Genomic DNA, 109,462 nt, shown 5'->3' with positions numbered 1-109,462 from the left:
TCCCTTGAAACACTTTTACATACATCCACTTACCATCAACATTAAACATACTTACATATATACCTAAAACAAATGTATTTTTTAAATTAGGTCATATTTTTGGCAAGTGAAACAACTCATCACACAAAAACAAATTCCCCTCCAGACATACAAAATTCTATTCGTGAAAAACAAACAAAAAATATATAAAATTCATTTATACTAATAAGGCATATGTTAAAGTTGTAATTTGTAATATACTAAATAAAATAATAATAATAACTAAACAATAACAACAATAAATAAATAAATAAGTAATATTTAAAAAGGGATAGTAAACAAAAAAATTAAAAGTATATTTTAATATTTTTTGATTAGGTATTTGATTTGAAAAGTATCTGCAAAAATCATAATTTAGTTAAAATCATTTCGTATATATTTTCTGTTCAAAACCTATCAAATAATCACCTTCTGCGACTTGCGTAAAATGTTCAATTAAAAGTTTTCGATGGCAAAATTTGCTATAGCAAATATCAATAATAATTTTTTTTGTGCCGATAATAAGATTTTCCATGGAAAACTGAGTCAATAAAAAATGTTCCAAAAAAACTGTTTTTTCTATAGAAAACTGTGTCGATAATAAAACTTTCTATGGAGAAATGTGTCGATAACAACATTTTCTATAGAAAACTGTGTCGGTAACAACACGTTCTATAGAAAACTGTGTCGATAACGAAATTTTCTATAGAAAACTGTGTCGATAACGAAATTTTCTATAGAAAACTGTGTTGATAACAAAATTTTCTATAGAAAACTGTGTTGATAACAGAATTTTCTATAGAAAACTGAGTCGATAACAACCTTTTCTATAGAAAACTGTGTCGATAACAAAATTTTCTATAGAAAACTGTGTCGATAACAAAATTTTCTATAGAAAATTGTGTCGATAACAAAATGTTCTATAGAAAATTTTCTGTAGAAGACTGTGTCGATAACAAATTTTTCTATAAAAAGCTGTGTCGATAACAAATTTTTCTATAGAAAACTGTGTCGATAACAAAATTTTATATAGGGAACTGTGTCGATAACAAAACTGTCTATAGAAAACTGTGTCGATAACAAAATTTTCTATAGAAAACTGTGTCGATAACAACATTTTCAATAGAAAGCTGTGTCGATAACAAAATTTTCTATAGAAAGCTGCGTCGATAACAAAATTCTCTATAGAAAGCTGTGTCGATAACAAAATTTTCTATAGAAAACAGAGTCGATAACAAAATTTTCTATAGAAAACTGTGTCGATAACAAAATTTTCTATAGAAAACTGTGTCGATAACAAAATTTTCTATAGAAAACTGTGTCGATAACAAAATTTTCTATAGAAAACTGTGTCGATAACAAAATTTTCTATAGAAAACTGCGTCGATAACAAAATTTTCTATAGAAAACTGTGTCGATAACAAAATTTTCTATAGAAAACTGTGTCGATAACAAAATTGTTTATAGAAAACTGTGTCGATAACAAAATTTTCTATAGAAAACTATGCCGGTAACAACATTTTCTATAGAAAGCTGTTTCGATAACAACTTTTTCCATAGAAAAATGTGTCGATAACGAAATTTTCTATAGAAAAACTGTGTCGATAACAATACTTTCTTTAGAAATCAGAGTCGATAACAAAATTTTCTATAGAAAATTGTGTCGATAACAAAATTGTCTATAGAAAATATTGTTTTCGAAAAAACTAAACTAATTTGCTCTGTTCCAGAAGCTGCAAGACCTACTATTCTTTACACCGATAACATTTTTTCTTTTATTTTATCGGAAAAAACAGTAAAAATTAGTAGATTCTTGCAGTTCTGGAACAGACCATATATGTTATCGAAAAAATAGAAGAAATTAGTAGATTCTTGCAGTACTGGAACAGACCATTTATTTCGAAAACTTTTGAATGTTGCAAGGCAAATTTATATAAGGTATGAATTACAACAACTAACAAATTTACAAAAACAAAATTGTTGTTATTGAAAATTAATGGTCTGTTCCAGTACTGTTCGAATCTACTAATTTTTTTTATTTTTTCCGATAACATAAAGGAAAGAATGTTATCGTAGTAAAAAATAGTAGCTTCTTGAGGTTCTGGAACGGAGCATAATTGTCAAAGAAAATATTGAATAATAGGGTCGTTCCAAAATTTTGTTGGGGAAAAACATAATTACTTTTTGAAAATCCTCTAAAATAGAACAAATTTGAATCAAACAGACCCCTTTTTAAAACTAAATTTAAAAAAAAGGAAGAATACAGCTGGTTGTCACTTCTACCTTGTATAAATATGCCTTGGAATGTTGTATTTTGGTTGTTTAATATGTAGAAGAATATTTCAGAAAGTGATACCAATATAGATTTGCTTTGGTTTTCTTTTCCACAACCTGGAAATTATTGTGGACTGCATCAATTAGATAGAATATTAATTATAAATAATTTCACATACATATATAATTTGTTCCTCTACCGCATTGTTTTAATATTTAAGAAATATTCTTTTTACACCAGACCCATTTTAAAGTATTTGAAAAGAGAGAGTTCTTATAAAGAATATATGTACACTTTACAAACAATCCCCTACATTCATTCCCTCCTCCTTGGCGTTCCATAAAATTTTTGTTGTGAATTTTGTTTTAACGCATGGCGTATCAATTTTTTTAATTTAGTTTATCCCCTAATATAGAATAAAAGACATTTTATTTTCATGTTTGTTATTAATATTTAATTATTTTGTTTTTTTATTTCTTCTTTATTTGATAAAAATAAATAAAAACCCCTCCCCATATTTTATCATAATTGTCGTTTTTAATTATTATATAATCTGTCTGTTTCAGAACCTGTAAGAATCTATAAATTTTTACTACGATAACAATTTTTCCTTTATGATATCGAAAAAAATAGCAAAAATTAGTAGAGTTCTTGCAGTTCTGGAACAGATTATATGAGTGTACTTATTACATATAAATTATTTTAAAAAGAACAACAATAATAAATCTACAACGTGTAGTAAGATTTACATTCAAATTGTTTTCTGTTTCAATTTTTTTTCTTTTCTAAACTAATATATTTTTGTGGTATAAATACTTTTAGATAAAATAAGTTATAAAAATATAAATAAAGAGAAAAACTATATATACATGCGAAATAAAACAAAAGTGAATTGTAGTTATAAATAAAGAGAAAATTAACAACAGAATGAAAATTATATATACATATAAAATTATATATAAATAATTATATATAAAAATATCAGGCAATTAAAAATGAAATAAAACGAATTTGTTTCAATTTGGGATTTGGGTTGCTGTTTGGTATATTAATGTATGTTCTTTTTTCACTCATATTGCTCTAATGTCATTCTGGGTTATTCGGGCATGTTCTGGCTGTTCTGCAACACACTTTACACCTAGTTGGGGTGTATTCCTCGGTGGCCGGACATAACTCCTAAAATGATTTTGGGCGCTATGTCCGCTGCGCTTTGCGAGCATAACTCCCAAAATTCGAAATTACACTCTAAAAAATCGCGGACATAACTCCCAACGATTTTTTTTCTTAATTTATGAATTATTTCTTTGCTTAATTTTGAAATTTATAGTTATAATTTTTTTTTAATTTTAGAGTAGAAGTTAGAATGTATGCGGAATTATACATTTGAGAAGGGCTAAGTGCCAATCAATGCCGCCGAAGTTTCCACAAAATCCTCCTGATTTCATAAAATTATTTAAAAACGAAATTATGTCCAAAATTATGTATGTAGCAGTTAGGAGAAGTTAAAAATTGTAAAAATATTTGTTAAGAAAATCGCCCGATTTTGTTTCAAAAATATTTTCGACTGCGGTCCTTTTCGTTTTTCAGAAAGTATTTGAATATTTTTACAAAAACTTTTTATATTCTTAAACTGTGAAAATTTTTTTGTAAAAAATCGAGCAATTTTTTCAAAAAATATTTTCGCCTGCGGTGCATTTCAGAAAGTATTTGAATATTTTTGCAAAAACGTTTTAACGTAGCGATTTGTTTAAAAATTTTTTCGACTGCGGCGTTTTTCGTTTTTTCTTATACCTACCCTAGACCAAGCATGGTCACATTTGACACGGCGGTGCCGATGATTTTCGGCAATTTACACGCACACGACCCGAATGCGCAGAAAGAGCGTACAAAAGAGAAAAAATTTTGATTTGTTATTGTTTTATAGCTTGCGTGAATACAAACTTACTAATACCCTAGACAGACGGCAGCGTTAATTCGCATTAACTGCCTTAAATCAAATTAATTCGTGCATTATCCACATTCTTAATGCACAAAATCAAAGGCATTTTAATAGTCCAGTCAAAATAGACATTGAAATAGCAAAAATTCCCACAAAGCTGAATTTTGGTGGAGAGCTAGGGTTTGCCATTAGAAGCAATGTCCTAAAAGTCCCCATCGATCCCATGTGTGCATAAAAAATTATTCGGGGTCAAAGGTCAAAATTTAAGGGGTCGATCATCGATAACAATTATCGTTGAGTGGCGTTGCCAGTTGTCAAAATTGATCCACGTATGGCAACTCTCAACTGAAGTTGCGAATCTCAGTTGACGAAGCGGCTGTTTTTCAGCAACCACAAATTTTCAGTTGCAGTGAACATTTTCGAAGAAACAAGAAGTAAAATAGAAGGAAAAAATAAACATTTTGTTAACAATTATTGATTCTTTGCATCATTAATTAATTTTTTGTATCAATACGGTGAAAATAAGGACAAATCAACAGTTCGAAATATTAATTGATAAACTGAGTGAAAACCCAAACTTAGCCCGAGGAGTTCGGGAGTTTTGGTGAAACCAAAGCCACAGCGGATGAAACGTGGAGGTCCATTTCGGACAGTTTAAACAGCCATGAACCTCCAACACGAACACCTGAAGAGTGGCAGAGTCTGGATTCACTTTAAAGCAAAGTTGAAAAAGAAAATGCCTCAAAATAAAATAAACTTCAACGACACTGGTGGTGGTCCATCACAATAAGTGATTTTATCGCCTTTGGAGCGGACAGCAGCAAATCTTTTGCAAATGAATTTGGTGACAAATACAGTAAGTTCAGTTTAAGTACAAATTACGAACATCCTCCTACACCAGGGAATTTCATTTTTGAATAAAAACCGTTTTTATTTTGCCTTTTTTCCTGCTCTCTCAACTTCGAAACACACAATTTGTCCTTTATGAAGGGGACAACTTCCTTCAATACTCTCGACAATGTAGATTGAGCCATGCAATTGTTGAAATCATTGCCATGGGACTTTTGGAAACTTCCGTCCTCAAAGAATCGCAACGCTGCGCACACTTTTAAAAGTGGGGGTATTGCTGTTGATCTGTAACTTACTTTGAAATCATCCTCTAACGTTTCCACAACGTAAACTACGGCATCCTTTGGCAATCCAAAATACGCCTTAAACCTGAAATAGTTTACTGACTATACAGATCTTTCCACATGATCATCAGCTTACAGTGCAGATGGCAATTCCAATGGATTCGACTTGTCCCTTCTAATAGATGCAATGTCCTGTACATTTTCATCATCAAAAAATAATTCCACCGAATTTATCATTTTTTGGGACAGCAAATAAAACTTGACGATGGGCAGTTTATATTCCAAAATATTAAAATATTGTCCAGAATACACAAAAGAGTTATCCAAAGCGCAATTATTTTTAAAATATTTTTTTTTTTTTGCGAATAGAGGTCACAAGTTTGAAAAAACACTGATCGATAACATGTTTATCGACAACCCAGTTGAGTTGACATTAATGGTACAACATTTCGTCTCAGTCGCGCAGACAACTGACAACGCAACTCAAGTTTAGTGGCAATACAAGATAGACCCATAAGGGTTTTTAGGTTTTCGGATATTGTAGACAGAAAAATTATCTACAAGTTTGACTCTTATAATTTTTTTCTTAGAAGGAACCATTCTTGAGATATAGCTGTTCTAAAAAACACATGATTTTTATGCACTTATAAGGGAAATATGCACATATTCAGACGAACCGGCTAAAATAAGCGAAGTAATCGGGTCTGTCCCCCAAAAATATATATATTTTCTTGCAGAGCGAAATTATAGCTATCTTTTAAAAAAAATTCCAACAAACTCGGAGTCTGTTTAGTAGAGTTATTCAATGTTAGAGTCATTTTATGCGAAAATAGCCCATTTAACCCACATGTATAATCGAAAGCCCAACGGGAACGACCCCAACGAAAACTCTCCGATTTTTTTCAAGTTTTGTCCGAAGGTAGGGTTTGTTGCGCTGATTACGGAAATGTATAATTTTCAACGGTTGCGGATCCGGTTCGCCGGTTATTAGACCCGAAAGGTCAAATTTAAAAACCGGGTTAGACCCGGTTCTACTGAACCGATTACTGCAAAGTGGATATCGTTTGAAAGCTTACGGAAGTATCTAACACATAGTGTCGTTACTTTAACCGGTTCGCCTCATAATGTACTTACGCGGCTATTTTTTTATTTGACCTTTAGATCGAGATATCTCGAAAATGGTAAGTCTTTTTTAAGAATCATAAGGACCAGTCTTGTAGACAATTATTGAATCTACAACTTTTACTTCAGCGGGCTTTTGCTAGGTATTACCGTTTTTGAGAAAAATTAAAAAACTGAATAATGCCTCCAAAAATGACCTTTGACCCCGAATAACTTGTTTTGCACACATGGGATCGATGGGGACTTTTAGGACATTGCTTCTAAAGGCCAACCCTAGCTCTCCACCAAAATTCAGCTTTGTGGGAATTTTTGCTATTTCCCCCTTATACGCATGTCTATTTTGACCGGACTATAAACTGAATTTAGGTATTTCAATATGGCAATGCTGTAAAAGAGAGCCCATATTCATGTAGGAAAGAGAGCATATTCATGCTCTGAGACAGGGCTGCTCATTTCTTCACGGTAGCGTAAATTGAGAGTAAACATTAGTCGTTGTTTGGCCTGCAACGGAGAAACACATCTTCAATGTGAGCACCTCTGCTCTGAGACACAATTTGCATTGAAAATCAATTGTCTTTTGTCAAATTTCCATGTTTAAGAAATTAAAAAAGGAAAACAAATCAGACATTTTCGCGTTTCTTTAAAATAAGTAGTGGTTTGTCTCGAATAGAATAGCAGCTAATCGTTTTAAGCGCCTTCTATCAAATCTATTTTTATATTTTTATTTTCACAAGCATTTCATTACCCACCATACCAATTCTATCGAAAATAATATCTTCTTCAAATGTTCCTTTAGAGTTTTGCGACATTTTTTAATATTAAAAAGACTCAAAAATATCGCGAATAAATTAAATTTATTTTTGCATTATCTTGATAAAAAAGTCAATGGTAGAAAGTATATTTGTTTCGCATATTTTGGCGAACTTTTGTAAAACTTTATGAAATGGTCTGCTGGGTACAAACAAACAACACAAACAGCTGTTTCATAAATGCAGAAACTAGCAGAAAAAGTTAATTCAAATTAAGGAATTTTTAATGCAAATTAACTCTGCCGTCTGTCTAGGGTATAACACACTGTTATAACTTGCCAATATTTTGAATATATTCACATTTTCTCCGTTCTCTTTTTGGTCATGCCTGCCCTAGACAGACGGCAGCGTTAAGTTGCATTAACTACCTTAATTCAAATTAATTCGTGCATTATCCACACTCTTAATGCCAAAATCAAAGGGAATTTAAACTGAATTTAGCAATTTCAATATGGCAATGCTGTTGTAAGTCAATTGTCTTTTGTCAAATTTCCATGTTTAAGAAAATAAAAAAGGAAAGCAAATCAGCAATTTTCACGTTTCTTTCAAATAAGTAGTGGTCTTTCGCGAATAGCATAGGAGCTAATAGCTTCGAGCCTTCTATTAAATATATTCTTAAAATTTTTATTTTCATAAACATTTCATTACCTACCAAACAAATACTATCGAAAATAATTTCTTCTTTAAACGTTTCTTTGCAGATTTGCGACAGTTTTATAATATTAAAAAGACTCAAAAATATCGCGAATAAATTAATGGGCCGATTCCGTACAGCGAGGCGAGTCGTGTCGCGTTGCCAAATGCAATTTTTCGATTCCGTATGGCAATATCGCCTGACGTCGTCAAATTTTGTCGCCGAAATTTTCATTTTCCGGCGACAACAAATTAGCTGTCGCCGTACATTTTTACTAACGATTAAAAATAAAAAAAAAATAACTTGTTATCGACGATTATTTTCTATCGCTGTACGTAGTGCATTTTTTAAATTTTGTCACAGAGACGATAGACAACGCGACATGACTCGCCTCGCTGTACGGAATCGGCCCATTAATTTATTTTTGCTTTATGGTGGTGAGGAAGTCAGTGGTAGAAAGTATATTTGTTTCGCATATTATGGCGAGCTTTTGCAAAACTTTATGAAATGGTATGCTGGGTACAAACAAACAACACAAACAGCTGTTTCATAAACGCAAAAAAAAACAATAATTCAAATTAAGACGTTTTTAATGCAAACTCTGCCGTCTGTCTAGGGCAGGGACGCGCTTCTTTGCAAAGACAGTATTACTAGTAGTGAGGGCGCCCACTGAGTTGTTTTTGCATTTGCTTCTCACTCTCACGTACAGTGTACGTGTACATAATCCAGAGGTGCTCACATTGAAGATGTGTTTCTCCGTTGCAGGCCAAACAACGACTGATGCTCACTCTCAATTTACGCTACCGTGAAGAAATGAGCAGCCTTGACATAAACAAACGATGAACATCATGTGGTTGTTGTTTTTTCACCCATGCATACACACATGCTTTAGTATTGATGGAAACATTGTGGGCGACGCTGGTCTAGGGCAGCACACCCTCCTCTGAACTTCGGAACAACCTACTCTGTACCTACGACCACCCTTCTCCGAACTTCGGAACAACGTCCGAAATTCCGAACGACCTAATTCGAACCTCCGAACACAAACGGTCAAAAAATAAATAAATTTTTCCTACTCAATTTTAGTCTTCCGGTAAACTCGTACTCGATTTCGAGCATTTTCACACCCACTCGTTTTTTTCCTACAAAACTCGTACTCTTCAAATACTCGTACTCTCAAACACTTTTCACTCGCGAGAAAAACGAACACGTCTGAAATATGCTTCGCGAGTGACGAATAAAAATAGAGTCATTGATGTACACGCCTGCACGTTGTCGTAACAACAGAGAATAACAAATCCAAATGAGAGCCATGTCAGCCGTTGTTTAACAAAGGGACATTACCCTCCCAACAATTCTCTCTCATTTATTTTGGACAGCAATGTAGAGTATACTCAATTCATTTTTTCTACTAGCGCGAGTACTCCCGCTCGAACTCGCGAGTAGAATTCGAGCGAGTATTTCGGAGCTCCGTTTGTTTTTATTCAACGTACACAGTGAGTGAGAGTGAGGGAAGGAAAGGGTATTAATTTCAAAAATAAATATTTTTATGTTCATAATATTCAAGACTGCAGTGTGAAGATCGATATTGGATATATTATTGAGCAGTCCGTCTAGGGCACCGACTTCGCGGTGGTTAAAAATACCTTACGAAATTATACTATGTGAGGTAGTTCGTTCGGACTCGAAGAATCTTGTACTGATATCAGTGAAGTCCTTCAGTTTTATCATCGGAGATATTAGTGGGGAATAGTTTTTATTCTGAATGATATTTTGCTCTCATATATATATATATATATATATATATATATATATATAGTATTACAGGAGAATCAAAACAGCTGGCACCTAATTCTACCTGATAAATATTGTACCATGGCTTATTCCATATTTACATTAAGCGGCCCATACTCTATCGAATTGGCTTGTCCAGCCTATGATAAGTGTGTAGCAAAGCATTCAATCTGAAACTGAAATCTTTAAATATTCCTCTAAAAATGAATGAACTTAATTTTTTTTTATTTCTTCAGTCCCGTGTGTGGTGAAAAAAGTAGAACACATGTATTTTTTGCTTTGTTCCAGAACCTGCAAGAAGCTACTATTTTTTACTACGATAGCATTTTTCTCTTTATGTTATCGGAAAAAATAGTAAAAATTAGTAGATTCTTGCAGTTCTGGAACAGACCACTTAAGGCCAGAACAGAATCAATCGCCGCTTGCTTCCCCAAATGTCAAATTATAAAGGAATGCCAGAGCCTCTTTGCAAATCCTCCTGCGTTCCCCTTTAGGATTCTGTTCTGCAGTAGGATTCTGTAACTCATTTTTGCTGTTACCGACAAAAATCGGTAAAATTAAATCGCAAAATTATGACTAAAAACATAAAGAAAAGTTGGCATCACTGTTTGCGTCGGTAGAGGCTAGCGACTACTTTTTATTCATCGTTAACATACCGAAAATTTTCGTTAATTATCGAAATTATAAGCATTTTAATTTTACCGACAATTATCGATAACAGCAAAAATGAGTTACAGAATCCCACTACTGGCCTTCATGAGAACTACCGAAATACATACAGTTAGGCAAGAAAAGTATTGCAAAAACCAAAATTGAAGAAAATTTCATATTAATTGTTCGTTTATGGCAACAAATATGTAAAAACTATACGGTTTTTTGTGCAAATCTCTTGCTATAGGTCCTTACAACAATATTGCGTCAAAATATGCAAAGGGTATTTTCGATTTATGACAAATACGGTCAAAAATAAGAATTAACTACTATTTGGGGGTGACAATAAAAGTATTGCATAATGCATAATGACCGCAAAAATTTGCAAAAATTTTATAGTTTTACAGTACTGATTTTCCCGTTGCAATACTTTTATTGTCACCCCCAAGTAGTAGTTAATTCTTATTATTGACCGTATTTGTTATAAATCGAAAATAACCTTTGCATATTTTGATGGAATATTGTTTTAAGGACCTATAGCAAGAGATTTGCACAAAAACCCGTATAGTTTTTACATAATTTGTTGCCATAAACGAACAATTAATATGAAGTTTTCTACAATTTTGGTTTTTGCAATACATTTCTTGCCTAACTGTATGTACGTCGAGCGTATACTTTTTGTAAGTTGAAAAAGTTTAACTTTGACAGAACGTTATTGTTTGTATGTGTGTGTGTTTTGTATTTTAAAAACAAAAGCCCAACAAAACATGAAATACAATTCATTGCAAAGGAAAATGATCTGTTTTACGAATGAAAACATTTACCTAAGTAAGTTTGGGTCGCGTATTTTGTGTTTTAAATGTGATTTTGGACCCAACGTATTTGGGTAATACGGACGCTCAGAGAGCGTTGTTTTGGTAGGTTGGTGAAATATTTTTGTACGTGCCGTCGTTATTAAGTTTATCAGTCACAAACACAATGATTTGTTTTTTGAAAATTTCTTTTTGACAACTTTGAAAATAAACCGTATTCATCGGATTGACCATGGTAGAATCATTAAAAGGTAGGGCATAGCAAACAGCTGATTACAATTTATTTCTATTGGTTTGCTTATTCTTTCAAATCAGTATACACAAATAGTAAGTCTGTCTGGTTACTTTCCCAGCAAGAACTTTCTCAGAGAGTAAGGGGTTTTTATTCTCTTTTGCTAGAAAATCGTAAAAAGTAAACAGACACCTTCCCAGCAAAAACCAGCAAGCAATCAGCTGACTTGCCAAAACAGAACAATTTGTCCGCCAACAAAGGAAGCAAACACGTTGTATTTTATTAAAAATAAAAAAGAAAATGAAACAAAAAAGTATTTTTCCACTTTACAAATTTGTTCTCCATAAAACAATACAATTAGACTATGTTATTTCCACAATAAAATTGTTTTTAATGTTCTCAAACATAAATCAACTAAAAACAGCTGATTGATTGTTTTCAGGAAGAAGAAGAGCTTGCAAGTGCTTGCTAGAAGAAATTTGTCCAGCAAGAATTTGCAAGCTCTCAGTGAAAGAACTGTCAAAATGTCTCTCTCGAATCGCTCTCTTTTGCTGGTTTTTTGTGTTAACAGACGGCTTCCAGCAACAATTGGTACAAATTGTTACAAATTTTAGGGTAACCAGACACAGCTAGTGTATGTATGTGTATGGTTTTGAAAAATATGACGAAATATTTTATACTTTTTTAATTCAGGCGAAATGAAAATTGTTATTACAACATTTATTACTTGTATTTATTACAACATTGTGATGAAACAAACTTTTGAACATATACAGAAGCTGACTCTGTCAAGAAAATTTAGCCTCCCATTCATTTTTCGCGTTTTTAGTTAATGATCCAAAATTTCAAATAAACAGTGTAACCTGTTGCATATTCAGTTAGTCCCAATTTACATTAGGCGAGTTTACTTGCGGCAATTGTCATTTTGTAGGAGAGAGAGGTGAGGCATATGGTAACCCTTTGCCTCTCAGCACCCTCTCTCACCTACAAACTGACAATTGCCGCAAGTAAACTCGCCTAATGTAAATTGGGACTTATGGTAATTCTGACAGAATAAGCAAATACACCCAGGCCTTGTTTTTCACAATTTGTTCGAACCTGACCTACCTTCCAAATTATTGTACCATGGGATTGACTTGAATATCTTTTTTGAATATCAAAACTAGTTTGGTTTTCCTCAATCCATAAAATTCACGCACACATTTTCATATTTTGAACAATTTACACATACTACTACCCAGCCAGCATTTTTTGATCAAATTCGAGTCTTATTTGATCCGACAGCACGATTAAAAAGCTGGAATATGATATCATTTTCTGATCGTAACTAGGCGTTTACACCACACAGTTTGTCTTCAAATACAACTCTGATTTACTATTACATACATACATACATTTGTCGGCTGTCTTCCAGCTGTCCATAATTTTTTCACAGACAGTCGGGATAACAAATTTTTGACATTTTTATGAAAAAGAAGTGAGATGATAATTCAAATGAGCTGAAAACAAAAGAATATGAATATGCAAAACAAAATATGAGAACGAAAAACAGAAAAATCGACGATTTTCATTCATAATTTTACAACTGTTTTTGCAGTTGTCTGGACGCCTACGTTACACAAGCAAGTTTTGGGGTTTTGACAATCAATACATGAACTGAATTGTCCTGTCATGTGTAAAAGCAGTGTAAATGACTCCTTTATCGGGAGGAAAACGTAACCTCAGGCGATTCTTCTAAACAAATCACAAATGAGTCTTCCTCTGCATTAGTTTCGAGTCATTTTTGCCAATTTTCTGATGGTATATAAAGTCTTTTTCGAGTCGTATTTTAATCATTTATTGGTGATTTGTTGATTAATTTGTGAGTCTTTTTTTAATCATGTTTATAATCGGTTATGAGTCTTTAGTGAATCATTTATGAGTCTTTCTATCAGACGAAAAAAATAAAAGAGTTTTCATTTTTTTCTTCTTTGTTTTGTTTTCTTTTCTGCTTTGTTATGACTTTTAATTATCCCTTTAGTATACTGTTTCTTCATTTCACTTGGCAAAACCTGGACAAGTGTTGTCTCTGTCAATATTCATAATATTATATGATATTTATATCAATGTTTTGTAGAAAGTGTATATGAGAATTATATACAACCAAAACGTTAAGTTTAAAAAAAAACCTTCAGTGTTTAATCACCTGGCTGTTCAAAATATGATCAGAAGATACATAATTCGAATCACTTTTCAAACACCTGCATGACCCTTTTTCAATCTTCAGATGATCAAAATGTGACAATAAATAACGAAAAAATGGTCACATTTTAAACGCCTCAATCAATGATTTATTTGTGATTGGTACACATTTATTTTTGTATTTTAAATTGAACTCTTTTTAATCATTACAGGGAGTCACTTTCGAGTCCCTTTCTGATTATACAGGCGACTTAAACAGTTTTTGATCACCAAAAGGACTCTAAAAAGACTCCGCGATGTGATTTTTGAAAAAACAATCTTCTAAATGCTAGCTGGGTACAAATATTAACATCAAAATTTGATAGTGTATGCCCCACTTTGGGCAATTTTCCTTGCGGCAATTGACAGTTTGAGGGTGAGAGCATATGGTAACCCTTTCCCCTTCAAAGCCTTCTCTCACCAAAGTCCCAATTTACATTAGGCGAGTTTACTTGCGGCAATTGTCAGTTTGTAGGTGAGAGAGGGTGCTGAGAGGCAAAGTGTTACCATATGCCTCACCCCTCTCTCCTACAAAATGACAATTGCCGCAAGTAAACTCGCCCAATGTAAATTGGGACAAACTGACTATTGCCGCAAGGAAAATTGTCTAATGGGTGTTTTACACGATATGTAACTTTACATATGTGTTGTCACTTTTCGTATACATTTTGTATATAAAAAGTGACAACTCATATGTAAAAAACATATCGTGTAAAGTACCCATAATGTAAATATGGACTTAGGCCCATACCTATATACGGACGTACACCCAGGGCGTGTGTGGTGAAAAAAGTAGAACACATGTATTCTTATGAGAACTACCGAAATACGACGAGCGTATACTTTTTGTTAGTTAAAAAAGTTCAACTTTGACAAAACATTATTGTTTGTATGTGTGTGTGTTTTGTATTTTAAAAACAAAAGCCCAACAAAACATGAAATACAATTCATTGCAATGGAAAATTATTTGTTTTACGAATGAAAACATTTAAGTAAGTTTCGGTCGCGGATTTTGTGTTTTAAATGTGATTTTGGACCCAACGTATTTGGGTTGGTGAAATAGTTGTGTACGTACCGACGTTATTTAGGTTTAGCAGTTAGGCCATGTTTGTATTATAGCCTTTTGCAGGGTTAACCTTCTTTGCGCGAAATATCTACAAAAGTTAGAAGAAACCCGTAAAATATAGTTCGCGGAGCCTAAATAAATATGTTGTATACAGACATTCTTTATAGAAGCGAAATATTTGTTATTTATTTTTGATTAAAAATATGTTTTGAAAGGAAATGAAGACATCAGTTGGTATTATTAGGTGTGTTCGTTTACTCAATAATTTGTACAAGTCCTGTAACTTCTTGTAATCGACCATGGTACAATAATACAGGTAGCATTATCATGCCAGCTGATGGTAACATAATGTGTCAACTGCATTGAATTTATGTCAAATTTTGACACCTTATGTTACCAACAAATGCCGATGCGGCTACCTGTGTATTTGTACCATGTAATCGACTAAAGCCTTTTGCATTGTACTGTAGAGTAAACGAACAACATCCAGTAACAATTCGTACAAATTTTGAGTACACGAACACACATATTAGGTCTGTATGATAACCCAAAAGTTTGTGCAAATTTGCAAATTTGCACAAACTTTTACAAAATGCTGTTCGATAACAAACTTGCAAAGTACAAGAGAGAGAATTTGGAGACAATTGTGAGAGAATATTGGAGAGTTTTGGAGATGTTTGTTTACAAGTTTTTGCAAGGAAAATTTTTCTTGTAAGAATTTGCAAGTTTGATCAGCTGATTTAAATTCGAATGTTTTGTGGCGGACTTCTTGGCAAAAACATAAACAAACGTTTGGCTATTAAATTTAATAGATATAAAAAAGGGGAAAAATTATTAAATAAATTATGGAAAACGATAATGTAAGTAAAATAACTTATTTTGTAGTTTATGGTGACTATTTTTTTATTTTAAAGGTATCAAATCCCAGCAAAAAGCGGTGCATCCATGGAGTAGGAGAAACACAATGTAGACGACCAGGTATTCCCAACGATATTAATAAATATTTATGCCAAACATCGCACTGCGTTCCAGTATGTTTTATATTTGTGCATTGGAAAGGGAATTATAAGGGCATCGTCACATAAGAGGCACAAATGATTTCAGCCTTATGTACCGAGGCCAGGACCACAACGAACAGCATCAGTATACATTTCCCAAGGATCCCGAATGTTGAGCTTTTGTGGCGGAGGTACCCTAATGGACCGATATGGGCCCTTTTAGAAGTTAAACGAAATTTGGACAAAATATTAGGAGATCAAAAGTGTGGACCAAATTGGTTGCCCCGTTCAAGAGATATTGTGCGTACCATTTTAGTGACATTTTTTAAATATTGGTGGACCGGTATTGCCCATCTTCGAACTAAAAACTAAATTTGGACAAAATATGACGAAGGCCAAATTTTAAACCAAATCGGTTGATCAGTTCGAGAGTTGTCGTGCTCTCCAGCCACTACGTATGGTGCCATAGAGCAGACGTGACCAAAAAGAGAACAGCCCAAAATGTGAATGTATTCAAACTATTGGGAACTTATGACTGTGTGTTAGTGTGTTACAAACAAATCAAAACATTGTCTCTTTTTCGTACGCTCTTTCTATGCATTCGGGTCGTATGTGTGTAAATTGCCGAAAAACTTCGGCACCGCTGTGTCAAAGAAGAACACATTTGCCATAGAGGTTTTTACAACTTTCGGGCTGTTTTCTCAAGAAGAATGGACTTGCCCTGAAAAAAATTTTACCATCGTAATTGAGGCAGCGAATGCAAGTTTCTTCAAAAAATATCAAAGTGATTCGAGAGCAGGTCTTAAAGTGAACTTATCCGACATTTTGTGTGGGAGGTACCCGAAGGAGTGGAGAAATATGGTTCATATTCGAACCTTAACTTGGGGAAGGTACCTGAAGGAAATGGAAAATAAACAAGTAAGAAAGTATCAGTCAGCTGAGCCGACAGAGACATACCTTCAGCCACGTACCCGAAGAAAAAAAGTTAACACAATACTTCTGTAGGTTTTTTAGCTGTTGGGAAAATGTTCATGACCCAAGACGAGTGCATTTTTTCCAAACATGGGGTAGGGTGAACCCGTAGGAGTGATCCGATGTAGTATATATTGGGACCTAATACAAATCTGTAGGAAATAATTTTTCTTTATTAGTCTATGTATATTTTCCTTACAGACTATATAATTAAAAATGTTGTACTTAATTTTCTGAATTTAAATATATTACAATTTTACTTTTTAATTTACAAAGTTTGAGCTAAATCGATTTCTCTCTTAAAGGGTTATTTTACACATTAGCCAGTTTAGGTGGTGCCGGTAGGATTTTCTGGACCTTTTTGGGTCATTATCTCAGGAAGTATGGACTTGCCCACGAAAAAAAATACAACGTCGTAACAGGGGCCGCATATGCACCCTGCTGCATCACAAATTAATAAGATCAGAGAGTTGTTAAACTATACCTTTTTTAAATTTTGTGTGGGAGGTACCCAAATGAGTGGACCGATATAGTCCATATTAGAACCCGATCTATGCCTGAAAGTAATATTACCAATAGTAAAGTTTGACTCAATTCGGTTACTCCCTCCTAGAGTTATCATGCCCACAATCTTGGCGAAACATTTTGAACCTTTGTGGGGGAGGTACCGGAAGGAGTGGACCGATATGGTCTATCTTCGAACTTAAACTAAGTTTGGACAAAATATTGAAAGACCCAAAATTTGAACCAAATATGTTGATCCGTTCGAGAGTTATCGTGCGCTCCAACTACGACACATGGTATTATATGCGTTGTTTGCAGTTTTTGTGCTGATTTCTGAGGAAGTATGGATTTGCTCCTGAAAAAAATTATATCGTCGTAAAGGGGGGTAGTGAATACAAGTGGCTGCAACAAAAATCAAAGCGATTCGAGAGCAGGCCTTTAACTGCACTTAAGCAACATTTGTGGGAGGTACCCGAAAGAGTGGACCAATAGGGTCCATATTGGAACATCATCTATGTCTGGTAGAAATGTCACGATGTGCATAGTATGGACTAATTCGGTTACTCCCTTCAAGAGTTATCGTGCGGACAATTTTTCCGAACATTTTTGAACTTTTGTGGGGGAGGTACCTGAAGGAGTGGACCGATATGGCCCATCTTCCAACTTAAATCAAATCTGGACAAAATATTTCGATACCCAAAATTTGAACCGAATCGATTGATCCGTTCGAGAGTTATCGTGCGCACCAGCCAGCAGACAGACGGACGGACATTGCTAGATCGACTCGAAATTGTCTGAAACGGATATCGTACAAACATACTTGGGGTCTAAAACCATTATTTCGATGAGGCACATTTTTGGTCGTATCAAAGTGTAAATACCCTCTTTAGCCTAAAGGCTGACGGTATAAAAAAATGGAAAATAAAAAAGAAATGGTAGACACCTTCAATTGTTAAATTTAATCTTTTCCGCCAACTTCTTGTTTGTCAAATCAGCTGACTTCTTGCAAGTTTTTGCAAATTGCTGTTCGATAACAATCTGCAAATTGTTTGCTTCGAGAGAGTAAAATTGGTGGAGAGAGGTTACTGAGAACTTGCTGAGTGCTTGCAAGTACTTTTCACTTGCGAAGTTATCGTACACACCTATTAAGTACAGACCTAAATAATCCAAAGTTTGTACAAATTTGTAAAAACTTTTACAAAATGCTGTTTAATAACAAACTTGTTAAGTAAAAGAGAACGAATGTGGAGAGAATTGTGAGAGAATTTTGGAGAGTTTTGGACACTTCTGTTACTGAGAACTTACAAGTTTTTGCAAGCAAAGTTTTTCTTGTAAGAATTTGCAAGTTTTATCAGCTGATTTAAATTCGAATGTTCGAATGTGGCGGACTTTGCAATTCTTAGCAAAAACATAAACAAACATTTGGTTACACTGTACGAGTACAACAAAAAAACAATTACAAGATAATTCGGCCAGGTTATGAAAGAGGACTGAAAAAAAGAAGACACGTGTACCGGCGTTTTGAACGTTTACGTCGAGAAGTAACCTAAATAGGCGTGGCAAGTTCCGCCCATTTCTACAGTTTTTGAAATATTCGACATCAGATTCCTTTGAATCCCTGCATTTTAGGTATAAAGTGTCTTTAGCAATATTACTGACAACAATGCGGGGTATCTTTTTATGAAAAAAATTAACCCTCATGCGAGTCCATTTTTTCAAAAAAGTTTAAAAAGTCCTTTAAAATGAGATCGTATCAAATCAAAATATTCTACAAAATTATATGTCATAAAATTTTACTAACCCCGAATAAACCAAAACTCTTATTCGTACCTAAACGCCAGGAATATGCGAAAGGTAAAATCACTTTTTAGGGTTAATGTTGTACTTTATCTGAGTTTATTAAGTTTTGTCCCACAAAACTTCATTCTAGATAGAAGACGTCAAAGACAAAAATATTTTCCATCAAATTTCAATATGTCGCCAAATAAATGAAATATGTATTTACAATATATCAAGGCATATCCATATAATGTAAATACATGAATCATAACAAATAACAAATTTACAAAAACAACATTGTTGTTATTGTAAATTAATTGTCAATGATAAATATTGAATAATAGGGTCGTTCCAAAAATTTGTTCAGGAAAAACATAAATACATTTTGAAAATCCCCTAAAATAGAACAAATTTGAATCAACATGTAAATATAAAGCACTCAAAACTGTCATAGGTCATTGTTATTACACGTTTCCGGTGAAAAGAAGAATTTTACGGTAGCAAATTTCGAAGTTTAAAATTTCATGAGCAGACCCTATTACATTTTGAAAACTAAATTTACAAAAAAGTAAGAATAGTCCCAGTTTACATTAGGGGAGTTTACTTGCGGCAATTGTCAGTTTGTAGGTGAGAGAGGGTGCTGAGAGGCACCCTACACCTACAAAATGACAATTGCCGCAAGTAAACTCGCCCAATGTAAATTGGGACATACAGCTGATTTCACTTCTACCTTGTATAAATATGCCTTGCAATATACATACAGTTTGTCAAGTAATTGTTTTCGAACCAAGAAAACTAACATTTTTCTGTATTAATTAATGAAAAAATTACTGATAATTGTGATAAAAATGTCGGGTTTTTTGCAAAAATTAGTTGGACGACTTATTTAAGACAAGATAGGATGCATAAATAAAAATTTAACCCACGTAGTCCAACAAAAAATAACGAAAAGCAATAACTACATGTAATGCAAGTTGTCAAATAAATGTTTTCGAAATGTAATGGAGGTTCCAATATACCCCATATTTTCGGCAAATACTTGAAAATCATGACAATTTATGAATTTTATTTTTAACAGGGAGTAACTACTAACAAGTATCAACAATATTAGTCATCGAATATCCGTACTAGGAGGGTTACCATATGGACCAAGGGAGTACCAGGTCATATTACATGTAAACAGGGTCCTATAGGTTTCAAACCGGGAATATTTGAAAACTAAGACGTTTTATGAGTTTCTTTAGTTCACTAGGACGGATTGTCATCAACTAATATAAATATTATCTTCAGAATAATTGAATCAGGAGGGTTGCCAGATGTAAGAAAAAGGTACCAGGTTATGTCTTAAATAGGTCGTCCAACTATTTTTTGCAAAAAACCCGACATTTTTATCACAATTATAAGTAATTTTTTCATTAATTAATACAGAAAAATGTTAGTTTTCTTGGTTCGAAAACAATTACTTGACAAACTGTATATCAAGAAAATATATACATCAAATTTGCCAACAAAACACCCAAATATGTTTTGAATAAATTTGTTTTGTTCTTTTTTCGGGTTGATGCATGAAAGTAACATGAAATTTAGTTTTAGACGAAAGTTGTTAAAAAAGAAATATTCTACACAAAATTTCACTATAAGTCCCAGAACAAACTATGTTAAGAACTTTACGTTACAAAATTAGATATTATAGGTAGAATTTGTTTGTTAATCTTATAAGGCCTGGGTACATAAGCTGCTTTGCCTGGTTGCCTTGCTTTCCTGCTTCATTTCTGACATAATAAAAATAAAAGAATAAAGAAGGCCGAGCAAATTTCGAACTGGGTTGCCCTTTTCTTTTTTATTCTTTTATCAGAAGTAAGCAAGGTAAGCAGGCAAGGCAGCTTATGTACGCAGGCCTTTAGACTCTTAATTAAAATTTATTCCATACTTAGTCAAAATCTCTTAAAGTACTTTACTTTTTGGATATGGAAAGATAATTATTTTTCTAGCAATGGATAAACAAATAATTTTCGTAAACAACCTTCGATTGTTAAATTAAATCTTATCCGCCAAACTTCTTGTTTGTCAAATCAGCTGACTTCGTGCAAATTGTTGTTCGATAACATTCTGCAAATTTTTAGCTTCGAGAGAGTAAAATTGGTGGAGAGAAGTTACTGAGAACTTGCTGAGTACTTGCAAATACTTCTCACTTGCGAAGTTATCGTACAGACCTATTGTATCACCTTCTTTCTTGCACCATGGGTGATAGCATCTGTCAGAACTAAACGAAACAATCAACCAAAAAGTCGAAAGCAAAACATCGATGATTCAATTTCTCTATTATATGCCATTTAGATATGACCTCATTAGCCGGATTTAGAGCATTATCAGGATTTATTTGCTAAATCCGGCGATCATCTATCAGATTTCCTAAACAAAAATAAATCCTCGTATTGAGTGGATTTGTTTTAAGTCCGGCATACAAAAGAAAATACAAAAAGTTGCAAGTTGGCACAAGAGACAAGGTAGATGCATCGGTGAATTGCTACAACTAAAATAATTTAAAATGTCAAAATTTGTAAACAAGTTGCAAAAATTAAATTTGCTTTGATATACAAAGTTGATTTTAATCAACCAAGACCAAAATTTACGATGTCTAAACGATAAAATAACGCTTTATTCGCTGATTAGTTAGCATTGGAAGCATAATCTGCTAACATTTTCAATATTAAACAATGAATTTGTAATTTGCCCTATGTTTTTTGAGACGAATTCAATTTACAATAACTTCTTTTGACGTTTCAAATTCGATCAGATGGGCTGATGCATCTGCCTTGGTAATTGTACTATGAACAAAATCAGCTGACCGCCATTTAAATTTGTACAAACTTTTGGGTTATTCAACTGACCTTATTATCTAGTGCTCCTAAAAGTCGATCTACCGACTAGTCAAAAGACAACTTACAAATCCCTCGCACGGCGAATGTCAAAACAAAAACAAAAGAAATTGACACAATTTTCTTTTCATTAAAGGTGCTCGGAGGATTATTTAAAAGAAAAAATATTAGCTAAATAGAAATATTGCTTGAATCTGTGAAGGATTCCAATAGTCTCAGTACTCCCAACAACAAGGAATAACAAAACAGATACACACAACAGCTTGCAGGTCGTCGCCTATTCAACAAAACAATAAAAATAAATCTCTTGTGGGGAATATAAACGAACGAAGAAAAGTGTGTGTCACAAGAATGTGAAAACAAGACGTATAGAGATAAGGAAAATAATAATGGCCACATAAATAACATTAGAAGTGGTTGTTGGGTTAGTGGATAGATTCCAAAGAGACGAGGAGAAGTACTGAGTTTGTCAGTATAAAGCTTCTGTTACAAAAAAAGAAGGGAACAGCATTGAAAGTAAGTTTCATCATTGTGGTGCAATTATGTCTTCAGCCGTGGACATACAAATAGTTTCGGCTCCGAATTTAGCCAAGATTGAGAGCTATCTGAAAGATGCCTCTTATCGGGAGACCATCGAATACAGTGCAAATTTCAATACGCGTTTGTGTATTGAACGACGTCTGCGTTTACCATTTCTGGATCCTCAGACAGGAGTGGCTCAAAATCATTCACATTTGTTTGTGGACAAAAGGCAACGTATGCCGGGATTTAGAGAAGGTCAACTCTATACATATCCAGCGGCCAGATGGCGTAAAAGCCGTCGACAATATTTGAACAAAATGTACAAGTGAGCGAACCATTGCTTTATGCCCTGGCTGGCATCACATATATCCAGAGGGTTGTGGATAAATTTGTTTTTGTTTTGTTTTTAGATTTCCAGATCGTCCGTTTCAGGCTTTACGTAAAGATCATGAGGCTTTAGTGGCCAGCACAGCAACATCGGGCAGTGGGGGTACAGCATCGCCCACTGTCACCTCCGTTGTTACAAACGATCCCGAATTTAATAGTTCTTTGCTGGAAGAATCATCATCCCTGGGTGCTGCTGGTGGGGATACATCGGACAGTAAGGATAGTCAACAACAAGCGGCACAACAGCTGAAAGAGGACCTGCCAAAAGAGTGGTTTTACGATGAAATGGATATGCATGATAATGATTCGCTCGAGGAGCCTAAATCACCTGCCGATGATGAATACGACTATGATCCTCGTTATGGCACCAAAAAGCGAAGAAAACGTAAACCCGGCAAAAAACCTTCTCTAATACCAGGTGAAAGTCCTGGCCCTGGTCGTCGACGAGGTGGGGCTGGCAGGGGTCGTTCTGTGGCAGCAGCAGCTGCTGCCGCCGCCGTTGCTTCCCTTGGTGATAGTTCAATGTCAGGTTTAGATTCTGTTGATGGTATGAGTAACACTGATTCGACCACAGCAGCAGCAGCCAGTCCTGCAACTCCCACTCCTGGGAGACGTCCCCGTGGTACTGGTACTCGTGGTAGACGTCGTACCAAAAACCAAAATGCAAACAACGGTCTACTTAGTTCGGGGCATAATGCAGAACCTCCGTCGTTTGAGTCTGTGGCTGCTGCGGTGGGTGTTTTAGGTGATTTACCAGCCGTTGTGGATGAGCACAATGCTGATTTACGCAATTATCGAAAATATTTGTAAGTGTTTTTTATTCATCGTTTAATTTCACGACCATTTTTAAAGAAATATTTTGTTTCGTTAGTAATTATAAAATTATAGTTGCATAAGAGGTTCAAGTCTCTACAAAATGAAAATGACTTGTATTTTTCTGCCGATGTTCATACAAAAGAAACACAAAAAAAAATAAATTTAATTTCCTAACAAAATATACCAAACCTAAACCAAACCAAAATGATAACCACCATTCTAAATGTGAAATGAAATCTACGATCAAGTCCTAATTTAGGTTCCATTTAAATGTTATAAAATGTTAATTAGATTCAATATGTTTTAGTTTTGTTTAAAACTACATGACTCTTCTATACCCGCCAATACCTACACACCTTTCACGCTCCATAGTTGAATTTTGTTTTAACTTCCCAAATCAACTTTTTTTTGATTTTTATACATATTAGACACATATACATACATATATAAACATAAATAATCAAGGAACAACAAAGGTTTCATTCGGAAATATGTTATTGCTCGTTTTTTTAATTTTATTTAGCAATTGTTTTTAACTGGGTTTTTGCAAATACATAAATATTTTATGAAATATTCTTTTTAATTTATATATACAAAATTTGCATAAGTATGAATAAGTATACATACATATATTTTTAAAATCTCAAATGAAACATTATTTACGTTACTTAAATTTTAACTAATATTGCAAAATATTAGCTAAACAACACAACAACAACTTTAAGAAATTTTTAAAAAAATAAATCATATCTATGTATATTTCAAATTGAAGTGGTGCATGCAGAGTTTTGTTTGCTATAAAATTATTATGCTATAAAAAAATCAATATTTTGTTCTCAATAAAATTTTCTTTAATACAGTACAGCATATTTACGGTAGATCTAAACCAAAATCATATGAGACATTTGTACCATTTGATGGTCGTAGTTGACAGCTACTTCACTTGTGGTCCATTGTGTTTGTCCTGGAAAGTACTGCAGGAAAGGTTAGTTGAGGTAGATGTTACAGAGAGGAAGAAGTTATTAATCGAATAAAATAATTATTAAACTAGAACGATAGTATCAATCAGCTGTGTCGACAGAGATATACCCTCGGACCTAAAGAAAAGAGGTACTTACATCGTTTATAGGTTTTTATACTTATGCGCCAATTTCTAAGGAAGTATGGACTTGCCCCACAAAGAACTTGTACCGTCTTAACATGGGCCGTAAAAACAACATGTTGCAAAAAATGTCAAAACGATTCGAGATGAGTCCTTAAGCTGCACTTTTTCCAAACATGAGTGGACGTACCCGAGGGCGTTATCCGATGTATGTAGTCTATATTCGAACGTAATCCAAGTTTGTAAGAAATAATGCAAAGTTTGCATTAAATTGGTTTCTCCCTTCTAGGGTTATTTTACGCACAAGTTTAGGCTCGTAGGGTTTTCTGAAGCTTTCGGGACATGTTAGGAAGTATGGACTTGCCCCGGAAAAAATTGCACCGCCGTGATAGAAAGACAATCCTGTTGAAACAAAATTAAAACTATCCGGGAAGAGCCTTTATATACTTTTCCAAATTTTGTGTGGGAGAGGACCGATATAGTCGATATTCGAACCTGATCTATGGCTAGAAGTAAAAGTTTTGACCAATTCTGTTATTTTGAGAGTTTTCGTGCGAACCATCTTAGCGAACAGTTTTAAACATCTGTGGTGGAGGTATCGGAAGGAGTCGACCGATATGAGAGCCAAAATTTGAACTAAATCGATTGATCCGTTCCAGAGTTATCGTGCGCACCAGACAAACGGCCGGACGGATATGACTAAATCGACTCCAAATTGTCTGAAACGGATTTCGTACGAACATACTTGGTGTCTAAAATATCATTTCGATGAGGCTCGATAGCGTAAAGGCTCTAAGTTCATTTGTGGTGATATATAATTACTGTTCCCACAAAAGCCCTATGGCAACTTTATTCGCCTGGCAATGAACTTGGAGCTAAAGCACATAAACACATTGCCTTGCGGACACTGCCAGCTTTTCAACGCTACCTTTCATATGCGCGTATAATTTATATATCCTGAGCTATAAGCCAAACCATCCTTGCAAATATTTTCTTCTTTCATTTCCGTGTTTCTGTAAATTATGGAAAGCAGATACCTTCAGCTTTCCAACGATACCTTTCATATAAGGGTACCATTTTTATATCCTGGTCCAAACGTATTATATCCGCGAAAATAATTCGACACCTCCAAATAATAGTATGCTAAGTCTGAAAAGTGAGTTTTGCAGGAGAAGCTTTCAAAGTTTACAGTTTTCTTTGACCTTCTTTACAATGCTAAGCAAATATTTGTTTATAACTTCTGTTCGGATTGACCGATCATTACCAAAATTTGACAGAATTTAAGTTAAAGGACGTAAAATGTAAAAATGTAAAGAACTTGAAAACATGCTAAGTCGACTTAGCATACTATTGTTTGGAGGCGTCGAATTTATGTTACATGTTTTTACCTTCGAATGAATATGTTATGCTGAAGTATAACAGATTATTTATCTGTTATACTATAGAAAATGTGTCTCCGCTACTTAAATTCGTTTTATCTTCACGCAACATTCAACAGTCAATGCTATGTAATCTGATGTGCCGACATAGGACAAGCTGGAACTGTTGTTTGCTGCCACTTGAGCACCTGAGTCCATACTCCTTACTCCACATTGCTCTCATATTCCTTAGTAGACTTGGCTGGGTGTCTAGATCACCGTGGTATGCAGCTCGTTGCTGGTCAAGGTCAGATAGAGTAAAATGTCCTTCGAGGATATGTCCTTCCAATGTTCTATACAAAAAACAAATCAAAATTGACCAACACATGAAACCATGTACACTAGTTTCTAGAAATTATGTATTTTTTCCAAAAAACGCAATATTTCATGTCAAAATTTCATTGAAACTACTCTATTGTGGACCGGGACTATGTTATTCTCTATAGTTTTGGAGTCCCGCGAAGGTCGACCCAGATCAGAATTTCAGTCCTATCAGTCGTAGACCGGGTTTCCCCAATCTCGCCTTTCTTGTTGAGCTGAGAGATCGCTTGATCATCAACTATTCTATCCTATACTTCCCCGAGCATATTTTCTATCCTGTATGCCGTAGAACGATTTACCCTGATCTCGGCATACTCGTTGCCTGAGAGATCGCCTGGTTGTCATCTATATTCTATAATAATTTCCTTTTAGCAGGAACAGTTGGAGGTGCCAAACCATCCACTCCTGAAACAGCCGGATCACATTCGCTTGATCTCGAATTTTGGTCCATGGGGCATCTAAAGTAGTATACAGAGAAATGAAGAACGAAATTCTTTAAACAATGCTGTCAGTTCAATACAAATTTTCTGACTCCAGCAGATATCCCTCAATGTTAAAAAGACTTGTTTAATTTGCTCTGTAAGAGCTAAGACAGTTCAGACTCAACACGTCCCATAAACCTGCATAAACATCTCTCTTGGGAACAATACTAAGCATTTCGAAGGATTTCATCCTTCACACAAAATATACTTCCGCTTTTAGCATGAATACAAGGTATTATTGGGGTGCCACCGCGATGCAATGGCACATCCGCCTTAAATGCTGCGTATTTGAATCTATGTAGGTGCAGACATTCATTGCCCTGAATGAATAAAAATTCCGTGCGAAATTTATTCCCTTCCCGCTTTGTCACAATTTTTTATTTTCATATTTATCTCCAAAAACGGAATATTTTGGCCGATTCGGCGAGAATATTCCATAAGTAAGCGATTCTAGTAATTTTCAACGTTTTAAATATTGATTTTAAAAGATTTTCACTTATTAAAATTATTTTTCGTGCGGAAAATTCCGATGGAAGTATTCATGATTGCCCTGATTGTTATGGGAGCATTCTCCCTTTTGTCCCCTGTGGGATTTTTGTGTAACAATTACATATTTTACAAAGTATCATCATATCAGGCTCAGAGCTACAAAAATGAAGCTCCCTTATTGCCGGCTATTTCGAAAGGAAAAATTATCAACTATTATTGGCAGATGGTAGTCTCGTAAATTTTGTCTATCTTGTAGAAACAAATTATCGTATTCCAAATCTCATAGTTAACTCTACAAGAAACTATACGAACGTCCGACTCAGAGGCCCGAAAACACAACAGCTAACCCATGGCACAATTACCCTGGTAGTAGCATCGTAAAATTTTGAATATTTTATGTCAAAACTCTCTTTATGTTGTTGCGGAAATTACAACAAAAATAATTTTTTTATAAAGGGATTTGACTTTTCATATTCGATCAGCTGATGTGATAACACTACCTGGTAGTTCTGCCATGAGCTAACCATAATTTTGACATTCTTCTTCAGACACATGTTTTCATATGCCGATTCCACCGGTCGATACTAGCGTGAATTTCATTAAAAGATTTCATTAGGCGTACTTAGATCGAATTCCCCACTACAGTATTTTCATGATTTTACTCTACTATGTCCCGGTCCACAGTAGAGTGATTTCATAGAAAAATTTGCATGAAATTATGCGTCTCTAGATCGACTTCCATAGTCCCGGTCCACACTAGAGTGATTTCATTGAAAAAATTGCATGAAATTATGCGTCTCTAGATCGACTTCCATAGTAGAGTAAAATCATAAAATTTCTGTAGTGGGGAATTCGATTTAAGAACGCCTAATTTCATGAAATTTTTTAATGAAATTCACGCTAGTGTGGACCGGGACATAGTAGAGTAAAATCATAAAATTGCTGTAGTGAGAAATTCGATTTAAGAACGCCTACTTTCATGAAATTTTTTAATGAAATTCACGCTAGTGTGGACTGGGACTATGGAACTCGTGAAATTTTTTAATGAAATTCACGCTAGTGTGGACCGAGACTATGTTGCCACTTTCATGGGTAAAATATATTTCATGGGAATGTGATAGTTCTTGAGTCATGGTATATCCCTAAGTCCCGGTCCGCACTAGAGTGATTTCATTGAAAAATTTGCATGAAATTATGCGTCTCTAGATCGAATTCCATAGTAGAGTAAAATCATAAAATTGCTGTAGTGGGAAATTCGATTTAAGAACGCCTAATTTCATGAAACTTTTTAATGAAATTCACGCTAGTGTGGACCGGGACTAATATACATCGAACATAGAAATAAATACATAAATGCTCTGTTCCAGAACCTGCAAGAAGCTACTATTTTTTACTACGATAACATTTTTTCCTTTATGTTATCGGAAAAAATAGTAATAATTAGTAGATTCTTGCAGTACTGGAACAGACCAAAAATTGCTCTGTTCCAGAACCTGCAAGAAGCTACTACCTTTTACTACGATAACATTTTTTCCTTTATGTTATCGAAAAAAATAGTAAAAATTAGTAGATTCTTGCAGTACTGGAACAGACCAAATGTCATGGTACAATTACTTAGGTAGAAACAAGGCAAATATAGAAGGTAGCCGATTCGGCGAATTGCTACAACAAAGCAACTTTTGCCGTAACATAACGTCAAAATTTGTAAAGAGAATCAATTCGCCTTGGCGCTTAAATTTGCAGCGATTTAGCTTCGGCCAATCAGAACAAGATATTTGTTTACATTTCACAATTACAACAATTTTATTTGACACTTCATGTTCAATCAGCTGTTACGAGTCGGCTACCTTCTTTAATGTGCCTTGGGTAGAAACATCGGCGAATTGCTACAACAAAGCAACTTTTTTGTAATGTAAACTGTCAACATTTTCGCCAAATGGTTTCTTGTTGTCTCTTTTTATCGCTTGTGTTTGTACAGTGATTGAACACATGCTGTCTCTTACTTACCGAATCATATGTTTTTTGTTTTGATTTTTCATAGCGAATTCCTATTTTTTTGAAGTTTTAGATTCGATCAGCTGGGCTGAGGCATCTACCTAAGTAATTGTACCATGTAAAATGTCTTATGCAATTTGACACTAACAATACATCCCAGTTCAGTCAGCTGGGTATTGCTGTTACCCATGGTACAAATACACAGGTAGCCGCATCGGCAATTGTTGGCAACATAAGATGTCAAAATTTGACATCAATTCAATGCAATTGACACATTATGTTACCATCAGCTGGCATGATAATGCTATCTGTATTATTGTACCATGCTGTTACCTTTTCATGGTACAAATACACAGGTAGCCGCATCGGCAATTGTTGGCAACATAAGATGTCAAAATTTGACATCAGTTCAATGCAATTGCCACATTATGTTACCATCAGCTGGCATGATAATGCTACCTGTTTTATTGTACCATGTACCTTTTATTCATGGTACAATAAGAAAGGTAGATGAATCGGCCAATTGGTACAACAAAGCAACTTTTTTTGTAATGTAAACTGTCAAAATTTTCTCCAAATGGTCTCTTGTTGTCTCTTTTTATCGCTTGTGTTTGTCTATAAAGTGTAGACATGCTATCTCTTACTTACCGAATCATACAGTTTTTTGTTTTGATTTTTCATGGCGAATTCATAGTTTTTTGACGTTTTAGATTCGATCAGCTGGGCTGAGGCATCTACTTCTAATTGTACCATGCTTTTATTGTTCTACCATGGTTCTTGAGTGTTGAAATTTTGACATTCGTCGCCTATAACACGTCAAAACATGAGGTATACTGATAACAGTTTCTTCTAAACCTGGCAACCCTATGATGGTGATAAAAATGACATTACTCACAAGTTGTTTTTATTTGGTCCGTCCGGTAGCTGTATTGTACGTACGTGTTTCGGCGACGACGACGAAATGCGTGTCAATCCTGATAACATCGAAGTCCTGGTTGTAACATGTTTGGGAATAGCATTACGTGGAATCACTTCGCTGAGTTCCTATTCTGGAGCATCGACACCACCCATGTATGGAGATTATGAAGCTCAAAGACATTGGCAAGAAATAACATTGAATCTACCGGCAAAAGATTGGTACAGAAATACAACCGACAATGATTTACTCTATTGGGGTTTGGATTATCCACCATTAACGGCATATCACAGTTTGGTGTTGGGAAAGGTGGCAAATCGTTTGAATAGCAGTTATGTGGAGCTGTACAAATCACGTGGATATGAATCGCCAGAACATAAGACATTTATGCGTTTCTCTGTGATGTGGGCCGATCTGTTTGTTTACATTCCGGCATGTATTATATTGGTAAAAGCAATGGAAAAGTTCCTCGCCGACAAAAAGCAACGTTTGTGTTTGTTAGCTGTGCTAATTTGTTATCCTGGTTTGATCCTCATCGATAACGGCCATTTCCAATACAATAACATTTCATTGGGTTTGATGTTGGTGGCTGTTGCAGCAGTGCTACGTGATGGTTATGTATGGGCAGCATTTTTCTTTTCCTTGGCCCTGAATTATAAGCAAATGGAACTTTATCATGCCCTGCCATTTTTTGTTATGCTTTTAAGTGTTTCCCTCAACAAAGGGACATTTGTTTGTAAAATTACGACCCTATTTAAGATAGGTTTAATGACATTAGCTACCTTCGCTTTATTATGGTTACCTTGGCTAAAATCCAAAGATTTATTTATGTCTGTGGTGGGCAGATTGTTTCCCTTTAATAGGGGAGTATTTGAAGATAAAGTGGCTAATATATGGTGTTCCCTTAATGTCGTCTATAAGTTCAAAGAAAATGTTACAAATTCACAAATGGCCTTAATATGCCTTGCCACAACTCTATTGGCCATATTACCCCTGAATGCCCATGCATTGTTCAAGTGCCAGAAGAATACTTTTCTTTTTTCACTCTACAATACAGCAATTGCATTTTTCCTATTCTCATTTCAGGTGCATGAAAAATCGATTCTCTTGGCAGCTCTACCAGCAATATGTCTTCTCCCCCAAATGCCTTTCTATGTAATTGCCTTTTTGAAAGTTTCCATACTAAGCATGTTGCCTTTGTTTGTAAAAGATAGAATATGTGTACAATATTTTTCTTTGTTAATCGGCTTTGCAGTTGTTCTGCGATACTTCTTAAAAATTGACTATAGCAAAGATGTTAAAATTCAAAAAATTTTAGATATCCTTATGTACGTTTTAGATGTTGTAATTATTTTAATATCTTTGGTTGCAATCTTTGTACCCTGTCCGACAAGACTACCTCATCTTTGGCCACTTTTTATTTCAGTATTCTGTTGTGGTTGCTTTTTGGTGCTGTTGTTTATTTCCGTTTTGTATCAATTCGGTGTTGAAAAATATTTACATAGAATATTTTGTAAGCTAATACCTGACAAGATTAAGTAGAGAGAACATTGACTTTGTAAATTATATAACAAATAAACCAAATGTATATTTTTATACAGTTTACAAATAAATATAAAAAATAAAGTTTATTAAATTTTAGTGGGATTTTTTATAATTAATTAATCATTATATATTATTTTTATTCATCAAGAGTTATATGCTGGAACATCCTGTTGATATTAATTATCTTCTAAGGACCTATAAAATCTACTTAGTTACTCGTAAAATTGTTTTCCAATGCTGCGAAGCTGCGAATTGAAATAATTCATATCGAAAAATGTAGATTGAGTCGAAAATTAAGGCTTTTGTAAAAAAAAAATAGATAATAGATGTTCATACAGAGTACCGAATTAACATAATAGGATTACCAATACAACTTATTGTGTGCCTCGAAACCTTTGTTGTCTTCTTTGTTTGCTGCTAAAAATCTTTAAAAAATCCAAAAGTAGTGGATTTGGGTACGACGCTATACCATTAAAATGCCTGTGAAACTGCATCAGTGTGAATGATATTTAAGCCTGCCTGATAGGTTCGCTGATCTAGAGGTTCCCCTTTGCACCTCCTCACCTCTTTCTCTAGATCATGAAGATCTCTCCTGACTTGCCTGGCTTCCCCACCCAGTCTACAAGATTGTGGCAGGGATGCTCGCGGCGATGCTACATCGAAAACATTTTGTTGTGCTGATGCACCGGTAAAATCTTCGCCTCCTCATGAAAATTGTACACTGGTGTCAGTAGTAGGCATATACTGCAGTCCTCATGACGTCAGCTTTGAACATTTATTCAGGGCAGTCATTAATAAAACTTCCGTGCGGAATTTGTTGCCTTTCCCCATATTCACAATCATAGCTGATGCAATCCCATGACAGCGGGTTCTTTGTACCGGATTGACCCGAAACCAAAAGCGTAGCATGCTCTGCTTGATGCCTCTAAGCATATAGCAGCGACATAGACGAAAAATCATCTTCATATTTTCTTCATCTTCACAGAGCCTACAAAAGTCCATATTGGTTCCATCCCTGGGCGTAGCCTGGAATAGCTAGGGAGTGGCAGCTGCCCCCTAGATCCTACAAAACAGTTTATTTGTATGTAAAAATTATAAATATTACGAAAAGCAAGCATTTGCACCCATCTCATGGGTTTTTCGAGTTTGTACGACGAATCTTATCGCGCTTATTTCCTAGTCTTGACGCCTCTGCTGGGAAATTTTTCCCGATTACAGGTATTCGACCGGTAAGTATGTAACAAGCGGCGGCAGCTGTGATCATGAGCAGGAAATTTATTTTAGCTACCCGAGGATCTGATGGAATGGGCAACTACCAATACTGGTGATTGGTAATTTCTCTGAACCTTGCCAATCAGATTTTCCATGGTTCAGAAAAGTACAAGGTCAAGTATATTATGATGTCGGGTAGTCTGTTTACGGAGACGACGATCGGAATATGATCTGGCCGAGCGAAATGTCAAGTTGCGTTTCCGGGCGCTGAACAACGACAGGTAGGGGGTGTAAAAGCTACGTTCTTTGCTGTTGTGGGGATGTCTCGTATTGCGACGAAGAAGTTTGAGGCACGATGGACATTGTAGTGTCGCAGCAACATAACTCTTATCTTGGTAGTCCTGGAGACGGTTAAGACCAGAGCAGACTCGGAAGTACACCCATTCCCTACATCTATTACATCTCAGCAATGTTGACGTTTGGTTGATGCGGATCTGACAAACGGAGCAGGTGCTCTTTTCTATCCTGGGATGCACCCAAAAGAGCTCGGAGCGGGCATTGCAGAACATATTGTCGCTCCCACAGTGAAAAAAATATACGAGTACAAGCACACAATTATTGAGGTGACGGCCCCTGGTCGAAGATTCTTCCGAGTCAATCTCTCTGTCGTTTGAACTTAACGGAAAGAGTGAGAAATATCACGGGGAGTTTTCATTCAGAATAACTCCCATTATGTTCCTTTTATCCAATTCGGTTCCTGATAAAAAAGATTTTAAAACAAAAATCCGCTTTCTTCCGCCTTCTTTGGTTGCTGCTAATCACATCTATAAAAATTGATATTAAAACATTTAAAAATGCAATAAAATTCTCATTTATCCCCACCTTTGGTTGTTCCAGAAGCCTGTTTCACCTTTATATCGTTTGTAGAATCCTCAAAAAAAAAAAAAAACGTTTAATTTTTTTATATTTATACGTTTATTTAAACAACTTGTTCTCATTATTAAGTTAATATTATATTAATTATTACATATATTTATAATTATAATAGCTGTGTTTTTAAATTTTAATTTAGACAAAAAAATAAACAAAAATAGAAAATAAATCAAAACATTTTATTATAATAATTATACACATATACACAAGTTTTTTTTTTGTTTTATTTTTTTTTTTAATTTTATATAAATATATAGTCGATTTGCTCCCAAAAATGTTTTGAATTTTTTCCATATTTTTTTTTGTGTATTTTGTCTTTTCTTTCTATAATAATTTAGAAATTTTGTTACAGTTTTCTTGCAGAAAATTTGTGTTGTTTTTTGTCTCAAAAAATATATAAAGTTTTTTTTTTTATTTTTTAATCCGACATTAATGAAGATCAATGCTAATGCTTTTTGTTTGTTTGTAAATTTTGTTTTTGTTTTACTTAATTTAGTTAGATTTTCCTGTTTTAAATAACTTAGCTATTAAAGAATGAATGAAAAAACAGAATATACTTTACTTTTCTTTAAGTTAATAAAAATTATTAATTATTATAATTTATAATAATAAAAAAACGATTGCATAGCAAACCCAAAGTAGTTATTTTTTTACTTTTTAATGAAAACAAATGAAAAGTAGATTATTTATAAAAATGTTTTATGGATGGATGGAGTAGCTGATTCAAATTAAAAAGAAACCATTTAATGTTGTTGTAGAAAATGTTACAAAGAAGACAAATGAAGTGAGATGATGTTTTTTTTTTGCGTAAAACTATGTTTTTCTTTTGTTTTGGTTTTTTATTAACTATCATTTTTTTCATACACATATGTATAGCATAAAGTTTTATTATATATAAAATATATTTACAAAGTTTTTTAACATACTCACTAATATATGATAAATATGATTTTTAATTAAAGAAAAAAATAAAATAAAGAACGAACAAATATTTATTTTTTACTACTATTGCTACATGTTATAAAAAATTTGTGCTTAAACAAAAATTTATTTGGAAAAAGAAAACAAAACGCAACGCAGACACGTATAAGAGCAAAGAAGAAGTGAAAATACAGTTGAATATGGTTAAAATTCATTACAAAGTAGGTCATTGCACTCTTTGACCCAATATTTATAAATAATTGTAGCCCCATTCAACCATGTTGAATGAATTATTATTTTTTACTATTATGTTTATCTTTAGTTTTGTATAATTTATACAAGTGAGTGATGTGTGTGAATAATTTTTTGAAGAAGAGTGACAAAGAAGTTGGCTAAATTTTTAATTATTTTTCTAATTTCTGTTTTTAAACAATTGTGTTTGTTAAAAACTAATAAAAGCATTTAGAATTAATCATATATATTGCGTTATGTTTTGTTTAATTTGTTTTATTGTTGTTTTTTACAATATTTGGGGGCGCGTTTGTTGGTTGGTTAAGGTGTGTAGTAACTAAAACTGAATTTACAAATTATTACTTTTCTAAAAAAAAAACAAAAACTATATTTTTATAAAAAAGGACCTCTTTTCAAACAAAACAGTTTTTAATTTAATTATGATTCCGATGAAGATGTTTTTCCTATGTGTTGTTGGTGGTGGTGGTGTTGCTATTGTTATTTAGTTATTCTTATCTTTGACTATATGTCTTATAAACACGTTGTGTTGTCTGTGATGAACAATTTGCCGATGTGTTCGCCTGTTCATAGTCCTGGTGATGGTGATGATGTGTTTCCAAATTAAGCGGTACACCATCATCTTGTTGCATTTCTTGCATAATGAAATCTCGTTTTTTAAAGTATTCCAATAATTTGTGTGTCGATTTTATGTGAGCCACAATGGAAGCTTCGGCCTGAAACAGGAAAGGAGGGAAATAAATATTATTGTGGAATCATTTTAAGGTTTAGTGATTGAAAACAACACTGATTTTTGCTCTGCCCCAAATATTTTTCAAAATATTTAAAATTAGTGATTTTTGTAGGTTCTGTATCAGGTCTTTTGTTTATACCTGTAACGTAACGTAACCTAAGTGCAAGGAACAGTTTTTGAGATTTAATATACACATTCTTATACTAAAGCCTTTAAATACCATGGATATTTTGAAGTACACTGTGGCTTCCATTGCCTTTTCAACGGAATTTCAAATCAACACACTAGAAATCCTACATTCCGCCTACAACCAATTCAGCAAACCAAATCACCCTGCTTCAGTTTGATTGGGATAAATTTAATGCGGTGACGGCTTCAAAATTGTGTGAAAATTACATCTTTGTGTTTATTTCAGCTTGAGTCCATATTTTGTTGTAATTCAATTGTTTGAATAACAACAAATTATTTTAAAGTGGATATGAAATTGATTAGTTGCGGGCGAAGGGTAGGGAATACTATAGTTTCAGTTGTCACCAAACAACTTCATCAGTTCCCTTTTTCGCCGACTCTGTATCGATAAACAGGTCAATAAAGCCATCTAGCAAATTAAATAAAATGAGAAATTTGCTGTATGGCCCTAAAGCTGTATACCCTACAATTTGAGTCGAACTAAAGAATTTCATATCCACCACTGTTTTTATGTCGTCTTTGCTTCGCAAAGAATACGAACATAGGAATGTTGCTTCAATAAGTGTGTGAAAATGTTATATTGTTGCGGTTTTCCTAACCAATACTCTCCTGACTTGCTATGCTATCCGGGAAGTAATCTCAAGCTAAATCGATAATAGTAAGACGAAACTGAGTACCGCTGATTGGAATGACTCTTAGATTAACTTCAAGTTTAAGTGCAAGAATGAAATCAAGAAGGCTAAGCGGAAGTTTTTGGACAGTTCTGGTGAGTCTACAGAGGGAGATAATGAAGCGCCCAGTTTTCCCAAATACATTAAGCTGAGCGACGTTTCGTGGACTAACTTTGGACTAGAGACTCTCGATCTGCTATCAGGGGTTCACTTCCCCGTATGCGCGGACTTACGACAATTTTTTTAAGTTTTCGACATCAAAAATTTGAAAACTTCGAAAACGTCATATACCCGTATAAAAGGTATAAAAATAGTAAACGTCGTAAACTTGTAAAAGATTGTGGTAATCCAAAGAGATCGTCTCAAGTTGACGGGAGAGGTATTTTAAAAAGTTAGCGAATCATATTGAGTTGCTTCCGCAGATAAAGAAACTGGAGCAGTTTCCGTTTTTAGGTTTTATGAAATGAGCTGTTGCATCTTCACTAAATGTCAGGAGGGAAATATCGCAATGTAGTCATAAAGGCATCCAACAAATGACTCGACGTATAGAAAATGAAGTCTTCTTGGTATTAATCTTTCAGTCTATTCAGTTCAGTCCATTCCTGATATCCTCTTGGCCGTTCATGAAGAGGAGCTGATAAACAGATTAACTAGTCTCCCAAGTCTGCAATTAACATTAACAGTTTTCAGCCTTACAAGTCACCATCAATGCTTCAAAATGCAACGTAGCCGGTGTTTAAGGTTCTGACGTACGTTTTTAAGGTCTGCTTGTGCTTTTCGCACATACACGGTCTGTGTACAATTGAGAATGAGTTGGCCTAGAGTGGACTGTATGCGTTTTTAGCAGTTGTAGCGGTGGCAACTCCTTCAAAAGTATCAGCGATTGTTTGTTGGAAATGAAAAGGCAGTTTCTTCAGTAAAGTGGTGACGCAGCGGGTTTTATTCGATTGTTTTCTTTGACTTCTGTTTTACAAGTGAATTTCGTTTTATTTATTAGGCATGTTGTGGTAATATAAACATAGAAACGTTTGGAATAAGAGAAGAAATGGCAGCCTTTGCTCCAATGAGTGAAAGCTCAGTTGGAGATAAGGTTGCCATATTATCGTAATGCGATTTAGGATAAAGATCTGTTGAATGTGGATCTTAAGTTTAAATTTAAGACTAACAGAAGAGACAATGTATTGAATTATGACTATTTTGTTGAAGTCGCTTCAACAGTCTGTCTATGGAAAGAGATAAAGGTGGCCAACATCCCAAAGCGAGGAAGCGAAGAAGCCACTAACTAAAGACTATAGATAGGTCAATTAATTTTTCTTCCTTTCGATTCCAAAAAGATCAGTAGAACTCAGCAAGTGTCAAGGTGGTCTTTAAAACAAATCGGAGAAGACGGAACACGTACTATTCACCATAAAACGGAAATTTTCTGACTTCAAGCTATTGTAGTTGCATTGGAACTTTTCCGGAAGTTAATTACCTTAGCACAATCCCAGGCCATCGTTTAATATGGAAAAGGGATACCGAGGAGCGGACGAAGAAAGGTCGTATTGTACTCTACTGCTGCAAGAATTCCATTGGAAAAACTTGGAGACTTAGACCACTAGTCATGGCTGTATGTAACCCTGGTTTTGGCCACCTTAACCTATGGCAACCGGGTGCCACCGTGGTGCAATGGTATGCACACCCGCCTTGCACATTAAAGGTCGTGGGTGCGATTCCCCAGCCAGGCAACATCAAAAACTTCAACGGTGGCAAAATACCCCTCAGTAATGTTGGCGACATTTCCTGAGTATTTCAGCCATGTAAAACTTCTCTACAAGTGGTGTCTTAGGACACGCCGTTCGGACTCGGCAATAAACAGTAGGTCTCTTATCATTGAGCTAATATGAGTCGGGGTGCACTCATTGATATGAGAGAAGTCTCCCTTGTCCCGTATGGGATGTTTGTGGAACAATTATTATATAGCCTATGGCAAACACTTGGGAATGTGTGCAGAGGGCTGTATCAATTCTGTTTACCGAAAGAAATCCTGGTCCAGTTTCAGGATGCGAGGACGGCTTTAAGGCACCGAGAGTCAGCATCGCGGTAGGTTTTACATTTCGGACAGAATAGAATAAGCGTTTATATGCCGACCTCCTGCAGGTTAGACTCGCTCCGTAATTTTTCCGAGCAGGGATTTTTGGGCTGAAAGTAAGTAACTCTCCTCTGGGCGGTCAGGTAATATACACAGATGGATCGAAGATGGAGGAAGACAAGGGCGCCGGCGTCTACCTCGAGGACCAACCTATGAAACACTAATTTCCACCAGGAAAGCAGCAAAATTGGTTAAAGGACTTGAAAGCATCCTTACAGGACCTGTGGCTTTATATATTTGATAGTCAGGCGGCCCTTAGGCTTTCAATTCATGTTCAATAAACTCTCGAGCTATTTCAGAAATGCTCTGTAATATGCTTCCTGGTCATAGTAATATAATGGGAAATGAAGTAGCAGATGAGGTGGCTTTAAGTCTATTGATCTACCCATTTATGAAACTATCCAGCCACCAATGTGCTACTGATTCGGCAAAATATGAGAAGGCAGATCGCACATGGCTGAGAACCATGATTAGGGATAGGTTATGAAAAGCAATAATCAATTTTTCGATTTGGGTCAAAAACTAAAAATGTGATTTGAGATCTGGCGAATATTATTTCAATTGTCAAAAACTCGACTTTCGAATTTTTAATAATCGCAGAAAATCGAATATTCGTCGATTTTAGAGTTTTCTTTTGAACCCTTGCACAACCTTTCGTTAAAGTAAATGGAGTTTTTGGGAGAGCGGAGAGAGCTCCCCTATACTATGTATTTCCTACTCCATATTTCCCAAAAACTCTACTTTAGGTAAGACTACTGACTAAGTCTCAGAAAACTGTAAAACCGCCAAAGTCAACAAATCTATGTGCAAAATCGAAAATCGTCTATGCGATTTTCTCTCCAGTTAAATTGCGCCTTCGACGTTTGGCTGCAAAAAGTTGATTAATCGAAAGTCGACATACCTATTCTTAACCTGGATGTAGGACATCCAAAGCAATCTTGGCTGTGATCTCTCATCGTAAAACGACTCCCCTCCCTTTCCCTCACTCGATAAGTTAGGGATAAAAATGACTGTATGACTTATTACAGGTCACTATAGGGCTAGATTTCTAACGTCAAAATTGGACGAAAATGTGAAGATGCAGATGATATAGAGACGGTCGAACACCTCCTTTCGTCTAGCTAAGAAACATACTATTATGGTATGTTTCTTTTTTGTGCAATAATATTTTTAAATCGGGAAATCAAAATTCAATAGTCAACATAAAATATGTTTTCTACAAAATCGATTTTTGAGTTACGACACTCTTGAGTAAATTAGCTGTATCATATAATTACATATGTATAACAAAAATATTTATACTTACACTGGCTGTTAGATTCATGAAATTATAATATTTCTCCAATACGCCGATTATCTCCTTGAAACCATTGCCATGAACATGTGATCGAACAATAGCCTCATATTCTTCATTATCGGTAATGAGATGACCAATCAATATTGCTGTATAGGTACCTTTAAGGGAATGTTCCATATGGTGGCCAGCTTTTTGTAATACTAAAATAGACAAACAAATGAATTAAATAACACCATTCTTATATCGTATAATATTCTCAAACACTTACAATTATTTACAGTCTCATCAACTTCCTCTTGCTTCTTTTTATTTTTATCCTGTTTATCCAGGAAGGCATCTGTATTCTTTTCAACCAATCTGAAAGAGAAGAAAAAAAGACAATTTTTAAACCTCGTACAATTCAAGTTAACAAAATCCCCAACATACCTTGCCAATTCTTCACATTTATAAAAGTAAGCCATTACCGCCGATATGGCCGATTCCCTGTTTTGCATTAGATCATGGTGACCCAAACTAAAGTCAGATGGAGCATAGGCCTTCATGACACGATCACGATTTTCTTTTGTATGCATTGTTAGGTTGTTGAGCAGTGAAAGAGACTAAAAAAGAGAGGACATTTTTAAAATCACTTCATTTATATCCCATAATCTCTCTCTACTTACCAATATGCTCAATTCAAAGACACAACGTTCCGGAATGTAGTTTGGTGCTTTTAGCAGCAGATGGAAACTTGTATCGATAACATCGGGTTGCCGTCCAACCAATTCAGCTCCCATCGGGTTAATCGGACTAAATGAATGCGTCAGACTAATGAGTACCTTCATCAGAGGTATTAACAATTCACGTATAACGATTCCTGGATCATCACGTGATGTATACTCTGAGGTGGGGTACTGGATTAGTTCACGATTGCACAAAGAATAGAGGGAACATAAGGTGGTAGCCGCCAAGCCATTATTATATGTGAGAATGTATTTTTGATTTTCCTCATTCAGTTGGGTGACATTTTCCAAAACTCGCAAACACCGTTCTACGGTTTGCATATTGTCCAATAACGGCCGTGTCCAATCAATACCAGTTGCACTGTACACATTATCGATAACGGGACGACAGCAATCATTGATTGTTTTAATAATGTGTTCTAGACCACCCAGTTCTCGTAGTTCCTCCTTAAACCATTCACCTGCCCGTTTGGAGGTAAGAGATAGCAGCGTTTCCATGGCCAGTGTTCCCACTGTGATGGAGTCGACATTCAAATGGGTACCTTTACCCTGACCCTTGAGTTCTTCACATAACTCACGTACCCTCTGCTTGTTACGTTCATAGTTTGCATGATCAGCTGGTGCCGCTACTGTTTGTTCGGATTCCAATAGCAACATCATCAATTCCAATGAGTCCCTATCTAAATCCATGTTCAAACCTTCTTGGGATAATATATACATAATTGCAGTGGTACACAGACCCAGTGAGAGATCACGATTGGCATCGGATAAGGCCTTAAAGAATTTCGTAACCACACCGTGGGCTCTTACATGCATACGAAAAGCAGGAACCATACATTTTGTGGCCAATTGCAGGGCCGACAGGCATCGAGTAGACATGGGATTGTGAGGTTGTAAGGCATCCAAAATATACTCAACATCATCGTCCATTTCTTGGTATTCACCAATCTCTTGGATTTGATGAGCGGTCTTAACATTGCGCACCACAGTGTAGTATTCCTTGGCTTTGCGATCAATTTTCACCGATGTAATGGTATCGGCGGCAGGATCATCTATGCCAGCAGAATTCATGGAAGGCATAGCCTGGGGATTTGGTTTAATAACTCTGGTCATTTTGATGGGAGGTACCGGACTGCTACGTGTTTCGTCACTGTTGAAATCATTGTATATGGCTTCGACAGTGGCATTTGTATTCTTGACCTCGGGTGGTTTACTGGATGTTGGCGCACTTTCTTCACTGTTGGCATCGCCATTTGCCGCTGCTTCCCATCGATGTTTGTACAAATGTCGTTTGCCCACCTGTTCGGTCTGCTCTGAGGGAACTCGACTCTTAAAGATGCTACCCTTCTTTTTCGATATCACCAATTTAACTGGTTCCACCTGCTGAGGATTGCTGTTTTGATTGCTGGCGGGGATACTGCTGGATGCATCAGTTTGTTTTACAACTACGGTATTGTTGACTTGCGTATCAAGCGTTAGGGTACGCTTGAATTTATCCTTTATCTTGTAATCTCTCAGTGGAGGTGATAATGAGGGCTGGTCACCACCACATAAACTACTAGGCGGCCGTGGCAAGGAACACGAATCCAGGGAATTATTCTCCTGTATATCCAATGAGGGTGTGAGACGATTTTCGTTGAAAGGCTGTATGGGTGTGGTAATTTGCGTATCCATGTTGTCCGTTGTTGGCAAATCCAGGTTAAGTTGTTTGGCGGGTGGGGGTTGTGTATAGTCTTCAGTGTCCTCTGTCGGCTGCAGGACTTGCGTTGTTTGTTGGTTTTTACGTTTGCGGCCATAGCTTTTCTGTGTTGTTACTGTAGGAGGAGGATTGGCGACTGGTGCTGTTGTTGTGGCGGTGGCATTTTCACAGGGTGATAGCTTGTGATTTGTTATAGTATCCTGATGATTGTTCGCTTTTGCCGTTAGATTTATTGCAATTTTGTTAATGTTATTGTTGTTGTTATTATTAGCATTACGGGTGGCACGACCTCTTCTCGTTGTTATCACCGGTGCCAAGACGGGATTATTTTCCTCCTCTGATTTATTGGGTGAAGATTCCTCCATAATTGTAGGGCCCGTTTGTTGTGCTGCTGCAGGGATTGTGTCATCCATATTACCAATGGGTTCGTCTATCACCTTTTTTCCTCTTCGCGTGGCCCGTTTATTTGTTGCTGGAGTTTCTTCGGCCGCCAAGGCGGAGGGTTGTAAGACGGCTGCAGGTTTACGACCACGCGTTCTGGGAGTTTGCACTGGGGCAGGATCAATATCTTCGGGGGGTTCAACATAGTTTGCTTTTGCCCTTCCTCTCGTTCTCTTTCCTGCAGTAGTGACAACGGGTGTAACCACAGGCGTATCAACTTCAGGTTCCACCGCTGCTGGTATGTTTTCATTAACTTCTTCTTCTAAACCATTTTCTTTAACTACATGCTGGGACTGGGATTGCGTTTGTGCCTCCTGCATATTCACATCCATGGCGGCTGTTGTTTCGTCACCCCGTAAAACTGCTAAAATATCTTCTTGTAATGGTTCGGCTTCTACAAATGTGGCAGAGGTTCTTTGCTGCTGACTACTCTCACCATCCATCATCATGGATTCCAGTCTTAGTTCAATATCAGATGGTGGTGCCACCAGTGATGAATGTTGGCTTGTTTCAAGGTCACTTGTTATCACACTCGAGCCTCTACTATGTATTACGCAACTTTCTTCGGGAGGCGGTTGTATGTCCAACGGCGTACTATTACCCTTTGATGATATACTACCCAAGACTGAGGACTGCGAATCGAAATCTCGCTCGGATAATGCTGCAGGTGAGACAATTGTTCTAGCATTCGAATGTGATGGTGCAGGAGCAGCGGGCAACAGTGGAGTAGGCGGGTGATGCGTTGACGGCGTCGTCGTGGTATGTGATTGATCTTGTATACTGGCGGGATGCGGCGAAGGTATTTTAAATTCATTCGATGAGCAACCTTGTTGTGGTGCCACCAATTGCTCTACCGCCGAATGCTTGAGATGTTTACGTTTCTTCTTCTTAGTTTTACCCTCTTTTCCAGAACGTCCTGCATTGCCTGAAGATTCGAGGAGCTCTTTTTTAGCTTTGGCCTTGGCAGCAGCAGCGGCAGCAGCTGCTAGAGCATTTCGTATGACATCTGTTTTGATGATTAATTTCAAACGTTCCTTTGGTGGTTTATCCGGTGATATTTTCACAGTACAATAATTGATTTCTGGTGGTTCTGGTTCTGGCTCGGGTTCTTCTTCTTCCTCCTCCTCCTCTTCTTCTTCTCCTTCGCTGTCTTCTTCCTCCTCGTCCTCTTCTTGGTGATGTGTGCTAGCAGCTAAATGATGGTGATGATGTGAAGGCGAGGGAGGTTTCAACGGTTTAACAATAATCTTCGGTGTTGTTACTATGGCGGCGGGTGTAATGGAGTCTTCCACTGACGCTTGACGGGATGATTTCCCTATGGACAGTGACAATGAAGTCTGCGGGGTTTCAGTGAGTAGAGTTGTTGCAGCCGATGTTGTTGGTTCAGATGATGGAGGCGTTGATGAGGAAGCATTCGGTTGTTGTTCTTCACTATCTGTACTGACTAAGCGTGAGGTACCCTGTAAGAAAAACAAAAAAATCACATTAACAATTTTTTTCATCTCATCAAAAAAGGTAATTGAATACATAAAAAAGTATATTTTAATTAGGAGAAGAAATACCTCAAAAATTCAAACGAGAGAAACAAAAAAAAACAATACCGCTTCATTAAACGTTCATTTACAAATGAAAAACAAAAGACACTTGAGAAAAGAAAAATAGTGAAAGCAAACAATAAGATTACATGCCAACCCAGAGGAGAGTGGCCAAATGATTGCAGTCGCTCAGGCAAACGACAAGTACTGACCGATCGCCGTACAGTGTTGCCATATGGATAGAGTGTGAAAAAAGGCGCGTAAACATTCTCTCAATCAACCATCCCATATGAAGAAAGTAGGTTAAAAACGAACAAAGGAGGAGAGTGAGAGGGAGTTGACAATTCTCTACACAGCTGATTTGATCAACTATGGAAGAGGGGTTGGGAAAAGAGAGAAAGGGGGGGGAGGGTATGTGTGTTTGTGTTTGTTCGTAACTTTTGTAAATTCAATGTCGTTGTTGGTGGCATCGTCTTCGTCATAAAACGGGCCTGTGTGAGTTCTGTTTAAACTAGATTAACAGGGAGTGCAGTGTGAAGGGAATAAATGCAATGTGCAGTAATTGTTGTTGATATTGACATTTATGGTGAGTTGTTGCTGTGATCTTGGGAATTTATCCAGAAGATATGCCGTTATAGATTTCTATTGCGATATTAAGATGCATTTTTAGATACATTCTGTAGTAGAATGTTTTGTAAACAAAAGAGGGGAAGAATAATGACAAAAATGTTGAGAGACAAGAGGTTTTTAACGTTAGAGAAATGTCATGTATTGAAAATTTCTTTTTAATGTAGTGATATTAATGTCCGATGAGCCTCTACCAAAAGCAAAACATGTTGTGTGGCTTCAAATCTTCGGCTTTCCTTTTTCACTTGCAAAAATCATCGATCATTAAGCTCGACTCCAACGAGGTATTAATTAAAAGGAATATTAAAAATGATCTACGCCCTAATAGGCAAAATTATCAAAAAAAAAAAAAAATAAGCATGAGCCAGGCAGGGGTTTGAACCACGAGCTAACAAACACATGCAAAAAAGTGTTGTCAAGGCGTGTTAGCGTTCAGAGCCAAACTCACAACTTCCAAAGACTACGCTAAGCGTTTGTCATGGAAGATATACAACGGATGGACAAATATCCATCATAGCAAAAAACAAATTGCATTTGAAAGAGGAAAAGTTAGATGATAGCGAAGCCATTCCACAGTCGATATGTCCGATTGATGAGCCTCTACCAAAGGCGAAACATGTCACATAGTGTTGGTTGTGTGGGTTCGAATTTTCGGCTTTCCTTTTTGACTTGCAAAAATAATCGATCATTAAGCTCGACTCGTCGAGAAATTAATAGAGAAATTAATCACTTTACAGTTAGTTACACCAGTTTTTTATAGTAGCTTTTGACTGTTATATATTTTTTCCATGCAGTGGACTTTAAAAAGATGTACAGAAAGGATAGACAAAAATTGAACTTGTCCTTTCCGGTATTTGGGGATTTATTATTAATGTGATGGAAATTTCCATCTGTACGCAAATTACAAATTAAATTACAAATAAACAATGGCAAATATACAGACATACAATGGTAAGCATACATTTCATCATCGCTTTTCTCAACTTTTAGTTTTATGGAGTTAATCGATGTGTGCACTGGGCGGCTCAAATAGAGTTTCTTGTTTTCGAAGACACCGTTTACCAGAGATGGTTCAAATTTTGTTCGTTAAAATTTCTCGAAGGGAGTACCCGATTTTGTTCAAAATTTGCAGGTCGTAATATTTCTTTCATTAGGTCGGGGCGATTTGAAAACCTTAATGGGCCCTTCGCGTTTCTGATTCCTGGGATTGAACTGAGCAAAAAAGTCCACTAGACCTAGGTCTACGGTGAAAATCGAGCCTCCCGATTTTTACTTTAAGTTTTTTATCCAAGTTTTTTGGACATTTTGGCATATAACGGCAAAACCATTGAGATTTTCGATACAACACGAAGACAATAATTGTAGCCAAGATAGTAATTAAGAACTCTCTAATACATCGCAAAAGCATTGGAACGTTCCTTCAGGTGTTACAAAAGTTGGCCAGAAAATATTCAAGCGTTCTGATGCAAAATTCTATCGTGTTGGGATCCATGGACAACGAAAATGCCTTTAGTTCGTTTGGGTCACTTCGTTTTTTTTTTATAATGGTAAAAGTAGTGAAAATCTGGGTTTCTTATATTTTTAAATTTAAACGGGCATATTTTCTTTTTTCACAACGGATTTCCATCGATCCTTCTTACTTTTAAAGGGGTGAATATCTTTCGAAAAATGTATTATTTTTTAAATCGGTTAACAAATGGCTTTGTTATAGTGGTTTAAGTTTGAAGACCCCCTGTCTGTGTGTTGGATCGAAAATCTCAATGGTTTGGCCGTTATAGGACAAAATTTCCAAAAAACGTGGATAAAAAACTTAAAGTCAAAATCGGGAGGCTCGATTTTCACCATAGACCTATGGTATAGTGGATTTTTTGCTCAGTTCAATCCCAGGAATCCGAAACGCAAAGGTCCCATTAAGGTTTTTTTCCTTCCATACAAATAGCTACGGCCTAATATCGATACACACCTTCAGTTACCTCCCTCATAACATTTCAAAATTTTTGGCACATGTGCAGTTTAGGAATTCTTCTCGGACCGTCATGCACTTTTTTTGCAGCAGTTGTGTTCGCCGGCCTCTTTTCCGAAGGAACAATTCCTGAGATAATAGTTCAAAGATCCGCGAAGGCCAGCTAAAGTACCTGATGGGCACGGTAACTATCAAAATTATAGATTGACATAGCTCCAACCTTTGCGCATCGCAATACTCTTTTCACACTTAAATCATGTTCGAATATGGACTATATCTGTCCACACCACACAAAATCTTTTGTAAATGTGATCATATTGCGACAGTATAATTTTTATCGATTTTGTCCAATCTTCGCACATAATAATCGTTTTTCCAAAACTTACTTCAACTATGGACTATAGGACTATATCGGTCCACTTCTTTCTGTATTTCTCCCAAAAGTTTGAAAATTTAGGTTTGAAAACTTTATTTCTGATAGTTCTCGCAGTACTCATTCCAACAGTGATGTTTTGGTAAAACAACACAAACTGGGTTTGATTCTTTTTATTACCTCACAGCCCCGAGGCTATATCTCTGTCGGCAAAGCAGACTGATACCTTTTTACTTCTTATAGGAATTCTGACATCAAAAACTTCACTATTATGATGTCAAATGTAAATTTAAAACTGTTCAAATGGAAGAAAAATCTTCGTTGAATTCTAAGGGAAAGTCAAAAGTCGTTTCCCCGATCTTTCAGTTGATATGTAATATGTCTTAAGGTAAGGTCACATTAGGCAAATATTTGCTCCAGTGACCGTCAGTGCACGCTTTCTGAGAGAAAGTGAGCGTAAATTATGCATTGACATTTATGCTCACTTTCTCTCAATAAGCGCACATTGCCGGTCGCTGGAGCAAATATTTGCCTAATGTGACCTTACCTTTATAAACATCTCGAATGTGCAAAGGGAGTGAGTTTTTTAATATCGGACAAGTTTCAAATGTCTGAAATACTAAGAAAATGTAAAAAATACGCTAAAGGGTTTTATTAAAAAATGCCATCGTATACCCAGCATCTATTTATCAGAATCCTATTCAATAATGCCAAAGCCCCTACCAGTTATTAAATTGTTATGATTAGCTTTATTTATTATTTTTTTGGATCGACAATCTTTTAATCACTTGTTTCTCTTTTTCTTTTAGAGTAATTTACAAAAAGAAGTCAAAATCAAATCAAAATAGATAAGTCTATGGAATCTTTCCGAATATCAACATTATTTAACAAATTGTATATAACTAAACGATATAAACAGAACTTTTTATTCAATTGAATTTAACAAATTATATATAACTAAATGATATAAACATAAATTTTTATTTAAATTGAATTGCAAAGCAGCATTGTCAAATTTTGTGGTCAAGTTTGACATTTGTAAAGTAATAATGAGTGTGTGTTAACACTTTACACCACTTGGAAAACAAAATAAATACTTTAAGGGAGGAATTTTGTAATTCACAACTGCATATGGGGATGAACGAACATCATTTTGATGGATCGAATTAGAAGAGTTTTTTTGCAGCTGTCCAGAGGGTGAAATAATGATGTCCTTTTGAGTTTGTTATTTTTTTTTTGATAATTTTATTGGATAAACATCGAGTCACTGACCTTTATGTTAAAATACTGATATCCCACGTAAGACTAACAACGCCGTGAACCAAACCTTGGTATACATTGATTATGAAATACACGTCCAAGAAAATATTGCTTTAAACCTTAAATAGCTTCTACATCAATTGGAAATAATCACAGAAATGACCTCGGCAAACTGTGGAATTTTTGTGATTTTATACATTGATAGAGACTTATCGAACTTTATAGAAGAGGACGCTCGGATACCAGCTCTTACGTTAGAATACAATTTTATCTAATGCAGGTCAATCTTAGAGTAAGTCAAGTGAAGACGGAACATGCTCGATTCAGGTATTTTCAACTTTCCTTGGTTAAAACTGGCACGATCTAAAAATCGAGGTGTTTGCATCGTTCAAAACATATTTGGGACAAAATTAGTTAGCTTTGCTTTTCTGACGCAATTAGGTGTTGCAAGAGTTCACTTTGGTTCCCATTTTTGCACTCCAAAGCTGCGGCTAGAGCCAGGAAAACCTTATTAGGAATTCTCAATTTAGCGCAATTAAGTGTTGCATGTGTGGACGGCTTATTCATGCTGTCGACATATAATTGATTTTCCAATTGAATATATTAAACTGTGCAGTCTTATTCGGGGTAAAGGTAAATATTTCTGTTGTTGTAATATTATGTTACGGATAAATGTTGATGATCGGCAACTGTAAAGCTATCTCTGATGCTGAGGAAGTCTAAACCTCAACGTTAGTTGACACAGGCGAACAAAATGTAAATCGATCTTACCAGGACGTAAACGTCTCTAACAGGTTAATTAATTTGAGTGCTGGCCTGCGTGCCAATTACATTTTCAAATAACGGAATATAGTATGTGAAACACCAAGTCAGCCTTTTTATACCCTCCACCATAAGATGGGGGGTATATTAAGTTTGTCATTCCGTTTGTAACTACTCGAAATAATCATTGTAGATCCCACAAACTATATATATTCTTGGTCAGCGTGCAATTCCACATCGATATAGCCATGTCCGTCTGCGGAAATCACTCTAGCGTCCGAACGAAGTAGGTGGTTGAAATTTTGGTAGAATCTATTTTATGTACGTTGGACTTTTGGTATTGAAAGCGGGCTATTTAGGTCCACGTTTTCGTATAGCACGCATACAAAGTGACGAGTGACGCGCCGTCGTTTTAAGGAATTTTTAAGATATTTGTCCCGTTTTACCACCGAATTGGTCGTAATTTGGTATTTTGTGTCTCAGAGGCTAAAAACATTTGGTCCACGTTTTGGTATAGCCTCCATATAACGCCCCATATAGCGATCGTACTAACGTATAAACATCTTTGTGTGACTTCGTTAGGTTGGCGTGTTGTTTACATTTTGCAAATCAATCGATGAGAACTGTTGGTCGTTCGTATTTTTTTATACTCACACAAACGCAATGTATAATCTGCAAATGTGTGTTTTGGCCATCAATGATATAGGTCCACGTTTTGATATAGCCCCCATAGGACGATATCTCCAGATTTTCGGCATTTTTAAGGTTTTAGCCTCATTATCACACCGAAATGGCTAACATTTGGTATTTAGTCTTCGTTGGGGGTATAAATCTTTTCCCCAGGAATTTGTAGGTATAGGTCCACGCCTTCATATAGCCCCCATAGAACGGTTCCTCCCGATTTTTGGCATTTTGAAGGTTGGGCCTGCATTAATCAACCGAAATGGCTGAAATTTGGTATTTGGCCTTTATTTGGGGTACTAAACGTTCCATATGAAATTTGTTGGTATAGGTCCACGCTTTTATATAGCACCCAAAGAACTTACCTCCCGATTTTCGGTGTTTTGAAGGTTGTGGCCTCAATATTCGTCAGAAATGGCTGATATTTGGTATTTAGTCTCCGTTGGGGTATAAAACTTTCCCCCAGAAACTTGTCGGTACAGGTCCACGCCTTAGTATAGCGCCCATAGAACGGTAATTCCTTATTTTCGGTATTTCAAAGTTTGTGACCTCAATATCTCACCGAAATGGCTGCAATTTAGTATTTAGTCTTCATTGGGGGTATACCACTTTCCAGCGGAAATTTGTCGGTGTAGGTTCACGTCTTCATATAGCTCCCATAGAACTGTACCGCCCGATTTTCGGTATTTTGAAGGTTTTAGACTCATTATTCCACCGAAGTGGCTGAAATTTGGCATTTAGTCTTTTTCTGGGCTACAAAAATTTCCCTCAGAAACTTGTCGGTATACGTCCACGTTTTGATGTAGCCCCCCCATAGAACGGTATATATCCGAATTTTTGGTATGTTGAAGGTTTTATCCTCATTATAACACCGAAATGGCTGCAAGTTGGTACTTAGTCTTCGTTAAGGGTATAAAACTTTCCATGTCTTCATATAGCCCCCATAGAACGGTACGTCCCGATTATCGGTATTTTTATGGTTACTGCTCAATATCCCATCGAAATGACTGACATTTTGTAATTAGCCTTCGTTTCACACCGAAATAGCTGATATTTGGTATTAAGTTTTTGATAGGGGTATGAAACATTCTACCCGATATGTGCCGGTATAGGTCCTCAAATAGCCCTCACAGGACCGTACCTCCCGATTTAACTTATTTTGAAAGCTGTGTCCTCAATATACCACCGATATGATTGAAATTTAGTATTTAAACTACCATTAGTATATAAAATGTTGCAGAAGAGAATTATCAGTATAAGCTCTTATCTTCAAATGACCCCCATAGAAGCGTACTTCCCGATTTTCGGTATTTTGAAGGTTGTGTCATCAATATCTCATCGAAACGGATGATATTTAATTGTCCGTTGGTTGTATAAAACTTTCCACCTGAAAATTTCCGGTATTGTTTCATGTTTATATAGCCTCCATAGAAAGTTCTCTCCCAATTATCGGTATTTTGAAAGTTTTAGCCACATTATTCAACGGAAATAACTGAAATTTGGTATTTAGTCTTCGCTGGAGTTACGAAACTTTCCTCCAAACATTTATCGATACAGGTCAACGTTTTATACAGCCTCCATAGAACGGTGCTCAAGATTTTGTTAACTATCCAAATCCAGAATATCCAGGCTTAGGTCTAGTCCGTATTGCCCAATTTTATGTATTTCGTTCAATTCGGAAAATTGTAAATATTGGTCCATGTTTTGGAAAGAAAAAACATGTCGCCCCATATGGGCTGTTTTTAAGGGAGTATTATCAGTTGAGATATATGTACTACTCCTGTAGTAAAACGAATTGTTTCTATTCACTTCAATACAATTCGTGTTGCAGGGTAATAAAAAGTTCGGCCCGGCCAAACTTAACGCTTTTCTTACTTGTTATAATTTTTTTGATATTTTTTATTAAAGGGTGCTATGGGAAGGGTGCTTTGAACATGTTTCTTTAACCTTGGGTATCTCATGGACCCACGGAATGCTGGGGTTTCTAACACTGGGGATTCTTTAGATCCCCCAAAAATGGGTCGAGGTAGTTCCATAAAATAAAAAAACTACGATGTGGAAGACAAATGAAAGTAAAAAGTAGCGGGGGAGGGCCTAAGTAAGTCAATATCCAAGGCAAGTATTGGTGTGACCACTTGTGTACTTGCTACAAGTGTATTAAACAATACTGATGGAATACACGACGACCCGGCGTTATCGCAGGGCAGCGCTAAAGACAGGATTGGTGCAAACTGGCCTATGACTGGCAAGGGACTCTAAAGAAAATATACACACTAAACAGACTATGTTTTTGACTGACAGTCTAGGGCATCGACAGAGGTGCTCGATTGTTTCGGTTTCTTCAAAATCGTCACATAACCTGCAATACTCAATGTTGTTTTCCTCTCTATTGTCATAAATCTGATACCGCAGTGCCCAGTAATGACCCCAACTGCGACTCTGATTTCTTCTTAACGTAGTGAGAGAAGCGTATTCTACCCCCTGAGATTGCTCGCCAGATTGATTTCGATACCTACAGCTAGGTACTTTTCTGTGCGTAGAGATTTCTGAGTTCGTTGTGGAACTCACTGTGAGGACTGTGACTTGACACCCCGAAGGTCATTGGTTGCTAGTCGAAATCGGTCTCCGGAGTGTCATTGTTTCAGTGGAACTGTCAGTTCGGCAGTATCTTCCTTCATATAGAGCGTCAAGGTCATTAACTGTCAAAAAATCTCTAGATTTCCTTGTTAAGGCTATTTATAATCTTGGTGAACTTTAGTAATCTTACTGCGGTCTCCATATCTGAGATATGTGTTCCCCACCTACCGCGGACATGGAGCTAACACTGAAAATGCTTCAAAATTAAGAAGAATGAAAAGCTTGATATTAGTATCAGTGTAGATGAAGGATGATGAACACAGTAGGGCCTCTAATTATGCATACTACTTGACATGAGAGCAAGGCCCAAATATATAAGAGATAATCAAAAATCAAGATGGAACATGCGATATGTACAAACACTTCTCCACTTAAGATAGGAACGTGATAACTTCTGTGGCAGAGAAAAATGCGAAAAACATTGTCCTACAACGTTGGTGCCTTCATGAGAGACCAGGATGATGGTAGATTCACCTCCCACATCTCAACAATTTGTCGATAAAGAACTTCATGAAAACCGACCATTAGGAGTCTGCCTTGAACGGGTATAGATATAAATAAAGGAAACTTCTTTCCTTTAGCTACCCCTATCAGTTTTTTTTTTTGTTTAATTTTAATTGTTTTTCTAAGTAGTCGGATTTTGGTCGGGAACTTAGCTCGTGAACTCCGAATTTTTGTCGAAACTAAAGGCCCTTTTGATGAGTTGTGAAAGAATATTGCGGGGGCAATTAAATAGTTTGATCCACCAGCCCGTATACCAGATGAATGGCATTTTCGTACGTCCCACTATCGCGATGTATTTATGAATGACACATATAGTCTGAATCCAAAAGGTATTCCATAGCTATTCGTGCAGACGGTAGAAGACTTTTCAAATTGGTTTTGGTTCGGAATATGTCAACCGGTACACTTTTGTGTAGAGAATAAGAACAATCTGACAAAGTCAATGGCATGTGTTATACATTGCCATACTGCGAATTTCACATTATTCTATTAAATTATCAATATTTCTTTTGATATTAAAACAGAACTAATAGTTTTCACTTCTGAAATTATTAGTAGTAGTTTTGTTGGTCAAATTAAAATAAAATGTTCCTCTCAGTAACGATAACTCTTTATTGGCGATTATTTTCGATAGCTAATTTTAAATTTTATCGCAGAGACCACTAACAACGCGACTCGACTATTGTCGCAATGCGGAATAGACCAATAAGACTTTCTCCCATGGACAGGTTCAAATCTCGGGCTCAGGAACAAAATATCTTTAAAATTTATTTTTTTTCTCTAAGCAGCCGCCCTTTATATATAATTGTTCCATAAACATCCCATACGAGACAAGAGAGACTTCTCTCATACCAATGAGTGCACCTCGATTCATATTAGCTCAATGATAAGGGACCTACTGTTTATTGCCGAGTCCGAACGGCGTGTCCTAAGACACCACTTGTAGAAAAGTTTTACATGGGTACTCAGGAAATGTCGCCAACATTACTGAGGGGTATTTTGCCACCTTTGAAATTTTTGATGTTGCCTGGCCGGGGAATCGAACCCACGACCTTTAGTGTGCAAGGCGGGTGTGCATACCATTGCACCACGGTGGCACCCAAGTAGCCGCTCTTTAACACGGGAATTATCGGAACTTTAGATGACCATATCTCAACATTCTCCTGCAATTTCGGACCGTGAGCGGAAACTTCGCGGGAAAACAAATTGGACGGGATATAGTATATGCTTTCCTTAATTCCTTCTCACAATTCTCGTTTTCAACTTCTACCGTTCGAGTGTAATCTCAAAGAGCATCAAATACTTCATCAAGTTGGACCTGTCGCAGCTATTTAATTTTTGGGGAGCTGTGAGAATATAAAAGAGGTCGTATACCAATAGCCGGACTGATGTTCTAGAAAATACTGAAATAAATCTCTACTTCTTGGAACTTTTATGAATGAAAGATTGCTGCCTATTATAAACTCTCTTTTGCGTTCTCATTTACGGCAACAGGTAACCGACCACATCATAAGCAAAAAAACCTCTCAAAATAAAAAAAAGTAAAATTTAATAATAAATGAACATAGAAAAAAACATGGAACACTACTTACTTTAGATATCCGCAAGACAATTGGAGGATGTTCGGGTGTTTTGGAAGCTGCACTATTTACAATATTCTGTTGTTGTGTTGGATGTAGTATAGTTGAACCATGCGGTTGCTGCTGCTGTTGCTGTGTTGGAATAGCCGGTGGCGGTAATACCGGTTCTGGTGTATCGCATGAAGCATAAACATCATCAACTTTGTGAGCAGGCGTTGGTGGTGGTGTCTCTTGGACACTAATGACTTTTTCTGCCACCGCTGCTTTCTTTTGCTTGGGTACTATAATATCTTTAATGGGAGTTGGCATACGATCATCATAATCATCTTCACAATAGTTAACAGCTTTACGTGCCCGTCCCAAGATACGAGATGGCGGTGCCTCGGGTTTAAGCTCTTTTTCAGCTTTCTTCTTTTTCGTCGATTTTGGTTCAGGACGTGGTTTTTCACTGTCGGCATGATCCTCGGAGATACTATCATCTAAGTTACTGCCATCAGCTGATGTGGATGTGTTGGCTTTCTTTGAGGATTTTTTGGGAGATTTCTTTTTCCGCTCTGCAGAATTAGTTTTGGGTAATTTCATTTTAATGGGTTCGCGTATGGGTGTGCTTAAAAATGAGGGCATTGTACCACCACCACCTGTGGAGCTGGAGTCACGTGTCGGCGATGCAGGTGTACGGGGTATTTGTTGTATAATTTGTGCTATGACTTCGGGCGGTGTTGTATTGCGTGATTTAAAGAATTTTCGTGGCTTTGGAGGATCGGCTGATGATGATTGATCATCGTCTTTATGCGATGCTGGACTTTCCTGGGGACTGGCAGCGGCTACAGCAGCGGCCGCTGCAGCCACGGCTGCCGGTAAGGCAGACATGGTATAGGTTCGGGTGGAAGTGAAACCCATTTTACCCCATTTGCCCATAGTACCCAACGAACGGGCAACAGTAGGTTTATTTGTGCTCTCTTTGGAGGTTTCCAAAGGAACCACAATTTGTTTGCCGCCCCAACGTGACATTTTGTTGGCTGATTTGTTTATTTGCACTTTATAATTTGTTGTTTTGTTATTTTGTTGAGAACTTTTGTTATATTGGAAAATAGTTTACTTTGAACCCACCATTACTGTGAATGGGGGATATGGTTTTTATTGTTTTGTGTATGCTTTTCTTTTTGTTGTTTTTATTATTGTTTGGGGAATATTACCATCATCATTGTAGTTATTTTTTACACAGTTGGTCATGTTTTATTTTGTCACATCATTCAGTCATACATTAATATGTATGATGATATTTTTCTTTTGCTTAATAAATACTGGCTGGTATTTGGTAAAATAAATAAATATTTAATTTCTTCTTTCAAGAAGAAAACACGAAAAATCAAAACAATGCACTTTAAACGTCAATTTCAGAGATGTTTCTTTCTCGTTTATGTCATCCATTGTACACACATACAAACGAACCGCACATCAAACCATGGCAATAACAACGCTGAGACAATAGAGCAGTTGAAAGATAGAGAGGGTGAGAAATGAAGACAAGAGGAAGGATTTAATGGAACAAATGACACTCTTTTCTTAATTTATTTGCCGAAAAACTCTTCAAGATTAATGTTTTTAAAATTTTAATGATTTTTTGTTAATATTTTCTTATAATTTACCACTTTATTTGCAATTTTATTTTCTTATTTTTTCCATATTTACTGACACAATTTTTTACAATTTCCTCTCTCTCTTTTCATTCATAACTGAGATTTCTTTTTGTTGCTGTTGTGTTTTATTTTTTTCTCCTCTTTCTTTTTTTCTCGATGTACACGAAGAAGAAATACAGCTCTGCTCACAACACATTTCACAGCGTAATGACGGCGGATGTATGTATGTTTGTGTGTGTGCGTCGTAAAGATGTAGTTGAGGTTCCCACTTTTACTTATTGGCGCAATTTTTTCCCATTGCTTTTAGGGAAAATATTTATTATTTCGACACTTTTTCTTGATGTATTTTTCATAATTGTACAAAATATAAGACATCTTGCATGCAAGCCAGGCTCCCCCGAGGGACACCTTAGCACACTTTTTCACTAAATTCACAATAAATATTTTTCTTTGGAACAATAGATGCACTACGATGGAAACGACGACAACGTAAATATGTGCTGCCAGCCTCTGCTGCTTCTTCTTTCTTTTTCTACTTCACGTACGTATTTTCACAATTAAGATTTCCTTCCATTCGGTCAGAATTTTCATTTGCATTTTTCACGCTGAAATTGATGTTTCCAGCAATAACTAGCATGTCACACAGCAAGTAGGCCAACTCAATTTTCGTTTGAAACACGTTTTTTATTGCTAAATTAGCTAAAACTTTATTAAATATAGTTTTAAAATATTTTTACGAATTACACACAGCACACAATACAATTGAAGCCATTTTTATCGCTCTCTCTCATCCACAGAGGGAGACAACTATAGTGGTGGTACAGTAACAAAACGAAATACCAAAAACATTCGACAGGGTTGTATTTTTTGGTAATAGAATTTAAGTAATTTTAGGGTTTTGGTATTTTTTATAATATTGGTCGAAAATTAAGAGATTTTTTACTCATAAAAATTATGGCGAAATAGTGGTATTTCTGGTATTTCTCACACAGCAAGAGACATAGGAATATTAGGGGAGAACATTTTCAGAAATAATATTATATTTCGCGAAATAAGGCACGAAAAGTACGCTTTCCAACAAAAGTCTACAAAAATTATCGATAAAGTCTGATTTACACTGTCAAGTGTTTTAGGAATTTATCATGGTTCAATTATTAGAAGGTTGGACAGGTTGATAAAGTTAAAAAAACAACTCTGAAGCCATTTTGCTTAACTTCAAAATTGCTAATAACAAAGGCAACAAGCTTGGTTTATTTGAAATATTAGGCCTGTTCGATAACTTCGCAAGTAAAAGTATTTGCAACTACTTGCAAGTACTTCTCAGTTCTCTTTCACTGAACAAGTTTGTTTTCGAACAGCATTTTGTAAAAGTTTGTACAAATTCGCACAAATTTTTCGGTTGTCGAACAGACCAATTGTCAAAGTTTGTTTTGTTTACATTTATTTTTAAATATAATTTATTTTTTTCTATTATTACATTATCACACGGTAATCATTTTAGATAAACATATGCCAAGTTTACACTTGCGCTCCAAAATCCACTGGATTTCACGAAATTCTGAAATAAACCCCGGTGTTTACACTTATTTTTTGGTGATTTCAAACATATACAAATAATCAAGGTAGATGCATATGCGCAGCTGATCGAACATGAATTTTCAAAAAAAAGTTGTAAATTGAAATAGTCATCAAAAATTATACGACAATATAGAACTTTTACAACTTTATTTCGAAAATTATTGTAAAATTATCTATATATCGTATTAATTGTGTATAGTACATGGCAGAACTACCAGGTAGTGGTATCACACCAGCTGATCGAATATGAAAAGTCAAATCCCTTTATAAAAAAATTATTTTTGTTGTAATTTCCCACTACCTGGGTAATTGTACCATGGTATAGTACTAACAAATGAAAAAAGATTTTATCGTTGAGACATCATTATAGGCCGTTTATATATAACAAGGTTAACCCAGTGGGTCTGGGTTTCAAATGACATTTCCATTGTATATACTTCAAATAAATCCTCATAAAGAAGGTTAACCCTGCAAAAAACTATAATATAAACGCCGTATTATAATAAATTTTGATAGGTAAAAGTTGTGTTCAGAACCCGCAAAATATTACTGCTTTCAGTAGTTTTCCCGTTAAGTGCTAAAGATGCGTTCCCGTACTTCGAAATCTAGCAAGACTTGCATTTCTCTTTAACCGAAAATAGCGCCGAATAACATCCTTTCCTCCTGTTTTCTGCCATACAACTTTGTCCAATTAGAAACTAGCAGCATTTTCATTATCATCGAAATACGATTTTGACATTTCTGCTGTAGTTTTTGCAATTTTCGTCAATTTTCCGTTCCCGTATTTTTTAAGAAATTTTTGTGGGAAAGCAATTTTTGACAATTCGCTCTTTTTTCTAACATTGCCATTAAAAAGTACGGGAACACAATGGAAAACATCCTTGTAACAAAATAGTTTTATATTTTTTCACATTGTTTACACATTTTGATACTAAAATTTTTTGTTGCAGCAATTGACCATCTACCTTGTTTATTGTGATACGTGAAAAGTGCTGCAACTTTAGGTACTTTTTTAGGCAAAAACAGGGTTGTATATCATGAGTTCTGTGATTTCGATATTGATTTTGCTGAAATCACGAAATGAGATGATTTCATTTTTGAATGCGAAATCATGAAAAAATTTTCTTGATTCCGCGCGAAATCACGAAAAGCTATCGAAATCACGAAACGACGCCGAATGTAATACTATGTTTACATTTACGACATCCACTCGATTTCAACTGTCAATTCCTTTGCGAATACGTCAAATGAAATCTCATCTAAAATCGATTGGATTTCATTTGACGTTTGAGCAATGGAATTGACAGTTGAAATCGAGTGGATTTTGTAAATGAAAACATAGTATAAACCAAGAAATACCCAGCAAAAAATTTTGGAAGTTGTGCAATTGGAGTTATGATTTCACAACATCTTTCGATGTAGTCCAACAGAGTTATGAAAAACGCACTCCGTTCCATACATTTTATAAGCAGTTGCTGTAGAGATCCCTACAGAAAAAACAGCTGGTTGATCCCTACACATTTCTTCAAAAGATAAGCAAAAGTGTATACATTTCGAAGAATTAGTTATAAAATAAAGAAATAACAACTTATGCTAAGTTTACATTTACGAAATCCACTAGATTTCAACTGTCAATTCCATAAAATTCAATTCATTAAATTCAATCACATTTGAGCTTACTTCCTCCGTTCTCAATTTAATCCAAGAGCATCTGACTTTCTTTCATCATCCTAATGTTTTTTATGTTGCATTCCCATCACTAGTTCAGCTTTCGACATGGACTCCAACTCCAATCCATTAAAAATTTCCGTCTCGTGAATTACCGCAAAAATGTTCGCAACTTAATGCTTGGTTTACATTTACGAAATCCACTCGATTTCAACTGTCAATTCCATAGGTTAAACGTCAAATGAAATCCAGACTTTTTACTTGGTATTTTTACAAAAAATGTCAAAAATTTGCTACCATTACTGTCTGTGAAAAAATTATGGATAACTGGGAGGCAAATGACAAATGTATGTATTACTAAATCAGTAGCGCGATTCTCTAACTCTTTTTTGAGTTACCGACAAAAATCGGTAACATTAAAACCCAAAATTGTGAATGAAAAGTTTAAATAAAAGTTGACAACACAGTTGATATTGGTAGAACTTTACGTATACTTGGTAGCGAATTGGTAGCTAACTTACCGAAAAGTATCGTTAATTACCGAAATTATAAGCATTTTAATTTAACCGACATTTGTAACTCAAAAAATGAGTTAGGGAATTGCACTACAGGATTGTATTTCAAGACAAATTGTCTAGTGTAAACGCCTAGTAAAAGCACTGTTCCTTTACTTTTAAAAATGGTAACAGTGGCAGAAAATGGTAAAAGTGGCAAACTGCTATCATATAAATTGTATGCTATTAAAAGTAAGGGAACACTTTACAGGTTAAAAATGGTAAGAAATGGTAACCTCAGGCACGTAAAGGAACAGAGCAAAAGTGAATCAAAGGGAGTAATGGCATGTTTACATTATAGCTTTTTGTAAGGATAACCATCTTTATGAGAATTTATTTGACGTATACTCAATGAAATTGACATTTGAAACCCAGTGGGTTTATTAAATCCCGTTATATCGTCGGTGTCATGATTAAGTGTTCCATACACCATTTTTGACATTTTGAGTTACAGGTACCTTTCAAAGTTTTCAACCCTGCTCTTTTTGAATTTCTAGTCGGATTTCCTCTATCTCTTATAGTTTTCGAGATATAAAAATGTCATTATGTTCCATATCCACTTTGGACGCAAAAAATCTGTTTTTTTGTACCATATCCATAAGGACTGGTGTATGGAACAAAATAACTTTGAACTTTTTTGTTCCACATCCGTACCGTTTGGCGTATGGAAAAAAAAGGAAAAAAACGAATTGTTCCTCTCAAAAAATGATGGCGTTTGGAACAATTTTTTCAAGTTACGAACAATTTGGCGTATGGAACAAATTGCTTTAAAGGACTAGGTTTAAAAACTGAAGAAGAATAGTGTTTAAATCAAGATATTTTAAAATGTTGTATTGTTATATGAAACTAAAATTAATTTTTTCTTACATTTAACGCCTTCCGCTTTATAAAATACATGTACGATAATTAAAATGTCAGAAAATGAATTAAAATATAATTCTATTGCCACTACCAATAGTTCAGAGAACGATTATTGATTTTTTCGAATGAATTAAACGATGAAATAAGACAATAAAAATAAGATAATAAAAATTATATTTTTCGAAAGTGGAGGAGTCCACACCTTAAATAAATGTAAAGGAAACACATAGCAATGGTCCCTAAAGCATTAATTTTCTACTGCAACTGTTTTATTGAAGCCCCCCGAATTTTCAGCTTTACAGCAGCACTTTACATAACGGAGGTGGAACACAATTGATCAAAAGTTTGTTTGTTAAAATGTGACATAAAGTGTTACATGTGACACAAATTGCCAAAAACATGAAAAAATGATCCTATGGAACAAATCAACAACCTTATGCATTTATAAAAATTGGCCATAACTTATAGACTATAGCAGATATCGGACTAAAATAAACTCCTAATATATTCTTTGAGCTTAGTTAAGTAAAACTGAGCTCTTAAAGTATTAGATTTTTGCACCACATCTAGCCAGTATGGACTAAAACATTAACTTGAGTTTTTCTCGAAACAGGCAAATGGCGTATGGCATGACAAGCATGACACCGACGATATGTAAACGTACTATATTAGCTTTTTTACATTAGAGCTTCTTGGCGGGTTAACCTCATTGATTTTACGTATATGCAATTATTAGGTCTTCTGCATTTACTAAATCCAATTAAATGTAAACGTACTATAAGACTTGTTTTTTGATTGCATTATTAACTAATTACTTCTTTAAATAATAATATATTCATTATCGCTGTTTTAGAGATTTTTACCGCTATAGAAATTTAGTAAAACGTGTGATTTAAAGTTGTCAATTCTATTAAATAGCTGCCTCATCTGTGTTTCAGGAGCCAGATGTTTTCTTTTGCTTAATACTTTTGCAATTTCTAGGGCATTCAAGTCAAATGTGTATTGTGGCAACTCTGCTTAATAACTAAATGTTTATCTTAACTATGTGGACGCCATCTATATATCAAGTGTCATGATATATATTTTTTAATCTACTAGCGATAGAAATTAGTGGCAAAAGTAACGTAAACAAATTGTGGTGTTGTGAAGGGTAAATGTTTCTTTTTCAATGGACCGTTAACATTTGAAAGAGGGAGAATAAGTAAATACCTAAATAAACGTTCAAAAATGTATTTAAATGTTTTTTATACAAGTTATATATGATCTTTATTTACATAATTTATTTTAAAAATATTAATAATGTATAACTTTTAATAAAAATTAGTTCAAAATATATTCAAATAACATTTTGTTTACTCAATAATCTTATTTATTAATTTTTAAGTATTATTTTAAACATTGTTTTGGCATTTTTACGACCGTTTACAATATACGCCAATGGATCATCTTTCGCCGACTCCATTAAATTGTCACAGGTTGTTTGATTAATGGGAAACAAAAATGACAAGTCAATGTCATAACGTGGTAGTTTTTCTCTGCAATAGAAGGGATAGATATTGAGAAATGGCAAAAAACATTTATTTGAAATGAAAACTTACTTTAAAAAGTTAATAACATTTTCACCCAATGTTGGTTCGCGCGATAGCAGCAATGCTGACAGGTAACGTGGATGTTTCTTCTTTTCAGCACAGTGCATTATTAGACCCCATGATTTGTAATCGGTGTCCAAAACGTAGGTATTGTAAATTCCTTCATCTGAAAAAGGGAGAAAGATAGAGAACTGTTAGCTAAGACGTCACAATGAGATTCAAGTGCAAAAATTCCCTAGAAAAAAATCCTTGTATGGATTTGAATAAAAGATTGACGTCATATTTAAGTGACTGTTAGATTGTTTCGGACCGAGGGACGCTATTGTTGTGTAGGAAACGTAATAAATCGCACCCATTGGATACTAAAAGGAACACCCAATATGAAAATAGTACACCATCAATGAAGCAAAGTGAGGTATCTTTGCTTCATTGATACGTTCCAAAAAGCACGACTCGAAGTGAAACGACGCAAAACGAATTAAGATTTTCTATGGATAGCTTCCAGGGTAAAAACCGCTATTTTTTCTTATGCCTACAATTGTAGGTGGAGAAATACTTGAACAAATAGCAATCCTAAATGCCAAACAATTGCTATTTTGGTCTTATTCGGCCAGAAAACTTAGCTAAAACCGTAAAAATACCTGAAAGCTGGCGGTACAGCTACATGAGGGCTATACAAAAACGTGAAATAAATAAGCAACGACGCAACTTCGAAAACAACGCCAGGTAAAACGACGCAAAGCGCGGTCTTGGTGTGCTTAATAACGTGCCATGTTGTTCCATCAAGTTAATAATATAAGATCTATTCCTTTGCGTGCTAGAATACTTCAAAAAAAATTGTATGATATGAGAATATTTCACAAGTTTTACTACTTCTGCCTGTTTTACTACTTCAAAAAGTAAAATAACAGACCAATAATCTTGTAATTTTGTGTGATGGTAATTTTTGATGTGAGAGTAAGTTTCTCGTACATATCCACGAATATGCGGAGGATCTAGCTCAGCGGAATGCTGAGTTCCTTGTTTGTCTTAGGACGTACAAGGACGAGCTGTCTAGGAGTAAAGAAGACAATTGGAGGAGCTTTATACAGGACAACAGGGATGATCCCTGTGCAACAGTATACGGATATTCCTTCGGGATAGGAGGATGACTGGCTCGGGCCTTCTGAGATATGTTCGGAGGTGCAGTGCACTCCTTCGCGATAGGAGGATGACTGGCTCGGGCCTTCTGAGGTAATGGGTACTTTACACGGTATGTTTTTTACATATGAGTTGTCACTTTTCCCATACAAAATGTATATGCAAAGTGACAACTCATATGTAAAAAACATACCGTGTAAAGTACCCATTATGGATAGGTATGTTAGGAGGTGACGGTCCTGACCGGCTTTAACATGACAAAGTCCAGGATTTATCTTGGCCCCTGTCTCGTCTCAAGTGGACACTGACCTTCACGTGGTGTCACCTGGGGTAGCTGCCTTTAACACCCGTTTAAGGTAGTGAGCGAAAATGTGCAGCGCGTTCACCAATAAGAACGTTAAAAACTTGGTTTGGGCGCCGGGTTAGTAACCCTCCCCGAGAAAAAAGCAGCCTACTATGAAAACATCAAAGAAAAATAAACAAATCTCTCTAAAGTTGACGAACCCCGCAAACGTTTTAAGGACCATGATCTGCGAATCTGCACCTGCACTCTTTATAGAGAAGGTGCAGTATAGGCATTGGCAGATGTACTTGAAAAGTACAAGGCCGACATTATTGCCATACAGGAAATACGATGCAATGGGAAAGGCGTCACAACAACACCTAAAGGTGACGCACTGTATTATAGCTGCCATGACACAAAGCATGAGTTTGGTTGCGGATTTGTAGTTGGTAGGAGGTTAAAACATCTGGCAAAATTGGAAAATTTGGCCCAACAGTCGGCAAATTCAGTCTTCATAGTGGAACATCTGTCAATGGCATGAGGCTGATAGACTTCGCAGCGGCAAAAACATGGTAGTTAACAGCACCAGATTTTAACATCTCGACATCCATAAGGGCACCTGGCTATCTTCAGATCAAAGAACAAGCTATCAAATCACTCAGGTTGTGATAGATGGAAGACATGCATCAAGCGTGGGTGATGTACGATCGTTCCGAGGTGCAAACATAGACTCGGACCACTACCTTGTTGCAGCAAAGGTACGCACCCGGTTAAACGTAGTAAACAAAGTACGAACAGACACAACACGAAAGTTAGACATCGGTAAGCTGCAATCACAACAGACAGCCACAGCGTATTCCAATCAACTAGCCCAATTGCTTAATCAAAGCACTCCTCGTCCCGATAACATATCAAGACAATGGCAAAGCATTGCCCACTCCAAACAAACAGCCGCAAAATCCATACTTGGATACCAAAGACCTCAACCAAGGAAGTCTTGGCATGATCAGGAGTGTCGTACTGCTACCGCCTCCTCCTGTAGAGACCAGCAAAGGTAATTTGGTAACTGATACAGATAGAGTGCTCAGGATATGGAAAGAACATTTTTCCAAACTGTTGGTGTCCAATAGTAACGAAGTCGACGAAGATACCACGGATACAAACCCAGAAGATGGTACTGAATGTATACCACCAGGCCAATATGAGGTAAAGACAGCAATAAACCGGCTGAAGAATAATAAGGCAGCAGGAGCTGATGGCCTACCAGCCGAGCTGTTTAAAACCGGAGGCGACACGCTGATAAGGTGTATTCATCAGCTAGTTAGCACCACCTGGCAGGAAGAACGCGTATCCGACGATTGGAACCTGAGCAGCCTGTGTCTCGTCCATAAGAAAGGAGATAAGACTTTATGCTCCAACTATAGGGGCATAAGTCTTCTCCCTATCGCCTACAAAAGTCTACAAGTGTCAGGGATATTGTGCGAACGACTAAAGCCCGTGGTCAAGGAAATAATTGGACCTTACCAATGCGGCTTTAGACCTGACAAGTCCACCATCGACCAGATATTTACCCTGCCGCAAATCCTGGAGAAGACCCAATAGATGCAGATCGACACCTATCACCTTTTTGTCGATTATAAAGCGGCCTTCGACAGCCCACTACGTTCAAGGTATTCCAAGCCATGTCTGAATTTGGTATTCCCGCAAAGCTCATTCGGCTTTGTAAAGTGACCCTAACTGACACAAGATCTTCCGTTAAAATAGGAAAGAAGACAGCATCCTGCTAGAAAAGGTTATACGAGAGGGAAACGTCAAAAGGAGTGGCACAATCTCCACAAATAGGCACTTGTTACTTGCTTATGCTGATGATATAGACATCAGGGGATGATCAGTAAAAAAAGTGACCGATACCTTTATGAAGGTCGAAGGAGAATCTGCTAAAGTGGGTCTGGCGGTAAACGGCGGGAAGACTAAGTTGATGGTGTCAACGCGCAATGCGTCCATAGAGATCGGGCCAACTGTTGAGGTAGTAAAAGACTTCGTATACCTCAGCACCGCCGTAAACACAACAAACGACATCAGTTGTGAAATAAAAAGAAGAATTGTATTGGCCAACAGATGCTACTTTGGCTTAAGTAAGTACTTTAAAAACAAAGACACAACTCGCCAAACAAAAATAACGCTTTACAAAACACTGATACTACCCGTGCTGATGTATGGTTCCGAAGCCTGGGTACTTGCGCAAGCAGATAAGGCAGTGCTTGGCGTGTTTGAGAGAAAAATTCTTCGAAAGATCTACGGACCAATCTGCGTTGACGGTAAATATCGACGTCGTACGAACCACGAGCTGTATCTGCTATACAACGACATCAGTATAGATAAACGTATCGAGAGGCAGCGATTACGTTGGCTAGACCATATCATAAGAATGAGCGAGTGTACAAAGAACCCCGTCAATGCTGATTACCGGATCCATTAAAAGCACTCATCAAACTGCTTTAAACGTCATCCTGGATCTCCAACCTCTGGATATCCTAATCCACTTTCAGCTGGCAAGAACTGCTTTTACACTCTGGGAGTCAGGGTGTTGGCGTGGTTCACACTTTGGACACTAGAATGTCCTAAAACTAATCGATAGTCGACTTAAGTTAGGAGACAATGGTTGCGTAAGCGATTATATGCCTACCTCATTCAAGTTTGACTCCTGAACTGTTATCTTCCCAAGCAGAGACGCATGGGCTGAGTGCATATCTCCTCTGGACGGTCTGGCAATTTACACAGACGGGTCCAAGATGGAAGAAGGTACTGGCGCTGGCGTCTACTGCGAGAATCCACTAATAAAAAACTCATATAAGCTTGACGATAATTGTAGTGTTTTTCAGGCGGAGATTCTTGCTATCAAGAAAGCAGCTGAATTGGTGAAATGGTTTGAAGGCAGTCTTACAGGACCGGTGACTATATGTGTCGATAGTCAAGCGGGTCATAGCAACATCATGGGAAACGAGGTAGCAGATGAACTGGCTCGAGGTGGCTCTAGGTCTATCGACTTATCAGTTGATGAAACCGTCCGGCCACCGATGTGCATGGGCAAATGTATATGGGCAAACTTCGCGAGATCTTCAATGAGAAAGCACATCAAAGATGGCTATTGGAACCTGGTTGTAGGGTATCTCACTTGATAAGTTAGGGTTGAAAATAGCGATGGGACTTATAACAGGTCACTGCAGAGTGATGTCCCTAACTTCAAAATGAGACGACAGTGGCATTGAGTACTGCAGACTATGTGAAGATGCGGAGGAGATAGAGACTGTCGAACATCTGCTTTGTAGGTGTCCCATGTTGCAAACAAGGAGATACCGTACACTAGGCAGATATGAGATAGACACTCTAACCTTCCTGTCTAACATAGATCCCATCGTACTACTCAACTTTGCCAGACATCTAGCATGGCTTGGCAAAGGACCTTAACAACCCTTAATAATCAGACTCTTTTCACCTTTCCAGATAACTCCTTGGCGTCAATCTCTACATCTCCCACACTCACCATCATCTCATCATCTCTATCCTATCATCCTCATCTCATCAAACTGCATCAACATTCTATCATCTCCTTCATCTTAAATCATCTCAACAACACACCTACATCATTTTTAAATAGCCTACACAGGATGAACACAATGGACCAACGGTCTCCGAGTGAAGCAGTCACCTATTCTAATAGAGGGCTGCGCATCCTTAAACCTAACCTAAGAATGAGCGATGATGAACCCCCTAAAAAGGCGTATAAATTCGGGCCGCATGGCAGGCCAAAGAAAATATGGCGCAAACAAGTGGATGAAGAGATGACAAGGCGCGGTATTCCAGAAAGCAAGCACTAAACAGAGAGAATTTTCTTAGTTCGGTCTATGGAAGAAATGTTCTGTAATGGGCCAGCTAAGTAAGTAAGTATGTTAGGAGGTGCAGTGCACTCCTTCGTGATAGGTGTAGGTTTAGGTAGACAAACAGCGACAAAGGGAGGGTGACGTACGAAATTACTGGTGACTCTGCGTACGATTAGGCATTCCTCTGAATGCATTTTTTTCACTGTAAGGAATATGTCCGAGACAGATTTAACTGGGTGTGGGACCACTAAGAACTTGAGATATATACTGAATGTCCTTACTATGATGACATTACGGTTTTGCCAGATATGTGAATAGCGTATGAACAGAGTGGGAATTAAATATGCCTCTTAGAGACCCTTATGGTATGTTCCAGAACTGCAAGAATCTACTAATTTTTACTATTTTTTCGAATAACATAAAGGAAAAATTTTATCGTAGTAAAAAATAGTAGCTTCTTGCAGGTTCTGGAACAGAGCATTAGTTGTTTAAGTAGTTTTGCATGTGAAGTGTTTGTTATTGGTAGGACGAATCTTAGTGGAGGTAACCTTCTCACATATTCATCATTGAGTTGTTTCTTGTGGATGTCTTTGAAGCTACCCTGAGGATATCTTTGTTTGTATAGCGTTGTTACTGCGGCGATTTGGGCCATTTGTGCCATCCGTAAGGACAGCATATTGCATGTTGTTTCCCTGATTGTTTGTTGGTGGTCACCATTCTGTGTGGATTCGAACTGGTAGTGGTCTTTGGCTACAAAGCCTGACTGGAGGATATATTTATGTATCCCAGATGCCACGTGTCCCTAGAAATATTTCATATCGCCAATTATAACATACATATCTACTTACAAATATCCTCTGTGTGTATCCAATGAGCCGGAGTATTGAAATCAGGAATTTCCCATGTAATATTGCCCTGCAACTTTTCACGCAGAGGATCTTCAGCGAAAATGTAGCTAAAGTTCATTGTGATCTAAAAGAAATAAAAAAACAAAAGAAGAAAGAAAATGAAAGTAAATGAGCCAAAAATCTCAACAAAAAATCCAATGGTATTTTGGAAACCTGTAAAAAAAGAAACGCAATTCCTCCCCGGGTGATATGATTGATGTCACATACTCTTCTACTCTGGAACATAAAGCACAAACTTGTTGTCGCATCTTTTGATACAAATTCCTTCTACTTTTTCTGAGGGCTACCACAAAAAAAAAGAAACGAAAATTCTCGAAAAAGAAATTGATTGCCCTGCAACAACGAAATCATTTTAATGGAGAAGACAATGGCCACGTTTGCGCACCATTGTCCAAGTCAATAAAGATGGCGATGATATTGATGATGTGTTACATTGATAATTTCATGTGACCACTGACCAAGCGACCAACCAACGAACCAATGCAATACTTGAAGTCACATCTCACAGGTTTCGAATTTCCTTGCAACGTTTTCAATGTCTGCTTAGCCGTTTTTTGTTGTTACTGTCGTTTCAGTGAAGAAGAGCCTGTAACACTTTCATTGCATTATGCCCGAAGGAGGAGGATGAGGGTATCTAGCGAATCGAATCAGCGAATATTTGTTGGAAATGAAAATTAACAAAACGTATCGTAACAATGAAGTAAAGGCAACAGTGGGTGACAAAGTGTGTTTGGCAAACATATTAATTTCCTGGTAGGACGGATCCACAAGCCTTCGCGTCGGTGGGAAATGTAGCCTACATTATATTTATGTTCCCGCCAAACTCCCCGAAGGGACAAGGCAGGCATCCCTCATATTATTTTAACTCAATGATATTTGGACCTACTTTTTATAACAGAGTTCGTCATCGTGTCTTGCGACACCACTTGCAGGAAAGCTTTTCTTGCCTAAATAATTAAGAAATGTGGCTAACATTACATTGACGGCTATTTTGCCACAGTTGAAAATGTGATATAGTCCGGGCGGGGAATCGAACCCAGTTATTCCGTGTACTATGGTGGCACCCAATTTAACCTCAGTTGAAATATACAAAGCTCTCTGGTCGGAGTAAACAACAAAGTTTTTCCTTATCCTCCACTGTTTCCTGAAGTCAAAGGGAATCTTTTTTTCTGAATTTCGATTATTGAAAGCAAAAAGCCCCAACGACTAGTATATGGCCACATGATTTTTCTCACATCTCCCTGTGACGCCACATACGTACATACACACTCATCCGTACATAACGAAGAGTGGCGCATCACTTCAAAGCCCATTCATTCCTGTAATAATCCATTCAATCGTTTTCGACAATTTGCATCGTCTTTCTAAAGCAACGACAAGACCAACACATCCCACTAAGTGCAGAGCATGGAGTGCATCATTGTTAACGCCCAAAAGTGCCCATAAATGTGAATAAAGACTTTGAGAAAACTTCTTTTTACAAACAACCGAAAAATAAAATCGAAAACGAACAATGAACCCCAGCAAGCAAAGCATGCATCTGTCAATAACAGTTATTCATGGTTAGGTGGATTGAATAACGTGCCGCTGATCATTGATCAGAGGTGAGTGTTTTGTATGGGGTTTTGGATTGTTCATATTTTTCTTTTGCAATGGTGTTAAGTGGTGTCAATGTGACAGGACAAAAGATGTCTTCTCGTAGAAGATTCAAAGGTCTTCTCGTAGAAGACTATAAGCTCTTCTCTAAGAAGAACAAAAGGTCTTCTCATAGAAGACCCAAAGGTCATCTCATAAAAGTTCCAAAGGTCTCATGAAAGACCCAAAGGCCCTCCCATAGAAGACCCAAAGGACTTCATATAGAAGACCCAAAGGACTTCATATAGAAGACCCAAAGGACTTCTCATAGAAGACCCGAAAGTCTTCTCATAGAAGACCCAAAGGTCTTCTCATGGAAGACCCAAAGGCCTTCTCATAGAAAACCCAAAGGCCCTATCTTAAAAGACCCAAAGGGTTTCTCATAGAAAGCCAAAAGGTCTTTACTAGAAGACTAAAAGATCTGCTCATGAAAGATACAGAGGTCTTCTCATAATAGAAGACCCAAAGGTCTTCTCATTGAAGACCCAAAGGTCTTCTCATAGAAGACCCAAAAGTCTTCTCATAGAAGACCCAAAAGTCTTCTCATAGAAGACCCAAAAGTCTTCTCATAGGAGGCCCAGAGGTCTTCTCATGGAAGACCCAGAGGTCTTTTCCTAGAAGACCAAAGATCTGCTCATAAAAGATACAGAGGTCTTTTCATAATAGATCCGGAGGTCTTCTCATAGAAGCCCCAAAAGGTCTTCTCATTGAAGCCCCAAAGGTCTTCTCATTGAAGACCCAAAGGTCTTCTCATAGAAGACCCAGAGGTCTTCTCATAGAAGGCCAAAAGGTCTTTCCCTAGAAGACGAAAAGATCTGCTCATAAAAGATACAGAGGTCTTCTCATAATGGATCCGGAGATCTTCTCATAGAAGACCCAAAGGTCTTCTTATAGAAGACCCAAAGGTCTTCTTATAGAAGACCCAAAGGTCTTTTCATTGAAGACCCAAAGGTCCTCTCATTGAAGAGCCAAAGGTCTTCTCATAGAATATCCAAAGGGTTTCTCATAGAAGGCCAAAAGGTCTTTCCCAAAAGATCAAAAGATCTGATCATTAAAGATACAGAGGTCTTCTCATAGTAGATCCGGAGGTCTTCTCATAGAAGCCCCAAAGGTCTTCTTATAGAAGACCCAAAGGCCTTCTCATTGAAGACCCAAAGGTCCTCTCATTGAAGACCCAAAGGTCCTCTCATTGAAGACCCAAAGGTCTTCTCATAATAGAACCGGAGGTCTTCTCATAGAAGCCCCAAAGGTCTTCTCATTGAAGACCCAGAGGTCTTCTCATAGAAGACCCAGAGGTCTTCTCATAGAAGACCAAAAGGTCTTCTCATAGAAGGCCCACAGGCCTGCTCATAGAAGACTATAAGGTCTTCTCTAAGATGAACAAAAGGTCTTCTCATGGAAGGCAAAGGCTTTCTCATAGGAGACCCAAAGTCTTCTCAGAGAAGAGCCAAAAGTTTTCTCATAGAAGACCCAAAGGTCTTCTTATAGAAGACCCAAAGGTCTTCTTATAGAAGACCCAAAGGTCTTCTCATTGAAGACCCAAAGGTCCTCTCAATGAAGACCCAAAGGTCTTCTCATAGAAGATCCAAAGGTCTTCTCATTGAAGACCCAAAGGTCCTCTCATTGAGAGTTCTCATAGAAGACCGAAAGGTCTTCTCATAGAAGACCCAGAGGTCTTCTCATAGAAGACCCAGAGGTTTTCTTATAGAAGACCCAGAGGTCTTCTCATAGAAGACCCAGAGGGTTTCTCATAGAAGGCCAAAAGGTCTTTTCCTAGAAGACCAAAAGATCTGCTCATAAAAGATACAGAGGTCTTCTCATAATAGATCCGGAGGTCTTCTCATAGAACACCCAAAGGTCTTCTCATAAAAGACCCAAAGGTCTTCTCATTGAAGACCCAAAAGTCTTCTCATAGGAGACCCAGAGGTCTTCTCATGGAAGACCCAAAGGGTTTCTCATAGAAGGCCAAAAGGCCTTTCCCTAGAAGACCAAAAGGTCTGCTCATAAAAGATACAGAGGTCTTCTCATAATAGATCCGGAGGTCTTATTATAGAAGACCCAAAGGTCTTCTCATAGAAGACCCAAAGGTCTTTTCATAGAAGACCCAAAGGTCTTCTCATTGAAGCCCCAAAGGTCTTCTCATTGAATCCCCAAAGGTCTTCTCATTGAAGACCTAAAAGTCTTCTCATTGAAGATCTAAAAGTCTTCTCATAGAAGACCCAGAGGTATTCTCATAGAAGACCCAAAGGGTTTCTCATAGAAGGCCAAAAGGCCTTTCCCAAGAAGACCAAAAGGTCTGCTCATAAAAGATACAGAGGTCTTCTCATAAGAGGTCCGGAGGTCTTCTCATAGAAGCCCCAAAGGTCTTCTCATTGAAGACACAAAGGTCTTCTCATAGAAGACTCAGAGGCCTTCTCATAGAAAGCCAAAAGGTCTTTCCCTAGAAGACCAAAAGATCTAAAGATAAAAGATACAGAGGTCTTCTCATAGAAGACCCAAAGGTCTTATCATAGAAGACCAAAAGATCTGCTCATAAAAGATACAGAGGTCTTCTCATAGAAGGCCAAAAGGTCTTTCCAAACGACCAAAAGATCTGCTCATAAAAGATACAGAGGTCTTCTCATAGAAGACCCAAAGGTCTTATCAAAGAAGACCCAAAGGTCTTATCAAAGAAGACCCAAAGGTCTTCTCAGTGAAGCCCCAAAGGTCTTCTCATTGAAGACCTAAAAGTCTTCTCATAGAAGACCCAGAGGTATTCTCATAGAAGACCCAAAGGGTTTCTCATAGAAGGCCAAAAGGCCTCTCCCTAGAAGATCAAAAGGTCTGCTCATAAAAGATACAGAGGTCTTCTCATAGAAGACTATAAGGTCTTCTCATAGAAGACCCAGAGATCTGCTCATAGAAGACTATAAGGTCTTCTCTAAGAACAACAAAAGGTCTTGTGATAGAAGACCCAAAGGCCTTCTCATAGGAGACTCAAAGTCTTCTCAGAGAAGACCGAAAGGTCTTCTCATAGAAAACCCAAAGGTCTTATCAGTGAATACCAAGTGGCCTTCTCAAAGAAGACCTGGTGGTTTTCTCATGGAAGACCAAGAGATCTTCACAGAGAAGACCTAAAGGATTTCTCATAGAAGGCCAAAAGGTCTTTCCCAGAAAACCATATAGAAGTTCAAAATCTTTTCTAGAAGGCAAAAGGTGTTTTCATAGAAGACCAAAAAGTCTTCTCAAAGAAGACCAAAATTCTTCTATGTATAGGTATTCTCATTGAAGACCAAAATCTTATCAAAAGTCTTCCCATAAAAGATCCAAAGTTCGTCTCATGGAACACCATAAGGTTGTTTCCATAAAAGACCATTTTCATTCTTATATCCAACTCTTTTGTTCAGTAAAATCGTTCAATTGACAACACTGCAGCAAGTTTAACCTTTGCAACTGATGTTGCTGTGCAGTTGTAGTTGTTGTTACATTGGCCCCTATAGAAATTACAATCAGAATGTTAAAAAGGGGAACATGTATGCTGTTGTTGTTCATGTACTTCATTGAAAAATTTTTTGGTAGGTACGAAGCTCTTGTCCTGTTGTTGTTGCAACTTAATTCAATGCACGTTGTTTGGCGCCCAACGACAGACACACACACATGAATACAACTCATTCATCAGCAGTTTTCGCTTTTCATTGTAATGTAAATCTTAAATAGCTTGCCAGTGGTCGTCTCTCCCAAACCACAATTTCGACAAGAAGTTAGCAAACAACAATGGTCCCAATGAAGATGACCCTTTTCATTCCTGGAAAGCAATTTTAATATGGCCAGTGGTTAGTAAATAGTAGCTGCAGCCACTACTGCTGCTTACCAAAGCTTCCAGCTTCCTATGAAAGCAAATAAAATGGTGCAGCAACAATATTGCACGGCAACTGGGAGGATTCAAGAAGGAAATAATCTTATGAGACATTGTCTTCATGTTTCATCGTAGTGTGTACTTGGAGGGAAGTGTTTTGTGCTCCTTCGTCCCACCCCTTTCGTTCGTTCATTCATTCAATTTTGGTATTTGTCAAGTGAAAGTTGTTGTCTGAATGTGTACGGCGGAGTGATGGTCGGCCAGCCACAGCTTCTTCGGCAATTGCAAAAAATTTCACTTATGCGAGTGCGCGCAATGCGGCTATTGATGATGGTGGATGGCGGCGGCGGAAACCCGTTCCTCTTTGTTCTTAAATGTAATTTTCTTTACTTTCCGTTTTTGTTGTCTGAATCTCATCACAATCGCACACATACACACATGCGTTGTATAAACTTACAAGTGATTTTATTGCAGAAATATAAGAAAGGAATTTTGTTTTGGGGGGATGGGCGTTTAGAGGAATTTCTTCATTAATTCTTGTTGAAACTATCGGCTACTTACATGTTGATCATCACTGGTAAATGTAAAATGACTTCGCATACAAGCATATTCAGGTAATTCTTCTGTTGAGGCATAATACTGCACCACATACCAATTACCCATCATGGGTTCCAAATCGAAATTGCGTTGAGCACGTACCTGGAATTGAAAGAAGAAAAAAAATGTTAGGGTATTTAAGGAAAATGGAAATATAAATAAATTGTGAAGACGCTGGTCATTTCAATAAGTTCTGGGGATTTTAATTTAATCGTATAGTTAAAATAATGATGCTAATATCATTGGTTAAATTTATGTGTAAATTAAATGTGAAAAAATATGTTTGTAGGTATCATTGTGACGTATGATTGACGGTAATGCGTATACCACCTGCGCTCCTAGAAATAAACAGCATTATCTTTGATTCTCTTTCGAGGTGACCTATAATGAGAAATGAACGTTCTAGTAGGAAGAGGTGCATCGATCAAACTAAATCTTTGTATGTCGATAAAGGACCATCCTATAGGACTATGAAAAACTGGTGCAATGAATTCAATCGCTAAAAAACGAAGGTCATGCAGGTCGTCCAAAAACGGCCGTTGTGCCAGAAAAAAAATTAAGCCGTGTGTGAACGGATAATCCAAGATCACCATGTTAAATACCATTCCACCAACTAACATTCGATATTGCATGAACACCTGGCCGCAAAAATGGATTTTTCTCGCTAGATTCAGCAAAATTGGTCAATCGCTCAAAAAAAAGGATCTCGTGTATTAGTTCAAAGAAATTGTCACAGATGACGAATCTTGGATCTATGTTTAGAAGCCCGAAACTAAACAGGCCCGTTTGGGTCTCCGAAAGCAAGCCAAATCCAACCAGAGTTGTTCATGGAAATAGACCTTCGAAGCAAACGTTTGCCTGTCTTTTCGGCAATACTGACCGACTCTACGGCTTGAGAAATAAAGGACGGTTAATTCTGAGCATTACACTACAATTTGTTTGCCTGAAGTCTCCTGAGAAATTCGAAAAAACGAACAAGAGAAGACCAATTGTTCTGCATCATGACAATGCGAACTCTCACAAATTGATTCAAACCAGCGCCTGTTTGACCGGACAAAACGTGGAATTGATGGGTCATACGCCGTACAGCCACGACTGGGGATCCAATGACTTCATCTGATTCCAGCAAATCAAGAAAAAAAGGCGTGGTCAACGATTTTCGTCGCCAGAAGATGTTGTAAAAGCGTTCAAAAACCATGTTTTGGAGGTGTTTCAATCAAGCCACTGTAAACTACCCAACACATGGTCATATGTCAAACTGACCTGAGTACGCTTAGGCTAAAAACTGTCAAACTTTCCAAAAAATGTCAAATGACACCTGGCGACACGGCGAGTTGCACAGGCCAGAAGGTTTTTTAGTACCCCTCGTACAACTCTTCGCAAGTAATGAATTTTGCATAGAATTTATTTTTATACCCTATACCACAATGTGGAAAAGGGTATAATAAGTTTGTTTTCCCAAAAATTCATGTAACGCCGCGAAATATTCGTCGTAGACCCCTCATGTGGTATACCAAACTTCATATCTCGACGAGATAAAGCGATTTAGCGATGTGTGTCCGTCCGTCCGTCCGTCTGTCCGTCCATTAAAAATTGTAATCAAGCTAGAGGCCGCAATTATGGACCGATTGTCACGAAATTTAGTATGGAGGTCGGGTTTGGACCAGAATAGAACTGATTAGTTTTTGGCGATGATCGTGAAATGTTAAAGGGATGAAATGGACCAAAAACAAAATTTTTGCTCGATTTTGTAGCCGCTCTGTAGGTCGCAATAATAGTCCGATAGGCGCGAAATTTTAAACGTAGTTTTGGTTTGAGATGAAGAAGTAGCGTGCAAGTCAACGGTATGATCGGATAATATTTAGCGGGTTAAATTGATCAAAACTTTTGTGTGAAAATTGGTAAAATTTCTAATGCACATCTTATAACAGCTAGCCCGGAAAGCTAGTGCACAGGGATAGTGGTATAGGGTATCACATGGTCGGCCCCGTCCGACTATAGTCTGTTCTTACTTGTTTATCAATAAAAAACCATATTACTACTGCAAACAATAAAATATATATAAAAAAAACTCAATGTAGAAGAAACAAGTAAAATAGTATCAGCCGGCTTTGCCGACGGAGATATACCCTCAGCCTATGTGAATTGAAACTTTCATCTACGGACAGGTCGAATGTATTTAGAATCTTTTCAGAATTTGGTAGCCCTTATTGGACATTTGAACTTGCCGAAAAAAATGTGGATTAGGATTAAAGTTCAAATGTGTTGCGGAGAATGGACCGACATAGTCCATTATGGAAGTGGATCTTATTTTGGGAGTCGTATCTTTTCGATAGATATCGCGTCCACTATTCATTTCAGTGGGAAATTGCATAACTTTTGGACCAGAATTCCAGGAAGTTAGACTTGTCCACGGAAAACATAATATCGCTGTAAACAGGGCCAGGATTAATGTTGGACTTTAGGATTGACTTATTGTTGGAAATTCGTACTTATGGGTACGGAAAGTACTAAATGGCACTAAATTTGGTACAATTTAAATTTAGGTGGACGGGTAGATCTGTAATCCTGAAATTTGGAATTAAGATTACTTATGCAGTGTAGGATTTAGGTAGTTTCGGAAATTCGTAATTATGGGTACGGAAAGTACTAAATGGTACTAAATTTGGTATAATTTATATTTGGGTAGACGGATACAGCTAGAATCCTGAAATTTCGAGTTAAGGTTACTGTTGGAGTGTATGATTGAGGAAGTTTTGGAAATTCGTACTTATGGGTAATATAGTTCACTGCCTGATCTATATCTCGTAGATATATTAGGAGTTATCGTGCGCAAAATTTTTCCGAACATTTTTGAACTTTTGTGGGGGAGGTACCTGAACGAGTGGACCTATATAGCTTATCTTCGAACTTGAACTTTGTTTGGACGAAATATTACGAAGGCCAAATTTTGGACCGAATCGGCAGATCCGTTCGAGAGTTATCTTGCGCTCCAACCACCTTTTTTGCATCGTTCAGGCTATTTTCTCAGGAAGTATAGACTTTATACGAGTTATATAAGTTTTGTGAAAACCCAAGGAGTATGTTTGTAATTTAAAGAAAATTAAAATTTTTTGTATTTTTTTAAATGTGTGAAAAACATTTGCGAACAAAATTGTTTCGATTTTTTTAGTTTTTTGGTATTTCTATAGTTTATTTTTTGGCGTTTGACCATCTGTAATAAATAGGAAGTAGTAGTATTTAAAAAAAAATCAATGTGGTTTGTGCGAAACCTTTTTTATAATAAAATGGAATAAGTGTTATTTGAGAAATTAAAAGTTCATTCAAGAAATCATTTTTGAGAAAAAATTTCAAAAAGTCATAACCCACCCTTATAGATAGTCTACATTGGCCCAACTCTTTCGGTTACGTCCCACCCAAAATGTTAAAAATTTTTACAAAACCGCTGTGCACTACGAGTATTACTATTGAGTAGCCGATTTTGTCCATACTTTGCTTATCGTAATGTTTCTACGAGACATAGATCAGGGCTTCCACGAAACAACTTATCTCTTTTCACTTTGCACTTATCAAAAAGTAGCTATTTTGAAAAGTCATAATTTTTTTTGTTCCACAAAATTACTTTTCAGTTTCTCTTTGTAGTTTGCAAATTTGACTATCACTGTTCTCTTTCGCAAATTGGTTGTGCTCTCTTGCTTAATTTTTCCGCCATCATGCTAAGTCTCTCCGTTGCAAAGTGTGGATGCTATTTGTCCACAGAACATTTTATTATCTTTGCATCCGGGGTGCTCAGAATAGTTGGTGTATTAGTAGAGGTAATACACCAGGAGGAGGCATTGTGACTCACAAGAGAGCCCATTTGCTCTAAGTGAGCGTAAATTTGTTATCCCTCACAGCCTGTGTAGATGCTAACACGTTATGAACAACAACAAATTTACGCTCATTGAGAGCACAAGAGAGACCCAAAAATGTTCTCTGCCTCACTCTGTAATACACTCTCCCCATTACTAAACAATGGCAAATGAGAAATAAAGATATAATACGTGTGGTTTGTTTTTACGCTACCGTAAGGAAGTGATCACCAATGCTTTGCATTATTTTCTACTTGCAATGATAAATAAGACATGTTAAAATGGGACGCGAGAACAAAAATGAAAAGAAACTGGTTTTATTAAATGTGAGTAATGAAAAAAAAAAAAAAATAAAATATGTATAAAGTGAAATTAAAATAAAAGTAAAAGAAAAATAAAATTAAAAATAAAATAAAATGAAAATAAAAAAAACTCTGAAATAAAGTTTAGTCTAAGTGATTTGTAGGGTGGTTCGGAGGTTGGAAGTTCGGAATGGGGTGGTTCGCAGGGTCGAAGTTCGGAATAGGGTGGTTCGGAGGTTGGAAGTTCGGTAAAACACACTTTGCAGTTACAAACACACTTTGCAGTTACAACTTTTCACTTAGCCCGAGAGAACGTTTATGGAACAGAAATCAAAAAGAGATCAACATTTTTTTGAAAACTTAGCAAACGCAGCTTATTATTAGCAACTTATCACTTATCAAAAATTAGGGTTCTGTGGAACACAATAATACAAAAATGTGCGAATTGTCAAAAATATTGCCAAGTGCAAAATGGAAAGTTGATAAGTTGTTTCGTGGAAATGGGCCCAGGTTTGAATATGGACTAAATTGGTTCTCTCCTTTGGGTACTTTTCATACAAACTTTCAGAAAAGTGCATCTTTCGAATAGTTTTGATTTTTTCAGGGCTAGTCTATACTCCCTGAGAAACGGCCCAAAAGTTGTAAAAACCCCTACGGCCACCATGTGTAGTTGCTGGTGTGCACGACAACTTCCGAACCGGATGTTGCGTTGGTCCAAACTTTGCATATCGTAATATTTCAATGAATCTTAGATAAAGTTCGAATATGATGCTTAGCGATCGTGGGCAAGTCCGTGTTTCCTGATATAATGGTCCAAAAGCTCTAAATTTACGGTGATAATAACTGGTGGGCTCGATAGCTATCGAAATGAATGAAATCAATCAACTCCCTTGAGCTTTAATCAAAATCCATATTTCTGTCGGCAAGTTCATACGCCAAAAATTATTTATTACTTCTCTTCTATAGAATCTGAGGCCCTGTTAAGATACTACCTTAAATGGCTGTGGCCCTGTTAAGATACTACCGTAAATGGCTATGGCTGCTCTATCTGCGTCCCTTAATTCTGCACTGCGCGATTTCAAAACAGTGGAAGATTTAACCAGACAACTGTGTAGATGGTATCGTCAAACACGCCACACTTTCTGAAGATATCGAGCAAACCATCCTCTTGCGTAGTTTGAAACTTTGTAACCTACATTTCTCCAGACGGTATATGCGTATGCTACCTTGATAGAAAGGTTGGATTAGGAACAAGCAGGCGAAAAGATTAAAAAAGGCGGTTCTTCCTCATGGAAGAATCATATCTCAGATACGGTTTAATATATACCTTTCTTTTATTTCAGCCCCCTCCGGCATAACGATCCTCAGGTATGCTGATGACAATTTGATCTTGGCCTCGGGTCCCTATTTAATTGATGAATTGCAGAGATGAGGATGCCTCTGATTGTCCAAGTAAATAATGGAACCGTTTCGTGCCAACTATCCCAAGATCCTTGGGGTCACATTAGTCAGCTTATTTAAGTCGTTTGCACATGCCGGAAGTTGAGAAGTAGGAACATGGTTCTGAAGTCTGTAGCCACTTACTATGCAAGTGCATCGCAATGGAAATGTATTAAAAACTGTCAGAACGACAAGCTGATGCCTCCTCATGTCTCCAGTGGATTTCTGTACGTCAGTATATGTAGTAACACGCTTTTGTTGCAGGGGCGACACTTTGCTTACGTCCCCGCGAAGCAGTCATCCTAATCATAATATGGTGACTAGAAGTCCACTACTCAGGCGTGACAGGTAGAATCTTCATGATCTAGGGATGGAAAAAATATACAGGAGGGAGTCCCTAGATCAACAAGTCTTCTAATGTAAATTGTCTAGTGACGACATGATCCGACATCCTGTTGTAGCTCTCAGAGCAATGTTCTTACAGGTCTGAATAAACTTTCATTGCGTTGCACTTGTATTCGAGGACCACAGACAGACCCATTGTATTATATGTGGTCAACATATGTGCTTTATCCGCACCCCAAGTGCTGCCGGTTAGAGACTTGAGGACCTTGTTCCTACTTTTCAGTTTGTCGCAGATAGCTGTGACTTTAAAATAGTGTCGAATGTGACCCCTAAAATTTTGGGGCAGTTTGTGGTCGGAATTCTGCTACCTTCGACCACGACATTAAATTTTCTTCCAAACTGCCCATGTGGTGAACAGAGTGGCTGTAAATTTTGTGGCGGAAATCTGCATATTCCTCGCGTGGAAAAATGTGGTAAGATCGGTTAAATAGGAGTTCAGTCTCTCACAGATGTCATCAGGGAAGGTACCTGACGCCAGGATCGTGCAATCATCCGCATACGTTACGATCTCGATGCCGTCTGGAGGGGGCGGGATACAAGAGAGGTAGAGGTTAAACAGTTCCGGAGATATCACCCCACCTTGGGGATATCCCCTTGTTTCACTCTACGGGGTTTGGACTTATTGTTCCTGAATTCCACGTACGACTGGCGTCCACACATATAGTTGACTATCCAACGTTTCAAGCTTGGCCGGTTTCAAGGTTGTCTGCTCAATCTCCTCAAACAGCGTGGAATGCCTGACTGTATCTCTGGTTGAGTCCTTGACGAATATATGTAGAGATGGCGTGCAGAGCTGTTGTCGTGCTGTGCTGCTTACGGAATCCATGCTGATTATCAGCAACTTGATAGCTATTGCTGATACTGGGGAGGACTAAAGGGGTGAGTATATAAGCTGCCTTGCCTGGATTTCATCAGGGCCCAACGCTTTGTATGATTTAGCGTTCCTGATGGCATTCGCAACATCATCCTTTGTAAACTGTGGTGGTTCATTCTCGGCAGGAAGATATCTGATGCGACGTAATACTCTCCTCTTCGCCCTATCACTCTCGGGGTGTTCGACAAACTGTCGATTGAAATAACTTGCGCACTTTTTCGGGTCAGTCAACGTAACGTCGCCAAATGTGACTTTTCCATTCTTCCAGGGTTCGAGAGTGACTTAACCGTTGCCCACAATTCACCACTTGTTCCGCTTATGTTCGCCGATCAGCCTGTTAACTTCCAGTATCAGCTCCCTGACTCTGGGGTCATTGGGGTTGGCTCGACGAAGCTCATCATGCAGCAGTGATGATGTCTCGGAACGTCCTTTCCGCTACCCGAACATCGGAAGGATTGGGCAGTTCTCTGAAGCGGTAATTGGTGAACTCTCTGAAACTCGGCCAATCCGCTTTCCTATGATTGACGAACGTGCTGATAAAATCAGTTGGTTTGCAATAGAAGACAATTATGGGAAGATAGTTTGGCCCATGAGAAACGACGGATGGGCAGGTATCGTCATTTGTCGAACCTGGTAATACGATGGTGATATTTGGCGAACTATGGCCTTCTCCGCTAATTCAGGTGGGTGCGTCCCCATTGACGTGCGAAACGTCGAGTTATCAATCTGCTCACCCAGTTCTATGCACCTTTGGTCATTACCCAAGACCAGTCTTGCTGTAGATGGCTTTGTCATGGACGGACCACTGAAACATGCTATCGCTATATCCAAAGAACCTGGGGTAGTTTCGGGCCAGAATTGTCCTACCGCCCACAAGGACATTCAATGCCATTTTCATCTTTTGCAGCACATTCATGGGTATAACACTAGGAAACCACTCAGGCGTGTCAGGAAGAACCATTATGAAAAAAGATAGCAAATGAGGTCCAACGATACAGGAGAGATGTCCAGTTTTTTTCTTTATCTACATTTTCGGTTTGGTGTCCTCAAGATCAAGTAGTGTAGATGTTGCTAGAGGTGGAAGTAGCGTTTCCTCATTTACTTCATATGAATATTTATGATCACATTTCAAATCCTCTCCGCCCCATATTACCGACCCCATCCGTTCAAATTGCCAACAAGAAGAAGGGGAAGAAGACTATTTCGTCTTCTTAGAAATTTGTCTATGAAAAATGTAGCAATTTTCAGGAATTTCTTATTCATCTTTTTTGTTTTTGTCACATGAAATATATGAAACTTTCACGGTTTATTGATGAGAGAGTCACCGGCTACCAAACCAAAGACCATGTGCAGTCAGATCCTATTTAAGATTCCAAGCATGAGGCTGTTAAATTTCAGAATATTTTTGAAAATAGAAAGTGACCAATATTAAATTGTTCTGCAATAGCTGTCCATCATAGCGTCGTCAAACATTCAGTCCAGCAACCAACCAAGCAGCCAAGTCTTCTTTCTCTAATAAATCAATTTGGTAACAAACAAACACAGCCAGATAAACACACACACACTTGAAGACACTTTGTTTAGCAGCAGACGCATAAACAAACTTTCTTCCGTCATCATTGAAGGCATCGCGCTTTGGAGAATCGCACGTCATATGAGCATGAATGGGGTGATCAATGGTCGTCGGTCGCTAGACTCAACATTCCAGGCATACATTGGACGAAAAAAAAACAGCTCCAAATAGTCATATCCATCAATGCTGCTGCATTCTGAGTCTGAAGAGACACTTGTTAAAATATAAGAAAAATAACAAAAACAACAACAGCCGCAAAAATAGATCCATAAATTGTTGATGAGAAATGAGAATGAATTTATTTGTGCAGTGGTTGTTGTTGGTTGGCCGGCATTTATCTTGTTTTGGTTCAGTTGATGTGGGAAATGTGTTTAAATATTCCAATGAGAATGATTGAACAGACAAATAGGCAGACGAGCGCACATAGATCACACAAAGAACGAACGAAAACAAAACAAATCGAGGAATTTCAATTTCCAACACTTTGAATTTCAAAGTTTGAAATAATCAGAATAGCTCTGAGCTCTCGTCGGTCATAGAAATCGCTGGTTGGCATTTGTCAGTCATTGAATGCGTTAAAACTCCTAATAAAATCAGCTGCTGTCAGTTCGAAGCAGTAACCCACAAAAAAAGAAGACAAACCAAAACAGAAAAAAAATCTTAAAAAAACAACAAGAATAACACCATTGGTAGAAGCACCCCATAAAACACTCATCAATATGCAACACTTGTGACAAACACAACATCACACATTTATCAACTGCCACAATAACAACAACAGCCGGCACAATCAGCAGCGTGAAATTTCATTTGTTCTATGGCTACAGTATACGTCATGAGAGGGGGTCTATGAACGAACTCTTTGAAGTGAGACTACTAAAAGAAGTTCATATTTGGAACACATCATGAACGATTTAGAAGTTCTTCCTACCATAACCTACACCAATATTTCTAATTGGAGCTAGGTGTCAGGATAGTTAAAAATGAACAAAATCCGCAGCATCTATTGTGGATTTTTAAACAACCTATTTTGTGCCTCAAATCGCAACAATGACAAACAAATCAGGAACAGCGACTGGTGTATATCAACAGAATACAATCCCATCTGTTAATTCGATGCAACATGCCATTAAAATTCCACGATTTTGGAGAGAAAATCCGTCTCTTTGGTTTGTCCAGGTGGAAGCGCATTTGCTTTGAATGGAATTGATTTCGAGCAGAAAAAGTATTACGTAATAATGGCTGAATTGGATACAGAATTGCTGACTCATGTAAGTGACATCGTTTTGAATCCGCCTGAAGATGTATATACACAATTGAAAAAACGTTTGATTGAACATTTTTCCGTGTCTGAGGAAAAACGCATAAAGCAACTTCTCAATAATTTGGAAATTGGCGATAAGAAGCCGAGTATCCAGCTCCGGGAAATGAAAAATCTTGCTAATGGTGGTGTCAACGACGATTTTCTGCGTACAATGTGGATGCAACGACTACCGGCACATACACAAGCAATCTTGTCTACATCGTCGGAATCTCTTGAGCAGTTGCAAAGATGGCTGACAAAATTGCAGACGTATCAACGCCCTCCGGCATTTCAAGTGTTGCAGTCGGAAACACATCATTCGATCTCTCAGTGATGTCTTAAAAGATTGAAACACTCACTGCGGCGGTCCAGCAGTTGCACGAAACTCATTCAAGGAAAACTTCTAGAAGTAGGTCCCGAAGCAACAGACGTACCAACTCAAACACATCAGTAGTGCGATTCTCTAACACATTTTGGAGTCACCGACAAAAAATCGGTAAAATTAAAATGCTCATAATTTCGGTAATTAACGATATTATTCGGTAAGTTAGCGACCAATAGAAAGTAGTCGCAAAGTTCTACCGATAGCAACAGTGTTGTCAACTTTTATTTGAACATTTCATTCATAATTTTGCTTTTTAATGTTACCGATTTTTGTCGGTAAATCAAAAACTGCGTTAGAGAATCACACTACTGGTATATGTTATTATCATCGCCGTTTCGGTCAGAGAGCAAATAAGTGCCGACAACCATGCACGTTCGAAAGCAACCAGAAACCGGGAAACCAATAAGCCGGTCACTAGAGGCGAGCAGTGATCGGTCTAGCAAAACGAATCGCCTATTCATTTATGATAAATTTCTAGGAAAGCATTTCCTTATCGACACAGGTGCTGACATTTCAGTTGTACCCGTGGATCAAAAGAAAGGCAACAGTCGTCCCAACGAATATTCTCTTTTTGCTGCAAATGGTACATCAATAAAAACCTACGGAACAACGGTAATATCTTGGTTTCCGAAGATCATTTCAATGGAAATTTGTGTATGCTGATGTGTCTTATCCTATTATCAGAGCCGATTTTTTGACACATGGTTTACTCGTGGATATGAAACAATGCAAGCTCATTGATCCTGAAACTGGGCTCAATATTAAAGGAGAAGTGAAATCAATTCCAGGATATGTGGAAATTAAAACTATGGTAAATAATTGCAAGTATCATGATTTACTATCCCAATTTCCAGACATAACGTACATATCGAGAAAAGTGAAAAAGGTTCCGCATGGCGTATATCATTTCATCGAGACAAAAGGCGCCCCAGTTTCGGCAAATCCTCGTCGACTTCCTCCTGATAAACTAGCGATTGCAAAGCAAGAATTCCAGTATATGATGGACCAAGGAATTTGCCACCCTTCAAACAGCTCTTGGGCAAGTCCGCTACACATGGCCCCATAACAGAATGGCGAATGGCGACCCTGTGGCGACTACCGTCTTTTGAACGCACAGACAGTCCCGGACAAATACCCTCTGCCACATATTCACGATTTTGCGCACGGCCTTCGAGGAAAGAACATTTTCTCAACAATTGATGTGGTACGTCCCTATAATCAAATTCCAATTGCCCCGGGAGATGTCCAAAAGACCGCTATCATCACTCCCTTTGGACTCTTCGAGTTCGATTACATTACATTTGGGTTATGTAATGCGGGACAAACATTTCAAAAATTCACGCAAGTGTTACGTGACCTGGAGTTTTGCTTTCCATACCTCCATGACATTTTGGTTGCATTCGAAAACGAAGAACAGCATTTACTCCACCTCAAAAAATTATTCACTCGACTGGAAGAATACGGGTGGTAATAAATCTGTCAAGGTGCAAGTTTGGTCAACAATCAGTCTCATTTCTTGGCCATCTTGTCGAACTAGAAGGTATACGCCCATTACCGGAAAAAGTTGAAGCAATAGCCAACTATCCCCAACCTAAAAACGTGAAGGAACTTCGTCTATTTGTTGCTATGGTAAACTTTTAACGTAGATTCATTCCTGGAGCTGCGGCCAACCAACTTCCACTAATAGCTTGCCAAAAGGGTAACAAGAAAAACGACAAAACTCCCATTTTCTGGACAGAAGAGGTCAAAACCAGTTTTGAAAAATGTAAATCCGATATATCCAATGCTACTATTTTATCACTTATTGTGAAGACTTGCCGATGGTCGACGCTTCTGATATGGCCATTGGTGGAGTTCTGCAGAAGCAGACAACTAATGTCTGGATGCCTCTAAGTTTTTATTCGAAGAAACTATCAGATACGCAGAAAAAATACAGCACGTACGATCGCGAACTGCTTGCTGCCTATTCAGTTGTCAAATACTACCGCCACATGCTCGAAGGGAGCAAATTTATAATCTTCACGGATCACAAACCTTTAACGTTTGTGTTGAACTCTGTTCAACAACTAGTTATTAAGTATTTGAATTTAACGAATAATGCATTATCATTTGAATTTATAATCCACATTAACAGAATTGTATTAGAACTGTTAATATGGTAACTATACACCAATGAGCTTTCACTCATTTAACAAGTCTTCAATCTAATTCCATTTGTTTCTTTTTTTGTATTTTGTCCAAACCAAAATGTCTGAAAAAAAAAACAAAATGTTTTACTTGTCGCATAGAAGCCGAATCGAAAACAGTCTAATAAAACCCTGCTGCTCTATATCGAAATTTGAAGACATAAGTGCATTTTTTATTAAAACAATCATCCGCTTAAATACAATTGAGGAGTTGCCACCGCAAAAAGCTTAAGACGATTTACAGTCCACTCCAGGCCAACCCCGCAATTGTACAGTTTGCGTTCAAACAAAATCCGGATAAGGCTACACTTCGACAGTTTCGTCAACTCGATTATTTGTGTCAATTTTCCACCGACATACGTCATATCAGCGGAGCGGAAAACGTTGTCGCAGACGCACTTTCACGCATTTCCACAATCTCAATGCCAACATCGATTGATTATAATGACTGATTTACAGTCACGATTAAATAATACCGAATCGTCATCAATGACTCTGAAATTGGTCCAGATATCACCCGAAACTCAGCCTGTTTACTGTGATATTTCAACGGAAATTGCTCGACCTTTCATTCCATCAAATATGCGAAAATGTCTGTTTCACTGATTGCACAATTTGTCACATGGTGGAGTAACAGCTTCGACGAAACTAATACAAAAGCGCTTCGTATGGCCAAACATGAAGAAAGATATTAAAATGTGGACTCAACAATGTCTGTCGTGTCAACGTTCCAAGATCCATAGGCACACACATAATGAAATTGGTTCGTATCCTGTTACTGATCAAAGTTTTCGTCATGTAAATATTGATATTGTCGGTCCTCTACCACCAAGCAAAGGTTATACTTATCTTCTAACATGCATTGATCGATTTACACGGTGGCCCGAAGCGATACCGATGGAAGACATGCGAGCATCTACAGCTGCTGAAGCTTTTTATCGCGGCTGGATTTCACGTTTTGGCGTTCCAGCAAAAATATCAACCGACCAAGGACGACAATTTGAGTCACAACATTTAACTGAATTGGCTCGTATCCTTGGAATGACTCGCATCAGAACTACCTCATATCATCCCTGTGTAAATGGAATGATAGAACGGTGGCATCGACAACCAACTGAAGATTTCGTTATATCCCTCAAGGCGAAAATGCAAGCATTGAAAACCGTTCCTGCAAATCACAAAACCAATCGCTCTGTATTTTCTTTCAAAACATCTCGACAACTGCAGTCATGTTTTTGTTCGTCACGATGCAGTTAGAAAATCTTTGCAACCTCTCTACGATGGACCATTTAGAGTACTTCGCAGATCCTGTTGTCCACAGAATCTCTAGAATCTCTATACTTTAGTCAAGAATATACACTTTTATATACACTCCACGTCAGTAGAATAGAACACCTAAATTTTTGTTAATGTTAGCGTATTTATCCCAAAATGAATGAATCTACGATTTTAATCTTGAAGGGATTTAAAGCCTATGATGTTCCGTATCAATCACAGAAAGAATTATGTTTCTAGCTTTTCGCGAAATAATTTTATGATCATTTTTTCAAGTGCTTCGAATGCTGAAAAGATGGAAAATAAGTATGAAAAACGTCAAAATTTCTTATAAAAACCTTGATTTTTTATTCAATAAAATGATTTTTCCGCGAACAAGTCTGCCGTTTAAAGGTTTGGACATGTGCTCCACATAATCTGATATGAAAACATCCGCTATTTTAATACACTGAGGGAAATTTTAGCTTATTAGTCCGGTCAAAATAGACATGCGTATAAGGGGGAAATAGCAAAAATTCCCACAAAGCTGAATTTTGGTGGAGAGCTAGGGTTGGCCATTAGAAGCAACGTCCTAAAAGTCCCCATCGATCCCATGTGTGCAAAAAAAGTTATTCGGGGTCAAAGGACATTTTTGGAGGCATTATTCAGTTTTTTTAATTTTTCTCAAAAAGGTAATACTTAGCAAAAGCTCGCTAAAGTAAAAGTTGTAGATTCAATAATTGTCTACAAGATTGGTCTTTACGATTCTTAAAAAAGACTTACCATATCTTGATCTAAAGGTCAAATAAAAAATTAGCCGCGTAAGTACATTATGAGGCGAACCGATTAAAATAACGACACTATGTGTTAGATACTTCCGTAAGCTTTCAAACGATATCCACTTTGCAGTAATCGGTTCAGTAGAACCGGGTCTAACCCGGTTTTTAAATTTGGCCTTTCGGGTCTAATAACCGGCGAAGCGGATCCGCAACCGTTGAAAATTATACATTTCCGTAATCAGCGCAACAAACGCCACCTTCGGACAAAACATGAAAAAAATCGGAGAGTTTTCATTGGGGTCGTTCCCGTTGGGCTTGTGATTATACATGTGGTTTAAATGGGCTATTTTTGCATAAAATGACTCTAACATTGAATAACTCTACTAAACAGACTCCGATTTTGTTGGAATTTTTTTTAAAAGATAGCTATAATTTCGCTCTTCAAGAAAATATATATATTTTTAGGGGACAGACCCGATTACTTCGCTTGTTTTCGCCGGTTCGTCTGAATATGTGCATATTTCCCTTATAAGTGCATAAAAATCATGTGTTTTTTAGAACAGCAATATCTCAAGAATGGTTCCTTCTAAGAAAAAAATTGTAAGGGTCAAACTTGTAGATAATTTTTCTGTCTGCAATATTTTCTTTAGTCACTTTTTGATTAGATCAACCGTTTGCAAAAAATAAATCCGAAAACCTAAAAACCCTTAAATTTTGACCTTTGACCCCGAATAATTTTTTTTGCACGCATGGGATCGATGGGGACTTTTAGGACGTTGCTTCTAATGGCAAACCCTAGCTCTCTACCAAAATTCAGCTTTGTGGGAATTTTTGCTATTTCAATGTCTATTTTGACCGGACTATATTTTTTAAATTGAACACACCCTTTGGGCTTTGCATTTTATATGTGTTCCTATTTCGGCGTCCGCGACTGTTCTCAATAGTGTTATGTTCCAATAATAACGGACCAGGTTATGCTCTCCATACCGGATTTTAATTTTTTTAAATAGCGGTTGTTTTCATATAAGATTATCTTTATCTAAATGTGGAGCATATTTCCAAACCTTTAAACGGCAGGCTTGTTCGCGGAAAAATCATTTTGTCAACAAAACATCAAGGTTTTTATAAGAAATTTTGACGTTTTTCATACTTATTTTGAAAATGTTTCATGTTATCAGCATCCGTAGCACTCGAATGTATCCATCGAGGTTATCTGTGTCATATTCTATCTTATTGTGAAGAAATATGACATAACTGAGCGACTCTTATTGATATTCCGAGAGGTTTCAATTATCTGTCAATTTAAACCCGTTTACGTTGTTATTTCAGCGTCTGCGGAATTATTTATATGGTTTTATTGGTGAAAAATAATAAGAAAGCCCCGCTTTATCGACTGAAAGAAAATTCGGCGTTAATATCTCCACAATTCACAAAAATAAAATGACTGTTCTATCCTGATGACCGAAAATAAATGCCTATTTTTCATAGTACTATCGGAAAAATGATCAGAAAATCATTTCGCGAAAAGCTAAAAACATATTTTTTTCTGTATTTGATACTTAACATCATAGGCTTTAAATCCCTACAAGATTAAAAACGTAGATTCATTCGCTTCGGGATAAGTAAGCTAACATTAACAGAAATGTAGGTGTTCTATTCTACTGACGTGGAGTGTATGTACATACTAGAGTTGTACAATCTAGTTCATTTGAAAGATCTAGTTCAATAGTTCAGCTCTTTTAACTGAACTAGTTCAGTAATCTAGTTCATAGTTCACTATCCAGTTCAATCATTCGGATCATAATCGTTCAATCAAACGCTTACATACACCAAATAGGAACAAACAATAGAATAATATAATTTAAATACACCAGTAGGCCTATTCTGTAACTTTTATCGATTGAAAAGTTGTTAAAATTCCTTTTGTTTTTGTAACAACTACAAAACAAACAAATGAAATAGTTGTAAAATAAACAATGAGTAAGGTTGTTAAAAAGTTACAGAATAGGCCCCCAGTAGGCCTATTCTGTAACTTTTATCGATTGAAAAGTTGTTAAATTTCTTTTGTTTTTGTAACAACTACAAAACAAACAAATGGAATTGTTGTAAAATAAACAATGAGTAAAGTTGTTAAAAAGTTAGAGAATAGGTACCCAGAACAAAAGTTTTAAATTTACGTGTTTTATTCCATTCATAACATGGCACAATTACCCAGGTAGTGGCATCGTAAAATTTTGAATATTTTTTGTGTCAAAACTTTCTTTATGTTGTTGGGGAAATTACAACAAAAATCATTTTTTTATAAAGGGATTTGACTTTTCATATTCGATCAGCTGGTGTGATACCACTACCTGGTATTCTGCCATGATTCATAAAAAAAGATTAAGTTGGTATTAATTTAAGAATACACGTCCTTCATTTAGTTGGCTGGCAAAAATCTTATGTTGTGTGTGTGTAGAAACTGTCAATGCGAAAAAGCTTTGTGCGTGTGTGTTTATTTTTATTTATTTTTTTTCTATCCAAAACCAGGCACATTCAATATGGGAATATGTGGAATTTGTTGTATTTTTGAAGAAATCTTCACTTTCGAACAGCTATTCATTGTACCTTGATCCAAAACGTAAACAAACTCATCACATTACGAAGGCACCACTTAACACAGACGACGGCGTAACTTTATGCATATGTGAACGACATGTTGAACTAGATTGTGAATCGTTCGTTCGTTGATCGTACGGTCGCTGACTGATTATAGTTCAGTGAACTATTGAACTATAATAAACTATATCGACTGATCTAGTTCATACGCTCTATTCATTGAATCGTTCAATTGAACTAGTTCGTTCATGAACTATACAACTCTAGTACATACTTTTGCCAAACATACTTTACTACAAACATACAATATAAATATAAAATAATTCAGTAGGCTTTGGTTTAATAATAAAAGTTTTGTGAAAATAAAATAAAGTCAATTCAAATTCAGTTTTTCAAATTATCGGTTGTGTGTTCATTTTCTCTTCGCCTATAGAAATTTGAAGTTTTCAGTGGTCACGGCCGAACTTAACAACTTTTTACTTGTTTAGTATTGATTTCAAAAGGTTCCGGTTAAATCTTTATAGTCAGTTTAATTTATTTTTAACATGTGGGCTAGGCCGTTTTGGTGCTGAGCGCCTCATTTGTGATGAGGTTTCTTTCGCATCTCGAAACCAAAATTGCCCTCAAGGATTAAGGATTTATTCCATTTTTTGGGGGCTTCAATATTTTATTTGCTTTGTTTAAAACCACGAAAATAATAAAGCCATTTTTGAGATATCAGACAAGAAAAGGGTATGGAAAAATTATGTAATGAGATTATTTAATGATGAAGGAAGAACCCCATATGAAGAAATACAAATCAATCTGACTGGGACACAGATAACTAAGAACGAGGTAGAATACGCACTCAACGCTCTTAAGGAGAATAAAGCATCAGGCCCTGACGAAATTCCCTCTGAGGTACTAAAATTGATAGATGGAGATAATATAAACCTACTCGTAAAACTCTTTAATCACGTATATGATACCGGAAAATACCCGTTAGACTGGCTTAAATCAAGGTTCATTACTATACCAAAAAAGAACAACGCCAAAAGATGCGAAGAATTTAGGCTTATAAGCATTATGAGTCATGCATTAAAAATATTCCTGCGCGTAATACATAGACGTATATACTCTAAGTGTGAACTGTCAATGGGAGCCACTCAGTTCGGTTTTAAGGAAGGAATGGGAACTAGGGAAGCTCTACTAAGCATTCAAATATTAATACAGAAGTGCCGAGATGTACATAAAGATGTATATATGTGTTTCATTGACTATGAAAAAGCCTTTGATACCGTCCTTCATGATAAGCTAATGCACATCCTCACAACGATTGGAATAGATGATAAAGAAATACGATGTATAAAAAACCTATACTGGAATCAAACGGCATATGTTGACATTGATGGTGAATTGACTGAGGAATTTTCAATTTCAAAGGGCGTCCGACAAGGTTGCATACTCTCTCCGCTACTATTTAATATATATTCCCAGATGATATTTATGGAAGCCATCGAATCGGAGAAAATTGGCATAAGCATATACGGAACACTTATTAATAACATACGATATGCAGACGATACAACACTATTAGCTGGTAGCATATCTGGACTTCAGAAATTAATCGACAAACTTACACATGTAAGTGAAACGTATGGACTTAAAATCAACACTAGGAAGACTAAATACATGGTAATAAGTCGAAATAACTTACCTAGCAATTTCAATTTAAAGATTAACAACTCCGAAATTGAAAAAGTCAATACCTTTAAATATCTGGGAATCAATATAAACGACAAATGGAATATATCCAATGAAATAAAGTGCCGTATAGAGATGGCTAGAGACGCCTTCTATAAATACTACAAAGTACTAACGAGTCACGACATTGGTATCCAAACAAAACGCAGATTTATAAAATGTTACGTGTGGTCTGTTCTTTTATATGGCGCAGAAACTTGGACGCTAAAAACAAGCGACATGAAAAGACTCGAATCCTTTGAGATATGGATATACCGAAAAGTTCTAAAAATACGGTGGACAGACCGAATGAATAATAACGAAGTTCTTAGGAAAATGAATGCGAATAGGGAGCTAATAAGAACTATCAAAAGCCGAAAAGTGTCATATCTGGGACACATCATGAGAAATAACAAATACAAAATACTGCAAAACATTATCAAAGGAGTGATTGAAGGAAGACGAGCCAGGGGCAGAAAAGAACTCTCCTGGCTGAAAAATATCCAAACCTGGACCGGACTCCAAGACGAAAGAAGCCTTCTAAATGCTGCGAGAAATAGAGATCTTCAATTAATATGAAATGTTCTAAAATATTCACTTTATCACTTAAAATTGTAAAAATATTGTATAATCGCATATATCCGAACATCGGATGTGCAAATAAAGAAGAAGAAGAAAACCAGCTCTGTTCCTTCATTAATTTAAATTTCTCTTATCTTCATTATTCAAATTGAACAAAGAAATTTAATTTCGAACAAACGCTGATAACATAATTTGTAACGAATGGGGAATTCTGATTTTAACACTTCCTTTGATAACGAAACTATGGAAGTTCTTATTTTCAAGGCCATATGCACTTTTTATTGGACGTAGAACTCAGGCATAAAAGGTTTGCCTCTGCTTTATTTTTAGTACATATTTTTTCTACGACGTTACGTGAATTTTACACATTTCTTAAAATTTAAAATTTGATTTTTAAGTTTACACTTTTCTTTAAATTTTTATAATCCACATCTCTTAGATCGATCGATTTTCCGTTCTTTTCACTTTCACTCAAAAATCCTTATTCGCCGTTTACACCAACTTACATTGGGACAACGCTTCTTCAAATCTGTACGTTTTCTCGAGGCATAATTATTAAAATTTATCCATGGATAACAGAGATCAACACAAAAGATGGCAATAATCAGAGCCGATATGGCAATGCGATATTCCAAACGGGTCATAACAAACGTTTGCTGATAACACTTCCGGCTTTAGGTTAATTCGAATTAATAATAGCAACAACAAAATAATTCACAATTTAAAAATATAAACGCGTTTCCGATTCTCCGTTCCGTCTTATGTTTTTTTCCAATATTATTCCGAAATTATGGAGTCCAGCTGTGTTGCGTGGCGTTCTGTTCTGTTTTGGAAACTAACAAAATGTTGTTTTCTACTCTCAACAGATTAAATTGTCGTCAATGGTTCTGTTTCTGTTGGTGATTGTTGTTGTTGTTGTTGGAATAAAAACGGATAAAACTTATCTGAAATGTGGCGCAACAGAAGCTATGCAGTATAGGAAATATTGTGTTATGTGTGTGTGTGTAACGCCTTCGAGTTGCTGTATGTGTCTGATATCAGTATGAATGATGGAGTATGAGTGCCGGAGTGAATGAGTTTACACCACATTCAGCATTATTACTTCTGTTAAGAAAATTATTATTATTTCTTAAAATATGATTTTTAATAGTTTTCTTCAACATTAGAAAAATGTAATGTTTTAGATGAGTAGAGCAATGAATGATTCCAATGGATTTGTGGTTACACTAAGAGAAAATTATACAAGTGCATACAAACTTAAATGGGTGACGTAGGGGATGAAAGATACCAAGGAACGGTTCTGATCGGCTTTGGCATGGCAAAGCCCAGGATTTATCTTGGTCCCTCTCTCATCTCAAGTGGACACTGATCTCCCCGTGGTGTCACCTGGGGTAGCTGACTTCAACACCCGTTAAGCTAAAATGTGCCGCGCGTTCACCCATAAGAACGTTAAAAACTTGGGTTTGGGCGTCGGGTTAGTAACCCAAGTTAAAGTTCAAGTTCTTTTCTATAGATATCGCGCCCACTAGTCATTTTAGTGGGCCATCGTATAACGTTTGGACCGCTATGCCAGAAAGCATGGGCTTGTCCACGGAAAACATAATATCGCTGTAAACAGGACCGTTTTGCTGTCCGGCTTCGCGTATGAAGCCGGGTGGTTGTCTTAATGAAACACAACCATCCTCTTGACATTAGGCTGTGGATCCTCAGAAGATCTTACCCTCAGAAGATCCTACCCCGCTGCAAAGAGGTCATGGATTTCCCATTAGCCAGACTTGAGGTTGATGGACCGTAACTAGCTTCAGCAATTTGACTTCTCGCCTCACTATCCTCTCTTCTCCTTTCAGCTTCAATTTTCCAGAAGGGCAATGGTCCGTGGATCATTCCTCTGCAAGTTCGAAGTTCCTAAAAATTTCCCAGTCTTCTTTCCACCTAAGTCGCTGAGACCTTGTGTGGCTGGTTAATCTGCGCCTGGCCTTTCTGCTTTGCCGACATCGAGATGGGGAGTACCTAAATAGATTCCCGCCATGGCGTTGTCCTCGGGTCGATGTAGTCAGGTTGCCTATCCCAGCAGCTGACACCACTAGTTTCCACATGGGTCTTAAGCAGACTGAAACCACTGAATTTCCATTTTTACTTGGAGGTGCAGGTGGGCTGGAGACTGCCACCGTACAGGGGTTAGAATCTGATCAATCGGGAGAAAACGTTTCTCAGTGTGAGAGTATTTTCTGTTGAAACGCTTTACAAATCCAGTTCTCAACCCGATCTCCCGGAATTCCCGAGGGTGACCTCGCTCGATACCAAGGAACGGTCCTGACTGGTTTTAACATGGCAAAGCTCAGGATTTATCTTGGTCCCTCTTTCATCTCAAGTGGACGCTGACCTCCCCGTGGTGTCACCTTTGGAACTGCCTTTAACACCCGTTAAAGGTAGTGAGCTAAAATGTGCCGCGCGTTCACCCATAAGAACTTTAAAAACTTGGGTTTGGGCGTCGGGTTAGTAGCCCTCCCCTAGTAAAACAGCCTACTATGAAAAAACGAACGAAAAGAAAAGCAAACCCCTATAAAGTTGACGAACCCCGCGAACGTTTTAAGGACCATGATCTGCGAATCTGCACTTGGAATGTTCGCACTCTTTATAGAGAAGGTGCAGTATTCGCATTGGCCGACGTACTTGAAAAGTACAAGGCCAATATTACTGCCATACAGGAAATAAAGCATGAGTTTAGTTGCGGATTTGTAGTTAGTCGGAGACTAAGACATCTGGTATCCAGCTTCACCCCAGTGAATGAAAGACTTGCTGCAATTCGAATAAAAGCTAAATTTTTCAACATCAGCTTTATTTGCGTTCATGCTCCCACTGAAGTAAAGGACAAACAGACCAAAGATATATTTTACGAGCGCTTAGAAGAAACATATGACCGTTGCCCTGCCCATGACATTAAAATTATTCTAGGCGATTTTAATGGCAAAATTGAAAAGGAGAATATCTTTGGCCCAACAGTCGGGAATTTCAGTCTCCACAGTAAAACATCTGACAATGGTATGAGGCTGATAGACTTTGCAGCTGCAAAAAACATGGTAGTTAGCAGTACCAGATTTAATCATCTCGATATTCATAAGGGCACCTGGCTGTCTCCAGATCAAAGAACAAGTAATCAAATTGATCATGTTGTGATAGATGGAAGACATTCATCGAGCGTGTTGGATGTACGATCGTTCCGAGGCGCAAACATTGATTCGGACCACTACCTTGTTGCAGCAAAGGTACGTACCCGTCTAAACGTTGCAAATTAAGCACGAACAGACACAACGCGCATATTGGATATCGATAGGCTGCAAACACAACAGATAACCACAGCATATTCCACTCAACTGGTCTAATTTCTTAATGAGAGCACTCCTTGTCCCGATAACATAACAACACCATGGCAATATATTACCCACTCCATGCAAACAGCCGCAAAATCTATACTTGGATACCAGAGACCTCCACAAATGAATTCATGATATGACCAGGAGTGTCGTGCTGCTACCGAAGAGAAAAATGCGGCATATAGAGCTACCTTACAATTAGTAGCAACGCGTAGCGCACGAGAGAGATATCGAGAGAAAAGGAGAGAAGAGAAACGTCTTTTCCGCAAGAAAAAGAGAGAAATGGAAAAACGGAAGTGTGAACAAATCGAGATGTACTGGAGCCAGAATGAAGTCCGAAAACTATACCAAAGAGTGAAACATCAAACTGAAGGCTTTGGTAGAGACCTGCAAGGTAATCTGGTAACTGATACAGATAGCGTGCTCAGGATATGGAAGGAACATTTCTCCAATCTGCTGGTATCCAATAGTAGCGAAGACGATGATACCACAGATCCAATCACAGAAGACGGTATATAATGTATACCGCCCGGCCAAGATGAGGTAAAAACAGCGATCAACCGGCTGAAGAATAATAAAGCAGCAGGAGCCAATGGCTTACCAGCCGAGCTGTGTAAAACCGGAGGCGCGCGCTGATAAGGTGTATGCATCAGCTAGTTAGCTGGCAGGAAGAACGCGTACCCGACGATTGGAACCTGAGCATCCTGTGTCCCGACCACAATAAAGGAGATAAGACTGTATGCTCCAACTATAGGGGCGTAAGTCTTCTCCCTATTGCCTATAAGATAGTGTCAGGGGTATTGTGCGAATGACTAAAGCCAATGGTCAACGAAATAATTGGACCATACCAATGTGGCCTTATACCTGGCAAGTCCACAATTGACCAGATATTTACCCTGCTGCAAATCCTGGAAAAGACGCAAGAGATGCAGATCGACACATATCACTTTTTTGTCGATTATAAAGCAGCATTCGACAATCCCCTCCGATCAAAGGTATTCCATGCAATGTCTAAATTTGGTATCCCGGCAAAGCTCATCCGGCTTTGTAAGATGAATTTAACTGATACTAGGTCCTCAGTTAAAATTAGAAAGAACCTCTTCGAAGAATTTTGTACCAAAAGAGGTTTCAGACAAGGAGATAGCCTTTCGTGTGACCTATTTAACATTTTGCTGGAAAAGGTAATACGATATGCAAATGTCAAAAGAGATGGCACAATTTACACCAATAGCCACATGTTACTTGCTTATGCTGATGACATAGACATAGTGGGACGATCAGTAAAGGAAGTAACTAATACCTTTAGGAAGGTCGAAGCAGAATCTGCGAAAGTGGGTCTGGCGGTAAACGACGAAAAGACCAAATTGATGGTGTCGACGCGCAAAGCGTCCATAGAGCTCGGACCAACTGTGGAAGTTGGTACCTATAATTTTGATGTAGTTAAAGACTTCGTCTACCTCGGCACTGCCATAAACACAACAAACATCATCAGTTGTGAAATAAGAAGAAGAATTGTATTGGCTAACAGATGCTACTATGGTTTAAGTAAGCAATTTAAAAACAAAGCCACATCTCGTCAAACAAAAATAACACTTTACAAAACGCTGATACTACCCGTGCTAATGTATGGCTCCGAAGCATGGGTACTTGCGCAAGCAGATAAGGCAGTGCTTGGTGTGTTTGAGAGGAAAATCCTTTGAAAGATCTACGGGCCGATTTGCGTTGACGGTGAATATCGACGTCGTATGAACCACGAGCTATATCAGCTATACAAAGACATGAATATAGTTAAACGTATCGAGATGCAACGATTGCGTTGGCTAGGCCATATCATAAGAACGAGCGATGTTGAACCGCTAAAAAGGCATATAAATTCGAGACACATGGCGGTGCACGCAGAATTGGCAGACCAAAGAATAGATGGCGCAAACAAGTTGATGAAGAGATGACAAGGCACGGTATTCCAGAAAGCGAAGCGAAAAAACAGAGAGAATTGGAGATCTTTTCTTAGTTCGGTCTATGGAACAAATGTTCTGTAATGGGCCAGCTAAGTAAGTAAGACCTGGCTCGAGTTCTTGCCAATAAATTTGGTACTGTGGATGGGGTGTAAATCCCACTCTCCCTCACATTTTTAACCATCAGAACGTCCTGCCTGGTAAGGGTGTGGCTGTAGGCTACCATCTCCTCATCTGACTGGGGGATGTCTATCCAGTTACTCAGGGGGCGAACTCTCCTGGCTCTCCCTCGGAGATCGAGCAGTTCCCTGCATTTAGAGTGTCTCACAGCGTTCCTCGTCAGCATAAATTTGTCGCCTCCTTGCAAAAGTGTGTCTTTTGCACAAGGTGAAGCGTTGTCCGTGGTTGTAGATTTGATCTCTAATGTGGTTGCCTTATTTTGTTTGTTTTTTGTGTTTGTTTTAGTATTCTACTATCACGATTAGGACTCGGCAAATAAGACTGCTATTCGTTGGGGACACTTGTGCTACGTGTTCATGCCGTTGCTCAAGCATTACCTTTGGGATTCCAAGTGGTGCCAACGTTTTGTTTGATTTAGCGTTTCGGATGACATCTGCGACATCACTCATCGTAATTTGTGGTGGTGTCTTCCAGGGGTGCCCTATAAATTGCCGGTTAAAATAAAACGATTACCTCTTCGGATCTGTTACAGTCTCGCCGTTCTAAACGTTTAACAATTGCCTACAATTTACATATAATCCTGTACCAATGCTGCACTGCTTCAGGTGGTCTTGTCGCTTTTTCGGCTTATCACCGCCTACGAGCCTGTTAACTTCAAGAGTAAGTCCACTAACTCTTGGGGGTTCCTACGATGAAGCTCATTACGCTCATTCGTTATTCCCGTCGCCTCTGCTCAGCTATCCAAGGGAATGGGAATAGCTCTGCCATTCAGCTTTTCCATGGTACAGGGCTACGGTCGAGAGATTATATTAATTGAGATGATGATAGAAGTGTGGTCTGAGCTAAATAAAATGTCGGGTTGCCATAATACGTTATTTAACAGATTAAATGTCACAATGAATTGTCTGAAGAGTTATAGCAATCTCCTCTTAGTTCATAATTCAAAATGTGAATTTATCAATTTGCTCAAGACCAATGCTATAGCCCTCTGGTCATTGCCTAGGATGGAATGTTAAAGCTCATGATTACAATTGGAATGTCCAATGGACATTGTCCATACTAGGGTTATGACTTTTTGACATTTTTCCTCAAAAATGATTTCCTGTAGCAGGGATGAATGAACTTTTGCCTATTAATCACTATGCTATCGTTTATTCCATTGAAATATAAAAAAAGTTCACGCATAAATCGATTTTAAAAAAATAATTTTTTGAAAAAATATATGAAATGAAAAAAAATTTTTTTACCAAAAATTATTTTTTGTTGCACGAATGAATAAATATAAGCCTACTAATAACTATAATAACGTTTATTTCATTCAAACATTAAAAAAGTCGCAAAAAAGTCAATTTGAAAAAATTTTTAATTTTTTGTTTTTTGCTAAAAAATTATAATTTTGAATAAAAGCGTTTACGACATTTTTACGATTCTCAGAATTGAAGAAAAATATTGAGAAATAAATTTTATGTCATTTTAATTATCTCATGTGGCTCTAAAGTATATTTTTAATTATATATCTGTTTTCAGTGACTTCAAAAAATTGTCCATAATTTTGATAAATTCAAATTTTAAAATCATTTTGTGCGTGAGGTTTTTTCACCGAATCACCTTATAATTAAGATTTTATGTAATCTTATGGCAAAACTCATCACGCTATGATACAGGGATATGAGGTTGCAAAAAAGTCATAACCCTAGTCCATACACCTGGAGGTTAGTTTTTTATGTGTTTAAAATCCATATTTTGTAATCAGTTGGTGGTTGAAAATATTTTCGGAAATTTTTTACACTTTGTCCCTTTTCAAATACTCCTCAGTGTTTCAGAAGTCGTGTCTAGAATTTCTGGCTTTTGGATAACAACGTCTGTTTATAATCACTGTGAATTACTTGGTGCAGTACTTGTGGTTATGTGTGGCGATGGTGTGTCTTCATATGTATATGGCACGCGGCTTATCAGCGTTATAATAAAACAAAAAAATATTGCATCTTAAAAAAGTGACTACTGCCATCCACAAAAATGAAAACAAAATTGGAATTGCATATTCCCGAAGCCATCAGCAGCAACGTCTAATGGTTTGCATGCTCGCTAGCTCAACCAAAGTACTTTTATGGGTGATGGTGGCGACGACGTCCATGGCCACAGTAAATTTGTGGCATGTGCTTAGTTTTTCCTTTTCCTTATTCTTCGCTTATGCTGAGTGGCGCTGCATATCATTCGCACTTTGCTGCTGTTTTCTTTTGGGGCACATATCCATGCAACTATTTTTAGATAAAAATATGTGCACTTTGTGGACTTTTTCCTTTTTCGTGGTGTGACTGGAAGGGTGATGGTGGTGGAGTAAGGAGAATACGTCTTTGGAAGTACTAGTTGCCCACATTCTTGCACTTCATTCGCACTGATGCATTAAAAGTGCGAACGCATAAAACTAGAAGCACGAGAGTGAGAGAAAGGTTAATGTCTCTATTTGGAAACGCATGTGTGTATGGGTATGTGGATATTTTGGCCATTGGTGTCTTGGCGGTCGTCATATCATTGGCACACTCATGTTCTGGCGATAATTCATTTTAACGACTATGTTCTGAAATAGTTTTGATGTTTTCTGTTTTCCCGACTTGAGTGCAACGGCAGCAATAAACACATTGCATTTTATGGTAACGTTGAAAATGTCAAAACTCCCTAATACACATGTAAACAAATGAACTCAGTGTCAGTTTATATTGGATTTTTATTGTTTCTTTTTGTTTAAAAGACAAATATGAATAATGACAAAGATGACGGCAAACACTTGAAGAAATAGTAAACATTTAAATATTCCTCTTAGGTTTTATATGTAGTGAAGAGAGGGACGGAGGTGAGGTATGAGATAGTATTTTAAATCAAACCATGGACCTAATTGGTTTTAACACAAAGTCCATGGTTTATGTATGTATATTAGGGTTATGACTTTTTTACAACCTCATATCCCTGTTTCATAGCGTGATGAGTTTTGCCATAAGATTACATAAAATCTTAATTATAAGGTGATTCGGTGAAAAAACCTCACGCACAAAATGATTTTAAAATTTGAATTTATCAAAATTATGGACAATTTTTTGAAGTCACTGAAAACAGATATATAATTAAAAATATACTTTAGAGCCACATGAGATAATTAAAATGACATAAAATTTATTTCTCAATATTTTTCTTCAATTCTGAGAATCGTAAAAATGTCGTAAACGCTTTTATTCAAAATTATAATTTTTTAGCAAAAAACAAAAAATTAAAAATTTTTTCAAATTGACTTTTTTGCGACTTTTTTAATGTTTGAATGAAATAAACGTTATTATAGTTATTAGTAGGCTTATATTTATTCATTCGTGCAACAAAAAATAATTTTTGGTAAAAAATTTTTTTTTCATTTCATATATTTTTTCAAAAAATTATTTTTTTAAAATCGATTTATGCGTGAACTTTTTTTATATTTCAATGGAATAAACGATAGCATAGTGATTAATAGGCAAAAGTTCATTCATCCCTGCTACAGGAAATCATTTTTGAGGAAAAATGTCAAAAAGTCATAACCCTAATGTATATTTATTTCTCTTTTGAATTGTTTGGAGCTACATTTAACTTCCTTAAGGTCAGTGACTCATTTGCCTTGCAAAATGCCAAAAATCGGGAGGTACCCTTACATGGGGGAATTATCAAAATGTGGAACCATATCCATAATTTTTGGTGGACAAACATGCGGCATATAGGGCTACTTTACAATCAGTAGCAACGCGTAGCACACGAGAGAGGTATCGGGAGAAAAGGAGAGAGGAGAAACGTCTCTTCCGCAGGAAAAAGAGAGAGAGATATGGAAAAGCGGGAGTGTGAACAAATCGAGATGTACAGGAGACAGAATGAAGTCCGAAAATGATAACAAAGAGTGAAACATCAAACTGATGGCTTTGGAACTGGCACATCTTCCTGTAGAGACCAGCAAGGTAATCTGGTAACTGATACAGATATTGTGCTAAGGATATGGAAAGAGCATTTTTCCAAACTATTGGTATCCAATAGTAGCGAAGCCGATGAAGATACCACAGATCCAATCCCAGAAGATAGTATCGAATGTTTATCACCCGGCCAAGATGAGGTAAAGACAACAATAAACCGGCTGAAGAATAATAAGGCAGCAGGAGCTGATGGCCTACCAGCCGAGCTGTTTAAAACCGGAGGCGACACGCTGACAAGATGTATGCATCAGCTAGTTAGCTCCATCTGGCAGGAAGAACGCGTACCCGACGATTGGAACCTGAGCATCATGTGCCCCGTCCATAAGAAAGGAGATAAAACTTTATGCTCCAACTATAGGGGCATAAGACTTTTCCCTATCACAAGGAAAATTGTGCGAACGACTAAAGCCCATGGTCAACGAAATAATTGGACCATACCAATGCGGCTTTAGACCTGGCAAGTCCACCATTGACCAGATATTTACCCTGCGGCAAATCCTGGAGAAGACCCAAGAGATACAGATCGACACCTACCACCTTTTTGTCGATTATAAAGCAGCCTTCGACAGCCCGCTACGTTCAAAGTTATTCCAAGCAATGTATGAATTTGGTGTCCCCCCAAAGCTCATTGGGCTTTGAAGAGTTTTGCACCAAAAGAGGTTTCAGGCAAGGAGACAGCCTTTCGTGTGATCTTTTTAACATCCTGCTAGAAAAGGTTATACGAGAGCAAACGTCAAAAGAAGTGGCACAATCTACACCAATAGCCACATGTTACTTGATTATGCTGATGATATAAACATCATGGGACGATCAGTAAAAGAAGTAACCGATACCTTTATGAAGGTCGAAGGAGAATCTGCTAAAGTGGGTCTGGCGGTAAACGGCGAGAAGACCAGGCTGATGGTGTCGACGCGCAATGCGTCTATTGAGATAGGACAAACTATTGAAGTTGGTTCCTATAATTTTGAGGTAGTAAAAGTCTTCGTATACCTCGGCACAGCCGTAAACACAACAAACGACATCAGTTGTGCAATAAAAAGAAGAATTGTATTAGCCAACAGATGCTACTATGGCTTAGGTAAGCACTTTAAAAACAAAGCCACAACTCGTCAAACAAAAATAACGCTTTACAAAACACTGATGCTACCCGTGCTGATGTATGGTTTCGAAGCCTGTGTACTTGCGTAAGCAGATAAGGCAGTGCTTGGCGTGTTTTAGAGAAAAATTCTTAGAAAGATCTGCTAACCGATTAGCGTTGATGGTGAATATCGACGTCGTATGAACCTCGAGCTGTATCTGCTATACAACGACATCAATATAGTTAAACATATCGAGATGCAGCGATTGCGTTGGCTAGGCCATATAATAAGAATGAGCGATGATCAACCCGCTAAAAAGGCGTATAAGTTCAAGCCATGATTCGAGGATTGGCAGACCAAAGAATAGATGGCGCAAACAAGTCGATGAAGAGATGACAAGTCGCGGTATTCCAAAAAGCACAGAGCACAGAGAAAATTGGAGATCTTTTCTTAGTTCGGTCTATGGAACAAATTTTCCGTAATGGGCCAGTAAGTAAGTTTACATGTACAGTTGACACTAACATTACAAACAACAAGTAAAAAAGTGTCAGTCGGCTTTGCCGACAGATATATACCCTCAGCCAATGTGAAGCGAAAGTTTCACCTCCGGACAGATCGAATGTATTTAAGGACTCTTCAGAATTGTGTGGCCCTTTTTGGACATTTGAACTTGCCGACAAAAATGTGGATTAGGAATTAACTGCACTAAGACACAAATGTTGAACTTTTGTAGGGCAGGTACACTTAGGGAGGACAGATATGGTCCATTTTAGAAGTAAAACTAAATTTTGATAAAATCCAAAGATTGGACCAAATTGGTTGCCCCATTCAAGTGATATCGTCCTAGCATTTTAGTGACATTTTTTTAAATATTGGGGAGAAGTACCGAAAGTTGTGGACCGGTATGGCCCATGAAACTAAGTTTGCATATAATATGACGAAGACCAAATGTTGGCCAAATCGGTTGAACAGTTCGAGAGGTATCGTGCTCTCCGACCGCCACATATGGTGACATAGGGGTTTTTTTTACACCCTTCCGGCTGTTTTCCCAAGAGATATGGATTTGCCCCTGAAAAAACTTTTACAGTCGTAATGAAGGTAGCGAATGCAAATAGCTTCAACAAAAATCAAAGTGATTCGAGAGCAGGTCTTAAAGTGAACTTATACGAAATTTTGTGTGAGCGGTACCAGAAGGAGTAGACAAATATAGTCCATATTCGAACCTGATCTATGTATATCTGGTAGATATATTAGGATGTGCAAAGTATGGATTACATCGGTCACTCCCTTCAGGAGTTATCGTGCGCACAATTTTTCCGAACATTTTTGAACTTTTGTGGGGGAGGTACCTGAAGGAGTGGACCGATATGGCTTATCTTCGAATTTAAACTATGTTTTGATAAAATATTACGAAGGCCAAATGTTGGACCGAATCGACAGATGCGTTGGAGAGTTATCTTGCGCTCCAACCACTACACAAGGTGTCATAGGAGCTTTTTGCACCTTTCCTGCCATTTTCTCAGGAACTATGGACTTGCCCCTGATGAAACTTGTACCATCGTATGGAGGGAAGTGAATACAAGTTGTTGCAACAAAAATCAAAGCGATTCGAGAGCAGGTCCTAAACTGGACTTGTCCGAAATTTTGTGTGGGAGGTACCCGAATGAGTGGGCCGATTGAGTCCGTATTGGAACCTCATCTAATTCTGGTAGAAATTTCATGACGTGCAAATTATGGACCAAACCGGTTACTCCCATCAGGAGTAACCGAACTTTTGTAAGGGAGGTACCGGAAGGGGTGGACCGATGTAGCTCATCTTCGAACTTAAACTAAGTTTGGGCAAAATATTACGAAAGCCAAAATTTGAACCGAATCGGTTCATCCGTTCGAGAGTTATCGTACGCTCCAGCCAGCAGGACAGACAGACGGACATGGCCAGATCGACTCCAAATTGTCTGAAACACACTTCGTCCAAACATACTTGAGGTCTAAAACCATTATTTCGATAAGGCACATTTTCATCGTATCAAAGTGTATATACCCTCCTTAGCCTAAAGGCTGAGGGTATAAAAACAATTTTCTATGTGGTTGTTGTTGAGTTGTATTTGTATAGTATTTACTCTACCTTCTTTGTTCTACCATGGGGGCTGGTATTCCTGTGAGGCGATTGCCTTTTACTTGTATACGAGATTTGAAAGAGTATCACCCTGTGATCCGAAAAGCAACATTCCTCCGATACCTTACAGTCTGTTATAGAAGTATCTCCCATATTTGCAAGTGTGAGGTCTATTAGCTCCTCCCTTACCCTATTGTGAAAGATGGTCGTATTTTCCTTATTAATAATTAAAATGAAATTGAATATGGATTCACCTCCCATATTATTATCACTGCTTCCCCAGTGGAAGTTATGAGCATTTGTACAACTAACATCAACTTGTATGTTAGAACTCCCAGCATTTAGTTGCTAATATGTATATATTTTATCCCCTTCAGGTAAACATTACGTACGAACCCCCTAGAAATCACTTCAGGCTCCAACTGAAACTTGCTTTGAAATTTCAGTACTCGCTCATGCAACACCATTCGTTTTGGGTGCTAATACAAATTAAAATATTTTTAACTTCAATTTCAATATCAATAGTTTTGTTACCACTTCGTGATAATAAATTTAATTATATTAAAAATTAAAATCCTGTTGCTGTTTGATATTTAAAGTCAAATAGCATTTGACTTCTTTCGCTTACGTTTGAAACGAATTAAAGTACCCTGCAGCACTTGAAATACTCAACGACAACAACAACAATAATTGCGTAGAAAATTCGCATCTCTAACGAGAGTGTCATTCATGTCTACTCATCGAAATGGCATCAGTTCATGCTTGTGTCATGTTTAGCTGTCAGTTGGTTTGTCGGCAATGTCATGCCACTGGAATGGATGTACCATACGATTGTGTATGTATGTAAAGTTACAGTGGCTGTTGATTTGAATAGTGGTAGTAATATTTAGTTGATCTTTTTAACGTTCCCAGATTAAAACAACAAGTATGATCAAAGTAGAAAATATAGGGACTACTATAAATTACCTAGTAAGTAAGGGAGGTTTTAAGGATATAGCACCTTCTAGCAGTATTCAATAGATATATAGGAGATTAATTGGCATTCTGTAAATAGAAGAGCTTTCCACAGAAAAAATACATATAGTTTTCTACAAATAAATGACCTTGTGGACCGAAATGTACCACAAAATAATCCGTCCATTCTAAAACAGAAACATTGCTATTGCATATGTTTTTACAATGTCATTCATGTGTGTCCACGTACGTATGTGCGCCTTTAAGCCCCTTCAGCATAATCATGTACATACACATGTATGTATGTGTGTACATATGAATGGGTCTGTGACAGTTTTATTGCCATTGTTAAGATGCTTTAAATGTTGAGAGTTGTGGCCAATATGACACTGATGATGATCTCTGATGATGATTTGATCTCTAACAGTTGACCGTAACACTTGGAAATCAAATGTTGTATGTATGGTTTTGTTTACTTACCTCGTTTGCTGCTCCTCCTTCTCGCCCCCTCAGCCTATTGTGGTCAGTGTGTGTTTAAAGTCAAAGCAATAAAATTGCAATTAATTACTGCAAAATATTTCATGCATTGCTTTTTTAATTTCAAAATAATTTTCTCTAATTTTACATTGTTCGCATTATCTGTCAGAGATTTGTTCGTTTCGTTCATTCTTTTTGCGATTTGTTGCGATTAGAAAGACCGAAAGTGAAATGGACATGGAGAGAGACGGAGGTAAACAGACAGGCATCTGAATGACATCGCAAATAAACGCATCATCTTCATAATGAGATGATTGCGTTAAAAATCTTATTTTGTGTGTTTTTCTTACTTTTTGTTTTCGATAGGATTAACATGTGTCTGTCAAGTCAGTCGGTTACATTGTTGGATTTTTAACTGAAAGTGAAATTTGAGATTATTTACAAAAGCTATTTTTATAATTTCACAGATTGGTGGAGGGGATTAGTAAATAATAATATTTTTACGATTCGCCCTGTTAGGAAGCATAGCTGAATGGTAAGGGACGCGTCCACGGGTTGCGGATAGTGGAAAGCTCAGTAGATATGTTGGGTATCTGCGAATTAAATAAGCAGCCGCGGACAGCTCAGCGACTACAGGGGGAGAGTCTCGGGGGCTATAATAGGTCACAAATTCCCGAAAAGACCAGAGATCCCTGTAGCGACACGGCGAGTAATTGGCGCCGGAGTCAAAAACCTATAAAGCCTGAATGGTGGCTTAAATGTGGCAGCCCCACTACCATTCTAGTGTACAATGGACCTAAAACTCAATTGATTTTCGTAATATCTACAACAAATGAAATAACAACACCCGTAACGTTGACGAACTTTGGCACACGAAAAAGGACACGAATTGCAACATGGAACGTCAGAACACTAAGCGATTCTACAAGGTTTACGCAGGCTTTATCCCAAATGGAAATCTTTGACATCGG

The 109,462-nt window shown here is 37.1% G+C and overlaps 4 protein-coding genes and 1 long non-coding RNA gene across 8 annotated transcripts; 2 read left to right on the top strand and 3 right to left on the bottom strand.

Annotated features, from left to right (window-relative positions):
• Positions 1 to 21,887: 21,887 nt before the first annotated feature.
• tth (toothrin) lies at positions 21,888 to 24,333 on the top strand. Its single transcript, XM_073974418.1, has 2 exons — positions 21,888 to 22,684; positions 22,770 to 24,333. Exons 1-2 carry the CDS (start codon positions 22,380 to 22,382, stop codon positions 23,554 to 23,556), a joined length of 1,092 nt encoding a protein of 363 aa, XP_073830519.1. The 5' UTR covers positions 21,888 to 22,379; the 3' UTR covers positions 23,557 to 24,333.
• LOC141397754 (uncharacterized) lies at positions 22,771 to 26,003 on the bottom strand. Its single transcript, XR_012411494.1, has 2 exons — positions 24,681 to 26,003; positions 22,771 to 24,536 (listed from the first exon to the last, which is right to left on the bottom strand). It is a non-coding gene; the product is annotated as an uncharacterized lncRNA (long non-coding RNA).
• A 4,261-nt stretch (positions 26,004 to 30,264) lies between these two features.
• gny (ALG6 alpha-1,3-glucosyltransferase garnysstan) lies at positions 30,265 to 31,921 on the top strand. The gene has a single exon (XM_073974417.1). It carries the CDS (start codon positions 30,331 to 30,333, stop codon positions 31,825 to 31,827), a length of 1,497 nt encoding a protein of 498 aa, XP_073830518.1. The 5' UTR covers positions 30,265 to 30,330; the 3' UTR covers positions 31,828 to 31,921.
• A 3,018-nt stretch (positions 31,922 to 34,939) lies between these two features.
• wapl (cohesin release factor wings apart-like) lies at positions 34,940 to 57,401 on the bottom strand. 4 transcript variants are annotated; one of them, XM_073974415.1, is made up of 7 exons: positions 57,136 to 57,401; positions 54,963 to 56,258; positions 40,829 to 44,488; positions 40,593 to 40,765; positions 40,435 to 40,523; positions 40,176 to 40,366; positions 34,940 to 35,861 (listed from the first exon to the last, which is right to left on the bottom strand). In XM_073974415.1, the coding sequence occupies exons 2-7, from the start codon at positions 55,959 to 55,961 to the stop codon at positions 35,640 to 35,642; spliced, it is 5,334 nt and encodes a 1,777-aa protein (XP_073830516.1). In that variant the 5' UTR covers positions 55,962 to 56,258; positions 57,136 to 57,401; the 3' UTR covers positions 34,940 to 35,639. The 4 variants fall into 4 exon arrangements, with proteins under 4 accessions (XP_073830516.1, XP_073830514.1, XP_073830515.1 ...); XM_073974413.1 differs by having other exon boundaries at positions 56,860 to 57,385; XM_073974414.1 differs by having other exon boundaries at positions 56,866 to 57,385.
• A 5,088-nt stretch (positions 57,402 to 62,489) lies between these two features.
• Karl (lipocalin/cytosolic fatty acid-binding protein Karl) lies at positions 62,490 to 95,210 on the bottom strand. Its single transcript, XM_073979533.1, has 5 exons — positions 94,880 to 95,210; positions 75,084 to 75,221; positions 68,993 to 69,116; positions 62,850 to 63,006; positions 62,490 to 62,786 (listed from the first exon to the last, which is right to left on the bottom strand). The coding sequence occupies exons 1-5, from the start codon at positions 95,015 to 95,017 to the stop codon at positions 62,624 to 62,626; spliced, it is 720 nt and encodes a 239-aa protein (XP_073835634.1). The 5' UTR covers positions 95,018 to 95,210; the 3' UTR covers positions 62,490 to 62,623.
• Between the last annotated feature and the right edge of the window lie 14,252 nt (positions 95,211 to 109,462).

Source organism: Musca autumnalis, unplaced genomic scaffold, assembly GCF_047663935.1.
Source record: "Musca autumnalis isolate F117 unplaced genomic scaffold, ASM4766393v1 scaffold_3, whole genome shotgun sequence".
Taxonomy (NCBI): Eukaryota; Metazoa; Arthropoda; class Insecta; order Diptera; family Muscidae; genus Musca; species Musca autumnalis.
The sequence above is the reverse complement of the archived record's forward strand: the minus strand, read 5'-3'. Positions and strand labels throughout refer to the sequence as shown.

Excerpts from the sequence above, each read along its gene's own strand:
- tth (XM_073974418.1), top strand. The coding sequence starts at position 22,380 with ATGTCTTCAGCCGTGGACATACAAATAGTTTCGGCTCCGAATTTAGCC. Across the intron at positions 22,685-22,769 it reads TATTTGAACAAAATGTACAA|ATTTCCAGATCGTCCGTTTC; the intron begins GTGAGCGAACCA and ends TTTTGTTTTTAG.
- gny (XM_073974417.1), top strand. The coding sequence starts at position 30,331 with ATGCGTGTCAATCCTGATAACATCGAAGTCCTGGTTGTAACATGTTTG.
- wapl (XM_073974415.1), bottom strand. The coding sequence starts at position 55,961 with ATGTCACGTTGGGGCGGCAAACAAATTGTGGTTCCTTTGGAAACCTCC. Across the intron at positions 40,766-40,828 it reads TCTTTGAATTGAGCATATTG|TCTCTTTCACTGCTCAACAA; the intron begins GTAAGTAGAGAG and ends TCTCTTTTTTAG. Across the intron at positions 40,367-40,434 it reads TGATGAGACTGTAAATAATT|TATTACAAAAAGCTGGCCAC; the intron begins GTAAGTGTTTGA and ends TGTCTATTTTAG.
- Karl (XM_073979533.1), bottom strand. The coding sequence starts at position 95,017 with ATGACCCGTTTGGAATATCGCATTGCCATATCGGCTCTGATTATTGCC. Across the intron at positions 75,222-94,879 it reads TGAAGAAGCGTTGTCCCAAT|GTACGTGCTCAACGCAATTT; the intron begins GTAAGTTGGTGT and ends TTTCAATTCCAG. Across the intron at positions 69,117-75,083 it reads TTACCAGTGATGATCAACAT|ATCACAATGAACTTTAGCTA; the intron begins GTAAGTAGCCGA and ends TATTTCTTTTAG.